At 46.6% G+C, this 144179-nt stretch overlaps 1 protein-coding gene across 1 annotated transcript; it reads right to left on the bottom strand.

The window, feature by feature from the left end:
* Window positions 1-33015: 33015 nt before the first annotated feature.
* CCDC43 (coiled-coil domain containing 43) lies at window positions 33016-134520 on the bottom strand. Its single transcript, XM_078645156.1, has 5 exons — window positions 134288-134520; window positions 108762-108852; window positions 56404-56539; window positions 34598-34653; window positions 33016-33885 (listed from the first exon to the last, which is right to left on the bottom strand). Exons 1-5 carry the CDS (start codon window positions 134444-134446, stop codon window positions 33698-33700), a joined length of 630 nt encoding a protein of 209 aa, XP_078501282.1. The 5' UTR covers window positions 134447-134520; the 3' UTR covers window positions 33016-33697.
* Between the last annotated feature and the right edge of the window lie 9659 nt (window positions 134521-144179).

The raw sequence follows: 144179 nt of genomic DNA, 5'->3' as shown, positions 1-144179 counted from the left end.
AAGTCGTGTACGACTCCGAATGCGTAACGTGAATCTGTGTATATGTTTACTTTCAGGTTCTTGGCACGTATGCAGGCTTGGGTCAGAGCAACTAGCTCTGCTGCTTGAGCAGACAGGGTGTCAATACGATGTGTTTCAATAACTTCAGTGTCAGTAGTCACTGCATACGCGGCTACTAGTTCTCCTGTACTAGTTCTCATACATGAACCATCCACATAAAGTGTCAGGTCAGGATTAGGTAATGCAATGTCTGTCAGGTCTTGTCTTGGCTTTGTCATAGTGTTAACAACTTCCACACAGTCATGTGTGGCAGGATTTGAAGTAACTGACGGTAACAGTGTAGCAGGATTTAGAATGTTGCAGCGTCTGATTTCTATGTGTGGCTGGAATAGTGTCAGTTCATAACCTGTTAAACGTGCAATTGTCAAGTGCTGAGTCTGTGTTCGGTTTAAAAGAACTTCCACGGAGTGTGGAACTTGTACTGTCAGGGAGTGTCCTAATACTATGGAATCACTTTGTCTGATAGCTAGAGCTGTGGCTGCAACTGACTTGAGGCACGCAGGCAGAGCCTGGGCTACTGGATCTAATGTGCTCGAAAAATAAGCACAGGGCTTGTACTGTCCTGCTTGATCTTGTGTGAAAACAGATAATGCAGTACCATCACGTTCTGTGACAAAAAGTGTAAAAGGCTTACTGTAGTTCGGTGTAGCTAGAACAGGTGCTTGGCATAAGGCTTTCTTTAACTCATTAAAAACAAGTGTATGTTCCTGGGTCCAAGGGAGGACAGTCGATACGGCTGTCTCCTGTGTCGTTAACTGTATCAGTGGCTTGGCTAGAAATGCATACTGAGGAATCCATTGTCTGCAGTAAGAAGTGAGGCCAATAAAAGCTCGTACCTCCTTCTGTGTCTTGGGCTGTGGAAGACTCGCTATCAACTGGATACGGTCTGGTGTCAACTGCCTACCCCACTTGGACAGTAAGTGGCCTAAGTAGATCACTTGCTGGACACAGAATTGTAATTTGGAAGGGGACACCTTGTGCCCCTGCTCGGCCAGAAAATACAGGACTGTAAGTGACGCTCGCTCGCAGTCACGTTCAGAACGGGCTGTGATCAGTAGATCATCGACATACTGGAGCAGGGCAGTGTCAGTTGGCATGTGAATATTGTCTAGTTGTCTTTTAAGTGCTTGACTGTAAATACTAGGACTTTCTGTGAAACCTTGAGGAGCTCGTGTGAATTTATAGCTCCTTCCATTTAAACAAAAACCAAAAAGGTACTGGCTGTCTGGATGAATGGGAACACTGAAAAATGCATTCTTGAGGTCGATAACAGTAAAAAATGTAGCTTCAGAATCTATAGCTGTCAATAGGGATGAAATATCTGGGACTACTGGATACTGGGGTATAATACATTTATTAAGCTCTAGAAGGTCAATCACTAATCGATATACTGGAGGTGCATTTGGGTCAGTACGTTTCATGACTGGAATGATAGGAGAATTACATACATTGGAGTCAGTTTCTACAACCACTCCTTGAGCAATGAGCTCGTCAATAATTTTGGATAAGGCTGCTACAGCCTCAGGTGGCAATCTGTACTGTCTGATTCGTGGCAAGACTATACCTTGCTTGAGGGTCACACGATGGGGTGTGATTTGCATAAAACCTACATCAGTTGGACCTTGCGCCCATAAATGCTGTGGTACATTTAGGAGTCTTGGATCAAAATCGCGTAATACATAGTGACCTTTAAAGTCACGCAAAAACAAACGTATTCCTTCTGGGGAGCAGCAAATTACTGCACCTAATTCTTTCAATGTTTTAATGCCTAACACATTTTCTGGACATGACTTTGTAAGTAACAAATCAGTAGTTCGGGACAATGGACCTACTTCTAGGGAAACTGGTTTTGAAATCTCATTAACAATCGGTTTTCCTGAAAATCCAAGGGAAACATTTTTAGAGCCTGAGAGCGGAGCCCCTGGAACCTCGTCATGACTGATAGTAGTCCTACTTGCCCCTGTATCAATCAGAAACTTTCTGTCTTTCCCCAATACTTGACTGTGTACATAGGGACCCTCTTGATCTACAGGTATCTCGATGAGAGGCAAGCCTACCTCCCTCTCTAGGCTGTTTCATGAATACTGTTGATACTCTGGATACTCTGTCTGGGCATACTGGTACATCTGCTGTGTAACATGCTGTGTTGCAGCGATAGGCTGCGGTGCTGGAACTGTCTGTTGTGCATTCTGGGGTGACTGAGAAGTCTGTGAAACTTGTTCTTGTCTAGGCGGACGTGGTCTTTCTTTAGTTTTACCAGTAGCTATGTTGTGTTTCAGAACTGCACACTCGTTTATAAAATGACCTGGCTGTTTACAATAATTGCATGTCCCTTTAACGGGAGCTGCAGGATGACTGGCTTGATTCGGACCCCTCTTCTGACTGTCTTGTGGAACAGATTGTGCAACTAGTACTTTCATTTTCGTGTCTTTCATACATCTCCTTTCGTGTTCTTGCTCTTCCCTGATTCTATTCTGGTGATACTGGAGCATTTGTGACGGAGTATTAGCTTGCCAACTACTTTCGACTTTCAAAACTCGATTTTTAACTTGTGGACTTGAATTCTCGACTAGTTTAGTAACGAAAAGATGAGGGTATGACTCGCTACTTGTCTTCAAACCACTGTTGATAATAAAACATTTCTCAAATCTAGAATAAAAATCACTAGTGTCTTCATCCTGTTTCTGTTTACATGCTGAGATTGCATCCCAATCTTCCTTTTTCGTGGCTAGTAACCTTGGCAAAACTTGAATCAATAACTCGGACAATTCTTTACATTTGTCCCCAAGACCGGTACCTGGTACTCGTATTTTATCTTCAGCTTCTAAAGCTGTCCAATCAATCTTTTTCTCTCCCACCTCCCATTCTTTTTCCTTGAGTTTTTCATATACCCCTGCGGGCAACAGGACCTTTAACATTTTAATGATATCTGGATACGTGTATTCTCCCATACGGAGCATGTCTTTTAATTCTCGATGGAACCCTGCTGGGTCTTTGTCGTGACAGGGAATTAATTTCTTCATCTCTAAGAGTTCCATTTTTGTGATAGGGGTGTAAACAAATACTCGTTGCATTTCACCACCCGCTGTCCTAACTGGGTGTACTTCTCGTAACGGATGCTGTCTATCTATGTAAAATGATTTACTTTCTGGAGGTGAGACATGAACAAAATGCGGATTCAGAAACGTTCTATATTTGTGGCGCTGTTCTAGAATGATACTAATTAAATCGGTACCTAAACCTCTCCATCTATATTGGAGTAACTCGTTCAGAACATCATGTAACGGACCTGGATCAGAATGCTGACCCTCATACAGTGTGATGAGGTGCTGGATCATATACATACCCACCAGTCGCTGCTCGGCTGGGGGCAGTTTCAGAAACATTTGTGCCATTATTTCGTCTGGAAAAGTGGTAGAATCAGTAGCCCATCGGACTGCTGATCGGGCTAGTTCTTGTTCATGCATGGTACTAAGTTCACTATAACCGATTCGTGATTTCAGAATGTGATCGGTAGCTTGAAATACTTGCTCAAGAGAACCTTGTTCTGGTGCTGGAGGATGAAAAACTTTCTTGTGTTCTAGACGTGAATGTCGGTCTGGAAGTCTAGTTCTACCTACATACGCTATTCTGGTGGGATTCTCGTCGTCTACCTCTTCGGTAGGAGAGTCGTCTTCTTTCTCGGACACTTGTGCTGCTTTGCGTTTCTCGTGTAACCTTATTATTTCCTTACGAATTTTCTTGTACATACTCTCTATACTACTGAGTGTCTTGTGTCTTCCCTCGGCTATATGATCACTCCACTTTGTCAGAACTCTCATTTCGATCGGATCTTTAGTCGGACAATCTTGTTCCCTTATTAAACAATTAACTAGAAACTTTAATAGAATGAGCTGAGTCTCAGCTTTCCTTAGAGACATGGCCTCGCCAATACTTTCTGGATCGTCTCCTGTACGGATGAAACGGTATATTCTGTCTAGATCTTCTTTCATATTCGGTAGGGTGTCCAAATACTCGGTCACCCGTCTTACACGCAATGAATATATAACCATATTATCATCGCCTGGGACTGGATCATAACGACATTCGGTGAGAGCTCGTCTGATATCTGCAACGGACTGATATTTGGGCGTACGCTGTAACGCACGTTCATGTAACTCGACTAACGTTACACGTTTGTGTGGCGGCGGGGTACCCGGAGGACCTCCCCCCGCGGCCCCTAAACTAGAATCGTCGACTGATACTCTTCGTGCTGGCAGAGTGACCGATGTAGCGGGTACTTGTACTGTAGGCTGGACCGGGGGTACCGTAACAGGTGCTGTAACAGGTGCCCCGGTGGCTGGAGGAACAGGAATTACATTATTTACAGGAGCTGGCGGAACAGGATTTGCATATTCTGGGACTGTGTCGTCCAAATAGGACGAGAGAAAAATATCAGCTGCGGTCGGTTTGTGACGTAGCTTAATCGGAACTAATGGCGGCGGAAAATTACATGGTGCTTCCGGGGTTGCTTTCGGCAAGCCCTCGGCAAGAAGAGGATACATACCCTTAATAAGAGCATTTCTCTGTCTGTCTGACTGTTCGGCTTTTACTCGTTCACCTATTTCGATCAATTCCCTTTCTTGGGCTCTTTCTAAGGATTCTCTACTTAATTCTGTCTTTCTGATTTATTTTTCAGTTCTTTTATGAGATTCTTTACGCCATAACTCGATGGCATCTTTCTGGGACTGTCTGGCTTTCTTTTTCCATAATACTTCTTCTACTCGCATGATGCACTCGGCATCCCACGTACCTGATACGGGCCATCTATATTTTTCCTCTAATTCTTTGGTGTATTCCACCCATAAATCTAGATATAATATGGCACTTATGCCATGCTTATGATACATAAAGTGACCTGGACTGTCCCTCGGCGGGACAGGAACTGCTTCCTCGAGCAGACCTTTTCTGGTTTTTAACTGACGTAACTTCGTGAACAGAGGCATAACTAAGGCTGGACACAATACAATACACGATAAACACAATAATAACTTAAGAAAACAAATCACTCATACCACGACATTAAAAACACATAAAATAACATTTAAATACTGAAAACAGAACACATGAATTTCTCGAGAACAGAACTTATTAGAACATAAACTTACTAGAATGACTAGATGCACTGCTAAAACAGTACGAGACTTACCGGTCCCATAAAGAGACACGTCAGGACCCGCATCCACCTAGGTGAACACTTCGTGTTGGATCTGTGTACCCAAACCCACGGACCAGAGACAAATTAATTGACCCTGTCTAGATACTACCCCAGCAACGGTACTCACCGGGCAGCAAGAACGGAAGGCCTCGGACTGGACTGGACTGCTACGACGACGGACGGACGAACTTCGGACTTCAGTTACATTACAGGTGGGCCTCCGGATACCTCGGACCTTGGACTCTCGGCTTGGGCTCTGGTCGGGACTCGCCGCGTTCCTCCACCGCCTCGTCTGGATGCTGGACCGCAACCTCCGTCTCCTCCGTGGGCCTGAGGGATACTTGAAGCAGAAATATCTGCACGTGGCCGGTATGGTTCCGTCACGGCTGCAGAGGATCAGGGGGCCTGCGTGGCTTCTCCGGCGCGTGGGGAAAGGGCAAGTCCCTATTCGGGCGCCATTATGTGGTAAATAAATAATTAATTACCGGATCTATTTTTGACTATAATCAATAAACAGGTAGCTCAATAAATAAGAGTCAAGATTCGAGGTAGCTGGAGTTGACAGGCTTTAATCAAGCATAAAGGACAGGAACAGGACAGCCTGTACGGGAATAGGATGGCAGCTGCCGGGGGCAGGAATAGGCTAACTTTTAATAACAGTGCACAATATTTATAGTTAAACAGAATACATTACATTCAATATAGTAGGCGTAGCAGTAGGCGGGGTTTGTAGCAGTCGCGAAAGATAAGGGCAACATGATGTAACAAGAAGGCGTGTACAGGGCGTATACATAGACATGTGATGTAAACGTAACAGAATATGTCATAAAAGGGGCGGAAACATGGAGGGGGCTACCTGAGCAGCTGTGACCTCTAACCTAGTGGTGCGCGCAAACTGACAATGACGTGTTACCAGGGAAAACTGGGGGGCTATGACTTCTGCGCTAGAAGAGGAGACTAAAGTCTGGAGTGTCAGAGCGACATGTACCCAGGCATATCTAGTATCTGGTGTTTAGAGTACATGTTGATAGAATCCAAAAGTTATCAGGGCAAAGGCTAACAGACATTAAGACTGGTGCATGCATTATTCTATATGTAGTGCGTGTGTGAGGAATTTTCTATGAATATTAATACAGTATTTCTCTTACATGGAGACATAAAGGCTAGACCATGACGGAAACTATTGATGCGATTCAGTAGCTTAGGAATGCAGAGAAGGAGGGTTGGACTGATAACTAGAAACATAACATATTCTTGGGAGACTGGGAGGCAGAGCCAGGCCGAGCCGGGCACTGCGAGGCATGAAAGTAAGCTAAGGGTCAGGGATACAGGTGGGGGCTGTATCGCTCCTCGGAGAGGGTTCAGGAAACAGGAGCTGAATCTGAGTCCGGGCCCTTTTTGAGGCCTAGAAACGGGGACAATTCAATGAATTAACGTGCACACTGTAAAACGTGGCAACGTAGCTTTACATAGGCCTAATATTCGTTGTTTTCACGAAGACTGGAAACTGGCATACTAGAGATGGACACAACTATAATTGCGTCTTTAATCGATCAGAGGGGAATACATGCATATCGATCATGCACATATAACAAAACATGGGGAACACGTAGGCACATACAACATGGCAAAATTTACTTTTCCACATTCTAACCCAGGGTGGTGTGGAGTGGAAAAACGATGGATTTGGGCCCAGATCTTTGGACTGGGGTGAATGTGTGACATTGATCCACATTCTGTCCATCACTGTTGTGTTTGCAATTACCGCTCTAAGTGTACTGGGGATGCTCAGACGTGAGTCCCAGGCACTCCACACCACTGGAATCAAGCTAGCCGGGCTGATGAGAGGTGTTACCTCGAAACCGGGCCGGTCCTCGGATGCTTGTTTCCGTTCTGGGAAGGACATGGCTTTTGTAGTTCGGACTGGACTGTTCCCATGGGGCACAGGGTCAGCGCTGATTTGCATATCGCCATTGTCTAACCCAGGGTGGTGTGGAGTGGAAAAACGATGGATTTGGGCCCAGATCTTTGGACTGGGGTGAATGTGTGACATTGATCCACATTCTGTCCATCACTGTTGTGTTTGCAATTACCAATAGGTCAAGCAGCACTAAAAGTGCTGCCTGACCCTTGTCCAGTGCCATTCTGACGTTATCAGTTACCTCTATCAGTGCGGACTCTGTACTGTGCTTGGTCCGGTAACCTGACAGGGAGACATCCAGGCAGTGGGAGGTTTCTACAAACTCAGATAAGTACTTGTTAATGTGTTTTTCTAATAACTTACTCTGAAGGAGGAGCAGAGAGATGGGGCGATAATTAGACATTTCGTCTATGGGAGCTTTAAGGTTTTTCCGGATGGGAACAACCTGTGCTGCTTTCCATTCAGGAGGGAGTTAGCCATCCCTCAATGAACTATTGAGGATGGTGCAGATAGGAGTAGCGAGTTGTTTGGCAAGCCGGAAGGTGATCTTTGCCGGGATTACATCTAAGGGGGACCCTGATTTAACTTTAGTTAACAGAGATTCTACCTCTTCAGGGATAAGTAATGGAAAGTTATGTAGTTGCGCAGAATTGGCTGAGGTTGCTGAGCGTTCTGTAGAGGGATTATTGTAGAAACTACTGACTGCGATACTTTTATGGTAGATTGCGTCAATTTTCTTGATAAAATAGGACGCTATGTTGTCACATAGAAATTGAGAGGGAGCCTCTACAGTGTTGCATGCCTTCGGGTTAGTAAAGGACTTCAGGATTTGATATAGAGTCCTTGAGTTGTTACCGGGCTGCTCTAGTTAATTGACGATATACAGTTTACGTGCGGACTTTAGATTTTTATGATAAGAGGACAGTGCGGTTTTGAATATCTCTTTATCCTGTGCGTTATGTGAATGCCGCCTTTTTTGTTCTAATTTCTTACATTGGCTCTTTTCAGTCCGAAGGAGGGGGCAATACCAACTGGTTTGAGAGTGTTTGGGAGGGTGGGTCTGTTGTTTCACAGGCGCTATGCAATCAACAGTGGATTTTAAGATGGAATTAAAGTGAGCTTGCTGTTCTTCTGCACTACCCGTGTCCGTGTCACTGTTCCAGGAGCGGAAAAGAGTCAGGAACTGGTCAGGTTAAGTTTATGCCATTGTCTATAACAACACGTGGCGTGGGTTTTAGGGGTGGAATGATTTCTAGGACTCATGATTTGAAAATCTATCAAAGAGTGGTCTGACCAAGTTAGAGGACGGGTTTCCCCACAGATAATGTTAGAGGAATTAGTTAAGATTAGATCTAAAGTGTGTCCCGCTGAGTGTGTGGGGGCGTAGTTAATCTTCAAGAGGTCAAGTGTTGCCAAATCTGCCAGACAAGCTGTGGCGTTGAGATTGGAGGCATTTTCACTGTGGATATTAAAATCACCCAGGAGTAAAACATTTTGGGGCAGATTTACTAGCCCCTTGTGCCCCATTTACGCCGCCGTTGCGCCACTTTTGTGACGCAGCGGCGGCGCAAAGGTGCGCCATGGTGCGGGGTACTTACAACGTGATGCATCTGGGAGATGCGTCACATTGTAAAGGCCTGCGCCAGAAGGAGGCCTCCCTGCGCGGGGGGGGGGCGTTCCGGCGCAGGAACGCGTCCTAAAAGTGGCTGAGTGAAATCTACAAGATTTCACTCAGTCACTTTTGGGCCCATGCTGCATCAAAACCCTGCGCCTGCTTGAAGCAGGCGTAACGATTGACGCAGCATTGTAACAATAGGGCCCCCCAGCTGACGAACGAACCACCTCTCTAATTAAAAGTATAAAAGGAACAGACGGTACTATTTATACTCGAGCTGATAAGATATTGCAGCAGTTCACTGATTATTACACTAAGCTGTATACCCCTGAGAATATGCCCTCCAGTGATTTGGTGGAGAATTATATAAAAAATTACTGGCAATCGGAGAACGATTTGATAGATATGGAAGAGCTAGAAAAAGATTATACTGAGGAAGAATTAAAACTAGCTATCTTTTCCCTCCCATCTGGAAAAGCTGCCGGAGATGATACCCTCCCTATTGAAATTTATAAATTATTATGGGAGGAACTCGTGCCTGTACTTTGTTTGGTTATCAATCAGATTGTTACAGATGATGGGGCCCCATCATCCTGGAACACCGCCAAAATTATATTCTTTTTGGAAAAAAATAAAACTCCTACAGAATGCGGATCATACCGCCCAATCTCTTTGATTAATGCTGATGCCAAGGTGTTTGCCAAATTAATAGCCTTGAGACTGTCCCCTATAATGCCGAGATTGGTTAGCAAACACCAGCATGGTTTTGTAGTTGGTAGAGATACGACGCAACATGTAAATACTGCCATCACAGTGCTTGACATGGCCGCAGCTGACTCCACCCCACTCGGTATTATACTACTGGACGCTGAAAAAGCATTTGACCGAGTGGGGTGGGATTACCTGTGGTCAGTTTTGATAGTAATGGGGTTTAAGATTAAATTCATTACAAAGATAAAAGCACTTTACTATTTACCTAATGCAATAATTGGATATGACTGTCTACTTTCCACTAAATTTCCCATAAGAAGAGGAACTCGGCAGGGTTGCCCTTTATCACCCCTTTTATTTGCACTCTCTATGGAACCTTTTATTAATGCCATACAGTTTCAAATTATGATAAAACCATTTATATCTGGGGCAAACTCTCTTAAAATAACAGCATACGCCGATGATCTGGCAATTTACACTAACGATGTGACAGAATCCATGTTAGGCATAGTTAAAGAGGCTGAAATCTTTGGAAAAGTTTCGGGCTACAAGTTAAACTTAGATAAAACCCAAATTATTGCCAACTATAAACCGCCAATACCTGTGATGGGAGTATGCTATGCTGCTACTTACCTCGGCATCAAGCTAACATCTAATATAAGGGAAATTATTATGCTGAACTATGATACTTTATTAAAAGAAACTGAGACCCTCCTTAAAAAGTGGCATAAGGTACCATTAAATCTCATCGGGAGAATCAACCTTATTAAAATGAACATTTTGCCAACATTTTATACTTATTCAGATGCATACCCCTGAAAATAAACACAGTTTTCTTTAAAAAACTAGATGGCATATTGGGCAGCTTCATTTGGGGTTATAAAAAGAACCGAAGAGCACTTTCTTCTCTGAAACTCCCATTTATAAAGGGAGGGCTTAATTTCCCAGATTTTCGACTATATTATTTTGCATCATTTATGGGGCGGCTACAGAGCTTGTTTAATTCCAGCAACCCATATTTTTTTCATCAATTGATGCTGGGGCCAGATTGCTTGCAGTTCTTGGCTAGAAGTAATGACCCAAACTACTTCAAAAGAGTGAGGTTCAAGACCGCAAAGGACATGATTAACATTTGGAGGATACTTATGAATTATAATAAGTTGTCATTTTATCATCCTCTTTTACGCCTATGGAACAACCCAGGATTGCCTAGCATTTTTTCCGACTCTGGGTGTAAAATATGGGCGAGTCAAGGTATACTGAAACTTGGGGATCTGTATGGCTCCTCAGGTTTTTTGGAGTTTGAAACGTTAAGGCTATTATATAAGCTACCAGAATACACTTATTTTAAATATGTACAAATTCGTGACTTCCTTGTAAGAAAATTAAAATTGAAAGAGATTTTGGACTCTGATTTTTGGCACTGCTTATACAAGGGAGAGGAAAATCAAAAAATAACTATTAGTGAGGGATATAAGTGTCTCATGGAAAATAAACAAGATGAATGTCCAAAAATAGCAGAGAATGAATATGCTACTTACCAGTATGCATCTGTTCTTGGCATGTAGGGCTGCTAACATTCATATCTTAGCATTAGATCGCCGCCTAGTGTTGGGCTCGGATGATTGCACATTGTTGTCCTGGAAGAGTCTTCGAAGTATCCTGAGATAGGTGGCTCCTCCCCTGGACTACAGTGCGCATGGGCATCGGCTCCATCCCCAGATTGTTTTTCGCCATTGTGGCAGGAGATGGAGTGAAAGTGTAAAGGATGTCCATGCTAATGAATAAATACAATAGTATATCTGCAGCTGCGACAGGCACCGGGGAGGAGGGCGGGCGATATGAATGTTAGCAGCCCTACATGCCAAGAACAGATGCATACTGGTAAGTAGCATATTCAGTTCGAGGCATGTGGGCTGCTAAATTCATATCTTAGCATAGAATACATAGCAGTCCCTCCATCAGCGGCGGTTGCCCGCGCCAGCTGCAGAAACCTGAAAAAGTGTCTTGAGAACAGCCTGTCCTACAGCTGCTTGCTGCTTGGAATGCACATCAACACAGTAGTGTTTTGTGAAGGTATGTGGTGTGACCCACGTGGCTGCTCTGCAAATATCCTCTAAAGGAATGTTCCCTAGGAAAGCCATGGATGCCCCCAGTTTGCGTGTGGAGTGCGCTCTGGGGGGTATTGTTAAAGTGCGCTTGGCTTTCTGATAACATATCTGGATGCACTTAACAATCCACCTGGCTATCCCTGCTTTAGAAATTGGGTTGCCTTTGTGTTGTGGTGCGAAGGCAACAAAGAGTTGTTTTGTCTTTCTAAAGGGTTGTGTTCTGTCTATGTAGTACATCAACGCCCTCCGTACATCTAAGGTATGGAGCATTCTTTCCGCCACCGTTTGCGGGTTTTGAAAGAATGCTGGCAAGTCAATAGTTTGATTAAGATGAAACTGTGACACCACCTTAGGAAGGAATTTAGGGTTAGTGCGTAGCACCACCCTATTTGGGTGAATTTGAATGAACGGCTCTTGTATGGTGAGCGCTTGCAGCTCACTGACACGCCTCAGAGACGTAATAGCTATCAGAAAGGCCACTTTCCACGTAAGGAATTGGAGCTCACACGAGTGCAGTGGCTCAAATGGTGGCCCCATCAGTCTGGTGAGAACGACGTTGAGGTTCCACACCGGAGCTGGTGGAGTTCTTGGGGGAATGACTCTCTTCAGACCTTCAAGGAAGGCTTTAATGGCGGGCACCCTGAAGACAGAGAGGTGCTGCCTGTTCTGAAGATAAGCCGCTATGGCTGAGAGATGTATCCTAATGGAAGTGTACGCCAGATTGCACTTGTAGAGATGTAACAGATAACAGATGATGTTGGGAATAGATGCATCTAGCGGGTTGATGTCATTGGACGTACAGTAGATGACAAAACGCTTCCACTTAGCAGCATAGCATGCTCTAGTAGTAGGTTTCCTCGCCTCCTTGATGATACTCATGCATTCTGGAGGTAGGTTAAGGTATCCAAACTCTAGGACTTCAGGAGCCAGATCGCCAGGTTGAGCTGTCGTGGATCTGGATGCTGAATGTCTCCATGGTTCTGCGTCAAAAGACTGGGTGTGAGGCGCAGTCTTTGATGCGGCACCACCGAGAGTTCGAGGAACGTGGTGTACCAAGCTTGGCGCGCCCACGTTGGAGCAACCAGGACGAGAGTCATGGAGTGCTGCCTTAGCTTTCTTGCGACCAGCGGTATTAGAGGGGCTGGCGGAAAAGCGTATGCAAATTTGCCTGACCAGTTCATCCATATCGCATTCCCCTGCGACTGTGGGTGAGGGAACCTGGCGGCAAAGAGTCGGCATTTTGCGTTCTCCTTTGTTGCGAACAGGTCTATCTCCGGATGACCCCACTTTTGGAAGAACGGGTGGAGAACAGAAGGGTGTATCTCCCACTCGTGCATCTGATGGCTGTATCTGCTGAGCAGATCCGCCATCTGATTGTCCTTGCCCGGGAGGTGTTCTGCCATGAGGAAGATGTTCCTCTGAATGGCCCACTTCCACATGCTCTGAGCCAGATGAGACAGCTGTGGCGAGTGGGTGCCTCCCTGCTTTTGAATGTAGTACATCGCGGTCATGTTGTCCGTCCGGACTAGCACGACCTTGTTGCTCAGATGTACAATGAAGGACTTGAGCGCCATGAAGATTGCCATCAGTTCCAGATAGTTGATGTGCATCTTCTGTTGCTGCGTCGTCCATAGTCCCTGCACTGTGTAAGTGAGCACATGAGCTCCCCATCCCTGGAGAGATGCGTCCGTTGTCAGGATAATCTGCGGCACAGGCTCTTGGAACAGTCGGCCCTTGCAAAGGTTGTGTGGAGTCCACCAATGCAGAGAGTCGTATGCCCGACTGGTAACCAACACTAGGTCTGTCAATTGCCCACGAGCCTGTGTCCACTGATTCGCTAAGCACTCCTGGAGCGGGCGCATATGCAACCGTGCGTGAGGGACTATGAAGATGCAGGAGGCCATCATGCCTATCAACTGCATGAACACTCTCGCTGGCAGGGAGTGTTGTGGTCTGAATCGTTGGATCAGCGACTGAATGCTGTCGATTCTGACTTGGTTTGGCTGAGCCATGGCTGTCAGGGTGTTGATCGTAGCACCCAGGAACTGCCGGACATGTGCCGGCTGGAGATGCGATTTTGGGTAGTTCAGGGAGAAACCCAGATCGTGAAGCAGGCGAATTGTAGTCGACATGTCTGCGGCGCACTGTTGCTCCGACTTGGCTTGTACGAGCCAGTCGTCTAGGTAGGGGTAGACATGGATATTCTGCCTCCTGAGGTGCGCCGCCACTGTCGCTAGACACTTGGTGAACACCCTCGGGGCTGTTGTGACTCCGAAGGGTAGGACTTTGAACTGGTAGTGCCTGCCTTGAATAGTGAACCTGAGATATTTCCTGTGTGACGGGTGTAGTGGAATATGGAAATAAGCATCCTTGAGATCTAAGGTTGCTAAGAAGTCTCCCTGGTTTAGCAAGGGAAGAATCTGCTGCAGTGTAAGCATGTGGAAATGTTCCGATAGTATGTACAGGTTGAGGGGACGTAGATCGAGAATGGGCCTGAGAGAACCGTCCTTCTTTGGAATAAGGAAGTACAGGGAATATACCCCTGTGCCTTCCTCCCCCACCGGCACGAGCTCGATTGCGCCTTTTTGCAGCATCGCCACTACTTCCTGCTGCAATAAGTGCAAGTGCTCTGCGGACATAGGCCTTTGCCTTGGTGGGATGTTGGGTGGAGTGGACTTCAACTCTAGGCAATAACCATACTGAACTAATTGTCGCACCCACCTGTCTGTGGTGATGTTTCTCCAGACGGGCAGGAACTGCTGCAGTCTCCCCCCGACAGGTGTTAGGTGGTCGGGGGGCAGTGACAGAGAGTCACTGTTTGCTCGGAGTAGAGGTGCGGGAGCTGTTGTTTCCTCTGCCGCGACCTCTGTTGCTGTTGTTCCTATAACCTCCCTTGGTCTGCTTAGTGAACGAGGCTTGCGCCCCACCTTTGGAGAACTGGGATTGTTGACCCATCTGTCCTCTGGTGACTCCACGTGCACCTGAGCGACGAAAATTGCCGCCACGAAACTGTTGGGACTGCAGAGCCCCCATAGATTTAGCAGTTTCCGTGTCCTTCTTTATCTTCTCTAAGGTGGTGTCAACATCCGGACCAAACAGACTATCAGGATTGACCGGCTGATTCAGAATTGTCGTCTGAATATCCTGCTTGAACCCTGAGATGCGGAGCCAGGCTTGTCTTCTCAGCATAACGCTAGTGTTGATAGCCCTAGCAGCTGTGTCCGCAGCGTCAAGTGCACACTTGATGGCTGCGTTTGATATTAGCTTCCCTTCCTCAATAAGCATCTTGGTGCCTTCTTGGAACTGTGGGGGCAGGTGTTGTATAATTTGTTCTAGGGTGTCGTAGTGCGCCCTATCATAACGCGCCAGGAGCGCCTGTGTATTTGCGATGCGCCAAAAGTTTGCCGCCTGTGCAGCCACTCTTTTGCCTCCTGCCTCAAGCACTTTGGACTCCTTGTCCGGGGGAGGAGCTTCACCCGTTGTCTGGGAGTTGGCACGTTTCCTGGCATTGGCAACCACAAGAGAGTCCAGTGGCAACTGTCCCCGGATGTAGACGGGGTCCGCAGGAGCAGGCCTGTACTTCTTTTCAATGCGAGGGTTGACCACTCTAGCCCTCGTAGGCTCCTTAAAAATGTCTCCAGCATGTTTGAGAACACCTTTCAGCATAGGAAGTGTTTTTACTGTCCTCTCAGATATGGCAAAGGTGTCAAAAAGGAAGTCTTCCTCAACCGGGTCGGCATGCATGTCCACATCATGATTGGCCGCCGCCCGTTCAATTAGTGCATGAAATCCTGCTGAGTCCTCAGTCGGGGATGCACGTGCATTAAAGGTCTGCGGGTCTTGGCCCGCCCCCTGGGTGTTTTGGTCACCAGAGTCGTCGTATGAATCTGGTTGTACATCAGGGTCATCGATGGGGAAATTGTACTGTTCATCCTCATCATCTTCCTCACCCACAGAGTGTTCTGGGGAGGGAGTAGGGCTCCGTCTTGGAGGAGGCTGAATCGGCTCCGTGAGGCCTACGGCGTCAAGGGGCACCCTCTTCTTCTTCAACGGGATGACGTAGGGGTCCACCGGCTCCGAAGTGATCTTCCGTTTATAGAGGGTCAGCTTGCCGGTGGCAGCATCGATGAAATGCTCTGAATCGTCCACCGATTCGAGTACACGACGTGGAAGAGGGTCTGGCAGTGAGGAAACCTGCTTCGGAGCCGATTTCGTCGAAAACGCTTTCGGCGCCTCCTTAGGTGGCAAGAGAAAAAGGAGTTTCCCCGAAGGCTTAGCCGGAGCGTCCTTTTGCGGCTGCGGTGATGGCATCGGAGCCGATGGAGCAAGGGCCTTCTCCCTGATTCTCTGCAGTGACTCCGCAATAGGGGACGGTACACTGCCAGTTGGTTTTGTCGCCGACAAGGATGCTTTGAGCGGTCCCTCGGATCCGACGCCCTCGCGGGCCTTGTGCGGTTTGGGCGCGGAAACCTTCTTCGGGTCCTCCGAATCTTGAGGCCGGGGCGCCGACTTCTTGGGCGTAGCCTCTTTGGAGCCGACCTTGGCGGGCTTGGACGGCGCCGGAGCCGTTGATCCGAGCCGACTATCTTTCTTGGGGGCCCCTTCATCGGGCGTCGGCTTCGATTTCGGAGCGTCGGAATCGACCGACTTCCTCGGCTTCTGCGGACCGGAGGTCGACGGAGCCGACGGGGTGACGGGCACCGACTTCTTCACAGGCACGGCAGCCATCTTAGGAACACTCGAGTCCTTTGGTTTCAGTTTCGATTTCGGGTCGGCCATTTTAGGTGTTGACGACCCCGACGGTTTCAGTTTCGGTTTCGAAACATCGTGCCCAGCAAGTGAGTCCGAAGCCGGGCCTGAAGGCGGGGCTGTGGCTTGCGGCAACGGGTCCAGGGTAAGGCCGACAGGCGATCCCGTGTCCCGGTCGTCCTCGAAACTTTCGGGGCAGAGCTCGTCCGCAGAGCTGTCCGCCGCGGCCCCATAAATTTCATCGTCGTCTCCTACCTCTTCGACGTACTCGAGGACCGGACCCGCGACTCCGTCGTCGTCACCCGGATCCGCCTCGACCTCCGACTGTGAGGGGGAGATTTGTAGAAGGTGACCCTGGACCTCTTCTTCCGGGTCGCCGAAGATGTTCTCCGGATCCGGGGCCGCTTGCCTAGCTTCCAAGCGCACCGCGCGCCGAAGCTTGAGAGTTTTCTTGGAGCGGAACTGTGCACAGGCCTTGCACTTGCCGTCGTCGTGGTCCGGTGAAAGGCACTTGTTACACACAGGGTGTAGATCGATGTGTGGGTACTTAGACCCACAGAGCGGGCAGTACTTGAACGGGCTCCGCTCCATGTCCGTAAAGGCTTGCTGTCGTGTCGCGATGAGAAGGCCTCAAAGTTTAGAAAGCGAAGAAAACTCCGCTTATTCCGGCTTCAAGAGACGGAAGACTCGAGACCGAGCGCAGACAATACCGACGCAAGAAAATCGAGGCCTTTTGGCCGGTAAAAGATAGTTTTACTTGGTTCCGACAGTAAGACGTCGAAACCACATCCGAACCCAATGGCGGAAAAAAACAATCTGGGGATGGAGCCGATGCCCATGCGCACTGTAGTCCAGGGGAGGAGCCACCTATCTCAGGATACTTCGAAGACTCTTCCAGGACAACAATGTGCAATCATCCGAGCCCAACACTAGGCGGCGATCTAATGCTAAGATATGAATTTAGCAGCCCACATGCCTCGAACATGGGCCTTACACTATCCCGTAGGTATTACCTCAAATGAAATATCATACTCTTTAAAGAAAATTGACACGCTAGTCCATTCTTCATGCTTAAAACTGCAAGCATATAAAACAATATGCCAACTTTATTATACACCTCTACAAATAAGCAAATGGTCCCCGAATAACGCCTTTAATGATCGAACTAAATGCCCAAAATGCCATCTACAGGCCGCTGATTTAGAACACATGTTGGTTCTTTGTCCTGCGCTAGCTCCGTTTTGGGACGGTATAGGAAAGATACTGAGATTGAAACTGCTAATTGATGCACCTTTAACATCTAAAATGATTCTGATAGGTATACAGACCAATCCTACACCTTTTCAAGATTTAATCTTTATTGTGTTGGCATGCGCAAGGCTAGTACTGGCTCGAGCCTGGATAGCTGATCAAGCACCCACTGCGAATGAATGGTGGTGCTTGGTTAAAGAGATACATCATATGGAATTATCTCTAGCCAGGAAAAGAGGAGTGAAAGCAATGATTAAAGTAAAGAGAATTTGGGGAGGCATGTTTTACACATCCGAAATTAACTAACCTGATTTGTATTTATGTCTATATCTAATTTAGATAAGACTGTATTTATTTGTGTTAGCTTTTTTTATTATTATTTTTTTTTTTATTACTGTATTTAAGTGCCCGCCGGAGTAGTGCTCATTATTTGCAAGTTTTGGTTAACTACTTTTTGTAATATTTGTGTAAATACTGGTAGTTATGTACAACAAAATTCTGATTACTCTGTTTAAATCTGCCTGTGATACCCATAAATAAAAAGGCTTAAAAAAAAACAAAAAAACAATAGGGCCCCCCAGAGCATTGCATGACGCATCCGTGCCATTTTTGCCCCATGGTGCGCCGCATTGTAAATGCGGCGCATCCATGGTGGTGGAGGCATGGCGCACAATAACTGGCGCATCCCTGCTGATATGCAGGGATGCGCCAGTTATTGTAAATCTGCCCGTTAGAGTTGAAATGGCATGTGGGAAGATGAATTCCATCAGTTGGTTAGTAAACTCTAATAGAGGGCCCGGGAGTCTGTATACGAGGGCACCTTTCCAACTATATTGAGGGTGCAAGTCAAGTCTAAAAACTAGACATTCTAGGGTGTCCTTACACATCTGATCTAGAATAGAGATTGTGATAGATTCCTTATAAATAATGGCTATACCTCTCCCCCGCCCGTCCCGGCCTGTTGAGTTTTTGGATTCGATAGCCATCCGGGAGTGCCACCACAATTGCGGGGTTGGAGGAGGGTTTGATCCAAGTTTCGGTCAAAAACCCAATGTAGTACAAGCCAGCATTAGTGCAATGGTCCACCTTCTCATCATCTTCACTCTAGGTAACATGCTCCAGGCTTTAACCCCTTTGACGCTGTGCGAATTCTCCCGCTGTGCGGGAGAATTAATGAGTGCGCGTGTTTCGGACGGCCGGGGGCCGTCCTCCACACACGCCCATCGTGACGTCGGTCGGCCGGGGGCCGTCCTGAGCACCAAAGAGGTTAAATCAGTTCAGAAATAGGGCCAAAGAGGGCCTTAATTCTCATGAAATTACGCTTCCAAGGCAAGGGGACAGGCGGAGAGTCATCCTCAATCTGGGGTTGGGCATTGGTGATTGAATAGCGCTTCATGGGGTGCACCCCAGCCAAAGCTGGTTCCAAATCAACATTTGGGGCAGAATCCAATAGCATCCCGTCTGGAGCTAGGGTTGAGACCAATATGGGAACAACCAGCAGAGTCTGTGGCAAGACAGTCAAGGTACAGTCTGGCACAAGAGTCAGGGTGGGCTGAGATTGAACTGGGTCAGTCGGTGTAATGGGAAGACCCAGTGACTGAAGGCCCCACCATGGACCCCAACGCATCCCTGAGACATCTTCCCTGCACACTAAAAAAAGTTTCTGGAGGCAAACTTTGGTATAGAAACTGTAGTAGCAGATGCCTGGATCTGTGTCAAAAAGGCGCCAAAATAGTAATGGATGTAGGCAGACAGGATGGTATCTAGGCCTTTACATTCTAATCATTTCAAACTGCACACCAAACTAATGTCAGTGTGCAAGGTGGCTTCTATATGTGCCTACGCGTCATGTCTGTAAGCTAGACAGAGTTGCACTGAGACGAATGGCACAGCTTGAGCTATTGCGAGTTTTCAGTTCTTGTCTGGTGTCCAAGGTGAGGATTCTACTGTTAGAAGTGTTTATCAGAAACACTAATTACAAGCACCATAGAATGCAAAACATAGATTATTCAGTTCCGGACTGACATGGCAGATATATGCTAAGCATATGGGTTCATCAATATCAGATGTGCTGGCGATCCACTCATTGGGAACACTGATTTTGGGTGGCTACTGGGCTTACTCTTCCTTGAGTCAGCACTCCATGCAAACCACAGTCTCGGCATGACTTTGGTCTTCCAGAGGAATTTCCAGTCACAGCAGACCATAATGTCCTGGTGGCTCCCTTAGAGTGTACTCTCTCAGCCTCAGGGCAATACTAAGGTTCTGGCAAGTACTCTTATGAAATTGCTGAGTGTCCATTAGGGCCATTATTACACATAGGGCACACTTATTTTGTTTGCACCTGTGAAATAGATGTGCCATGTGCAAATAGGGAAAGTGCACCCTATTATTATATATATATATATATATATATATATATATATATGTTTTTTTTTATATAGCGCTAGCTAGAACAGGGTATCCGAGCACTTTACAGGTTATGTGAATATGTTTACAAGAGGAATATGAGGGCATTCATTTGAGTCAAAGTTATAGAATACAGCATTAAGTGGTCACCAAGTCACTAAAGTATATTGCAAGGACACATTGAGGAATGCCACTGGAGACTGAGAGTCATGTGACGGAATGTGCTGCCCTCATCGAAGCCACAAACTCATGCTGCCCTGGGGGCAGTGCATTCAAGTTGAATACAGAGAAGCTGCTTCAAACCCGCTCAGTGTTTCACTGTGCAGGCAGCAACCCGCCTGCACTTTGAGAAGTGATTAGAGATACCTTTGCAGGCAGGTGCAGTGAGGGACTGCACCACCTACAAGGGGATGTCTGGGGGGGGGGTGGGGGGGGGGGGGAGGGGGGAGGTCCATGGTGCACACTCTTCCCCACTAGAGGGCTGCCACCCCGGGGCGCACTGACAGTGTGACACCTTTTTGTGGAGCACTTTCAAAGCGCCTCCTGGCACCTTCTTTGCCTTGGCATCCGTGTCAATAATGTGCCACAGAGGCAAAGAGATTTCCTTATTTGCAAATGAGGGAATGTCCTCTTGAGATCGCGCTGATGCACATGTACTGCCAGCGCTTTCAGTATTACAGAAGGGATCGCACAAGTGCCTGATGCCCCTTATGTAACACTGAAGTGCCCCGGTGGCACCTAGGCCTTTTCTACAATACGGGCCCAGATGTCTAGTGTTACCAAATACAGGCCCAAGAGTGCCAGAAATTACCCAAAGGCATTGGCGCCATCAGGGAGTTAGTGGTCAGTCAGTCCTCGTGCTTTGTTCCCAAAGCAACAACAGAAGTGTTCACTTAATAACGAAAGACCTATGATGCCACACGGGGCACTAATATTGCCTTATATTAAATATTTTGTCTAGGTAATAATGCCTCACCTGGAGTATAGTTATTATCTTTAGCGTTCACCTTTTGCATATTGTTGCCAAAAGGGCAGGCCAAATCGAGTGCTGTTTTCAGTTCTTGAGGATTACTCTGGCATAGTGTGTCAACTTAAGCGCCTGAAGATCTATTTACAGAATGTGTCTAGTTCAAGATACTGTTAAAAGCCATGTCTGTCATACCATGCCCCAATTTGGAGGTTACCTTTTTGTTTTGTATCTGGTATGGGAGGCAATATTAAGAATTTTGTATTCAACTACTGGGATCACTAGCCAAATTGTACCCACTTTTGGATAGATTATCTAGATGACTTTAATCTAGATAATCTACAGTGGTAAATGGGATGTGGACCGTGAATCTATCGATGGCAGATGGTAAGTAGATGCCGGTTGTGTAGATGGAGGATGGCAGGTGAATAGATGAATGGTTATGAGGTGGCAGGATTGATGAATGGAAGATGTTGAATTTTGGATGGTGACTATGAAATAGGAAAGGGTAGCAGCAATAGAAGCAGAAGCATCAGCACAGATTGTGGAGAACAATAAAAAAAGGCTTGGACGTGGATACATTCAACAAACACGTTGGAATCATAATGTTGCAAAGTAAAGCACAACATCTATACTTCATCTCCAGGAAAGACTCATATGTTGTGCTTGTGCAGGAGTTTGCACTGAAGTGTTGGTACCTTTATATACCAACAGGCATTATAGAACCTATGTGTATAAATGAGGTACAGTTTAAGGGAATTACCAAACAGCCCACACTAGAATAAGGAAAAGGGTGTTAGATGGGTAAATTTCTATGAAAAGCATTACAGAGGAGCAGTGACTTAGCTTTTTGTGGTATCATATGTTAATATGTGTGGGCTCTTCGGGTCTATGAACATAAGCTAAATACCACAAACATCTTGAATCTGTGCTGTACAATAAACTCTTCTTATCGTCATCATCAATGCAGGTGAGAGATGTGTGAATTTGTTTTTAGTTGCAGATAGACAGTGACACCGATGCCATACCTAAAGTCAAAAAATCAAGTTCCTTGGGAGACCCTGAGCACACGTGATGCAGTCTTCAGGCTTTGATGAAATCTAGATTCCGACCACCATTTAAAGATAAAAAAACTGCTAATTGTGAGATAATTGGCAAAGCAAATAGTTCTCACCCATGAGAGCTATTGGCTTTGGCCATGTTTTGTAGCCATGCTGTGCAGCAGCAGAGATGCTTTGCATTGTGGTTAAAACTAATTTAAGAAAGCACTATGACGCAGCCAGGGGTAATGCACTTTATTTTTCTCAAGTGCATTAGTACCGGATACATCATAATCTTTTTTAGTTCTCACCCGAAGGTGGCGAGCATGCGCTGTCGCTTTAGCAATGATCTCTTGCTTCTAAAAAAAATATATAAAAAAGGTGCTTTTAGCTTGTTTTTTACTTAGTAAAACGGCCTCATCGTCACTCGTTTTCTTGGTTGTTATTGGTGAGCGTGGTTCGGCTTCAGTGCGTCTCCGTCTCATTGTTTCTTCTCTGGAGCAGAGGTGGAAGTGGGTGGGATCAGGGGGGGGCATGGCTTGTTCATACTTTTGGATTTATGAAAAACCGTTCCCCTACTTTTTGTAAAAAGACAACCCTCCTGGGACGGTTGATTCCGATAGTTCAAATGCTTCAGCTGAAGTGTCACTCAAGTAGTCTCCTGTGCTGTGAAACCGAAGTCAAGCAGACAGCTAAAGAAGGCTTCTCGGCAGGGTGCCTTCTTGCCTGAAAGAAACGTGATGTGCGCAGTGAGTTAATATGCACTTGTAACATATGATATGCAAATATAAAGGATGCTTGGGAGCCAGTATTGGCTTTAATTGATTGCATCACTCGAAGCTTTGTGATAACAAATATTCATTCTTTTTGAGTGGTAGGGTAAAGAGTTAACAACTGAGCTGTGAAGTGAGTGCTTTTAATTGTATTTATATAGAGCTAACTACCCCAGACGAGATGTTAAAGGGACAGTTATGTAAACAAAATTGCATTACGAGTATTATTAAAATTTTAATTTTGGAAGCACCATTTGAACTTATACCTTTTGTGCATTTTATAGAAGTCTATCTTATACTCTGTGTAATAGAAGTTTCAAATAATACCTTACATATTCTCAGTGCTTTCTTTCACAGGCTGTGATGTGATAGCACTAAAAATTCACAAATCACTATTCCCCACTTCACCAACAAGATTTAATTCTGTGGCTCTCTGGTTAGACAGAGACCTCTGCAGTGCATTAACCAATAGAGGTTTCATAATGTACAATAGTGCATTTCCCACTGAGTAATAACTTTCTACCTTTAGTTCTCATTTAATCGGGGCCTTATTTTATATGTAGCTACCTGTCGGTGAAAGACTGGAAAAAAATTACTGATTGTTTTTTTAGCCACACTTTTTACACTAGCTCACTGAATCCAGCCCCATTGCATGCAGTATCACAGTTCCCATAGTTTTTTTTATAATGAACTTTGACTGCTGCTCTGGAGCCTGGCCCAAATACGGATTGATTCCTTGATTAATGTTCTTTCGCACTGCTGCTCGGATTGTGTTCAATTTGCCACCCCCTTCACCTCACTCTTTCCAGTCCTCGTTTCTTGCCAGTATACACACTTGCATACCCACCCTCCTTGCTTGCCCGTCCCACCCACTGACAAAAAGTGGTATGATGTAGCGCTAGAGCAGTCTCCATTTACTGGTTAATGCAAACGTTCATTCATTTGGACAAAACATCTTTGTTATTATGTAGCCACTTCTTTCTTTTTTGCAGGAGTAAGGGCATGTAGTGTCTTGTATATATTTTTAAAGCGGAATCCTTTTGGTCCAGAAGGAGTCCTTAAGAATGACAGAAGTGTTGGGGGGTGTCTAGGTGTGGTTACATAAAATTGGTGACGTATTGAGAGTCAGTTAACAGTTGCACTTTGAAGGATAAAGACGTGCACTATTGAGCTATCATGAACTGTCTCTGGTGCTTCATCTTATGCCTTCAAAGGCATAGGTATACACGTGTGCTGCTTCCACGCCATTACTGAGACATGGATTGTTTGTAGCAAACATGTGACGCAAGAAGACAAACGGTACAAGCGCCAATACATGTTCTTCAAGGAACTTTGTCAAGCGCATGTTTACTCACTTTCAACACTGCTGACATGGGTCTGATTTCCATCAACTACAACATCCATGCACATGCAGACTAGTAAGTCAGTTCCCATTCTTATTTTATTGACTAGGAAAGCTTAAAGTCATAAAGGAGCAGCTTCACATTACTGAGGACGTTTGTTCCAGTGCTCAATGTCGTTGAATTTCTTCCACTTGCAGGCAGTTGTTGAAAAAGAACTAGAAATGCTGTTAAAGGATAATATCATTGAATGCTCTACTGGTCCGATGCCATGGGTCTCACTCATAGAAGTAGTGCCAAAGAAGGATAGTGGTGGTGCTGTGCGCATCTGTGTTGATATGCGCCAGGCAATCAAGGAAATTGAGCGAGAACGACATTGAGGTCCACGCATTGCGGATATGATGCCACAGCTGAATGGTGCCAAAGCCTTTTCCTGCCTTGATCTGAACAAATAGTATCATCATCTCGAACTGGAAGATAATTGCAGGTGCATTACAACCTTTTTGACCCATGTTGGTCTGCTCAGATATAAACAATTAAGCTTTGAGGTATTGTCAGCTGCTGAACACTTTCAGGATGCTATTCGCTGCATAATGCAGCCTGTCACACATGCCTTTAATTAAAGTGATGATATACTGGTGTTTGAGGTCACTCAAACAGAACATGACAAAGTCCTGACACAAGTCTACCATTTACCTGCATATGTAAGTCTCACATAGAATGCCTAAAAGTGTACGTTTCTCAAAACAAAGCTCAAATTCTTCGGAAATGTTTTCTCTGAAGAGGAAATGACACCAGACCTGGCTAAAGTATAAGTTTTATTATTCACTAGTCTGCCACAGAATGTGACCATGCTGTGGTCCTTCCTTGGCATTGCAATTTACTGTTCCAGGTACATTTATGATTTTGCGACGGTCAGTGCACTATTGAAAGATTTGACAAAATGGAACGTTATGTGATGACTGCTTCAAGAAAATCAAATATTCAATTGAGAACTCGCAAAACTGCCTAATTTGATCCAAAATGGCATACTGAGATTGGGGTTGATGCAAGCCCAGTGCGGTTGGGTGCAATTGTGGCTCAGCACAATGATCGTGAAAATGCACGTCAACACATTGTGGTTTATGTGGGGAGGAGTCTCACAAACTGAAAGTGCTTATTCCCAACCTGAAAAAGAAAGCCTAGCTGTGGTGTGGGCTTATGAACACTTCCATGTGTTTCTATACAGATAACATTTCACCCTTGGTACTAGCCACCAGGCGCTGCTTACCATTTTTGAGAATTCAAAAGCCAAGATGCCACTCCAAATTGAAAGGTGGGGGTTGAGACTGCAAGAGTAGGATTACACTATTGTGCACCAGCCTGGGAAAGATCTAAATCCCGCTGACTACTTTTCACGAGTGCCTTTGCAGTGTCATGATAGTGTCTAAAGCAGATGAGGCCTATGTGAACTTCATGGTCAAATCCAGCACGCCTGCCGCTCTATTAGTAGAACAAGTTATGACACGACAAACTCAGATCGAGAGGACTATTCTCAAAGACATTATTTCATAACAATCCTGGAGGAAATCCCAAACGTTCAAAAATGTCAGAGAAAACCTTTCTGTTACTCACGAAGACATTATACTATAAGATACGGGGATTCTCTTTCATGAGAACTTGAGACAACAAGTTATTGAACTGGCTCCCAAGGGTCATCGCAGCATTGTCGCAACTAAGAGAGCTCTCCAAAACGAGAAGTTACCTTGCCTTGATGAAAGAGTCAAAAGAGAATTAAAGGCCTGTCACTTTTGTAATTGTCTGTCTCCCAAAACAACGCAGTACCCATTAACCATGTCCAATCCTCCGAAACATGCTTGGCAGTGGATTGATGTTGATTTCTTCGGCCTCTCAGTAATGGCCATCATCTCATGGGAATGATTGACGAATACTCAGGATTTCCGTATGTGATAGACATGTCGTCAACTACACGATAAATTCATTGGGGTAGTGAACAATGTTTTTGCAACATGTGGTGTTACGTTCATTCTTAAGTCTGACAATGGCCCACCTTTTAGCAGTCGAGAATGTAGGGATTTTCTCACATGCATGAATTTCAAGCATCAGAAAAGCACAACTCTCTGTCCCTAGGCGAACAAGGTTGTTGAACATTTCATGGGTACCATTAAGAGAGTGGTTCAACGTGCTGCACTGGAAGAAAGGGACCTCACATCAGTTCTGTGTTCTGCCCTTTGAACAGTACTGCCTTCTCCACAACAGGTGAAAGCCCTGCCACGTTGATGTTCAGGAGAGCCATGGGAACGAAACTGCCACAATGGATTCAGATGAGGTCCACTGATGCTGACGAAATATGGGAAACAGATTCTTTGAACAAATCCAAGATGAAAACATATGCTGAATAACACCAAGGCACTTGGGACATGGTCTTCAAAGAGGGAGATTGAGTCTTGGTCAAGCAAAACCGGAAGCGCATATGTGACGCTCCGTTCAAAGCCGACCCACTGCGGGTCGGGACGAGCAAAGGACATATGGAGACCGCTCAACATCCCAGAAAGTCTATTACCTGAGACTCATTGCACTTCAAGCTCCTGCCTAGATGTTCTTCCGCTCCAGATATCCAAACTGAGGTCTGTCCACTGGTGAGTCTACCTCATACATCTGCCTCTGCATCACATGCACCCGGTGCAGGCATCTCTTCTTCGCCTCCGCAACCTCACTCCACGAGATCTAGAAGGCTAATTTGAGCACCTCAACGGCTCATTGAGGAGCTATGTTTGTATGTATGTGAAATTTGTATTTAACAAAGGGGGAGATGTAGTGTCTTGTATGTATTTGTACAGCGGGACTCTTCTGGCCCCCGAAGTACTCTGTAGGAATGACGTTAGCGTTGGGGTCTCTCAAAGTGTGGTTAAATAAAGTTGGTGACGTACTGTGAGCCAGTTGACAGGTGCCCTCTGAAGAATAAAGACGAGCACTACAGAGCTTTGTGTGTGGCATAGTCATTTGCAGTCTACCAGGCAGGGCAGGACTCTACAGGACAGCCATCACTGTTGCTCCCAATAGGATGAGACAGTAAGAAAAATTAAGTTTGGACAGCAAACATCCCCCCTTGGCCTATTTACTGGGTCCATATTAATGTGCTGGTCGCATCTAATTTACCACTGTGTGTGTCTGTCCACTACGTGCTCTGAGCTAGATTGTAGTTACTTTGTATACTATGTAAAGGGGCGTTTGTGGGGAAAATGATGAGCTGGAGAACACAGACTCGCACACAAACTGGCTCCCACAGGCATACTCAGAAACAGATGCAAGCACACACGGGCAACCTGAAAGGCTCAAAAATGCACACAATCATGGACACACGGAATCAGAATCACAGACACAAACAAAAACCGTGGCTCACATTGACTCACACATGGAAACATTAATATGCATAAGCACTCAGGGCCACAAGAACACACTCAGATAGACATGCACACATAAACATAGGCTAACAAGGGCATGCTCAAATGCACAAACATTCATAGATACAAAAACATTCACAAGCGTAAACGTTTACACTAACACATGCTTGCTCACTCAGCCATAGAAACATACACATGTGAACATAGCTCAAATATTCACACAAACATGTATAAGCACAAGGTGACAGACCCAACCTTCGTCAAAATTGGCTCACACACATAGGACGCTGATAAACAGACCTTAGGTTACTTCCTTGCTGTTTCTCTTGTTAGGCAGGTCCACATAGTTGTTGTGTCCTCCCGTGGTCAGCGCCGGGACGCCCCTTTGCTGGGGCAGCTGCGCGCTTTACAAAAAGGTTAACATAACATAACATAACAAGCAGAGGCACACAAACACACATGCAATGTGCACCTCGCCCATCCCGGGGGTCTCCTGGTTAAATGAAATAGGATGGTGCCACATGCCACACAACAGAGCTTACTTGGCAGGAGATGGGAAAAGATACCAGTTTCCTGATCCCCTTAACTACTCTCATAATAGAAGAAGCTTAGCCTGCTCGCCCATGTTATAAGAGCACTTAATAATGTGATTCACATGGTTAATAACTGCTCCAGAACCATGAGAGATAAGGGTATATGACTAGAATTACACTGCCTAATCACGGGTGGGCACCAGGATTAGACTTTTTATTTTTTCTATTTGTTCAATATGCCCTACCAGTTCATGTTCAGTAAAACATTTGGTAGATTGATGTTGGTTAATGTGGTGGGTGTTCTACATCACTTTTTAGCTTCTTTAAAATGTTGCAGCTTTATAAATGTAATGTATCCACTGAGGTTGTTTTATACATTATGTGATTGTAATAGTTTGAAAGAGTATTGTTTATTGAAATCTAGTTTCACAGACTATGTGTGTGCCCTTTTGCGCACTGCTTTTTGCTGTGGCTTTGCAGCTGGGTAAGAAACAATTGTGCCTGTGAACCTTGTGCCTAATGAGATTTAAATGACCACCAAAAACCAGTTGCATTCTCTGGCCTCCCGCCTTTCCATAACACTTGCTTCCTCTCTGAAAGCCCCTCTCCAAGAGCCCCGGCTTTTGCATTTATTTTTTGTGGTCCATTTTAGGTCTGGCGTTAGCCAAGACCTTTTGAATTTACTAAAACTATGTGTAACATATAGGAGCTTCTAACACGCTCCCTTTATCCATTACTCTGTTTTTGTGTCATTCACATTTTTGTTCTGTCTACTACAGCAAACACGCGCGATAGTGGTTCAGCCCACTTCAGCCATTAGCTAACTTTACTTTGAGTGACAGTATTCTTTTCTTTCGCTGCAGTGCCAGAGGCTACTATGGCAATGTGTGCTTTTTGATGCAAAAAATCTTTTGCTTTCAGGTATTTTTTTTTTTTTTTTTTTTTTAAAGGGCAAGTGCCCTCCACTTCTCCCGACAGTAAAGATTGATAAAAAAACAAGCACTGGCGTTGCCAATAGGTCTCGCAGTAGTAAAGTTGGAGCTATTACAATTGCAAATAACAATGCCTTTTATTTTTGTTTTCATTTTAAAAACATAAAGGGCTTTGTCATTTACAAAACCAATAGCTCCAACTTTCCTACTGCGAGGCCTATTGTGCACTGCACAGTGTGGGTGAAAGTGGCACTGCGTGGGTGTGAGTGGCTTTGAGTGAGTGGCGTTGCGTGGGTGAGTGGCGTTGCGTGGGTGAGTGGCGTTGCGTGGGTGAGTGTGGCCTTGCATGGGTGAGTGTGGCCTTGCATGGGTGAGAGTGGGCTTGCGTGGGTGTGAGTGGCGTTGTGTGTCTGCGAGTGGTGCTGCGTGTGTGAGTGGTGCTGCGTGTGTTTGTGGTGCTGCGTGTGTTTGTGGTGCTGCGTGTGTTTGTGGTGCTGCGTGTGTGAGTGGTGCTGCGTGTGTGAGTGGTGCTGCGTGTGTGAGTGGTGCTGCGTGTGTGAGTGGCGCTGCGTGTGTGAGTGGCGTTGCATGTGTGAGTGGCGTTGCATGTGTGAGTGGCGTTGCATGTGTGCGTGTGTGAGTGGCGTTGCATGTGTGCGTGTGTGAGTGGCGTTGCATGTGTGCGTGTGTGAGTGGCGTTGCATGTGTGCGTGTGTGAGTGGCGTTGCGTGTGTGAGTGGCGTTGCGTGTGTCAGTGGCGTTGCATGTGTCAGTGGCGTTGCATTTGTGAGTGGCGTTGCATGTGTGCGCATCGCATGTATATATTATAAGTGCTGGTTAACCACGGGCCGTGCAACGTCTTTTTTGCAAACTTTCAAGCCTGGATAAGCACACATGGGATTGCGAGACAGAAATCAACTCAAATCAGATCAAATGGGGAATTATTCAAAACTAGTTTTACGAACCTGTAACGGCAGTCTCACTAAAACCCACATGGGATATGTAATCGCACCACCTAGTGGAGCAAGTCGAAAAGTGCAACTTGTTTTTTTCCCAACAGCAAACGTGTCTTCGAACAGCCAGCTCAGCAAAAAACCTACCCTCGTCCCCAACAGACTAGAACTGCATATTATTATAACTACAACGAATGGATTCCGTCGCGGACACAGCCACACAGCAGATGGATAAGTGATATGCTAGAGGGATTACAAAATAATTGTATGTTCATGCCAGCATGATATTCTCGCAGCTGACAAAATGCGATATTCTGGGTGTCAACGTTCAAAACCCACAGCAAGACAGAGAGCCTTTTATCCTTAAGCGGTCGGTAAATTGACTATCGTACAGCGGATAAATAGTAACATCGGTTATGTTGTTTAGAAACCTTACAAATCCTGATGGAAAAGGCAGAAGTGCTGAATGTAGTACTGTATAAAAATGTAGTGCGTGATGCCATACTTTTTGGGGTTACGTGCCTTACAAGCAATGGTATTTGTTCTAAGTAGTTGAGTGAACCCGGATTAAAAAAATATATATATTAGCGGCCGATATTTTGGAAACAGGCTAAGGGAACAACAGCCATACAGTGTGCTGGGGCCACGATCTAAAAAGTCTTGGGTAAATATAAGAAAATACAGAAACAAGCAGAAACACGAGAGACGGCCTGCGGCCGTCAAAGTGAAGTGGACACGGCGGGCAAGACAGAGAGCCTTTTATCCTTAAGCGGTCGGTAAATTGACTATCGTACAGCGGATAAAAAGTAACATCGGTTATGTTGTTTAGAAACCTTACAAATCCTGATGGAAAAGGCAGAAGTGCTGAATGTAGTACTGTATAAAAATGTAGTGCGTGATGCCATACTTTTTGGGGTTACGTGCCTTACAAGCAATGGTATTTGTTCTAAGTAGTTGAGTGAACCCGGATTAAAAAAATATATATATTAGCGGCCGATATTTTGGAAACAGGCTAAGGGAACAACAGCCATACAGTGTGCTGGGGCCACGATCTAACAAGCAATTACGCCATTGTATTGAAGGCAGTGCTTTAAATGGGAAACAAGACGGAGGGCATTGCTGTGGGGAGGGGGTGGAGGAGAAATGCACACGGCGGGCAGGGGAGGGGGCGGAGCGGGGAGAGCGGCATGTGGGTGTGAAGAAGCCGGGCCTTTGAAGTGAAGCTAAGCTTCACTTCAAAAGGTGTCGGAGGAATGCGGCAGAGGGAACAGACGGCGATTGCGGCTGTGCACGCGCTTTTAAGCTCAATGCACATGCGCATTGAGCTTAAAAGTCACGGGCACTGCAAGGAATCGCCACGATTCCTTGCTTCTTAGTTAAAGGTTGTTTAAGCCGCAATAGGCTCGCAAGCTCGATGCGCATGCGCATCGACAGGCGAGACCTAACAAAAACATGATAGAACATAAAAAGCACTGACAAAGTCAAACGTCTGGTAGCCATTGCCCGACCTATTGGTTTGCTAGTGCTTGTTTGTGACTTGCTTAACAGTGCATCTTGCTGCTTATCCTTTGTCACCAATTCTTTGAAATACAAATGGACTTTGGCTATGCCGAGACAAGTATTTTTCAGTCATATGCTATTGGCTATTTGAGGTATTCCACGGTCTACAAAGTGCTTGTATTGCACCCCGTTGTCTGTGTTGCCTTTCCCCAAGCCAAAAATCAACAAAAAAGTGCTATAATGTGGCCAGCGCCGGCCGTATCATTGAGCTTTATTTTTTTTCTACTGTTTGTTACCACCCTCCCCCCTACTGTCTGTCCTGCCACCCCCTCCCACCAGACCACCAAAAAAAGCCTCCTGAAGCGGCCAGCGCTGGCCGCATCATAGTGCTCTTTTCCCAAGTTTACGTTTAGCCATGCTGCACAGCCACGCCGCTGTACAACATGGCTAGAAGACATTGGCAAAGAGCCAATAGCTCTTGTATAGGCGAGACCTATTAGCTTTGTCAATGCTTGTTTATTACTACTTTTAGCCATGCTGCTATACAACATGGCTACAAATCATTGCAAAAAGTGAGCAGTGCCCATGCTGTACAGCATGAACAAAAAGCAATGGCAGAGTCAATCCTTTCAAAGGCGAGACCAAGTCAATGCTTGTTAGGTCTCAGCACAACACCCCTGTGATTCTGAGCAAACAAGTTAATCTACCCGTGTGAAAAAGAAAACAAAAACGGCATCTGGTCAAAAATCCTATCACATTAAGAAAGCAAGTGCACCTTAGTAAAAATATGTTTGAAAGCAGATACAATCTGTTGTCACAATAAAAGCAGATAATAGCTGTTCCTACAACAAACATCCATTTCAAAGTAGGAAAAGAGCTTCTTTGAAGTGTGTGTGGCACAGTAAAATAGCCACAAATGGCAAGAGACTTAGTAAGGACGACAGTGAAAAAGATAAAAGAAAAGTAGTACCTCAATCGCACCGCGATCAGCGGAAGGACAGCAGTCAAGCTGAAGCAATCTGTACTTGGTCCATGCTCCAGCTGAATGAATTGAAGCCAGTAAGCGCTGGCTAATTAGAAGGCAGCAAATAAGAGTGACAATGAAGCCAATTAATGCTAAGCAATGGGCAGGCTGGAAGCCCCTTGTATACAATCTCTCTTGCAAACGAGCGCACATGCAGTGTAGGCGAGCCCTAATAACAATGAGAGACAGAACTACACTGATAAAAGGCAAGTTGTTATTCACAGTAATTTTCTACATTTGGATTGTGACAAAATACGCCCAGAAGGAAGTGTTTTTGTTAAATGTTCTAAAGTGACAAATTCACTTTTCCCCACGACATATTGGCAATGACACTTGCTTAGGTACCTCTCAGACACACCAACATCATTACATTTAAAGCAACATTTAAAAAGTTGCATACGGAGTACAATTTAAGTGAAATCAATGTAGCATGGATAAACAGACTAACATCCACTTTGAACTGGAATAATCTGAAACAATACAATAGGATAATGGTGCAGTTACAAATAAAAGACAAACTTTGCATTCCGGTAGGAATCAATTTTATTCAATCAAGACAGTGTGATGTTCTCGAATGAAACGAGACCCACACAATAATGGTTTAAATGCTGCAGTTAAGACACTTTGGAAGACGAGTAGCCCGGCAAAACAATGAGTTTTAAAAATGTTTCAAGCCACAGAAAAGAACAGTCTTCGTGCACACAAGCTCACACACGCACACCTATGAAAGAATATATATATTTGTTTTTAATAAAAATACAAAATTCACATAGATGTGAAGGCAAGGTTTGTGACAAGCTCGTCTGACTGCTGAGGACAGAAAAAGTCAGCCAGCATCAATTAAAATAGCCTTCTCAGCGTCTTCTTGAGAGGAAAAATTCCAGGGGACTGATGGACCAGATCCTAGTTTCAAAAGGATTCTCCACTGTACTCTTTCAGAGCTTGATTAATAAGTAAACTCCGATTTGGTACTAAAATGATGTACCACACTGCAGTCCTTTGGTACAGATCTATTGGCAACATGATACAGTATATTCAGTCAATGAAAACATCAATTGGCACACCTTGCATAAAAAAAGGTTTGGATCTTTGTTGTTTCAGTTCATATGTTTCTAACCCAACTAATGTTTGCATTTATTTATACAGCACCTTACACATCACAGCATTAACCCCTTGGAAAGTTCTGGCAAGTCTTTCTGCAGGTATGTTACCGCTTGCGTTCTCCTTTCTGCGTTCTTTTTTTTTCCTTTTCCTTGCGCTCTTGCTTAACCAGTTTATCCTTCTCTCTCTGTTGCTTGTCCTGCTCCTTCTTCTTCTGGGATTCCTCTCGAAGGGATTCTTTTTCCAACCTCCTTGCACAGAGGACGTCTTCCACATTTGTATTTTTAAAGAGAGCTGAATTTCAGTTAAGAGGAAAATTCACTAAAAGTCGAATATTCTGCCTTCATGCACAGTAGGATCGGTTTAGTTACCCATCTGAAAGGCCCTTTACTAAGCTACAAAATAAATAGATGCACGTTTCATGGGAAGACGATATCGAGTCATTCTATTATCAAGGCCTGCAACTACTGATCAGTGGTGTGAAAGCAGTATCTTGTGATTTCTGACCTACTCACAGTTTACGAAGTTTCTGGTTTGAGTTAACTTTAACCATCATTTGTCTACTTTTAGATTTGATGACTGTGAAATTTCTTTCACAAAACTATTCACACACAGCAGGAAATCCCACATGCAGAATACTTAGTAAATTAGGAGTAGGGATCTTAGCCTGACTCAGCATGCAGAACCCCCAGGAACGCGGCTGAGTCCGATGAAGATTCATCACAGAGGTTCACGCATACTTGACTTGGGTCCTGCCATCAACGGTTTATGAGGTGGCCCAGGATTTTATACAGCCAATGACGTCACCAACGTCACTGGTAGAACAAACATTTAAACAAGTTTGAGTGGATTTTCAAAACGAAAGCCACTTGGAAAGGATACATCAGGCACGAAGAATGGCAAAAACAATGATTTCTATTTTACAGAAGAAGAAATATTAAACATGTATTTTCAGAAGTTAAAAAAATCGACAATAAGCGTTGGACACCAAGTAGGCAAAGGATACATTTTTCCAATGGGATGGCCACAGTGGCAGCTGCTCCTTTCTCTTCATCCGCTTCAGTGCTAAGAATTAAGGAAGTAATCCCAACATTCAGGTGGAACTAGTGCATGTATTTTCTTGCTCTCCCTCGTGTGCTGCACCCTCCCCCCACCCCCGCCCCCCAATCACCCCGTGCACGCTGTGTTGCTCCCTCCTTGGTCCCCAGCTCGTCCATTCCTTCTCTCACAATTATTTTTTTCTCCCCAATTCAGCCTTCTCCCTTGCTGCCCTCGACTTTTTCTCCAAGCGCTCCTCCCAGTCCCACTGTCATTCTTTTTTTCTACTTTTTGAAATCTTTTTAGACTTTTGAAAGGCCTGACAGATGCCATTTGCATCTGGGCCACTCCGTTTTAAAAATGCACTTTTGCTCACATTTAATTTTTTCATCTACCTCTCCAGGAGTAGTTGCATGAGCCCTGGAAGGTGCCATCTCCACGATATGCATTTCACACTCTGGGATCGGATTTCTATGCTAAGACAGCTGAGCAAGATAAGAGACTGGTGGAAACCTGCAAACCAGGTCATAAAAAGTAACACTGAGTAAAGTAGAAACACTGGGCATTTTCAAAGCAATGAAAGAACAACAGTAGCAGACAGTCATCTATGGAAACAACATTTCTGGTATAAAAAAGAGCGATTACTTTGCACTGAATGATCCTCAATTTACATGGTGGCAAGAGACTCAAGGTGTGATACTCAGACACAACTGTATATTTTTTATTTTAAGGGCAGCAAAATGGCATTGCTGCAAATGTGACTTGCTGAAAATGCTTAGGTCACCTGTTTTTTTAGGATTCATTTTTAGGTCTCGGCTAGGCAGCGCATGCGCTGTCTCGTCAAGAGATGCTGTAGTGTATACAGTATTGTGGGGGAAGCTCCGCCCACTTTCTGCCCATGCTTTTGATTGGCTCAAATCTGAAATGCTGCATTCTGATTGGTTGCCGGTGTATTAGTCCCGCCTCCTTACTGCCATGACGTAATTTTTATCCTTGGATGGCTATCAGCCCCTTTACTTAAGCAACTCTTGTTCCCCTGCCTCCCCCTGTTCCCTCCCACAGTCCGTGACTTCTCTGGCCACTTCCATCCTCCCACCCACTCCCGTTCCTGCCTTCTTCGGCACCTGCATTTTTGTTTACAATGCAATAGGACTCACGTAAATACGAGTCCTATTGCATTTGTAAATGCTTTTTTCTCATTTGATTGGCTGCCTGCATTTGCACTTGCTTTTGCCTGACCTGTCCAGACTCTTGCATGCATGCGATGCTTTACATCGTGCGCATGCGTACCAAAAGTCTGCCTCTTGTTTTGTAACTTTCGACGCTCTGTGCGCTATAACTCTGTAGCAGTGAGTTTTCGTCGAGCCTGAAAGAGATGAGCCTCTGAGGGGCCACGGGGAACTCCAAACCTGATCTAGAAATTCATATTGTTGAAATATTTTCATCACCTCATTTTCGGGTCCCTGGATGCGCGCTCGTTCGCAGTGTTGTAACTTTTGTGAGTGGCGCTGTCAGTCAGCAACAGGGAACAACAGCTACACAGAGACCCCCCCACCACAAAAAAAAGAAGGCACCTCCTGCTGCAAGGTTTAACAGTTTGGGGGCCTGGGCTGGAAAGGAGGCGTCTATTCTTTCGAGCACAGGTGATGCTGGGGTGATTTTAAAAGCCCCACTGTGGGTAATTCCAGTAACTGTGTTGCGCCCAGAGAGGGCCCCAGCGCTCCGGAAGCTCCGGTAATGAGGCGCTTATAAAAAGCATCGGGGGAGGAAGTGACGAGGGAACTGAAAGAAATATAGCATTTCGGCTTCTCTGTAGCCACACAGCAAGCTTAAGTTTTACATTAAAAACATATCGGCCCTACTGCGATAGTATGTCTTCGCGACAGTGGTGGAAGCCAGAAATCGTTTTTTAAAATCCCCCAGTATTTTAAATACAATTTGTTTGAATTTGATGAATTGGTTTCATTGGTAAAGACACCTCCAAATGAGATTGTGCTCTATAACCTTTTAACATTCTTTATTTTTTTTTTTCAAGATGTAATAATTGATGATGTGATTTATAAATTGCTGTTGTCTAACTTCTGTAAATATTGTTAGTCTCAGTTGAGATCAAAATCCTTAAATTATTATTGTCATTTTAACCTGCTTCTAGGCGCTTTGAGCGAACAAAAGGTTTGGCGTGAATTGGTGGCAATCAAAATTGGCCTACGTATTTTGCTTAAGTGCTAACTTCTCAAAGTTCCTTTCTGGGTCTGATTATTGTTGATCGCTTGTAAAACTGGCCCCTGGCGCCAGTTCTCATCCTGACAGCAGCTCTGTGTCTGCTCCCACACTGCCAGGCAGTGCGAGCTGCTCAAACTGCCCACCGCTGCCGGGGACTGTTCCTCAGACTTCTCACCAGTGCCAGATTCTCACACTGACTTAACTGAACCCGAACATTGTTACCAGTGCCTTGTTTCTTGGCTCCCATATTGACAGCGATGTCAACTTCAAAGCCCTCCTGGCGCTTAAAACCAACCCTGCTTGGCGTCTGCTATCCATGACCTGCTCAGTGAATCTTCCCTCCTAGAAGGTGATTTTAGAATACCTGTACAAGCACTGTTCTGTCTGACCTGACGGAGTCAGGCCCCTACTTCACAGCCACCCTGCCTTCTCCTTTGAAGCGTGTCCTTCATGATGCACCCTGCTGTAATGAAGAACCCTAGTAAACTATTCAGAAACCAAATACAAGCATTCAGAGCCCAGTGGGCGCCTCACTTCTTGACCACTCGCCTCTTGCATCCGTTCACCTTCCACAAACACACATTCGCAAACCGAATACGCTACACAAACCTGTGGCTCTCAATGCTAACCTCACACGGGAATTGCTGCAAACCTTCCCCTTCACAATAGTGAATAAATAAAAAATAAAATAAATCCTCCAATAAGACCACATTGCATAACAGACAGCATAATTAAAGTGTACTGCAAACAATACATTGTATGTGTATATAAATATAAACAAGCATTTGGCATAGCCAATAGGTCTCGCCTTTGGGACCTTATAAGTGTTTAGCCATGCAACAGTTGATGTTGTTGCACCAAGGATATTGTGCTGGATACCTAAACACTTATAAGTTCTCAAAGGCGAGACCTATTGGCTATGCCAATGCTGGTTTTATCATTTCCGTCTGTATTCATCCATATTAATTTTTTGGCCATCTTTTTGGTATTTATCCATATATATAGTGTTCTGATAATAAGCGTAAAAAAATTGGTATATTTCTGCATCTATTTAACTCTTAAACTTGCATTCATGCGTGGTTGCCTGTCACGTTTTAGCAAACTAAGAAACAGCATATAACAAAACAAAACAGAGGTACATATTAGTGTTGAACTACAAATATATGCTAACATATGCCTGTATTTAAGAAAATCTCATCCTGTTTTGTAACTTCCAATGTTGCATATTTGCTCAGCTTTTGCCTGGATTCATGAAGAACAGCATGGAGAGTCTCTCACAGGAAACAATTTTCAGTATTTTTCCCTTTTTAAAAATAAAGGCCGGAAAAACATTTTTTTGTCAGTATTTATTTGTAAAAATCAGTAAAAACGGAAAACTGGGAGTCTTAAAAATTATATACTGTGAGCATGCCAGTGGCCTCGTGTAGCTGCTCTACGCTGGCACTCTGCATCACATAGGAGAGCAAAAGAGCAGATCAGGGAGCCCAAGAAAGATGCATTTCAGAACTACACTTTTTTCATTTACATGTATTATCTCCAAAAGTAACTTAAATAGCGTGGTGTATTACAGTATACTGCGTGTTCCCCATTCCCAGTATGTCTGACTGGTGTCTGGAATGCAAAGAATGAATGATGTAATAAAATGTCGGTGTGTTATCTAGAGCGAAAGCTAGGAAACCGGAACAGATGGAGGGGGAATGGAGCCCACCAAGACCTGCTCTTGGTGTACCCTAATGGCCTAACATGAAATAAAGAACCTACTTCCCACTGGAATGGTTCTTGTATGAAGAACCATGAGAAAATAAGATTTTTATTTAGGGGTACCTGCACTTTTCCCCTCCAAAACAATGGTTAAATGAACACAGACTACAGTTGCTTGCAGCAGAGAAGAGCAGAACCAATTATTTCAGCTTTATTTTGAATTAGATTTTCTTTTTTATATTTGAACCTTGAAAAGTGTCAGTCGACTTCAAGACAACCTTTTACATCAGAAAGTTAATTAGTAAGATGTTATCAACTTTTCATTTAGAGCCTTATAACATGGTTCTGAAGACTTCGATACAATGATAGTTTTAAATTATATATTCTATTATTTAATTTAGCCCCGGTGCACTGATGCAGTGCACATGCAGAGCCTCAGCATAATGCAGTTGCTACTAGTCATAGAAAATAATGTACGAGTATAAGCATTTATTAGTATGCATAAATGTACATGGTGTCAAACTTACATTACACAGCGTAATGGTAAGATCGAATAATTTAAAACCCTGTTTACATTAACATTTACAATTTCTTTTTTATATCTGTTTAAAGCGCACTAAAGGCCTAGCAATACTGCATACAACAAAGTGCTAACTTCTCTGTTGGAAACAAACTGACAGCCTATTATAAATAATGCGGTAATGGCTAAATATCTGTGCTAATGCCTATGTAATATGCCTTATTTCCTGAAGGCTGGAAATACTGAGGTATGCAGATTCGTGCAGCATCTGCATTCAATTAACTCCAACTTTCGTGACTGAGACTCCCTCAAGGATTTACTGAGTCTGCGCTGATCTTTTGCCAAGCTTTAGAGAAAGATTTGAACACTTGGCCTTATAATGGTCTCTACTTTGGTGCATGATTTATTGTTGTCCTCTCGATTCGATTAGCTTTATTCGATTTTGAGATATAAAATCATAAAAGCACATTGCGATATATATACATCATTACATTGTCATTTCATTTCACAGCAAGTTACATTATAGCATAAAATCTTTGAAAGATCAGGTCCCAAAATCGAGCATTACAGAATGTATCAAGTCAAAGTCTGGATGATAACGCCCCTCACCCCGGAGCCGTTTCAGACCAACCAAAGGTTACTCTCTTTGAATGGGGGAGAATTGATGCTCTGGGATAAAAGTCAGATAGTCCCCAGGTGTGTATAGGTCCATCTCCTATTTGCGGTTGCCAGGTCTGGAGGTATGGGACAACATTGCTATTTCTAAACTTTATCAAAACCAGATCGCCAGGTGTCTCTTTACGAAGCGGGCCTAGCCAACCCACCCTTCTAACACTTTGTATTCTCCCATCAATATCAGTAGGCAAGGGTCTGTTCTTTGTTAGCCAGAACAGTGCCTTATTTCTTAGTTCCTGTTGACTTTCAGTTTTCCCAAGTGTGAGTACTGGCACTCCAGAAAGAACGCACACAAACGGGGCAGCCTCCGGTGGTAATTGTATGTGGTTTGATTTTCGTGGCACGTCCCCTGGATTGGAAAATAACTCTTTGGGTGGTATAATTTCTTTATTCTGCCTAGTTTTAAAGGAAGAGCTATGTGCTATTGTAGGTTTGGTGAGCGCTTTCAGGATGGGTGGGGTTGACTTACGTGGGGCTGCTGGTTGCTGTTGGTCAACATTACTTTGAGGAGTTGTTAAAGGCGCTACAGTGTTACATAAGGGCTGTATGTGATTGGAGCCTGCCATACTTTTTAAGAGTAGCGAGTTTGTCTTGGTCATTTCCTCTATTGCCACGATCCTATCCCCTAGATTGTTCACTTTTTCTATCAGGGGGTATATCAGAGAGTTGAACATGGTTTCTAACTGGGCCAAGAGGGTTGGTGGGGTAGAGGGTGCAGGAACTAACAGTTTCACGGGATCCTTACATATTTCCGGGGAAAGGGTGATAAGCAATGGAGGGCTCAGATTCAATTTTTGCTGTTTTGCTTGACTGCCTATATGTTTATCCACAAGTCGTTTTGTTTTACCAGGAAGGTCCGTGAGGGACATTTTGGGATTCATGTTACCTATAGCAGGGGTACAGAGCGGAATACCCAGGAGACATCCATTAGGTGGGGATAATATGCTGGACGGGGGACTTGTGATGACTGTAGAGCAAATAGAAGCACTACATTGCTCAGTTGTCGACTCAACAGCAACATACTTGGTTTCGCATAAGCTATTAAGTTCCTCCAGCAGTGATAGGTTTGGTAGTACAGCGACTGACTGTGAGGGGGAGAAATCGCTGATGGAACAGTCTGTAAACAGTCATTGTTGTTCTATTCCTACTGTTTGTTGGACACTAGGTGGTATTGTCTTGATTAAGTAGTGATCCAACGTCCCCTTAGCCAAGTCCCCAGTCAGGGTAGAGTTTTTTCCGCCCCCCTTGCATGTCATGATGTAAGTAGCACGTATACAGCAACAGGCACCTACAGGGACAGGAAATGTCTCACAACACGATGTAGCTAAATATGGTATACCAAGGTCTTTACCTCCTTTAGTAGCACGGCCAGGAGGGGTTGCCCGACCCGACCTCTTCTGGCCTATGATGGCCTTAGATGGTCCCGCCCTTGTCCCGGGCTTCTCCCGGCGTCATCCGCGCGCGTCCCGCGACGCGGAGTGAGCAACTCCAATTAAGTAGCGCCTCGGGCGCGATGTGGGCGGGAACCAGGAAGTCCTCGCAAAGCTCGCTGGGAGCTGTAGTCCCCGGCCGCGGTGATCTGGAGTGCGGCGGCGGGGTGACCTACAGCGTTAGCCCCCCAGGAGCGTCCTGCCAAAGAGTGAGTGTCCGCACCTTGGGCCACTGGGAAAATGTTGTCCTCATTTTAGATCACTGCAAAGCTGACTCAGTCTCCCTCCTCCCTCATTTGGCTAGGAAGGGGTATAATGCTTCAAAGGAGAAAATGCTAATTTGCCTCTCTGCCGGACAGGACTGCCCGTCCGAAGGAATGGAAGCCATTCACAAGTTGCCCCATCCAGTGACTGTCTCCCACATACAAACGTTCTTGGTTATTTATGTCTAGGCACTGTAGATACTATAGTGCAGAGGTCTTCAAACTGTGGGGCGCGCCCCCCTGGGGGGGCGTGAATGGGTTCCCAGGGGGGGCGGGAATGCCTCTGTAATATGCATGTAAATGAAGATGGCCTGGAAGTGCGGCATGTTTATTTGATGCATTGCCAGGCTGTCTTCGTTTACTTCGAGCCCTTGTGAGAACAGTGATCAGCATGCCATGGGGGCGGAGGTCAGGAAGTGTGCTGGAAGGGTCAAAAAGGTTGCTAAAATCGAAAGACATTTATGTATTTTTAACAACTGGCTGTTTTTATTATGATGCATAAACATCAATAATGTTCAAAGCACCTGATGCCACGTTCCTTGCCCCAGCAATTTTCAAAGTATCAATAAAAATGCCAGGATAACTCCAGTGATTAATGTTCTTTCTGGAGAGACCGGAGCTTTGTCTGGAAGTGGAAGTTTCTTTTGACTTATCATAGCGCAGAGGGTTAATATGCCTGCTGCATAGAACATGTCTGATTCAGATCACAAAGTACATACACTATAAATAGGTCAATGGGTTATTTTTTTTCTCAGAGAGATGTTTTTGTTTCTTGCAGTTTAAAAGTTAAAATACTAATATATAGCTGAGTGCTATTAACTGTCACCAAAGAGCTGCATGCAAACTGCAAGGAATATATTACAGCTACATATTTTTTTGACCAGTTTTTCCTTATCCTAGTATTGCAAAAAGGGTTCATTTGGGTAGAAATCAAGTCTTCTTATTAAAGAAAACCACTCACAATGGTGTTACATTTTAAATTCTGAATTTGTGCTTTTCCAGACCAAGGACTCTTAAACTATACTGCCTACCAGTATGCATGACATGTGACTCCTACAACTTGTAGGCCGCTGTCTAATATAACATTTCCCATACACGGATTAACACTTGTATGATTGTCTCCGTGCAACGTATGTGTGATGTAACATGTTCTGATACCTTAAACTGGTATGAGTGGCGCTATAAAACTAAATTAACCTAAAAGACAGTGGTAATGGAGACTTGGGGGGCATTGTCAAATGGTGGTAGTGAGGGAATCCGTGGCGAGGTGGTCATTGGGGGGTGAGGGGGGCGTCCCCAAACATTGTCGCACAGGGTGCCACCAGGACTAAGGCCGGCCCGGAGGCCTTTATTACAGAAATGTCCTTAGTCCCGAATCTTGTGGTAGCTGTTTTTTTCTGCTTGAATCATGATTATAAGAAATGTAGTAATTACAGAACAACAGTGTTGGTAAATTCAATAGTTATTTCCTATAAGGTTTAAATGCACACCACACAAGGAGGGACTTGCAGGGCACTGGGTGGATTGGTAGGTACTGCCCTCTTCACCCCGGGAGATTTGGGAGTGGTAATTGCTTCACAGCACTGAATTCACAACTGAGCAGTTACTCCAGGGAAGCACTGAGCCTACCAGCCAACTCTGGTACAGGGACAATAGGCTTCAGCAGCAAATTACCGAATCTTCCTAAATCATCCTCCTTCATATTTACCGATTCATAAATACCGAATCGGTAAGATTCGGTATTTATGAATCGGTAAATACGATTTTCCTACATCTGGCCCCTAGTGTGGTTAATGAGCTATAGAAAAAGTATTCCTGAAATCATCTCATAAGCCCGTCCCTTGCACACAGCCATGTCCCTCCCGCTCCACCAATCATTGCCTTAAAGTTTTGTAGGGGGGCCCGACCTCAAAACATTTTGCTTAGGGGGGGCTCGGAGCAGAAAAGTTTGAAGACCTCTGCTATAGTGGATACCATGGTACATGCCATGACAAAAAATAGTGCCTAACATTTACAGTGGTCTAGAGAAGTGTTTGGCAGATAAAACAAAACCTTCTCTCTGCACCTGCTTAGGGCCTCCCTGATTATATTAAACCATATACTCTGTACTGTCATGAACACAATGGATTTGCCCTTGGAGTACTGGTTCCAAATCATGGGGACTGGAAAAGGCCCACAGTATATTATTCGTCTGCTTTGGACTCAGTCACAGCTGGGCTCCCTCTAAGTCTCTGTAGCAGCTCGGCCCACCTTACTGAAGCATCTGAGAATATTGTATTGAGCTCCACCCTTATGGTTGCTGTTCCCCACAATGCCATTGCTCTTCTCGCCAGTGCAACACAACGCCTTTCTACCCCATGCTGTCCCGATATCAAATTCTGTTGTTTGCAACTCACCTTACCCTCGTCCGTAGCCCCAGCCTGAACCCGGCATCTCTAATGCCCACTAGTAAGAAGGCTAGACAAGCTGCCTTGTTGCAAACCGATGATGCGGCTATGTACATTGTACAATCCAATTTGTTTTTCAAACTCACTTTCACTAATCGGTCTCTTCTATAGGAGCAAACCTCCAAAATGGAGAAACAATAGTGCATCAAACAGAAGTGCACGGGGAACCTGGAAGAAGTGTGGAGACACTTTTGTGATCTCAAAGAAACGTCCTCTTCACAACCTTGCAGGGTTGCATAAGGAAGCTGCCATGTTGGTAGGGATGGCATGATTTGTGGAGTTGCACCCAATTGTTATGCACCCTTCTTTCTTTCAATCGCCTAGAAGTATTACCACTCGTTTTTCATCTGCCAGTTCGGTAACGCTGGGAAAGCGATCTAGACCACACCCTACTGCTCACCCACCTTCTCTTAGCACCATTGTTCACCTCAAAATGGAATCACCCAGATGCCCAAATACACCTTTTATTCTTATGTACTCCTAATTGTTTGCAAGTTTTCGTGGCGGTTGAAACTTATCCTTGTGCATGAGCAGATGCCAGGATTGAGACTTAGCACTAACGTCAAGACTTTATTGCTCATCTCGAAATCTCAAGTCGCCACTCGAGCAACCAAAAAACAAATTTCATTTCATCAGTAGTGCAGAAGCGTTGCGCACCTTTTAAGATCAACCAACACTTTCATGGTGCCAATCACCCTGAGTCAGCAGGAAAAGTAGAAAGCAACATTGATATGCTTACAAACAAGATAGCAAAGGTCTGTTCTGAAAGTCAACTGAAATGGTATGATGCTTTACCATTATCTCAGTGGCCATCAGGGACAAGTTAGAGACCAAGACTGAGCCCCTATGAGATTGTTATGTTACACCCTATAATGTAAGGGTATGCTGAGACGTGGGCCCCTTGCTCACTTTGCTATTTGATTCAAGCTAGCCTGGCTGATGAGGTGTTTTACCCCAAAATCGGTCCCAGGACGCTTGTTTCAGGTCCAGGGCAGACCTTGCTTGGTAGTTGGGGCTGGACTGGTCCCATGAGGGACAGTGTCAAGACTGATTTGCGAATCGAATTCGAATCAAAATCTTTATTCGAATTTTATCAAATCCATAAAAGCAGTACAAATATACAATCCCAAAGATAAAATAGCCATGATTCCAAATACATTTAAAACGACACACATTACAAAATTACAGATTATTTAGCAGCAATAATACAGAAATTTTCTAAGGGTACTCCATTGTTTTACGTACATAGGTAATAACTCTCAAAAAAGTGCTGGTACGGAATATCAGTTCATCATTGTTCAAAGTTAGCAGCATCAAATAAGACTGTTCCAAAGAAAGTGGTCTGTACTTCTTAAAATATGGAACTAGAAACCATTTGATGTATTTTAAATAAAATTTACAAAAGAAGAAAAAATGTAAATCATTTTGTAAACTCATACCATCACATGGGCACAATTTATCTTCAGATCTTATTGAAGAGTAACCTAATGGAAAACATAATAAGAATCTAACAGTGCCTGCTCTTAAACGGAACAGGAGTGATCTTTCCCAGTTTGTCATTAGCAATGTAAGATACAATGGAATTGGTTGTATATACAAATCTTTATTCACGTAAGCCTGGATAGTTGATTTAGTTAACTCCCCCGCCAATCTATCTTTACTATAAAGTGCATACAGTGCAAACTTTGCTTAATTTTTGTCTTTAGGCTCAATCTTACTGGGGTCAAGGAAAAGATGACCTTTACCCACACTGTTCAGTTTGTTAAGAACTCCAGAGAGCCAAGGGATTGTCATCCCTCTCTCGCAATTGATACAATCTCTTATGATTTCATGGGTTAGGGAGGCCAATTTATTTCTCCAAATCGCCAGCCAGAACATGGCCGGTCTCGATGCTATAAAATCCGATATATAATACAAATTCAATTAACAATGACAGATGTACTCCGAGGTAGAGATAGGGGCTCCAAGGATTTTCCTACAAAAACGGTTTTCCTCGGTCTGGATGCTAGATGTTTTGCCCAGACCCCATATCTCAGCCCCATATGTTGCTACTGGGACGCACTGTAGCTTAAAAAAAAATTAAATTGCTTTTGTCGCACCTACTTTCTTAGGCAGTGAGAGGCTAAGAATAGAATTAAAGGATTTTGAGAACTTGCTCGTGGCGTGGACCAAATGTCCACTCCACGAGCCGTTCGCAGCAAAAACCATTCCTAAATAGGGAAAAGTATTAGTGGAGTAGAGTCTATCTGATCCCACCGAAATAACACTAAGCTGTCTTTTCCCCGGGCCACAAGACATGATAAAAGATTTTTTTAAATTTACTTTGAGATCTAGTTTATCCATATATTGTGCAAAACTTTTAACCAAACTACGTAAAGTGTTTGGTGGAAGGCCCATAAGCACCGCATCATCTGCGCAAAGCATAGTCTGTAGCAGTCCCCCCCTTATTTTTGGGACATCCGTAGTTGCCAGTTTTAAAAGTTTATTTAGTCCATTAATATAAATGATGAACAGGGGTGCTAAAACGCACTCCTGCCCGACTCCTCTTTCTACCTTTATGTGCCCTGATATATCCCCCGCCATCCCGATCCTTACTTGTGCTTTTGTGTCGGTATGCAGGTAGGCCAGAAAGTGTACAAGGGGCTCTTCTAGGCCATAATCTAAAAGAATAGACCACAATTTGGACGTATTGACTAGGTCAAATGCGGACGATAAGTCCATAAACGCAAAGTAGATTGGAGACGACCTAGCGATGGTATATTTGCCAATTACTAAATTTAAATTCAGGCACTGCTCTGTCGTCCCAACCCCACTTCTAAAACCCATTTGACAATGGTCTAAAACCCCTGTGTCATCTACCCAGTCATTTATTCTATTATATAACACTCGCCCCAAAATTTTCAAAGTGTTATCTAGGAGTGAAATAGGTCTATAATTTGCTGGGTCTGTTCTCTCCCCTTTCTTGTATATAGGCACTATTACACTTGTAGACCATGTATCTGGCATTGGCACTAATGGTAAACTATTAAAAACATTTTTTAAAATAGGTGCCCAAAGTTCAGGTTTCCATTTAATGATGTCTATTGGGAGGCCATCCGGCCCAGGGGCTTTATTGCAAAGGCTTTGTTTGATAGCCGCGATCACCTCACCTAAACTGATCTCTAGGGGGCACAATTGGCCTGGTATATAGTTCCTACTAACATTTGGAGGTGTTGCATACACTTTGGAAAAATGATCTTCCCACTGGTTACTCGGAATGGTACAGTTTATTACTGACATTTGAGTTCCCATGTTATGCATATTTTTTACTGCAGACCAAAAAATCGTTCCTTTCTTCCCTGCTGCTGAGTCCGATAGCTCCTCCCAGCGCTCTAACAGAATAGTTACCTTACGTTCCCCTATTGTGGATTTATATTTCTTTCTCGCCTCCCTAACCTCCATTTGGCATCTGGGTTTTGCATTCAGTGCCTTACGTAAAGCCCTATTGGCAGCTGAACAATTGCTATCAAACCACTTGGGGTCCATACCTGTTCTTTGGTTAGGGACTGATTTGCATACAGCTGGGTATGAACTGGGGTGGCGAAGTGAGCTAAAGAAAGATGATGGATTCAATCCAGATCTGTGACTGGGACGAGTGTCTGAAAAGTTTAAACGCTCCGTCCATCTTGTGTTTGCTTTGTACATCCTATAATGTTACCTTGAAACCCACCCATATCAGCTGCTAATTTAGACTTGCAATTGAAGGATGATGATGCTGCTCCCAAATATTCCATAAAAATTATTTGCGGTTTCTTAAGGTTCAAGCTACCTCACCGGATTGTCCGGATGAAGTCTTGCCACTCCCCGCCAGCTCGGCAACTGGGGTGACATGCGGGTTCATCACAGTGTTGTGGACTGCTAACGCGGGTTCACTCTACCAAGTGCAAGCGTACCATAACTCCTCCAGACACCTGCCCTCCATTATTTCCCTCTGAACCTGCATCCGTACAGTGACAAGGGCGCACCACTGGAACTGCTCCTGTTGCTGCATTGCCTACTGTTAGTGGGCCAGATATCCAAGGAATGCCCTCCTCATCTACCTCTCCACGGTCTTGTATTGATGCATCCACCCCCATCTCAGGTAACCTGCCATTTCCCGGATACTTGAACTGCTATCATCACTCATATCCTCAGCATTTAACTCATCGTGGGAAATTTCATTGCTGTGGAATGGGGAGTTGTGGGAAAACCAAACCATGCTGCAACTGTCCTTTAACAGAGTCAACACTCCGTGTATGAGAACAACTCTTACTTGATGTTACTTGTCACACAAAGAATCTTTCTTCATGGGAGGTCTGCACACATTTGCCTGCTGATGTTCTGGGGTAGTGCCTTTGCTAAGAGTGCCACAGAAAAAACAAAATTTGCCTCATCTGTTCTGCCATGGGCACGACTGCTTGAATGTGCTGGTTGCTATAAACTGCTTCATCTTAAAATTCATCTTGCTGAATTTCAAAGGAGGCAGTTCTGTGACCATCAAGAAACTAACTGGAGTGTGTTTGTAGGCCAAAGTGAAAGTGACAATGTTTTAAAGCCCATGCATTAAGAAGTAACCCCTTATTAACAAAGTCTTCTCAATGGCATGTTGTTTCACAAATGCAGACATCAAAAGAACAAATCAAATTTCATCTGCAGCAAGCACGTCCATTCCTAGCTACGTCAAGTAAGGGGTTAGGCATGCTATGTGGTCTTTATAGCTAACATTCTAATATTCACCCTCTTCAACAGCAACAGGTGCGCCAGGAGGTCTTGAAAACAAACCGATTATTCTCCATGTTCTTCCCCAACTATGGGATAGGATAGGCGTTCAGGAGACCAGGCATAATGCTCAGATTCTGAAACAAGCATTTACAATGCAATGGTTTCGCCTTTGGAAAAGTTAGAGCTATTGGCATTGTAAAAGACAAAATTTGTATTTATGTGTTGGTTTTGAAAACAGATAAATAAATGGCATTGTCATTTACATTACCTGCTCCACAGCCTTCCTCAGCGGGCTTTACATGCTCTTTTGCAGGGAGGGCCCCTACGAACTTAGAAGGTGCACAGGGCCTGCACCTGCCCAAACATCTAGTCCGCACTGCTGTTCTGCAGTTACAGCTCCTAGGTTTTCGGAAAGGGTATGGCTGTCCCCCCGCTGTTGGGAGGTTACAACCCTCGCATTTGTGTCTGCATCTAGTATTAGATTGTAAGGAACACACCATTTCACGCAGCAGAAGTCTGTAATCCACACTCTCGGGCACTTGATATTACGTGGGAAACGAACGCCCAAACAGATCTGTGAGGGGAGTAGTGCCTTTGTTCACTGTTCAGGTGAAGCCGGCCTGAGGAAGTGGGCATGTGCCTGGTGTTCAGTGATAGGTAGCAATCCCACCGTCCCGATCGGGTCTGAACCTGTTGAGTATATATTGACCTGAATCTGCTGCTCAGTGGTCGGCAATACCTCCTCTTGTACGGGACTGCATACTGACCCGAGACTGACCCGAGGCTAACACTCGGCCCTGGGCAGATGCGGATATTTGAAACTGGGTCTGTGCTGAGTGCTAATCAGCAGGGGCACACACTGGTCTGTGTCTAATCTTCAGGCGTAGGTAGCAATCCTACTCTATATGGGTCTGTGTTGAGTGGTAATCCGCTGGGTCATAGACGGACCTAGGACTGTGCTGAGTGCTAATTGGCAGGGGCACACACTGGCCTGTGTCTAATGCTCAGTGGTAGTTAGCAGTCCTAGTGTATATGGTCTGTGGTGGGGGTAATCAGCAGGGGCACGCACTGGTCTGTGTCTAATAGGCAGGCGTAGGTAGCAATCCTGCTGTACTACGGTCCGTGTTCAGAGGCTTTCTGCAGGATCATATAATGACCTGTGTCTAATGGTCAAGGATTGGTAGCTGACCCCCGCTGCATTTGGGTCTGTGTTGAATGGTAACCAGCAAAAGCATATACATACTTGTGCCAGACGAAAACACTATATGCGTTTTGCAGGATATGGTGGTCAGCATACCCTGCAAAACTTATACAGTGTCTCTTAAGGCTGCAGGCAATGTGTGAGGTAATATTAGGGGGATAGATTATGACAACCTGGGACTGTCCTAGGCATTCCAGGACGACCATACGCCCTATTTTGGCAGCCTTGGCAATTCATCGCTCCGGCTCCATGCAGCACTGCTAGCGGGCTCCCGAAAAATACTTTGGAGCCACGCACTCAATGTGTAATAAATTAGGCCCAGACCAATGGAGCAGAAGTGTTTTACTAGAGTGCTCTCCGTAGACTAGGCCGGAGAGCAGAGAAAGCGCTTCATGATGCCAGCGTCCCGTCCACTCGAAAGACGCTGGCAGGGGCTCACAGACTGAGAAGTGCGGAGTCAGCACTCTGGCGGTGCCGGTAACGAGCTCTTGTAAAAGGAGCTCTTTCCTGCGTTTGGTTGCATCCATCCCCCCCCCCAGCCCGCCAACAATGTTTGCAGAGGCCTCCAGGGGTCACTAGCAGGCCTCGGAGTGGGTTACTCTGGATAAGCTCTTTGGAGTGTGTGTCAGAAATCTTTAAAAAATAACAGACTGTAGCTCAACGCTTTCTTTCCAAAGTCGTGGACGTTCTCTGGCTGTTGCTGTTGGAGAATACATTTGGAGTGTTTGTCTTTCGAGGGTTATTGCTCACCCACCCCCTCCCACACGGAGGGACTCTATTTTCATATTATCTGAGCCATGAATCCACTTCCCACATGAGTTTGTCCTGCTGTTGTAGCGCTATATACAAGCGTTCAGTCATGTTTAAGTAGTTACAATTGTTCGAAGTAAAGGTAGTTGGGCGTGGGGAGCTGACGTGATGAGCACATGGGGTGATACCTACTCCTCAAGCTCCACAGATGGTCATTCTCCCAGCAGGCAGCGTCTGGTAACACCGCCCTAGCTTGTCACGGGGAGTAGGTCGGAGCTGGCAGGGGCCCCTCTTATCTGCCTCTTACCTGTGGTTCAAGTCTCGGCTGACCGAAAGCACTTTTCTCGCCCCTCCACTAAAGGGAGTTTGTGGGACTGCCTCCTTGCCTGTACTGTTGGTCTGTACACGAAAAGGTGCTCCACTTGAGGCACGTTCTAAGATATATGTTTAAAATAGGCAAGATGTGAGGGCTCTTCCATCAATATTAAAATTACAGTTCCACTCTGAAATGATGAATATCCTAGTATGTTGTTAATAGGGCGAATACAATTGATTACTTTTCTAACCTGCAAGGAGGAGTAAAGACTGCGAATGTGAGGGTGGGCATAGTTGGGGGGGGGGTCCTCTGAACACAAATGGGCAGTGCGGGGCACCAGAAGATGAAATTCGACGCTACCTGTGAGAACAGCCGCGTGTTCGACAGCCTTCAAAGTCCAGCCTGTTCTCAGTAACCCCCTGCCCGGGAAACACCAATTACATCGATGTTAATACATGGCGGTGCTATCGCACCGCGACTTTTACATCGCATCATCCTTTACATCGCAGGCTTTTACTATGGATGCTACAACGGCACAATGCCTTTAACATCGCACGCATGCGATGTTACCCGATGTTGGGAGGATGTATTTTTGACGTAAAGAAAAATAAGGATGTGCCAGCAATTAGGCAGTTGGGGGGCTGTGTTAGAACATTGGAGGATAATAAAGATGTGCCAGCAATTAATTGCACGCCTTTTGAATGATGCGATCTTTTTATTGCACACTGACGGAATAAATAAATATTTTGGGGGGAGAATGGATGGAATAAAGAAATATATTGCACGCCTTTTGAATGATGCGATGTTTTTATTGCAGACTCAATATGTGGTATGACGGATAGCTCTGAATAAAGATGTGCCAGCAATTAATTGCACGCCTTCCATCAATGAACTTGAACTTTTTATATACGATTTTGAAAAGAAAGTGCCTACCACTAGTGTGGTGAGTGGCTGGGTGGATGGATGGATGGATGAATAGATGGCGGGTGAATGAATGGATGGGTGTCTGGATGGATGGGTGGATGATGTGTGTGTGAAAGTGGGTGGATGGGTGGGTGGATGGATGGATGGTGGATGCATGGATGGGTGCTGGGTGGGGGGTGGATGGATGGATGGCGGGTGGAGGAATGGATGGGTGTCTGGATGGATGCATGGATGGGGGCTGGGTGGGGAGTGGATGGATGGTGGATGCATGTGGTGTGCTTGAGCTGTAGTCCCGTAGGCTCGGTGTGTGATAGGAGGGAGTGGCAGCTGCAGTCCCCTAGGCTCGGTGTGTGATAGGAGGGAGTGGGAGCTGCAGTCCCCTAGGCTCGGTGTGTGATAGGAGGGAGTGGGAGCAGTAGTCCCCTTGGCTCGGTGTGGGGTGCAAGGTTCTCCCGTCCGTCTCTTCTCCCGGCCGCTGTCTCTCTCTTCCCCCGGCCTCTGTCTTTCTCTTCTCCGGTCTCTCTGGGCCTGTCCGGCGGCCGGTCTCACTTTCCCGCCGCGGTTTGAAAGAGGCAGCGGCCCCGGTCTCCTCTTTCCTGCAGACCGATGAGGTCGGAGTCGGCTGTTTCCTCTCTTTCCGACATAACGAGGCTCCTGCGGGACCACGAGAGGGGTCGGCCGTCTGTCCTGTCAGGTTGCGGGAGTTAGAGGCCCCCGATGGGCAGGGGCAGGTGTGCTGCGGTCTGGGCCCGGAAGTCACTCTAGGAACTCGCTTCTCATGGAGACGATAATGAGTGTCTGGGACAGAGGCCCAGCAAGAAAGGCTTCAATGACAGAGAGCAAGAGCGCTGAGAAGCCAGGGGCCATCTACTGCATGCGCTACAGCGCCTCGCCACAGGGCACTAGGCGCTATATGAATGCAATTACAATACAGTGGAACCCAAAGGGTGCCAGTCCAGACTTGCGAACTGGTGTAGCATTTTTCAACCATCATTCCGTTAGAGTAGCCTGTAGTGCCGCTAATAAAACAATTAGTTTCCTCTTCCAGCGCCTAGATGACACGCCTCTTATAGAATCACAATATTATCAGTGCAAGATTACCAACGTTTACACAAGGACACGAGTGCTCTCAGATCGAAGGCTTAAAGTCGCAATGGGTCTTTTTCTTAACGAAGGTTTACCATAACAACACGTACTTGTATAGCACAAGCCACTTCTGCTGAATTATCTAGTCACTACACAACGTTTTGAACAAGTCATACCAACCAGACGTGGCAGTCATGTCACTGACCTGAAGCAGATGAAAGGCTGAGTCAGGCCCACCATGTTTTCAAGCAGGTGATTTTGGTGTGTCTGCACAGATCCGCACTAATGTCAGTAATACTTTGTTATTGTATAGGGCGACTGACGCTGGAATCTGGGGACCACGGTTCGATCCCAGGCTCCGGCGGCAGGTTAGCCCAGCACCATGTGACTCTGGGCAATAGCTCGCTTAATCTTTCCGACGGCCCCCAGCGCCTAGAGACCCTTACGGGTGATTGTGCGCTTTACAAATGTGGACTTTACTTTACTTTACCGCATTTCTGTCGTTTCAACGGCTGGAGAGAACAGTTTACTATTATCTACAGTATTAGTAATTAATGTGTTTGAGGCAAGCCTTTGACTCGTGGCGCCATTCTGGCAGCATGTGCGGCAGGGTTGTTAACGCACTGAGCTACCTTACCGCACTGAAACTGAGCTGTTCACTTTCCTCCTGGCCTGGAGCATTTATCCCGCGCTGGCTTCCGGCGCTGTGTGATCTACAGCTTGTTCTTCCATACTAGACATTACCCAGGTTTATTGACCTATATCCTTGTCACTTAAATGAACACAGCTGTGTTAAACTTCACGAATGCCCTGCGAGTTTACCTCTGGCAATGAACCATTATCCACTCCAAGACGGCCAACATGCTTTGCCCACTCTCACTAGCATGTACCAATAAGTCACATGTTAAGCGCACTCACATCTGGCTCCGATCAGCTTCCCGCCACCCCCGTACGGAGAACGGCTCGGCATTTAAAAGCGGCTTGGACTGGCCGCTCAGCCCCATCCCGGCTTCAGCACGAAGGGGTAGGTGAGCTGCGCGGCTTCCAACAGAAGAGGGTAAGTATTTCCAAGCTTCAGAGAGACACCCAGCACTCTGCGTTAGTAGCTGAGCCCACCCCCTGGGTCCCAAGTCAGTGGCCCTTTTCTCTTTGTACCCAGACCCGGGGCGGGTGATGGTGCGGGCCGGTTACACACACTGAACCAGTGACAGGACCCCTGTGAGTGTTTGGGACTGGTAGGTGGGGCCCGCACACTTCTACACCTCGGCACGGGGTTTAGGAGGAAGTCCAGGGGTAGGCTCCGTAACTGCCCCGGCACACTACCTTATCTCACTCCTTACCGATCATGGTCCTTGCGAGGTGGGTCTGCTTTTCTGTGAGTAGTTAATACAGGACGTGCTTCATGAGGTTTCAGCATGTCTCACATACGCTTTATTCTAATGTCAAATGGACATCCTAATATAGATGTCATAAGTTGTGCTGAAGCAGATGGGGCGCTATCTTTACCAATATTAGGTGAGTCTTGGAGTCTAAGTTCACCACCCCTCACTACGGCACGATTGGTAGCATACTCTGGATATTAAGTCACTACGATATTTCACCTCTGCTGCCATTTGTTTCCTATTGTGTGTTGCTACTTGTTAGGTCTCGGGCGGACAGAGACTGGAGAGGGGGAAACGAACAGCAATGGGTCGCCTAGAGTAACGAGACAAAAACAACAACAAACAAGCATTAAGCACGGACAGCGGTGGGGGGGGGAACGGGCAAACGGACAGCGGGAGGGGGGTGGGCGGTAAACGGGCACTCACCTGTACTTCTTCCGGCGGCGGTCGGCCGTGGAATGGGAAGAAAACAAACGGACGACAAAAAAAATAAACCCCGCCCACGGCCGCGATGACGACATCGCAGAGGCGGAGAGCGAAAAAATCGCGGGAACGCCCCCGAATCTGGTCCGGCCTTGACGGACAGATCCTGCTTCCAATGGCTAGCCTCCATTTATGGAGCTAGCCAATGGGAGCCGGGGGACGTTCCTATAGCCCATATAGTAAACATTAGATTTCGCCTGCGCCGAAAAGCTGCGCAGTGCACAGCCTTCGGCCAGGCGAAACCTAAAAAGCAGTCAATGCCACAGCCATTTCCTTATGTTTTAAACCAGTCAGTTAGATGCCCAGAAGTGTATGTTTGTACCGAACAGAATGGTCTTACTTTACATCCTCACAGCCAAAGGGAGGGGTTAGCCACTTGGGTGGAAAGTCATGTAAGAGGTTTGTAATTGTATTTATATAGTGCTGCCCTGACGAGGCATCAAATCGCTTTCTAGTAAGTAGCACGCTACTCTGGTGCCCCAAAAAGATTAGTATAGGGAAATGAGTTAATTTGAGCAGTGGAATTCAAGTCTAGTAATTGAACAGGATAACAAAGGGAGGGAATAGTCTAGAAAATGTTATTTCGGAGATCATAATAGTAATATAAGGTTTGGGATAGTTAAAAGGAGAGATGGAGGAGGAAAGAGTGTCTAAAAATGAATTATGCAGATCATAGTAGTAAAAGGAGGTTTGGGATAAGTCAAAGGAGGAATACATAAGGGAAGAATGTAGAAAGGGTTTTTGGGATATCATAGTGGCATTTGATCTTGTTTATCAAGGACATTTGGGAACTCTGGAATGAGGATTTTTTAAATACTGATAACCATAATTCTTGTCATAATAATTTTGTAGATTCTGATTAATTTGAGTCAGTGCATCATTCAACGTGTTTGTGAAAATAAAGACGTTGCCTTTAGTTACCCGCTTGATATTATTGAGGATGGTGAGAAAGGATGCAACAATGAGCAATCTCATTTTATATCTGCTTAAAGCCCACTAAAGATTTAACAGTCAGCTGTTTTACTTGAGAATATTGTACTTAAACTCTCACCTTGCATTCTAGCTACAAGAAGAGCCTTTGACCTGCGCATTAGGGCCTATCTGCAGTTTCTACCCATCACATGTTCTTTCTTCCATTCCTTTACATAAGAAAAAGCCTTTACTTGAAGCAAGGAATGCTAACATCCTTATTGCAATGCTACATCTGACCAGGTGATTTGGCATTCTACCCTTTGCTTATTTTGATTCTTGCTAGCTCTTTGTATTAGGCATGTGCATGACTTCTACAAGCTATCCCACCTGGTTGCTTTCTTTTACAGGAAACACAAATGAAGAGGTGGAGAGGAAATACCACAAACAACGAAGAATACAAGCAGTAACAGTTGTATGTTTGAAAAAACTGCCCTCACTCACACACAAATGTGTGTGACATGCTTCATCATCGGGTCTGCTGTAAGTTCTTATTCTAATTTTACGCTAGTATCCAGAGGAACATCTGTGCAATGGCAGTGTATTCTTTTGCTGGAGCGACCTAAAGTATGTTACCATACTAAATCACAGAACGCACAATAGATTATATATTAATAAAATATATTCCATTATATTCACTGCTGTATTGTAGGAAAAAGGATATTCCTCTTCATCAGTTATGTTGGCGTACTGTGCCAAGACAGCAGCCTTCCTCTGTTTCTCTTCCTCTGAAATTTCCTTCGGTTTCACTACAATCTGGGCCTGCTTCTCCATCATGCTTGCAATCGCTTTGATCTCATCTAGGCAAAAGAAGATTGGTTTGATTAAAGCAAATTCAAAAAGGTGACCATAGCAAAAGTTTCCAGGAATTTAATAATCCAGTTTTTACCCTAGCTAGTATGCACCAGCTTCAAGTCAAAGACCAGTCCAGCTCAAAACCACAAACACACACACACTTAATGAAAGGATCAACATCAAATAGGGTTTAAGCACTCAAACTTCTGCAAATTTTTCACAATATGAATGACTACTTGTTGGATGAATTAAGACCTGAACAAAAGTGGATGTTCGTTAGGTAACAGATAACATGTTGATAAAAAAAATGTTGAGAGTAGCACAGAAAAACACGAAAGTGATCAATTATTTATAGGAAAGAAAAAAGGGGCATGAAGTTGATTTAAGACTAATTAGGATCGAGAAGGAATGAGTAGAAGGTAGTAACTAATCTAAGGTGCAAGGACGCATTTATGACGAGGGAGTAAGGAGGTGAGTGTGGAGCTTGCCAGATTAAAGGTAGGGGATGAATCATAAAAGGATTAAAGGTAGGGGATGAATCGTAAAAGGAATATGTAGAAGTGAGAGGAGCACATAAAATGGTTTGGGAAAGATACCAGCACGTGGGAGGAATCTCCAAGAGGCAGGTACTGGTTGTGAGAGACTAGCATATGGGACAGAGAGGCTTAGATAAGATTAACCTCTTCACTGCGGCGGCTATTCCGCCGCAGCGCTAAGGGGGCGGGGCGGCGGGCGCATGCTGGTGACGGAACGCTCCGTCACCAGCCGCGGTTGCGCTGTGCTCATGACGGAGCGGTTCCGTCACGGCCCCGCCCGCTCAATGGAACGCTCAGCGCAGGCGCGGAATCCGCGCCGCGCAGGCGTGCCGAGCGGGCCGTGACGGAACCGCTCCGTCATCAGCACAGCGCGACCGCAGCTGATGACGGAGTGGTTCCGTCACCAGCAGGGTTGGGGTTAAGGGAGTATACTCAACGATGGAGCAGAGGATGGTAGTAAAACAGGAAGGATGATTAGGATGTCGATAAAACAAAAGATCAGTACAGCATAATACTAAACTAGGAGAGAAGTGCGCATGATAGATTAGCAAGTGGGAAGTAGTAATCATGTATGAGAGACAGGATAACGGTGCAATACAGGAAAGAATGAGGCATGGATAGAGGAGCATATCAGGCAAAGGAGGAGGAGGAGGGATAGGAGAGCACGTAGGACATAGAAACAGGGAGACGGCAGCGGAGAATGTTGAATGGTGAGAAAAATGCTAACTAAACTATGCAAATATGTGAACACAGGAGAGAAGGGTTTAGTAAGCAAATAAGATGGACTACATAAGGAAAGTGCAGAAGGAATGGAAATAATGAAATCTTTAAAGGCAGCTGTATCAAAGTGGATAAAGGAACAAGTAGGAATATCTGTGAATGGATAATGCAAAGCAGGAATCAAGATGAGGGTGAATATAGACAGGAGAAGGAAGGGGATGAAAGAATATGCATGGCCAAACAAAGATGGAAGGGAGATAAAGGAGGTTGCAAAGCAGGAACAGCGAAGGGGGTTAACAAGCATGCAAGACAAAGGCAGCAAGAGCGATGAAGGTGCATATATCAGAAGAAAATGAAGGGGTAAGCATTCAAAGGTTCCTAGGATCTCTACTTTTGCCTGGGCTCCTGGTGGGGACTCCTGACGTTTGCCCATTGTTGGGGACCTAAGAAGCAGTGAGGACACACAAGATGTAAGGAACAGAGATGGTGAGTTGCTGCATGCCAACAGGACAGAGAGGCTATTCTGGTGCAAGATTCTCAAGTATGATAAGGAGGAGTCCTCTTGTTATGTCTTTGAATGGTACGGTGGTGTGATGAGAAAGAAGCTGTGGCAACTTCTACTAGAAGGAGCAAAGCTAATGTAGACACGGAGATGGAGGAACGCTGCATCACTCCACTTTATGACACTGCATCATCAGAACAACGCGTCCTTAGTATGCATTCTTTCAGCACACAAGTCGTTACAATGGCTTGCCTTAGATGGGCACTGGACTTTGGAATAGGATCATTTACTATTCCAACTCCAGTCTGTGCAACAGTAGGGAGGGTGTTGGACTTTAAATCCAAAACCATTTCTCAAATGTGCCCCTTCTAATGCAAGTTGTTGTAACGATGTGCGTGCTGAACGAATGTGTGCTAACGACGCGTTGTTCTATTGCTGGCATTGTGAAAGCACATTGTGATTCTGGCTTCGTCCTAAAGGACGTTTCCCACACCACTCTTTTCTACACTACTGTACAACACTGTATGCCACAACACTCTACTACCCTTCATGCCCCTGCACTCTAAGCTCCTCCTGACCACTCTACATCCCTTCAGTGTACTCCACGACACTATGCCACTCTATGATGCTCCAATCTACGCCACTCTATACGACTCTCCTCAATCCCACAAACCTTTAGCCATACTGAACAGCAGCCACACTAATGTACAACCTGGCTAAAACACATTGCCAAAGTCAGTAGCTCTTGCATAGGCAAAACCTATTGGCTTGGCCAATGCTGGTCTGTTTTATTGCTGCCGTAAGGAAAGAGAAGAAACACTGAGGCGGGAGGGCAAGAGAGACAACGGAGGATGTGGAAGGGAAAAAAGAACTATGACACGGCCAGAGGTTTCCATATCACTGTGCTTTTCTTGTGTTGGTGGGTGGGGGGCCAACATGGACAATTTAGGGAAAGTATCGTGGGGTAGGGAGACTAGAGAGGGTGCGTGGGGTGAGGCAACATGGACAAATAATGGAGGGAGGGCAGGTGCTGACAGGCAGATTGACAAGAGGTGAAACACAGACAGGGAGAAGTACATGAACAAAACGGACTGTGTACCGTGCTAAAACCCAAGGATAAAAGCAGAGCCTAACAAGCATTTGCAATGCAATAGGTCTCGCATTCACACGAGTTTGAGCTATTGGCATTGTAAATGACCATGCCTTTTATTTATGCGTTTACTTTATAAACACAAATAAAAGGCATTATCATTTGCAATGCCAATAGCTTAAACTCTCGCAAATGCGAGACCTATTGCATTGCAAATGCTTATTTTATCATGCCGTAAAGGGTCGGTACTGGCTTTCTAGCATTTTGCAGAGTGTAAATATGCAGGTTGCTGTGTGCAAAGCACACGGTGTGCGGCGTGTGTCGCATTATGTTTGTACTGGCTGCTCACATTATGCAGGCTGCTTATAGTTTCTGGCTTGGATTGTGTAGATGCAGCCTGTGCGCACACTATGACGGGTGTGCTGTGTCTTATTGTATGGCTGCACAAGCTGTACAGCGTGCTGACTGCGGGGGATGCTGACTGCTCTAGATTATGTGGAATTGGGCTGTAAAGGGTGTTGCCAATGCTCTGGTTGTATGGTGCTGCACACATTGTAAAGCGTGTGAGTAACTGTCTCATTGTGGGGCTGCACACGTTGTTGTTGTGGGTGATGCAGACTGTGCCTTTGATTGTGCGTTGCTGGACTCTGCACACTATGTGTAGGGTGCTGCTTGTGCTCTGGTCATGACTCATGTGGTGCTGGCGGTGCACATTGTGATGTGATTTTACTGCCTCAGTTTGTGGGAGTGCTTAGGTTGCGTGGTGTGGTGGCAGTGCAGATTTTGCGTGGCACTGACACTGTCACAAGTAAGCCCGCATTGGATGCCTTGCAGGACACCTGTCAGTCACAGATTTTCTGCCACGTGTTGTAGTAGCAAAAATTATAGAGCAGAGGCCCTGAAAAAAGCTGGGGGATGATTTCCCATTTGGCTGAAACATGTTGGCCCGTTGCCAGTTATTTGTTTAAAACTGCTTTTTTGCACTGTTCTTGGTTTTAATTAGGGGTAGAGCCAGTACCTAAATAAAATAGTTCCTTATCTGGACTCTCCACCCTATTTTATTTCACCACTTCTTCTTCTGTTTTTGCACTGCACTATTCCCACTGATTATATTTCTGATGGTCAGAACGTGATTGTGAGCTTGACCCATTTTTTAGTCTGGTACAGTGGGTATGGATAAAAGACTCAATGATCAAGAGACATACCATCCCACCGTTTGGAGGACCAAATGAGAAAATTGATGGGAATCCATGGATTTATTTTGAGTCTCACCGACAATCACTTACGTCCTTGTTTTTATCTACTGTTCGTTCCTTACTTTTTGAGGCTATATAGGACTTGGTGCCTTTACTACATTAACTAAGGAGTCTGGCCTTGTGAAGCTGACTAAGTATCTTCTTATAAGACCCCCTGGTTGTCTAGGTTTTATATGAGTACATTAGGGGATGTAACCAGGGCAGGTCTTTAAATATCCCTGTGACCCTCTCTCTCCTTGTGGTGTTTGTTGGCGTGTTGAGCAGCTGTCGGCTGCGGGTCTGATGTAAATGATTACACTTAGTGGGTAGTCTATCTTAATTACACAGTGTGAATTAGTTTGAGAGCACTATTTCTTTGTACACTCAGGCAGTGGGTTTCGGGAGACGGTGCACCCTCGCATCTACAAGCTGTGATAACATGGCTGAAATTAGTGGACTGGCTTATGACGATACAGTTCTTCAATCTATACTCGAAAGCATGCCGAGTATCTTGGAAGCACTTCCAATTCCATCAGTAGGTGCACTTGATGAATGGACTAAGGTTCTAACATTGAAGAAATCACACTCACGCACTTTGGTACACGGCATTGCAATGGCAGAATACCTTAGGGCAAGCTGCGCTCCGCCAGGCTTGATAGTGACCAATGCTCCTCGATTGTTTTTGAACGATAGGACCTTCTTGAAGGACTGGTCACTGATAGCCTGGTGCTGTACGTGCGACTGGCTTATCCTCATAATTAGCACAGCTAAAAGGGTAGCCGATTCGATCTTAATCGAAATTCAAGTACTAGAATCACAAATTAAAACCACGGTGACATCTACTCTTTTCAAACGTCAACAAGAGGAATCTAATAAAAACAACAAAGAATTTAAAGATTCCATATTGCGAATCAAGTTGGATAAATTCAAGAAAGACTTAGACAAATTTAAACATGAACGTGTTTATCCCTATACAAGTGATACTTATTCTGCTCCAGAATTCAGAAAGAGTGGCCAAAGATATGGCTCTAACTATTCAGGGTCCAGTTCTGATACCAATAGCGATTCTGATTCATCCGGCCCACCGGTGCAGTTTGCTAGAGGTAGACAGAATAGATTGAACAATTATAGAGGATACCAGGCACCACAATATCAGCCATGGTGGCCTCCAGGGCCATGGGGTCACCCTCCCCAGCCTCAACAGCATAATCAACTTCCAATGGCACAATTCCCAGGTTATCAGACAAATTACAATAGCCAGCCCTTTTTAGGGTTTGGCCCTCGGAGGTCACGAGGTAAAAGAAGAAACCAACAGATGCAGGTACACTGGGACGACACGATGGGGCCACATGCAGGAACGCGCAGTCACACCAGGAGGAATCCTCCTCCGACGGGGACTGAAACGAATCCAGCCTCATAGTAAATCTGAGCAGCAAAGTACTGAACGAGATGGAAGAAAGCGTACTCAATAGAGGCCTGGGCTTCGTTACAACATTCAATGGGGATCCATTCTTGTTTCAATGTGAGCTAGCTCAGTTCTTCCGAAAATTGAGACTCCGATACTTCTTTAAGGATAAACACGTTGAAGTTGAGAGTCTTACTGACAAATCGACTTTCCAACCACCCTCCCATTCGATATCGTCCCAGGTTTTGACGTTTGAGAATGCGGTCAGGGATGATATTGAGAAGTTATGGGATGTGAAGCCTAACACCTTCAAAAACCTATCTCGACAAGAACATTTAGCCTTACAGTCTCTATCACAGGACTCTACGATCACGATCAAACCAGCCGATAAAGGCGGTGCGATCGTGATCCTTGATACTAGAGAATATAGGTCTGAATGCCTCCGTCAACTTAATGATAGGAGATCTTATGAGCCCCTATCAGAAGATCCTACTGAGAAACTGACCGACTAAATTAAGATCCTGGTAGAGGAGGCACTCAGTGAAGGTTGGATCACCAATCATAAAGCACAATTCTTGCAGACTAAGCACCCTACGATGCCATATTTTTACGTTCTGCCGAAAGTGCACCAACCCCAGAGACCACCTCCTGGGAGACCGATTACATCAGGTCAGGGTTCCATTCTGGAACCCCTTTCCACTTTCGTGGATTACTTTTTGAGACATATTGTGCACACCATGCCCACCTATCTGCAAGATACTAAAGATGTGCTCCGAGTGATTCCTGATATTGAACACGATCTTGAAAGAGACTATTTGGTCTCTTTCGATGTAGAGTCCCTATACACTTCTATCCCCCAGGATGAGACTTTAGAGACCATCATGTCCATCCTGGGGGCATCTGAATTGGACACTATTACACCTGTTCAGTTCATAAAGTCACTAGCGAGACTGGCAATGAAAGACATTTTTTTTAGGTATGAGGAGACAATTGATCTCCAGACATCAGGGACCAGCATGGGAAGCGTTTTCGCTCCTAGCTTGGCGAACCTGTCCACACGTTTGAACAACAACACATCTTGGTACCCACCAATCCATTCTATGAATCCATCAGGTGGAGGAAACGTTATATCGATGACGTGTTTGTAGTGTGGAGAGGTGATAAAGCATCGATTTTGCAATTCCATCAGTGGTTGAATACTAGGAACCAGTACTTGCGGTTCACAGTAGAGATCAACAAGGAGAGACTCTCTATTTATGCCACACCTACAGGGCTACACAGCGAACTGTACCCCAAACCGATGGCCAGAAATTCTCTTCTACAATATAGAAGCCATCATCCGAAGGCATTACGGGATAATTTACAGTATGGACAATTTCTCAGAGTTCAGAGAAATTGTTCCACTTCACAAACTTTTCAGAAACATGCGAGGGCCTGTCACAACAACTTCAGGCTAGACACTATCCCAGGAACCTGAAAAAACGCTCGCTGAAACGGGCTAAGAACAATCACCGCGAGGCTCTTCTTGAGCCTCCAATAGAGAAACCATCTATGGACCGTTTGACCTCTGTCAGTACCTTCAATACACGAAACAATAACATCCAAAAAATTGTATGTCGCCATTGGCACATTCTAAACTGCAGCAATGACAAAATTGAACCCCCATTGTTTGCGTTCAAGCAGTCGACCAGTATACGCGATCTCTTAGTCCACACACGACCAAAGGAGAAACCCAAACGTATGATTGGTACATTATGGGACTTACCAGCTGTGGCAGGACACCATCCGTGTGGGTGCTGTTCTATTTGTCCACAGACAAAACACCACATCGATAGACATAGGCACTGGTCGCCCTTGGGAGCATGTGCAATTTACTAATTGCAATAGTGCCCAATTGATCTATTTACTGACCTGCCCCAGTTCCACCAGGTATGTCGGCATGACAACTCGGAAAGTCCAAACACGAATGCTCGAACATAAGAGTTCTTTCAGATGCAGGAAGTCGCTCACCAGACAGACTAAACATTTTGTGGATAAGAAGCATGGAGAAGAGGACTTCCAGTGGACTGTACTGGAGAAACCGTTTATACCATCGCACATTAGTGATGTCTCCAAGTACTTGTTCACTAAAGAGCAGAAATGGATTTATAAGCTGGTGACTGACACTCAGAGCTTAAACGACGAGATATGCTGAGTCAGCCTTTAATACAAATTTCCGCAGGTATCCCTGTAGTTATGTATACATATATATACAATTGTTGCAGCTTTTTCCGTTATCCACTGTCCATAGCTGGTCAGTTTTTGGGACGGATGGACTAGCAAGGGCAGCGGTTATCTTGCTAAATTATACTACCTAGCTGGCTATGCTGCTGCTATACTACCGAGGACAGCGTTTTACTATACTATTAAGCAGCCAATAGCATACTATAGAAGAGAGTCTATAGTTTAATCATTGCAATTACTAACCATTCGGGTGGGAGATATGGCTGAAATTTGAGTTTAGACTAGAGCAGCTAACCCCTGGCTAACCACTTTTGAACGAGGCAGTTTTAAGGCTGAGCAGACGTATAATAATATATTTATGAATTTGACAAGTAGGCCACGAGGTAACTTAAGGTTCATCCGTTAGGAGTCTCTAGAAACACACCGGAGTTACCTACCATCCAGAGAAAGTGGTTTTTAATGTGAAACAACAAAGGTTTTTTTTGCCAATAAAGTTATCCTGTCGAGATACTAAGAACTACAGCAGGCACACTGATGATGTCATCCCGTAGTTCCAACGTTACCGCGAGACCGTAATTAGTCCGCGAGTACATTTTAGAACTACAGCAATAATGCAGATGATGTCATTCTGAAGTCCTGAAGTTATCGCGAGACTGCAACGAGTCTGCGTTAACATCCCACTAAGCTGAAGAGGAGAGCTCCGAGCAGGCAATTGTGCTGGTTTAGAAATTCATTGGGTTGGTAAACATCAGGCATTAGTTTTATTTAATAACCTTTTCCAAACATTTGATATGCCGTAGACTCGCCAGAGGAGCGAGCCCTTTGATGTAATAACGGACGGATGGTGGATAATTAATACAGAAGTGGTGGACTCAAACAACACGGACATGTGAGTTCTTTGTACGATTTTTTGACAATGACGTGCTGTTGCAGGCGGCACAGCATAAGGGCTGGGGAGTGATTGGTCAGCCCTTTTCCGACATGACAGATAAAAAACACCCACCATGCACCGGTCATTGCCCTCCCCTTGACTCAGGTTCCGCCCGAGGCAACGACGGACAGGTGGGTGTATAGGCCCCAGCAGGCTGAGAGTTTGAGGAGGGTAGTTTTTTAATGCAGAACTTTTGTATATAGTTAATTTCTTGAACATAGAGTTCATTGCTTTATTGTGCCATTTAAGTTTGACTAGTTCTAGCTGCTGGTTGTTACAGATTGAATATTGTGTTTCGCTAATACGCAGGTTTTTATTTGACTCTGCCATCAAGCACAGTCAACTTAGAAATTACACTATGCGTTGTTTATTTTAAGCGATGTATGGTTGCGAAATGTACCATTGAGTTCACTCCTGCAAGTCTCCAACTTTGACCAGGAGCTTTTCACTCATGCCATTATACTGACGTCAGTACACAGTTTTAATCTGGTTGTGTGTTTGCGAGGTGGAGCTGTTTTCTGGTTTCCACACTGAGTGATGCATACCTTTAGTGTGAGCCTGTGAAAGGGGGGATGGTATATGGGCAGGAAGGGTTTACAGGAGCCCATGTGTTCCTCTCTTCAACCTTTGCATCTCATGCCTTACTTCCACAGAGCGGGGCCTCCTATTCCCTGAGCTTTGTCCAGGTGAGGTGAGGTCCGGTCCCCGGTCAAGCTGGGTGAGCTACAAGAAATTGTAATTATGAGTTTGAATTTATGTATGGAACAAAGTAAGAGAATAACTTGGTATTTATGTGTTTGTTTTGTAGATGGTGAGACACACCACTTGACATGGAGGAACAGTAACCCTTATACGTTTATTTGTATCCTTTTTTGAAGTTAGTATCATCACTTTTTGCAGTAGCAAAAATTATAGAGCAGAGGCCCTGAAGAAAGCCGTGGGATGATTTCCCGTTTGGCTGAAACATGTTGGCCCGTTAGCAGTTATTTGTTTAAAACTGATTTTTTGCACTGTTCTTGGTTTTAATTAGGGGTAGAGCCAGTACCTAAATAAAATAGTTCCTTATCTGGACTCTTCACCCTATTTTATTTCACCACTTCTTCTGTTTTTGCACTGCACTATTCCCACTGATTATATTTCTCATGGTCAGAATGTGATTGTGGGCTTGACCCATTTTTTAGTCTGGTACAGTGGGTATGGATAAATGTCTCAATGATCAAGAGACATACCATCCCAACGTTTGGAGGACCAAATGAGAAAATTGATCATCACGATATATTGATGGGAATCCACTGACTTATTTTGAGTCTCACCGACAATCACTTACGTCCTTGTTTTTGTCTACTGTTTGTTCCTTACTTTTTGAGGCTATATAGGACTCGGTGCCTTTACTCACTTAACTAAGAAGTCTGGCCTTGTGAAGCTGACTAAGTAGCTTCTTATAAGACCCCCTGGTTTTCTAGGTTTTACATGTGTTATAGGCGCCCAGCAGTGGCCCAACTACCTTCAAAAATAAGAAGTTGGTTTTAATTTTTTTGTGCGCCTCTGCTGGGGTGACAAGCCTGTCTTTAGTTTTTGATACAAAATAATAAATAATGCCATCTATCAGGCCTGTCGCTCTCAAAAATAGATTGCTATTTGCATGTGCTCCGGACCCCCGAATGACACAAAAGAGATAGTTGGAAACCGTCTCTTTTCTTTTTTTCAGTTTTTTCTCATTTCTTTGCCGGGATGCTTGATAATGGTGCTATCAGGGTAGGATTCCAGTTCCAGTTTACATGTTCGCATCCGAGAGGTGCCTCAACCTCGCTTATGGAAGCGCAGTGACTCGGGGCAGCCCCCACGCCTTCAAGCGCCTCTGGGATGAAGTGCCAGTGGTGGGACAGAGCAACCGTCATTCACCACACAAGCGCCACATTCCCTGCTGAGATCACTACAGCTGACAGCAGAACCTTCGGAGACAGGACGGAGCTCACAAGAGCCGGCTCCCGCCCACATGTAGGAGACAGCGTCCGGGTTGGGTGGATGCCAGATTCCAGACACGTCACATTCTTTGTAGCTCGGGCTTCCAATCAGAGTCAGGATTCACAAATACATTCCCTGTCACAAACAAGGCAGATGTCTGTGCCAGAAGGGCTCAGGAATGCCAGAAACAATATACAGTTTCGCCCCACTCCACTGACAGGCATATAGCTGCAGAAAGCCTTATAAAAGTAATCCATAACTTCATCATCATGTTCCATGCAAACACATGCAAATGAACGACAAAACTGTCTTGAAAAAGAAGATATGTACCTTGCAGCGTGCGACAACACAATAACACAAGACGTGAGCGTGCACTGCCGAAACCGAAACATGTCGTTGGGCGGGACTTCCGTCTTCTGAAGCCCGTGCCCACGGAGTGGCTGACCCAGAGGAGCAGTGGTGACGCGGGGCCCCGCGGTGGCTGCAGAAGTCAGGAGTGGCGGCTGAGGCCGCCGATGCGGTGAGTGGAGGCACAATGCACTCATGTGTGTGTGTGTGTGTGCATGTGCATGTGTGTGTATGTGTGTGTATGTGTGCGCGTGTGCGTGTGTGTGTGTGTGTGTTCAAGGAAGGGGGGCTGGCTGTGTGTGTGTGTGTGTGTGTGTGTGTGTGTGTGTGCGCGCCGTTAGTGCATGCTAGCCAAGCGAAAGCAGGGGCTGTGTGTGTATATGGAAGCGAGTCTGCGCAAGCGCGACTCTTTATAAGCACGTCCACAGACATCAATCGGCGCGTGCCCCAGTCTGTACCACTTGGCAGGCAAGACGACCACAATAGATCTCGTTGGCGACAGCGCTTTCGCGCTGCATCACCAGCGAGACCTATAAAGGAGCAGTGGAAAAACACACTTAATACGAGGTGAGAGAAACACATGAATGGGATGGAAGCCTACAGCCGCTGACCAAGAAGAAACAAGCACATGAGTGACAATGAAGCCAACAAATGCCAAGCAATTGGCGGGCTTTAACCCCTTCGCTGCTAGACCTTTTCCCCCACTGTGCTAAGCCTTTTTTTGGCTATTTGGGGTAGGTCGCGCTTAGGCCCCTGTAACCTTTTGACCACATAAAGACACACCACAATTTCACAGTGAAAAATGACCTACCCACACAAGTGAGGTATAATTTTTATCTCAAGTCTTTGGGAAATGGAGGGTGGGTGGAATTTTGTGGATCCACGCAGATTGCAGAACTTTCCATCACAGAAGTGTTTGTTTTTTTGACAAAGTTTGAGGTTTGCAAGGGATTCTGGTTAAGAGAACCTGGCGAGAGCCAGACAAATCACCCCATCCTGTATTTCTCTGGGTGTCTAGTTTTCAAAAATACGTAGGTTTGCTAGGTTTCCCTACGTGCCGGCAGAGCTAGCGTTCAAAATCTACAGCTAGACCCTTTGGGAAAAAAGGGTCAGTTTTCACTGTAAAAATGTAGTGTTCATGTTGCGTTTTGGGTCGTTTCCTGTCGCGGGCACTAGGCCTACCCACACAAGTGAGGTATCATTTTTATCAGGAGACATAGGGGAACACATAATTGTAGAGCAACTGTTATTACCTACTGACTTTCGATGCATTCCTAACTTCTAAATGTAAGACAATGTGTAGAAAAGAAATCACTTTGAAAAATGTCCTATAATTCACATGCTAGTATGGGTATGCACAATTTCGGAGATGTGCAAATAGCTACTGTTACTAAACACAAATTTTGTTTCCAATTCAGAAATACATAGGTGTTTTTTATACCGATTTTTCACTTTATATTTTTGCAAATGAACTGTTATATACCCGGTACACAATAAAATAATAGCAGTGAAAGGGTTAAGGGTCTCCTATACTGTTTATATGTGCATGAAGCTCCCACCTCCAGGAATGGGCCCTTATATGAAGGCCATTAAAAATCTTATTTATATTTTCCTTTTTTAGGTCGAGCAGACCTGCATTCAATACGAAGCATTGATTGCTGTCTGCTTCTAGACCTATTGTCAGCCGTATTTGGGAATGTGGACACGAGAGGGGCACGAGCGCAGATTTGACCTCGTGGGTGCGCACGGCGCCGTGCCCCTCTCGTGCCTCATATTCCCGTGCGCACACAGCCAGCCCCCACACCCCTGCACACACACCACACAGGCACACGTACACACGCTGCCGCCCCCCCACCACACACACATACACGCAGGCAGGCACACACACACACAGGTACAACACACGCAGGCACATATAAGCGCACCCCCCCCGCCCCCCGGGGCTTACATACACACACTCCCAACCCCGCTCACGGGCACACGCAGGGCTTCCATCACTGGGGGGGGGCGGGCACCGTCAATGTGCCCCGACGCCCCCCCTCACCGGCTCCTCTCGTCCTGTCCCTCCATGTCCAGACTCCGCAGCCCGCTCCGTTGTTTCTCCGCCACTTCAGGACAGTTCGTGCGTGTCACGCCTCTCCTTTCTCCCTGCTGGAAATCCTATTTGCGTGTCAGGCCTCGTTTTCACCACGCATTTTTTTTGTTTTGTTGCTGGCTTGTTTAAAACTGCGCTTGGTACAATACTGACTGCGTCGGGTTTGAGGCTCGGAAATTAGATTGTGAAATCCTTTTATTCACCTTTTCCCTTCCTACTCAGGTTTTCATTTCCAATCTCGGGGCCCTGCTTTCGGTTTGCTTTCTGCTCCTAGATATGCAGAGACAGGGTTTGCCTCGAGGGCTGATGTCACCGCCGTCTCCGGTAGTGGGGAGACGTTGTGTGCCCAGTACTGCAATTGCGAAGACAATAGCTTATTTTTCTGCAACAAACAGCGATAGAGTTATGTGTTGGGATTTCATTTTTAAGTTAACCTTTCTTGTGTCAATAAAACTATTGTTCCTTCGATTCACGAGGAAGGTAGACTATCTCCTTCGTAGTTTATATACTTTGGCACAGAAATCTTACCCAACAGCATTCTATTTCTATAACATACGGATTAGCAAAGCTTTTGGGGCCACAGGACAGTTTTGTTTCGTAAGTAACTGTGACCCTCGTCCTAGGCTGATAAATTCTTATTGCGCTACAATTTAGTTGGCTACATTTGCTGAAGTGTTTTCTTTATTCATTATAAAAACTTGTGTCAAAGCGCTAGATACTGCACTGTTTTGTCATTCAACATCACTGCAAATAATAGTTGCGAGTAATTTTATCGTACCAAATTTACGGACTTCAGAAGAATGAGAGCCAGTATTGGCCCTGTTGCGATTCAAAATTGTGACATATAGGCTATACGGATTTCAAAACCTTGCTCTGGCATTGTGGCACTGTTTGTTTTCAGATAACTCGTCCTGACCGCCACTGACTCCTGTATTTACTGTATACAGTAATAGTCGTACTGCCCTTTTAATGTGCACGATTTTCATGAGATTTATGCATTTCACGAGATTTAGATTAAAGGTTTTATTATTTAGAACTTTTCAACATAAAGTGAACTGGAGGTTCTCAAGAAAGATGGTATTTTAAAGAAAAGGGAAAAGGCACGGCCTTGACTTTGATGTCAGAAGTATATCAAATGCCTTACTTTGACAGTCATTAGTTCGCCTTTTCCCCGGCTCACAGCAACATTCCTCCTGTCTTTGATTCCGACGCTTAATAAATTCACTGCAGCGTCGAACAGGCCTGCGCCATGTGGCTGTGGTGCTGAGCGACGGCAGAGTGGCCCTGTGTGCCACACAAGAGGCTGGAGCACTTCTGACTGGAAAACGGAGTGAGTGGCTGATGGCTAACAATATATGTATTTTTTATATGAAACAAAAACTTAAAACATCTTCTGTCTGGGAGTTCCATACACTTTGGCGATTTTAGAACGTTGCTTTTTTAGAGGGGCTTGCCATATCTTTATATTCACTAAAAGTGTTGTTTTTTTTACTTCTGGCGTTAGCCAATATCTTCTGATGTTACTAAATTTATATACGTAATATACTTACAGGAGTTTTCGGCCAGCTCTCTCCATTCAACGGTCTGTTGTTGTGTCCTTCACATATTTTTTTGGCTTGGTTTTGGAAACGCAGTTTAATCCATTTGAGCCATATGTATGTTGTCACTGGTTAGGGAATGAACTGCTTTTTGGTGGGACATGTGCGATGTTTGTGCTATTCACATTAAACGTGTTCTATACTTGCTTTAGGCGATCGGCCTTAACATGTTGGTTTCTCTTGCTCTGTATCCTTCATCCATTGATGTGCGATATTGTCAAACTCCTCTTGTGTTGATTGACTGGAGTATTTAATTATCCATTTTGTGCCTTGTTTTTCTTATGCCCCCTGCCCCCTCTATTCCCTCCCTATTGCCGTTGTCTCTTCCCCTCCGTGCTTTTCGCTACCCAACATGCAAAAGCCCCTCATTCCTCCTTCCCTGGCGTTTTTCCCTTGTACCTTGCTCTTTCTCCAGCCAGTCATAGCCCTTATTCCTTCCCTCCATCACTCCTTATTTCCCCTTGTTTCCTCCTTATTCTACCTCCCTTCTCTCCCACAAGCTTCTCATTAGTGCCTCTGAGCCATGGTGTATACTTTTCGACTTACAAATACAAGGCTGTGTATACTGAAGGCTCACTTGCTTCAACGCACACCTCTTTGTTTCTATGTCTTATAAAACACCCCCTCACACACCCTCTCACCCCCTCACACACCCTCAACCTCACACGCCCTCAACCTCACCCCCTCACAACCCCACACCCTCACACCCCTCTCACTCTCCCCTCATCCACACCCTCACACACACACCCTCACACACACACCCTCACACACACACCCTCACACACACACCCTCACACACACACCCTCACACACACACCCTCACACACACACCCTCACACACACACACCCTCACACACACACCCTCACACACACACCCTCACACACACACCCTCACACACACACCCTCACACACACCCTCACACACACCCTCACCACAGCATCACTGAACGCCACTGCATCACTCGTTCGTCATCACAACATCACTCAGCGCCACCAAAGCATCAATCTGTGCAACTATTCAACAAAAACTGGTTCAAATATGTTCTCTCAACGTTTGAAGCTTTATTACAAATGTAACAAACATGTTAATATTTCACTTCTGTTCTTGGATTTTCGTTACAATAAAATACACTGAACATAATCTTCACAAAAGTTATTTACAAAAGTTTAAGCTATTGCCATTATAAATTGCAATAACTTTTATTTAAGTATTAATTATTTAAAAAAGTAAGACATTGTTATTTGTAATACTAATACATCTAAGTCACGTAAATTCAACACATATTGCATTACAAATGCTATAGGTGTCACATTTGCAAAAGTTATAACTATTGGTATTGTAAATGACGAAACTATTAATTTCGCTATTTAAAAAAAAAAAAAAAAAAAAACGTGTCAATTACAATACCAATAGCTCAAACATTTCTAATGCGAGACCTATTGCATTGCAAATGCTTGTCTATAGTGAGACCAGTAGTGAAAAAATCTAAGCTTCAGATACTGCTTCAGTGAAGTTGAATCATATACTATGGAGCAAATCTTCAGCACAACCCACTGCAAAACATCCTTGACTAGTCCTGCTTTTTTAGGCTATTTTGCACCTGTGTGGCTAGTGATATCTCTGCCCACTTGAAGGGAACTTTGTGTTTTCTGTGTATGGGTTTACCACGAACACTATGTACAAGCTTGAGTCTGTAACTCAGTGATCACTGACGTCAAGTTATGTTTCCCTATAGATAAAAAGTAGATTTCAGCAGGACTAAGCTGCTACCTAGTGGCAACTGGATATGTATTTGCTTCTACTCTTACCTCGCAGTCTGTCACGTATGGTGGTACTATTCGTATAGCACTTAAAAACAGTTCCAGAACGACCACGAACCTGCTACGTTTGTTATTCCCTGAATACATTCCTATATCATCATCATTGATAACTTTATTTCGGTCACCACAGACCATAAAAGTGCAGATAAAATACATACATACAAGCACAGGGTAAGTAAAAACAATAAATAACATATACAGTAAAATTTAAGCCTAAGAATAGATTAAACCTTAATAGTTATCAAGATAAGCAAAGTAAAATATAGAAATAGACATGATTATTATAAAAAACTTTTCCGTCTACGCCACATGCCAAATAGGAACCGTGAGACAGCAAAAACAATAGGGGGGTGGGTGTCATACCTTAGGACTCTACAAGCTTGGGCACATTGGCTCAAGCCTAGGTTCCTACAGAGTGGAATCAACCAACATTTCCTTGTTAACTGATAGGCAGGGCAAAAAAAAAAAACATGAAATGCGTCCTCTCGCTTGTAATTGCATGCCTGGCACGCAATGTTCTCTGTGTTAGCCCATTTACAGGTAAATGCCCTGAGTGGAAGACTGCAGATCCTAAACTGCATGTACAGTTTCCTCGCAAGTGGAGGATGAATTGCATCCAAAAAATCCTCCTTTTTGGATACGATTTTTACTTGGAGGAACTCTACCGTCAATCTTCCCACGGTAGTACACCTCTGTAAAAATAATGAGTTGTGGTGCCTAAGATGGTATAACAGGTCTGCCTTGGTTATCCCTGGGCAGCTTTCTTCGGGATTATCCCACAACTCTGGTAGGCCAATCCAATTGCTAAGTGCCCTGATATGTAGAAGCCACGGAATGTTCTTTGTTTTTGAAGAAGCCCACACCTCTGTAAATTCTTCTTCATACGAAGCCAGTTCAGGCACTGACCAAAGTCTCTTCCAGTACAGCATTGGCCGTGCTGCTACTGCCGCCTCCATAGGGTCTAACCCCAGGTCCATACGTAAGGGAATGAGCGGTGTACTGGCTGGCAAACCCAATAAATTCCTCATGAAGGTATGTTCAACCTTCATGAGGCTGGTTATTCGTTGGTGTCCCCATAATTCTGCCCCGTACATAGAAGCCATTCTGGGCTGAAGTCTATAAATTTCAACGACCGGGGCCGCTGGCTTAAAATCAGAAATTCTCTGCACTTTACCAATTCCACCCACCACTTTGAAGAGCCCAAGAGCCGCCTTTGCTGTCTGAAAACCCCAGTCGTGATTTTCCGTTAAAGTAATACCTAGGTACTCAAAGGTCTTGACTCTTTCCAGAGGAGTACCATTCAAAAGTGGGTTTGGACGGGTCTGTTTAGGGGGATTAAAAATCATAAACTTAGTCTTGTCTAGCCTGGAGTACTCAAAATCTCGTTTTCCTCTATCCACCCCTGAGTTCTGTCTAAAATAATCCTGCCCATCAGTTTTTGCGTAGTGTCTATCAAACTGATGGGCCTATAGTTAGACGGGGTTAGGGGGCAGCCTTTTTTGTGGATGGGGACTATCTCTGCTCCAAGCCAGGTTTCTGGCGGGTCCATCCCCTTCAATATTGCATTAAATAAAACGACCAAATATGGTGCCCAAATTTTCGGTTGAGACCAAAATTGATCCCCAGGCAACTTATCTAGGCCAGGCACCTTGTTAGGTGGGAGTTTGGCTATTGCAGTTTCAACCTCAGTGAGCGTGATGTCCACGGGCCCATCCAATCGATACTCATGGAGGGCTCCTGGTGAAGAGAGCACGGGGGCCACTACGACCCTACCCAACGCAATGTCCAAAGGCCTCTCCAGTCGATACTCATGGAGGGGTCCTTGGATAAGGAGCAAGGGAGTCCCTTCATCCTCACCCAGCACAGTATCCAACGGCCCCTCCAATCGATACTCATGGAGGGGTCTGAGGGGAAGGGACAAGGAGGCCTCTTCGGCAGGGTTAGCATAGAGTGCTCCAAAATGGGCTTCCCAGACCACTGGTGCAATATTCGATACGGATGCTAATCTGCCCGCACGTGCCCCAGAGCTAACAATGGCCCAGAATGAATTGGAATCCTTGCGTGAAAGTGCTGATCTTAGTTCTTCCCATCTATTCACCTCCCAGTCTTTCTTTTCCCTGTTGATAACCTGCTTATACTTAAGCCGACATTGTTTAATGCCGGTTTTATCCTTTTCTTTTATTGCGGTTAGCAGATCTTTTTTTGCTTTCCGACAGGATGCATCATACCAGGGATGGGTTAGAACTGGGCTTACCTTCTTACTACCATAAGGGTAAAACACATCAGACAGTTTAGCAACCAACTGCTTGTGAATTTCCAAAGTCCTGATCTGAGAGTCTCGGTGAGGATCCTTTTCTCCCATCTCCCCCATTTCTATCAGCTGCGGTAATGCCAGCTGGTATATTCCTGCAAGTTTAGTTGGAGAGCCCTGCAGGTAAGACCATTTTACTCTCCTCCTGTTAGTTAACAGGAGGGGCTGTTGAGCAGCATTAGGCTCAGGGGCGGGGTTGGGCAGCCCAAAACTCCCAGGTTTCAATGTCAGGACCAGGGCATTATGGTCACTGTCTTTCCTCGGATGTACCCTGAAATCCAGGATCTTATCCCAATGTCTGAGTTCGACCATTATGTAGTCAATGATGGAGTTTTGCCCTACTCTATTGAAGGTTGATGAGCCTGGTCTATCTGGTTCTATCCTCCCATTACATGCCCGCAGGGACGCTGTAAGAGAGAACGATTTAATTTGGAGAGCCAACGGGGTCCATGCTCTAGCAGGTGATATCTGCGGGTCTGGGATGCGCCAATACTGATCCTGATCAGCTAATCCTCCCATGTCTAAGCTGCTGAAAGGTTCGAATTGGCAATTGAAGTCTCCGCCAACAAATAGGGCTACTGTTGGTTCAAGGGTCAGGATAAACTGCCTTAGCATATCGATAGTTCCAGATTCTTGCCCACTCTTCATAGGCCTGGAATAGATGTTAAGTAAGGCAATCCGAGTGGAATCTGGGAGCGTTAGAAGGACACATTGGACATCGGGTGAGTCAGTTGGAATATGGGCTGCTTTAGCACCCAGGTGCGCACCCACCCATGTGGTTAGGCCTACCGAGGGTCTGCCCCTTCCCCGTGTTGTGGCCAAAATATCGAAAGTGGCAAAACCGGCCATCACAGACTCTTCCAACGCCCACCTCTCCTGCATCAAGCAGATATCGTGTTTTTCTATAAAAAGACCCCACTCGGGCATAGATAATTTATTTCTAATCCCTGCCAGGTTCCAGGACAAAATTTTAATACTACCATCCATTGCCCTGGTACTAGTTGGGCCGAGTTCTCTCGCTGGGCTGTATTCCCCAAGATGTAATCCTTCACCAGTTTCTGTCCCACTAAAACACATTGGCCTCACGATCTCTTGCATTCTTTCTTTGACCCCTACCATTAACATCTCAACTATAGTATCACCTGCCTCCACCTGTGTCTCGGGAGATTGGTGACCGTGGTCTACAGCCGCGTGGTCCCTCCCCTTGTCCTGCCCCACATTAGCCCTAGTTACCACCCTGCCCCCTACACCCTCTTGTTGGGTAATAATTGGGGTGTAGAGAGTATTAACATCAACATTGCTCCCACTCTCTCTACTTGGGAGCCTGAATCGCTAGTTGTTAAGGGTATAGACCGCTGGCTCTCAAGGCGTCAATCCACTTGGTCTAAGGAACTGAACCTGTTGCTTTGGGGAAACGACGAAAGTAAAGGGGTAGATGGATACGAACCCTTCCAATTCCTTGCCCCCTCTTGATCTCTGTAAGGTAACATGTTCTGAACCCCCCAAGACTGCCCACCTCTATTTCTATTAGGACCCATCTGAAAGAGACACGTTAGTGATAGATTCCTTACCTTAGAATATCCCCAGGCGTCAGACTGGATCCGTAAAATTTTGCGTAGGAATACCCCTGCTGGCCGGCAGGCGTCGTCCGCGGCTCAGCATCAGTCGTCGGCAGCTCCAGAATGACGTCGGAGTACTTAGACGCCGCACATGCGCGCTGACGTCAGTTCTTCTTTTTCCGCGCCATCTAGCGCAGATCCGGAGAAGCTCTACCCCTTAGTCTTTTTTGACTAAACTTTTTGATAATTTTTTCACTCGAGTCTTCGACTCTGGCGGTGCCGGTAGGGATGCCCGGGTTCAAACCCTGTTCCAAGTGCGACCGACTGATGTCGGTTACCGACCCCCATCGCCGGTGCCTGAAGTGTTTAGGCCTCGACCACGACGACCGTACCTGGGCCCTGACGTCGAAGGCTAGGCGGGAGCGGTCCCGCTAGCGGCTCGAGCTACGGCAGTCGGCCCCGCGCCGCTCCAGGTCCCGGTCCCACGGGAGGTCGAGGGACCGGTCGCGAGGTCAGAGTCCTCGCAGCTCCGGGAGTGGACATCGGTCGTCGGGATCCAAGTCCTCAGGTAAGAGGCATGAGAGGTCGGAGAGGCGTCATCGTTCCTCCGACCCACCCCGACGCTCGAGCGATGCGGCCGGCTCCGCTTGAGTCGCAGGCATCGCCACCTGCCCCACACCTTCGGGTCCATGGGCATGGCGCTACGCCGGAGGAGATCGAGCGGTACCTCATGGCCATGAGGTCCCTCCCTCCTCAGCCGGGTCCCGTGGCGCCTTTGGGCCCAGCGGCCCCGGCTGGAGGCCCTAGCGGGTCGAGTGCTTCAGCCTCGACGCCGTCGGGTGCTTCGGCCCCGGCGCCGCCGGCGACTTCGGTCCCGGCGCCGCAGGACCTCACCGGATCCACTTCCGGGTCATCGCCGGTCGACCTCACCGGCGCCGGCCCCACGGGTGTCAACCCCGGCGCCCATTGTGGACGCCGTCCCCAATGTTCCCTTTGGTCCGACGGCCTTTGGAGATTTTTATTTCCATGAGGAGGCCCCGTCTGATGAACCTGTTCTACAGGAGATGGGTGACGAGGGAGATTGGGAGGGGTCTGCTGACCCTCTGGCAGAGGAATGCCAGTCTCAAGAGGACTGGACATATGAGCTTGGGGAGGCCAGTGGTATTGACACTTCGCCAGACACTGGATTTGTCTCCCCTCCCACCGTGGCTACGGAGGAGGGGGCTGCTTACAGTGTAGTGTTGACGAGGGCGTCCAAGGCCTTACACCTTGAGCTCCCCGTCGCAGCCGTGAGGACTAACCTCCTCACTGAGGTCCTTAGACCGCAGGCAAGCTCCAGTGAGCCACTGCTGCCGTTTAATGAGGCCTTGTGTGACGTTCTTGTGGGCACTTGGTCCAAGCCCGCCTCAGGTCCGCCTGTGGATAGGAACGTGGCCAGACGCTACCGCCCGGCTCCGGGTGACCCTTGCTTCTTGTCCACCCATCCCACCCCGAGAGCTTGGTCATCCAGGCCTCTACTTCCCAGACCGCATTCCCGACGGCCCCGCCCGATCGGGAATCCAAGAGGTACGAACAGTTCAGGAAGAAGGTGTTCTCGTCCCTCAGTTTGGGACTGCGGTCTGTCAATACCGCATGCCTCTTGGGCCGCTACACCCACACCCTGTGGGATACGCTCGCGGACATGCTGCCACAATGCCCGGAGGAGGTCCGGCCTAAATTCGCCCAAGCCCTTGCGGAGGGTCGAGATGCAGCGCGATATTCCATCCGGTGTGGGCTGGATACCACAGACTCACTGGGCAGGGCGATGGCAACGACGGTGGCGGTTTGACGCCACGCCTGGTTGAGGACCACCAACTTTTCGGCCGATGTCCAGTCCACTCTTCTGGACATGCCGTTCGATGGCCGTCGGCTCTTTAGCGACAAGGCAGACCAGGGCTCCAGGGCTACGGCCAAGTCCTTGGGCCTCTCGGCCCCACGCCAGCAATCGGGTGCCTTTCGCTCCTTTCGTGGCCACGGAAGGGGCGCCCCCACACGAGCTGCCAGCCACGCACCGCAGAATGTTCAGCAGCGCAGTGGTGGCCGTGGAAACCGCTGTAACGGCGGTCGGGGACAGCGGCGAGCCCAGTCCACACCTCTCCCTGCAGCACCTGCCTCAAAACCTTCCTAGTCCGTGTTTTCAGGCCCATGTGACGCCAGTGGGTGGCAGGGTTCGCCATCACCTCTTCCACTGGCGCAATGTCACGTCGGACGGGTGGGTGCTGCAAATCGTCCGAAGGGGCTACTCCCTCCCCTTCGAGGCGACCCCTCCAGCCATGCCACCGCAATGCCACCGAGTATCGGGGGATCATTTGCGACTTCTGCAGGAGGAAGTTACGGCCCTCTTGGCCAAGGGGGCCATCGAGCGCGTTCCTGGGCCAGAAGTAGGGTGTGGTTGCTACTCCCACTACTTTCTGGTACCCAAGAAGGGCAAAGGGGGCCTACGCCCGATCTTGGACCTACGGAACGTCAACGGCTTCCTCCGGAAGGAGAAGTTCAAAATGCTGACATTAGCTCAGGTCCTAGCTGCCCTGGACCCAGAAGACTGGATGGTAGCGTTGAACTTGCAGGACGCTTATTTCCACATCCCCGTCAGTCCGGCCGGCCCACCAACGCTACCTGCGGTTCACGGTTGGCCACGAGCACTTTCAATTTACCGTGCTCCCCTTCGGCCTTACCAGCGCCCCACGGGTGTTCACAAAGGTGATGGCGGTGGTCGCAGCTCATCTGCGCAGGTTAGGGGTTTCAGTCTTCCCTACCTCAACGATGGGTTGTTGAAGGCGGGCTCGCCGCAGACAGTCGTCAGCCACCTCCAGAAGACGGCAGACCTCCTGCATCAGCGGGGGTTCTCCATCAATGTGCCAAAGTCACACCTGTGCCCCTCTCAGAAGCTCCTCTTCATCGGAGCGGTTCTCGACTCGGCGCAGTTTCGGGTTTATCCTCCCGAACAGCGGGTCCGGGATATTCAGGCTATGATTCCACTCTTTCAGCCTTTATCCTGGGTATCGGTCAGGTTGACGCTGCGGCTTCTGGGGCCGATGGCCTCCTGCACCCTTCTGGTGCATCACGCTCGGTGGCGGATGCGGGCTCTGCAGTGGGACCTGAAATTTCAGTGGGCCCAGCATCAAGGCAACCTTTCCGACCATGTCCTGATCTCGGAGGGCACTGAGAGACAGCTGCAGTGGTGGCTCACGGACCGCGATTGGGTCAGTGGCAGATCCCTCTCCCTTCCCCAGCCGGAGCACGTAGTTGTGACGGATGCGTCCCTCCAGGACTGGGGAGGCCATATGGGAGAGGCGGAGATCAGAGGCCTCTGGTCTCCGGCGGAGTCCCAGCTCCATATCAACCTTTTGGAGCTGCGGGCGATTTGTCTAGCACTGAAGGCATTCCTCCCCTCTATCCGGGGGAGTGTAGTGCAGGTGTTCACGGACAACACCACCGCCATGTGGTACTGTAACAAACAGGGCGGGGTGGGGTCGTGGACCCTTTGCCAGGAGGCTCTGCACCTCTGGCAGTGGCTGGAACAGCAGGGCGTGACCCTGGTGGTTCAACACCTGGCAGGTTCTCTGAACGCCAGGGCGGACAAACTCAGCCGTCGGTGCATGATGGATCACGAATGGTGTCTGAACTCGGACGTGGCGCAAGGCCTCTTTCAGCAATGGGGAGAGCCTTGGTTAGATCTATTTGCCACAGAAGAGAACGCGCAATGTCATCAGTTCGGCGCGTTGGAATTTCCAAGGTGGCACTCGCTCGGCGACGCTTTTCGTCGCGTGTGGAGTTGCAGTCTGTTATACGCCTTTCCGCCTATACCACTTCTGCCCAGAGTGCTGAAGAAGATCAAGCGCGACCGGGCACAAGTCATCCTTGTGGCTCCGGACTGGGCACCAAGGTACTGGTATCCAGAGCTACTCAGTATGTCAGTCGATCCCCCGGTTCGTCTGCCTCTTCAGGAGGACCTTCTGTCGCAGAAGCAGGGGACGGTCCTCCACCCGAACCTGTCCAGTCTCCACCTCCATGCTTGGAGATTGAGCGGCAACAGTTGAGGCCATTTGACTTGCCTCCTGAAGTCTGTAATGTCATTCTGGCAGCCAGGCGTCCCTCCACTAAGTCGGTATACGCCTGCAGGTGGAACAGATTTGTGGCAAGGTGCACAGCAAAGGCTGTGGATCCTCTTGCTGCCCCTCTTTCGGAGGTTCTTCTCTTCCTTCTTTCTGTTGCCCAGCAGGGCTCTGCTCTGGGCACTCTCAAGGGCTACCTTTCTGCCCTTTCAGCCTTTCTAAGGCTGCCTGATCAACCTTCTTTGTTCAAGTCCCCTATTGTAAATCGATTTCTGAAGGGCATCACACACACACTTTCCCTCCTGTTCTGTTTGTGATGCCTCAGTGGGACTTAAACTTTGTTCTTTCGTTTCTGATGTGCGCTCCCTTTGAGCCACTTCACAATTGTCCTCTTCGTCTTCTTACCTTGAAGACTGCCTTCCTGGTTGCCATCACCTCTGCCAGGAGAGTGAGTGAGCTCCAGGCTCTTTCTTGTACTCCTCCTTTCCTTTCTGTCCATCCGGACAAGGTTGTGTTACGTACTAAGCCATCTTTCCTGCCCACGGTTGTCACGGCCTTCCATATCGGGCAGTCTATCGCCTTGCCCACCTTCTTTCCGCCACCGCATCCCTCTAAAGAGGAAGAGCGGCTCCACCGTCTGGACCCAAAACGTGCGCTTTCATTCTACTTGGATCGCACACGCCAGTTCCGGGTGGATGACCAACTCTTTGTTGGTTACGTGGGCGCTAAGAAGGGGAAAGCGGTGCACAAGCGGACCATCTCGCGATGGATCATCTTGTGTATCCAGGCAATGTTACTCCTTGGCTAAAAAGGAGCCCCCTGTTGGATTGCGGGCTCATTCCACCCGGGCCACGGCTACTACAACTGCCCTGGGCCGGGGTGTGCCCTTGCAGGACATTTGCCAGGCAGCTACGTGGGCCTCGCTGCACACGTTTGCAAGACACTACTGTCTGGACAGTCAAGTCCAAAGGGATGGCTTCTTTGGCCGTTCCGACCTCCAGGACTTTCTGGTGTGATTATTGGTTCGCAGACCCACCACCGGGGTTGGTATTGCTGGGGTATCTATTCTAAGGTAAGGAATCTATCACTAACGTGTCTCTTTCAGATGCACAAGTTACTACTTGTGTAACGATATATCTGTAAGAGACATAAGTTAGTGATAGATTGCTTACCGACCCGCCCATCCTCCCCGTTCTGCGAACCGATATCTAGGGTTAAGGTCATCCCCTTTCAGGGCCCTAGTTTCATGGCACCAGTGTTGGTTCTATCATGGCTCTGCGTATCTGGCGCAGAAAAGCTGTGTATCAGAACTGACGTCAGCGCGCATGGGAGGCGTCTAAGTACTCCGACGACGTCATTCCGGCGCTAACGACACCGACGACAGACGCGGAGCCGCGGACGACGCCTGCCGGCGAGCAGGGGTATTGCTACGCAAAATTTTCCGGATCCAGTCTGATGCCTGGGGATATTCTAAGGTAAGGAATCTATCACTAACTAATGTCTCTTACAGATATATCGTTACACAAGTAGTAACTTGTGCAACAGGGGGGCAGGGTAGAAGTAAGATAGATGTAGGGGTTGAATTTGTGTTTCAGACCGAACTGGGGACCCATGTAGTCCACAGCACAGATGTTCCTAAAGTTAATTATTACAGTCTCCCGCAATGGTTTTTTGTCTTGTCCCTAGCCAGTCAACTCGTCTTGCAAAGAGTATTTCACCAGAGACCTGTGAAGGGAGAGGCCTGTTAAGATTGAGCCAATGCATACATTTGTTTTTGAGTTCGGTGTATTCCTCGTTTTTCCCCTGGCTTAAGACTGGGACCCCTGCAAGCACCACCACATATGGTAATGACTCCGGGGGAAGGTTAATGCAGGGTAAGGCTTTTACGAGCCCATCCTCAGGAGTATTTCTGCTAGCTTGAGATTGTTGATCCACACACCCTGTCAACCCCCCAGACACCCCCCTTCTGGGTGGAGCGTTGCTGTTATCTGCATTGCTTGCCCTTAATGGTAGTGGAATAGCATTAGAGGGGGGATTATAGTTTACCACCAAAGGAGATGCAGCAGGTATGTTATTGCTGATGGGCAGGTTATTAGAGTTGCCTTCTCCGTTTCCATCATGCTGCACCCCGTCACAAATGCCATCGCCCCCTATAGCATGTGAATCTACCCATGCCTGGGCGGAATCAAACCGTGACTCTAAATGCAGAAGCCTTTTTTTCAATCAGAGTGAGTCTGTCATAGATGAGAAGACAAGTTTTTGTAAAAATAAGTTCCAATTTCGCCCAAAATGCAGTTCCTAACTCTGCAGGGTCCACATCACTAAAGTTCGTTACAGCAGTAGCCAGTTGGGTAGTCTGCGGGCTTGTGACTGGGGTGTTTGAGAGTCTTGTACTTGGTTCGTCGCCCTCATTATTCTTTTTTTGAATCTTCACGTTCTTGTTTTTTAAAGGGGCGCCGCACGTTTCCTTTTGGCACCCGGATCTGCTACCACCTTTGTGGCCTCGGAGTTAAGGTTCTGTTTAGATCTCGTTTTTGGCCTTGAGTCTAGCGGACCTCAATCTTCGTGGTTAAGGTGAGATATGCTTGTGCTAGCTGATACAGCGTTCGTGCTATCTGATAAAATGCGCAAATCTTCGATGTATTGTATTAAATTTCCCACCTCACTGCTAGCTCTTATTGAACCAGCAGCAGTCCCAGATTGATGATTTGGGGACACTGCATACAACAGTGGGCCAAAAGATGACCGTTTATCAAAAGCGGATTCCATTGACAGCCTTTTTTCAGTTAGTTCTATTTCGCGGGACAGCACAGATGACGCCCTAGTGATAAAATGATCCAAGGTGCCCATGAGAGAGCCACTAGTGTTAGACTTCCTCCCCTTCGTTTCCTTAATAGTAGCCATAGCAGGGTCTAAAGGAAGAGAGACTTTCTAAATAAATGCTAATAAGATTGCCACTCCGTCGAGCTGCCAAGCAGTATTTAGAAGCACTAACCTTGATTTGTAGGTGAAAGAGAGTGGCCCCGTCCCGTCCTCAACCGGCCTCTAACGGGCTCAAACGGGCCCGGCGTGCGCGTACCGCGAGCAGTAATATAGCGCGGTGACTGTGGGCGTGGCTGCGCTGGCGCCCTGGTGCGAGGTGTTTCAGGGCTTCTGGGCTCTGTAGTCCCCTTGGCTCCCTCGTGGCAAACAACAAATTGGCAGCAAGAAACGGCTGCGAGCGGCACCCGCAGGCCGTAATATAGCGCGGTGACTGTGGGCGTGGCTGCGCTGGCGCCCAGGTGCGAGGTGTTTCAGGGCTTCTGGGCTCTGTAGTCCCCTTGGCTCCCTCGTGGCAAACAAACTGGCAGTAAGAAACGGCTGCGAGCAGCACCCCCATTCCTATATCAGAGTGCTGCAAAGGAATTCTACCCAGAAGACTTCAGGCATCTCTGGAGAGCTTAGTCTTCAAAGGCATTTATTTACTAAAAAAAAAAAAAAAGTCAGAGCACAGTTGCCAAGCGCCATGCTTGTTTTTACAGGCATGTGAGGCCCATAAGCTGTACAAAAAGGTTAGACGCATTATTTAGCAACCTCTTCTGTCCAACCTTTTTCCTACTGATGGTTAAGATAGTCATTTTGGATACACATAATTAAATAGAAACTGTTAGAAACACTCTGGTCAAGAACTTACGTTTGAAAAATGAAAACTTCAAAAACATAAGAAGAAACGTGGTTTTAATTTGATGTTCTCTCAATATCATCCCTAGTCTGCTGTGTTGCTGTTCTTTAATCTTCTGTGTGCAGAAGAGTGCAGCCTTCACACAATGCTTTTTGATGCCACCGTTTCTCTGCCGCAGAAGGCAACTTAAATCATCAGGAGGGGTTTGGGGTTCTAGAAGATGTTATTTTCTTCGGGCTGGTTATTCTATGTTTGCCACGGGGGATAGCCCCTTTTCGTAAGCATCGGATCCCTCCTTCTACTAGCCTTACTTTGACTCTGTGAGCTAGCCTTCAACTAGAAACGTCCTTCTGGGCCGTCTCTTGTTCTAACTCTAGTTTGGGTTCCGGCTGCAGCGACACTTCAGGATGGATGTGGTTAGGACTTGGTATTCAAGGAAGAGGCTGGTGTATACATGGATGGAGCCGATTCATTTTAGCTTTCAGTCAAATGCAAACGTTTATTTTCTTCTTTTTTCAATAAAAGGTTTCTTTCAAGTTTTCTTTTAGAAAGCTTCACTTAAGAAGAGAAAAGCCAACAGCATTACAAGTTGCTTGCACAGCTTGTGATGCGAAATCCGTGACTCCACCATCTTCTGCCTGCAATAGTAATAAAAAGATTTGAATTCTATGGCAGGACCGGAAGCGAGGATTATGCTCTGCTTTCTTTATTTTTCCAACACCAGCAGATTCAACATTACAACAAAAAAACTCTCTTTCCCAGGAACCCCAGGCAGGGGCGGCTCTAGGCTCATGGCGGCCTGGGCAGGGAGCGTAGGCAGGGGGCCCCGGAAGAGGGGGTCCGGGCGGGGCGGAGCGCGGAGGCCAGTGACGAGGGGGGGGGGTTAGGGTGTTTGGAAGTGGAACAGAGCCGGAGGCCGCCAAATCCCTGCTAGGGTCCGCCACGCAAATATGTATCCATCCTCAGAGGATTATTATATAAAGGATATATATTGGCGTGGTGGCCCCTGGGGTTTGGTGGCCCTGTGCAGGTGCACAGCTTGCACATGCCTAAGGCTGCCCCTGCCCCAGGGAAAGGGCAGTCCAAAAAGGTCAACCAATCAGTATCCACAACTATCCTCAGGGTCCGGGGAATGCTGGGATATCTCCTCTTTCTTTTCCTGCTCACCAGCAGATAAGTACCTTCCATTAATCCTCTACTATGGTTATGGCATTATTTCCTTATACCTTGTGCTAAATTGTATTCCTTGTCATAGCGCGACCACCGGGTTTCATTCCCATGTGTCTGTTGGCTGCCACTATTTGGTTTTATTAATTTGGTTGTAGTTATTTATGCGGTTTGGCGCGAGCGGCACTTCACGCTTCTGACACTTGTTTTTTCGTGTACCCGACTAAAGCGCGATTGCTGTATTGTTTTTCAGCTGGTTAATGCAGGAGCGTTCGCATTGCTCCCTGCGTGGTTTTTCTCTGTGTGGGCTTGCGGTGCGGAAGCGGCCACTAAAGGGCACCCATGCAGCACGTCTATTTTCATCTTGTTCCCTCGGCGGGAACACTTTCTTCAGGAAGTTCCTGTCACTGTGTCCCCATCGAGCGTGAAGCCCACAAGCCTGGAGCAGTGACACCCTATCTCGGGTCTGTTTTCTGTGCAGCCTGACGCCCGCACGAGGGTTGGATGTATCCCACTGAGCCAGCATTTGATATAGGCTGTCATTATGTTCAGGAGCCCGTCCAGGCATTTCTTAGTGACTGCATTTGGTAAAGAGTTCCTTTAGCAGTGAGACCCCTCTTATTCAGTGGGTCTAGGCCCCAGGGTGGATTACCCAGGATTCCTTGCTTGCAAGGCCTAATTCTCCAACGTTTCTCCTCGGCCAAAAGTCTAAGAGCCTTAGGTTCGCCAAATACCTTAGACTTTCTAGTCTTTCCGGTATAGCCACCATTATCATAGAAGTGAAATTTTTTGAGGAGGAAACCTTTCAGGTTCTCCCTGTGGACGATGACTTTTGTGACGCAGTGGATGCTTCCAACCACCACGCTGTCGCTGCAGCCACGGGACCTTTTGAAAAGTGCATTATGAAAGTTGCTTGCGCCTATGCCTCGGGGGGAGCACCAACCCCCCCCACGTAAGCGTAAAGCGGAAGAGACTGTGGATGGGTGGAGCTTTTGAGCGCCCTAAATCAGCCTTCTTGGCGCGTTCCCCAGTGCCCCAAGTTGATCCCTTAGATGAGGGAAGTCCTGTATCCCCTGAAGGCGACGATGAGGATGGCGATGAGTTGCCTGAGGAATCCCTTGAGGAACCGGGCCCTTCCAGGCCCTGGCGCCCAACGCAGAGTGTACCAGAGGGTCCTGTAGACCTGCTTGTCCCAGAGGATATGGTCCATCCCCGTTCATTGATGTGGACACCGAGTGAGAAGGTGACGCAATTTGTCGCTGGCAGAATGAGGAAGCCCCTAGAGAAGGAAGTTAGGGCCTGCTTGCGGGCAGAATGCCCTCTGCCTGCTCTACCGGGCAAGGTGGCTGTTACCCCAGAGATAGATGCTAGGATGGCCATTTTCCTCCAGAAATATATTCGGGATCCCAAAAAAGGGATCGATAGGTCCTGGAAAGCTTGCCAGGACAAGCTCCTGGACACCTGTGGTCCTCTTACAAAAACCTTGGATCTTGCAGAGGAGGCAAAAGCCTCTGTTACCACACTTTCGCTGGAGTCCGTCACTGGCTGGGCCCAGCGAGCTATTGTCTACTGGGGAATGCGAACTGCGCCCTAGCTGCAGAGAGGCGTCGCTCCTTATTGTTTAAGGTGGACCCGAAACTAGGGGACTTGGCCTCCTCGAGGCGGGAGCAGTGGCAGATGGGGAACTTTTCGGTGAGCCCTTTGTGAAGGAGCTCACGAAGTTTGTGTCCACCTTCACCACGCTTGACACGGCGCAGGCCTCCATTAAAAGCCAACGGTTTTCGTCAGGGTCGGTCGTGGCCGGGGGGCTCGACCGGCCGCTTCTACACTCAAGCCCCCAACAGAGGCTTCAAGAAGCGGGTGACCAGCCCAAGCACGAATTCTTCCAGTCAGGCAGAAACTGAAGAGGCCGAGGCGCCAGTGCAGGAGGCAGAGGCCAGTTCCAAAATCAATCAGGTGAGTCTCTCCCCTTACCCCCATTTGCGAGTGGGAGGCAGGTTGGCTTTGTTCGCTCACAATAGTGAGGCCATCACTGCAGTTTCTTGGGTGCTTCAGACCATAAAAGGGTTTCACATAGAGTTCTACGGGACCCCGAGACAGGAATGCCAGCCACGGCCCCTGGTTTTCACGTCCGCTCAGACAGCTCTAGTGGACGAAGAGGTTCACGACCTCCTCCACAAAGGAGCGATAGTGTGCTCCTCCCTCCACCCAAGCGATCTCTTAAGCAATATCGTTTTAGTGGACAAGGCAGACGGGGGTCAACGCCCGGTTATCAATCTAAAGGAGTTCAACAGTTGGTTGGTTTACCACATTTCAAAATGGAGGGAATCCACCTGCTGCGCGACCTCCTGCGCCCAAACGACTGGATGGTGCACCATGATTTGAAGGTTGCTTACCTTACCGTCCCGATTTTTCCCCTGCATCGCAGGTTCCTTCAATTCCTGTGGAAAGGTCAGGTTTACGAGTTCACATTGCTACCTTTCGGTCTTTCTTCACCTCCTTGGTGCATCGCCATGGTGCTCAAGCCTGTGGGGGAATACCTCAGAGCTCGGGGCGTCCGTCTCCTGATCTTTCTCGACGACATCCTTCTCTTGGCTCAGTCTTCCACCTTGCTCGCAGAACAGCTCCGGACGACGGTGCATCTCTTACAGAGCTTGGGTTTTGTCACCAACTGGAAAAAATCCCTCTTGATTCCGGCCCAGCGGACGAAGATTCTGGGATTCGTGATAGACTCGGTCAAGACGACATTGAGTCTGCCCTCCAGGAAAGTGTCCAAGATTCAGCGAGAGCTCAGACGTCCGCTGGCCCGGCCCACCACCTCTCTTCGGCAGCTGGCCAGTGTGGTGGGCCTTCTTTCCTCCTCCATACAGGCCATCATTACAGGGCCCTTCAAAGGCTGATAGCCACTCACCTCAGGGGGGTTTGCAGTACTTGGAGATCATTCCCCTCACAGACAAGGTAAGGTTGGAAATGCAGTGGTGGCTGGACCACATGAAGGCCTGAAACAGGAGGGCCATTTTCGGCTAGGCTCCGGACATTGTCATAGAGTCGGACGCCAGCAAGTCCGGCTGGGGGGCGCGTTGCGGGGACTCCTTTACCGGAGGAAAATGGTCTGCTGACGAAAAACGCCTTCATATCAATTGCTTGGAGCTTCTTGCCGGTTCCTTCGCCATCAAATGCTGGAGGAGGGACAGGATCAGCTGTCATGTCCCTCTCAAAATGGACAATGTGTCCGCTACATAAACCACCAGTATGGCACGAAGTCCAAGGTTCAAGCGGACATGGCCAAGGAATTTTGTTTCTTTTTCCTGGACAACAGCGTCTCAGTGACGGCGGAGTATCTTCCGGGAGCGGCCAATGTGGTAGCGAACTGGTGCTCCCGAGAGTGGTCGGATGTGAGTCTCTGGCAATTGGATACCAGAGTCTTCCGGAGGCTCCAGGCCCTTTCTCGGTGGACCTCTTTGCTTCGCGCCTGGACCATCAGCTTCCCCGATTCTTCAGTTGGAAACTGGATCCTCTGGCGGCGGCGACGGACGCCTTTCTTCAGGACTGGTCCTTGGGGTACACCTTCCTACCGTTTGCGATGATCATGCGCCTCTCAGCGCAGGTTTGTCGCCAGCAGGCAAAGGTAGTGCTGATCACGCCTTATTAGAGGTCGCAAGTATGGTTTCAAGTTCTTCTGGAACTTTCTTGGTCTCGATCATTTGATTCTTTGGAATCCCAAGGAGGGCCTCACCCGTTAATCCTGCAGAATCGGATGCCCCTCATGGCTTGGAGGATATCGGCAGCGTTGGAGACTCCGAGGCTTATCGGGAGATGCTCAGACTATCTTGGCAGCGGCATGGGCAGACGGCACCAACAAACGATACCGTTCGGCTTGGTCCAGATGGGTGGGTTGGTGCCTGCGTCAGGATCCTGTGGGGTGCGAAGTGGTGCGCACCATAAATTCATATAGGTCAGCGATTTCGGCGGGCCATGACCCGGCGCAGGGTGCTGCAATGCGAGAACATCCTTTTGTATGTAAGTTGTCGAGGGGCATTAGTTTATCCTTACCTTCCCTTCCTAAGTATTCACAATTGTGGGATGTCAACAAAGTTTTGCATCTCTTTAAGTCCTGGCCTTCGAATAGGTACTTGTCTCGCAAACACCTCTCTGCAAAGTTGGCCATGTTTCTTTGGTTGGTCTCCTGCAGGATGGTTTCTGATGTGAGAGCTCTCGATCTTTCCGGTCGTGTCCCCCCCCCCCCCCCCCCCCGCACCCCTCCAAGGGGTCACCTTTCATGTTTCTCGCCGTACTAAGTCAGACTCTAGGGTAATCTCGTACTCTGCTTTTGATAGATACCCTAAGTTGTGTGTGGTGCGTGATCTTAAGACTTATGAGAGCATGACGGATGAATACTGTCCTCACGGTGTTAACCAGTTGCTGATTTCTCTCAGGTAACCCTTCAAGGCTGTGTCTTCCCCCACCATTGCAAGACGGATCAGATGGGTCATGCGGGAAGCGGGCATGGACATCTCGCACTTCGGTGCTCATTTAGTGAGCGGAGCAATGGCCTCCAAAGCCTTTACCCTCGGAGCTCGTCTCGAGGATATTATCAATGCTGCTGACTGGTCAGACTCAATGTTTAAAAGATTCTATTTTAAATCGGTCATTGACATGGCTTCCTTGGTGGTAGACAAGCTTTGAACGAGCATAATCCTCACCTCCGGTCCTGCCATAGAATGAACAATTTCCTAGTAGATATGAAAGATAGTTTCAATTCTATTAAGAACTCCGAGGCGAGGATTATTCCCTCCCTGAGTTCCTGAGGATTCAGTCGCTCTCCCACCCTATCCGATGCATCAACTACACCGTAAGGTAGAAGTATTGGTCTAAGTATCTTTGTTTGACTTTGTTTAACTTCACCTTCAAGAAGCCCATCACGCACCACCGCACCAAACAGATGCCTCGTAGCTGCTGGAGCAAAGTCACCAAAGGCCAGCTAACCACCACCCTCGCCCAGAGCCCACCCGCCGACCGCCACGTCAGCTAGTGGATCAACAACTCGCCCCTTACAAGAAACCCTCCAACAGTCTCATCAGCAAGAAAGCCAGCTGGTTCACTGAAGACCTCCAGGCCTCCAAGCAAACCTGCCGAAAACTGGAGAAGAACTATCTCCATGAACGAACACCGGACAGCTACACAGCAACCAAGAACGCCACCTGCAGACACCATCACCTTATCAGATCCGCCAAAAGGGCCCCTTTAAGGCCGCCTAGACAACGCACACAATAGCAAAGAGCTCTTCAACATCGTGAAGGAACTCTCCAACCCCAGCTCCAACACCAAAGACATCTCACCGTCGCAAGACCTGTGCGACTCGCTGGCCACCTTCTTCACCGCAAGATCGCAGACATCCATGACCGCTTCAACGCCACGACTGCCCCAACAACCACTGAGACCACCGCCCCCACAACCACCATCCGCACCAACCACCTGCTCTCCTGGACCAACATCAACGACGACGACACCATCAAGATCATGAACACCATCCACTCCGTATCTCCATCAGACCCATGCCCACACCACATCTTCAACAAAGCCAGAACAGCCATTGCACCCCATCTCCGGAAAGTCATCAACATCTCCTTCAAGACAAACCTTCCCGGAGAGCTGGAAGCCTGCCGAGATCAACACCTTACTCAAGAAACCCAAGGCGGACCCCAAGGACCTCAAGAACTTCCGGCCCATCTCCCTGCTCCCGTTAACGGCGAAGGTCATCGAGAAGACCGTCAACAAACTGATCCGCTACCTTGTGGAGAACATCATCCTGGACCCTTCCCAGTCCGGGTTCCGCAGCAACCACAGCACCGAAACTGCCCTCATCGCCGCCACCGATGACATTAGGACCCTGCTAGACAACGGCGAAACATCGGCCCTCATCCATCTGGACCTGTCTGCCACCTTCGACACTGTCTGCCACCGCACACTACAAACACGCCTCCACGACACCGGGATCCAAGAGAAGGCCCTGGACTGGACCACCTCCTTCCTCTCCGGCAGAACACAGAGTGTCCGCCTTCCCCCCTTCCGCTCCGAATCCACCGAGATCATCTACGGCGTACCCCAAGGCTCATCCCTCAGCCCAACGCTGTTTAACATCTACATGGCACCACTCGCCCACGTCGCAGACCTCAACATCATCTCCTATGCCGATGACACCCAGCTGATCCTCTCCCTCACCAAAGACCCCCCACACCACCAAAACCAACCTCCACAAAGGAATGAAGGCCGTCACCGAATGGATGAGGAACAGCCGACTGAAGCTGAACTTGGACAAGACGGAGGTCCTCATCCTCGGATCCACCTCTTTGGCCTGGGACGACTCCTGGTGGCCGACCGCACTGGGAACAGCTCCAACACCCACCGACCATGCACGCAACCTAAGGGTCATCCTCGACTCCACCCTCTCCATGACTAAGCAGGTCAATGCCGTCTCTTCCTCCTGCTTCAACACCCTCCGCATGCTCCGCAGGATCTACAAGTGGATCCCCACTGAAACGCGAAGAACTGTCACCCAGGCCCTCGTCAGCAGCAGGTTGGACCGCGGAACGCCCTCTACGCAGGAGCCTCAGCCAAACTCCTGAAACGGCTGCAACGCATCCAGAACGCCTCTGCACGCCTGATCCTCGACATCCCTCGCAGCAGCCACACCACACCCCACCTGGGAGACCTGCACTGGCTCCCAGTCAACAAGAGGATAACCTTCAAGCTCCTCACCCACGCACACAAGGGCCTCCACAACACAGACCAGCGTACCTCAACAGATGACTCAGCTTCTACACCCCCACCCGCCAGCTCCGCTCGCCACAGTCCCCCGCATTCAAAGAGCGACCTCCGGCGGCAGATCGTTCTCCCACCTCGCCGCCAAGACCTGGAACACCCTCCCCACCCACCTGCCGCAGACCCAACACCTGCTGACCTTCAGAAGACTCCTCAAGACCTGGCTTTTCAAGCAGTAGCAGCATTCCCCTCCCCCCAGCGCCTTGAGACCCTCACGGGTAAGTAGTGCGCTTTACAAATTATATGATTGATTGATTGATTTGAGGGTGTTACTATTTAGTATAACTGCATTTGTATTGACAACTGACTATCCTGTGCCTTTTCTGATAATGTTGCTTATCGGTGAAATACCTTTGTGAGCCTTGTGATAGTTAAGTTCTGATTCATTCGATACTCTCTTACTTCTTATAGGACCAGATACATCTAAAATGGACTAATGGAATTCGTTGATGGCTGGCGGTTCGCAGTCAAGAAAGAGGAGATATCCCAGCATTCCCCGGACCCTGAGGACAGGCGTGGGTGCTGATTGGTTGACCTTTTTGGACTGCCCTTTCCCTGGGGTTCCTGGGAAAGAGAGTTTTTTTGTTGTAATGTTGAATATGCTGGTGTTGGAAAATAAAGAACCAGTATTGCCAACTACTTGGAAAAATTGGTGGGCCTAAGCGTGCCCACTTTACTTACTCTGTTAGTTAGTAAGTACTCGGACTACTTTTTATATCCAGAATGAATCAATTATTTTAATTCTCAGTTTATAAGCAAAACATCATTATACAATATTCACATGTTTTGACACCAAAATATTTACACTCCACATTACATTACCACAACAATTCATACATTTGGTACCACTTTCAACCATGCATACATATCCTCACACACACACATGAAAAAAACGATTTTTTCAATTAACATCTAATATATTTACAAAAATCAATTCTAAGCCAATACAACACAGGAAAATCAGATCAAATGCTAAGCAATTAATTGTGTTTTCAAGAAAGAATCCTAGTGTTGCGCAAAAAGGTCTACGCGTTTCGAAAACCCTTTGCTTCTAGGGAATTCTCGTCAGGACCACGTAGCTGTGAATTAAAGAACAAGAAAGGGTCAGTCTCAAGAGACGACCACCCTTGTCACACCACTCAAAATGAAGAAGGGATAAACTAATCCTACCTCAAGGTGCTTGTTTTTTCTGTGCCCTCGAGGATTCTGAAAGAGATAGGGAAATCAGGCTAACACAGAAGCCAATCTCAGTGCTACACAGAGCCAAAACAAAAACGTCAAGACCACATAAATCATGAAAAGCTGAATCAGGTACTCACATCCGCCTCTTGTACTATTGGTGTTGATGGGAGTGTGGATTCTGTGTAATAATATAAGCATGCGTCAGGCAGTTATTCAATTTACACCCGATTTTGAAAAACTACATGCAGGCTGAGCGTGGCGGCTAACTTACTTATGTTTCTTTTTGTTGGCGTTTTAACTGGAATCCGCCATGCACGTTTCGCCGAATATCAATGATTCCGCATGTACGGCGCGTCTCTGCAAAATAATCCAAAGAGGGTTTTTTTGTTAAAATACGTGGAGTCTGGCGCCCTTTGAAGGGGGAGAGAAGTGCGGACGTCTGACTTCCCGGCATTAGAGGGATCTTACCAGTTGTTAATCGTCCTCGGCTGCAGTCTATCCGTCCTGTCAGCTGGAAGTCACAGCCTCCGTTGTGAGTGAAAGGTCTGCGTTGCAGCGCTGGTCGCGTGTGAAGTTAAGGCGTGATCTAGCTTCTCTGCGCTTGGAATTCTGGGATTTGGAGTTTGAATAAAGTGGCCGCCTGTGTATAAGCTGTGTTTCAGGTGTGATTGCTGTTGAATAAATTATACAGTTCAGACTTAGTGTCCTGGGAGGAGTAATGGTGGTATATTGGGAATGGGTGCAATACCAGGTCCTGAGGTTCAGTTTATTGATATGCCCGAGTACGTGTCGCTTTTACTGCTCATAGTCGATAAGTTCTGAAAATTCATTGAGGCCTTCAACTGATGTATTAAATTTAATTATTAGCATTGCCTCGCTACGGGATAATTTATTTTCAAGGTCCCCACCTCTCGGATCTTTTTCGATTTTGGCAATAACCGTCCATCTTAGGTCATCCAGTGTATGTTTTTTTGTATGCCAGTGGTCAACCAGTGGGGCGTTAATTACCTTCTTTTTAATTCGCGATTTGTGCTGCGTGATGCGGCATCGCACTTCTTGGCTTGTTTTGCCAATATACAGTTTATTGCACGGGCATCTAATCCCATAGATGACGTATCGGGATTTACAATTGGAAAATCTTTCATGTTTCCAAAAGACATCTCCATGTTGGAAGAGAAAGCCTTCTTCTGTGCTTTCGCAACAGAGACAGGAACCACATTTGTGGTGGCCTTTCAAAGGTGGTAGGCCGACGTAAGTTCCCACTGTCACCTGTTCTTTCTTTTTTAATGCCGCTCTCACTAGATGGTTGCCCACACTTTGATCTTTTTTATATGCGAACAATGGTTTTTGCTTCAAGGAGTCATCCACCTTTTCGACAAGATGCCAATTTTGTAGTATAGTTTTTTTCACTTGATTGGAGTAAGGACAATAGGTTGAAACACACACTATCCGGTTAAATGGTGGTCTATATCTCTTTTTTCTAGAAGAGTTTCTCTGGGAACCCACCAGGCTCTCTTCATTGACCGTTTGAGCAACTTCTTGGGATAACCTCTCGCTACCAGATTTTCAGTGAGGTTATTTGCATGTATAAAATATTCCTCTTTCTGGTGGCAGTTCCTCCTTATTCGCAGGTATTGACCGAAGGGGAGATTTTCTTTTAAATTGCGCGGGTGATTACTTTCGAAGTGTAGAGCTTTATTCCGGTCAGTTTGTTTTTTAAAAAGAGTGGTAATTAAACCATCATCTGTTGGATACACTTCAACATCCAAAAAAGCCATTTTTATTCTGGAGTGGTTCATGCTGAATTTGATTTCTTGTGTTCTGGAATTTAGCCATTCGTGAAAATGTTCCAAGTCCTCCTCACTCCCTCTCCAGGTCATAAAAACATCGTCGATGTATCGACTCCAACTTGAGATTTTTTCGGCAAAAGGATTGTTGTGGTAAATAAATTTCTCTTCGTAGAGTGCCATGAAGAGCACCGCTAATTCTGGGGCAAAAGGACAGCCCATTGCTACTCCACTGGTTTGAAAGAAGAATTGTCCATTGAAGTTGAAATAATTATTCTTCAGCGCGAATGTAGCTAATTCCATTATAAATTCCGTGGGGACTCGCGTGGGTGTTTCTCTTTCTTCCAGAAACAATTGGATGGCGTCTAGTCCATCATCCTGGGGGATTTGAGTATAAAGTGCGGTTACATCTAAGGTAACTAATAAGTCCTGATTTTCCTCAAATGAAATAGTTGGTAATTTAGAGATAAAGTCTGTCGTATCTCTCAGGTATGATTTCACTGTGGAAAGAAATGGTTTGAGGAAGAAATCTACGAACTTTGAAATCGGTTCCAATAATGACTCACACCCGGAGACAATTGGTCTCCCGGGAGGTGCATTAACGTCCTTGTGAATCTTGGGAAGGACATAAAAGAGTGGTATTCTGGGGTTTGTACATTTCAGATATTCGTGCTCTTTTTTTCCGATAATTCCCTGTTCGAATCCTCTGTCCAGTATTGAGTGTAACTGTAGTTGTAAGTCTCTAGTGGGGTCATTGGGAATTTTTCGATAGCATCTCGTGTTGTTTAGTTGGCTCATCACTTCTATGGTATATTTTTCAGTGTCCCAGATGACAATAGACCCGCCTTTGTCAGCTTGTTTTATTGTTACAGATGCATCTCCTTTGAGATTTTCCAAGGCCGTTCTCTCAGATGATGAGATATTGAATTTTGTCCACTTCCTTTTTTGTTCCATTTTTGTGATCGATGACAGAATCGTCTTTTCAAAAATCATAATTTCCTTTGCCACTTTGTTTGCTGGGGGGCAGAAAAGTGATTTCTTTTTGAGACCTGTGGTTTCCAATGGTGGGTTGTAGATATTTTGCGAAAAGAAAGATCTTAATTTCAATTTTCTACAGAATTCCAGGGCCTCTGTTTTCAATCTAACAAAGTTGGTATGTCTTGAGGGGACAAACGAGAGGCCTTTTTCTAAGATACTTGTTTCCGCTGGAGTCAGTATTTTGTTTGACAAGTTGAAAATGGGCGATATTACCAATTTTTGTAGTTTTGTCGCCGTGTTGACATCTCCCACGGTTGGTTGTATCTGGGGCGGCCTCGTGGTTGTTGTTGGCCTCTCCCTAAAAAAGAAGAGCTTGTAGATGGGCCTGCTTGTTGTTGGAACGAGCCTCTTTTATTAGTATTTCTCCTCTGATTATTTCCTCCGTTGTCACTCCCACTCGAGGATGACGAAGTGTCCGAAAAAGTGATGAATTTACTATTTGATCTTCCTTGATTGTCCCCTAGATAAACGATTTTTTCAATTAACATCTAATATATTTACAACACTAGGATTCTTTCTTGAAAACACAATTAATTGCTTAGCATTTGATCTGATTTTCCTGTGTTGTATTGGCTTAGAATTGATTTTTGTAAATATATTAGATGTTAATTGAAAAAATCGTTTTTTTCATGTATGTGTGTGAGGATATGTATGCATGGTTGAAAGTGGTACCAAATGTATGAATTGTTGTGGTAATGTAATGTGGAGTGTAAATATTTTGGTGTCAAAACATGTGAATATTGTATAATGATGTTTTGCTTATAAACTGAGAATTAAAATAATTGATTCATTCTGGATATAAAAAGTAGTCCGAGTACTTACTAACTAACAGAGTAAGTAAAGTGGGCACGCTTAGGCCCACCAATTTTTCCAAGTAGTTGGCAATACTGGTGCTTGTTTTTTGGTTTATCATTAGTAAGGCTTGTCCTTATTGCCCTAGAGCCTAGACCTAGTTTTGGTTATAGGAAAATAAAGAAAGCAGAGCATAATCCTCGCCTCCGAGTCCTTAATAGAATTGAAACTTTCCTTTGTGTCTACTAGGAAATTTTTCATTTTGAGGAAGGCAGGCGTGGACACTGGCTCATATCTTTATCCTTCAAAGTTAGCAGCTGTAGGACAACAGTGGCAGATGATGCTGACTGCGCTGGAAAGAGACTGAATGCCTTCTGGTGGCAGTTCTCAGACTCTTGCCGAAGGCCACTGATGGACTAAAATATAAATGCCTGCCTTACGAGAGAAATCAGGGAAGAGTTTTTGCCCACTGCCGCTAAGGTTAACAAGTATTGGCAAAGCCTATTAGAGAGCTAATGGCTTTGTCAATGTTTTTGTTCACCACGTTACATAGCAGCATGCGCTCTAAAGTAAAGCAAGAAAAACGCTATAACTTAGTCAATGCTGGCCGTGTTGTAGCGCGCTTTTTTTTTTTACTTCAAGCCATGTTGGTTGTAAACATGTAAAAAATATACATGTAAAAAAAATAAACATGTTAAAAAAACAAAAACGCATTATAGTCATCTGGCCTTCAGGACCAACAGGCTACTGCTCGTCACATGCGTACACTGATTATTTAATCACACCAGAGCCGGGGCACAAACTGGGAAATACACACACAAAGACACTCAAGAACTCCACACTCACACTTGAAGAACATACACGTTTTAAACAAATCTAAAGACTAACAATATTGGCAGGAGGGTGGGATAAAGAGTTTTTATCTATGTGCAACAGGCAAAGACACACAAGCGACTTGTCAACAGGGAAAACAGCTAAGCAGAGGGCGCAACTATAGGCAGGTCGGACTCGAGATCGAGAGAGACAACGCTGCATATGTATGGATGCTTAGAAAGCACGTGGATAGAACGATGCATAAGTGGGTGAATGCATGCATGGCTGGATATACGAGTTGATGGCTCCATGAGCTATGGGTGGATACATAGGTGTATGAATTCATTGTCTTTGGCTGCATGGATACATTTGAGAGTGTGGGTGGATGATGGGTGAATTCGAAAGTTTTTTTGAATGCACGGCTGGGTGGATGAATGGATGGATTTGTAAAGTCTAGGCTGATTGCTGGATGAAAGAAGGACAGACTAAATATAGGTAGCTATAAAGATACAGATGCAGGCAAATAGCTCAGCGAGTTAAGCACCTTGATGACGTCTGTGTGTTTACCTTCCCCTCATCTTTCCTAGATATTTAAAATGCAAAATATTGCAGAGGGTAATAGTAATCTTTGAAAATTACAGTGCTTCAAAAAGGCACTTTTGGAGATTGAAGGTGATATAAAAAAGTACGATTGCAGAGAAATAGATGGGTGGTTTCCTAGAGAGGGGCAGGGCGAGTGATGGAGCTCTAGGACGCAGAGGTGTCCCCTAACCTGATTAGGCTGCAGCAGAGTTGATGTGGCCTCTGTGGTGTCTTGGGCCCTAGGCCCACATGCTGACTGAATGACCACACAGATGCACTGTATGTGGTTCTGCAACTGGCCCAGGGCACGTGCGCCTGGCCCCTTTTATTTGCAAGGTCACCTGACCGGTGACGCCTGTGATGGGCGGGTGTACAGTGTGGGGTACAAACAGGCAGAACAATAGAGCGTGTCCAGCAGGACACTACATCCCTCCCAAACTTTAATGAAAGAAAAACAAACAAAAGTCCAACCTATAAGGAAAACAAATAAACAATACACAGCACCAAATTATTCTCTTCAGGCCATCTGCCAGGCAGCGCTGGAGCTTTGGACCGCATGGTCAGGATACTTTAGTCCACCATGGCGATGTAGTTCAGACCGGCCTGGTCTCACGGTGTGGAAGTCTATTTACATTGTTCTAATAGCAGTGATCTGGAGCGTGGTGACGTCCACTTTGGAGATCTTGCAGGCGGTCAGGTTTCGGTGGACGACAAACCTACAGCTACTGAGGATGACCTTGGTGAACGAGGCCCTTCCTTGGAGGTGACCTACTTGACGATCTTTCCACTTCCCAATAGCCGAGCAGCTTCAGTCTTGCCTAGATTCCTCTCTCACTGGAGTTTCCTGAAGGGCCTTCCTGTCTGGCTGCCATGGAACCGTGTGGACTGTGCAGGCTTCGTGAAGGCCACACGAAGGCGTTGCTGAGGAACTGCCAACAGGACCAGAGCCAAGTCACTCATGTAGCCGCAGAGGGTGGTGTCTCAGACTGGGTGTTCTCACAGTCAGGGCTCAGGTTCTGTGCCTTCCTCAGATGGTCTTTGGGTGACCAGTCTTCATCTGTGACCTCCGTGCTTCCTGGTGCCTATCGTGGAGCTGCTGCAGGCATCTCTCCGATCTGGATTCCCCTCTCACAGGAATTCCGTTGAGGCCCTTGCCCCTGGATTGCCACATGACCGTGTGGGCTGTGCAGGCCTTTTGTAGGCCGCACCAAGGGGTCGCTGCAGAACTCCCAACAGGGCCATGGCCGAGCCTCGTGTAACCCCAAGGGTGGATGGTCCAAGGGTTAGAACGCTTTTCTTCAGCAGGCTTCCAGTTCACAGGAACACACAGAAGGTTCCTGGGTGGCAAGCGTCCCACAACACCAGGAATGCCTCGTTGAGCTCCAGCTATCTCGAGTGGTTTCATCCACTCTGGTGGTGCGATGCTCCTTTGATGTTCTTGGTGATGATGCACTTTGGATGACGAACAGGCTAACTTTCCTTCAGTTGAGCAAACAGGCAGCGGTCTCTTGCTTTCGGTGCCCTCATGGATTGAGGAGGACTGGAGGGACTTTGTGGCCACTTTCAGTTGTCTTCCAGCAGGTGCACTTTCTAGGATTGGTGCTATCGATGCCAAGCAGCCGGTGACAGGTTAGAGGATGGTCGAACTGCAAAGCGTGGGGCCTGGACGCAGATCGTGCTTGCTAGCGGCTTACGGTTGGTCCTCCCGCAAAGCTGTCTCCAGTGACATCTCTGCACCCCGGTTGCTGGCTTGTGCTGATTAACACCTTCTCCAGTGCTGGCACAAGTCCTCTGTCCTGTTGCTCTTTTTCTTTCCTTCTTTCGTGCCTGTGGTGGTTGTTTGCCCTGTGGCGTCATGCCACTCTCCTTCCTTTCTTTGTGGCTTGGCGTCATTCCACGCTCTTCACCTTCTTCCGACCAGGCTCATCACTGTGATGTGGCAGCATGCCACATGTCTCATGTTTGCGCCACATGGACATTTCGCTGGTCGTGTCCTGTTCTTGGGAAGGTCTTTCCTTTTCTGCGGACCTGTCGCAGGTCTGTCCGGTCAGTAGGACTTGCTTCTTCCTTTTGAGGACCTTTCACGGGCATCATCCCCTCCTCAGGGATTTCCGCTGTGGTCCTCTGCCAGGATGGCAGGTTACCTCTTCTCTCGAGGGTGTAGTGCTTGCGCCTAGATCTTGCGCCGTTGTGGCACCTGTTCATGCCTCCATGCAGGCATGCTCGGTGGGGACGGTCACTTCATGTGACGTGCTCCATGCTTGCAGTACAAATGTGGCATCCGGCCCAGTGTTGCCTGTCGTCCGAGCACAGGTTGCTGTGGCAGCTTGCCACGTGGAGTGTGCAACTCTCCTCTTGCCTGTCTTGGGTTGCAGGCGACTACGTCTTGAGGCAGTGTTAGGGAGGACACTGCTTGATTTGGCCCACGACAGGGCGTGGCTGGAGCACTGGAAATGGGGAGGCTCTCCATGGTGCCTTCAGCGTTGGTTCTTCTCTGGAGAGGTCTCTCTCTCCCGGGCACCTGCCCTAGATGTCAGGTCCGCGGGTGTGGCCTTCTGTGCACCTCTGGCTTTGTGTGCTCAGTCCTCTTCATGGGCGCCCACTTCTGGCACTTGGTGTGCCCATTTTGTGGCTTGTGGTGGCATCAAAAAGCCACTGGGGGTTGCGCGCTCTGCACCCGTCTTTCTTGTGCTTTAGGTGAGGATTGCTACCTTGAGACTTTGCTGTCTGGTTGCTCTTCTTTCCTTGCTGGTGTTGGCTGTCTTTAGCGTCGCTGCTTGTGTTTAGCTCTGCATTTCTTGAGGCTTCTTGCGGGAGTTGTCAGTCTCTCCCCCTCTTGCAGCCAGCGACAGGCCGCATACGTGGGGCATGGTCCTCACTTGGCCTGTCTCTCTCATCATACCTTGCAGAGGTGGCAGGCAGTGCTCTGGTCTTCCTCTTGCAGAGTTCTGGGATGTAGAACTGCTAAGGCCAATCCCACGTATGTACCTTGGTATGCTGGGCACTGCAGGTGCTAGCGTTGCAGGTTGGCTTATACTTGCCATGAGTGACTGTTTGGATTGGGCCATTGCCTTGCTGATAGAGTCAGTGTAGTGCTTTATTTTCGTGCTGTTATCGTGCTTATCTTGCTGGCGGCCTGTGGAACGTGGCTGATTGTCTCTTGCGGAGGGAGGCCAAAGGTGCACTATCTAGTCAGTTTCTTCTCACTTGCAGTTGCATTGGGCATGTTCCAGCAGGCAGTGGTGGCAAAATTGCAATGTGGGGGGTGGTGTTGGGGGGGAGGAGGGGAGGGGGGAGTGTAGCACTCTGCTCATGTGTGTGCCGATTATCTTTGAGCCCTGGGGGTTTGCTGTCTGCCCCGTGCATAGGGTGTTAGGGGCAGTGGGGCCTTTCTCACTGTCTCTCTTCCAGTGCGCTGTCTTTGCCCTATGGGAAAACTACGCCAGCACTGCCAGTACAAGGGCACGACAGGTGAGGACGTGCAGCACTGACTGTTTTTGTCTTTATGACTATCAGGGGATGGGGAGCCACTCCCGTTGGTTCGGATTTATTTGTTTATTGCGTAGGTTCAGGTTGGGGTACGTGCCTGCAATATCTTCTGTTTTCTTTTGCAGGACTTTAAACCTTTGTGCTCCCTCTTTCACGAGGACGCGGTGCAATGAACAGCCACAAGGTGGCCGTGTCGCGCTTTTATTTACCGGTCCCAGCTCATTGCTGAGATTACGGCAGGGAAGTTCATATTTGAACAGAGAGGGCAGACTGCGTTCACTGCTGCAAGCATTTTGAGGAGGTAGGCAGAGGCACTGCGGGCTATTTTTGATTCACGGTGGGCAGTGGGGGAGGCTTTACTGTTGCCCAATTGATGGCCTGTGTCACTTTCTTGGCCATTTAGTGACACTGTGCATGAGGTCGTGGCAGTCACTTGCCATGGTGTGGTGTATTGGGCCGCAGCCAGGTGGCCTAATCACCGCCACTCTTCTCAGGCCGCCGCCCAGGTCAAGGGGTACCGCGACCTCCAAAAAAGGCAGAATGCCCAACGCCGCTCATGCAGACACGTAACCGCCATGCTTCATGCTCAATCTTTTTGGGCAGTGGCGGTCTGCCGACGGGCATCGATCTGTAGCTCAGTGTGAGATGCGGGCTATGTATTGTAGGTGTAGTCTCTCCTACAACAACATTAAAGTCTGTCTAATGCTTGTGTGGGGCGGTGTCACTTCTCTGAAGGCTGCTGCGGGAGGATCTTCAGTTGTCTTGTCATCAGGCTGGCCCTGCGTGGGCAGCTGGGTTACCCTGCAGGCCTGCACTAAGTCACTGCTCGGGGTGTGGGGGCGATCTGTGCTCGCAGCGGCAAACTCTCTGCGAAGTCCTCTCTGCCTCACTCACCGCTTGTGAGTGGCATTCCTTGTACGTGGCAGTGGCGGCCTGGGCCCGACTGCAGCAAGGGGTTCCTGCCGGCTCTCACTAGTGCGAAGGTGGGTGGGAGGGTGGCAGGGCTGATCCGTGAGCCTCTCACCTGTTGACCTCATGGCCGCTTCAGTGTCAGCACCATCCCTTGGCCCATGCAGTGGGTGCTGTTCGCCACTTTCGCAGGGGTTGGCGGCGCCGAGCCACCTCCAGTGCGTACTAGTGTGACGCTTCTCTTCCTTTTTCTCAGCCCACAATAGCAGGCAGCAGATGCTGGGGATGGCCTGTACAGGAGCTATTCTTCTCCCCTCATGAGAAAAGCACCAAGCGGTCGACCGCTCATGCAGGGATCGACCCGCTCGTCGCCACTGTGGTGGCTTGGGCCCTAGGCACACATGCTAACTAAATGACCACACAGATGCACAGTATATGGCACGTGCACTCGGCCCCTTTTATTTTACTGATCGGTGACGCCCGTGATGGGTGGGTGTAAAGTGTGGGGTACAAACAAGCAGAACACTAGAGAGATTCCAGCAGGACACTACAGCGGTGACATTCCTGCACCCTTACACGCAGTTTCTGTTTTCTTTTCTGCTCACGGTCCTTTTATATTTAAGTTCCCTTCCTCATTCCTCGCCTAAAGAAATCACAACACATTTTCTTTGGCAAGTCTGCAACTGCTTAGATCGCAGTAACTAGGAAGGTGGAGACACATTTACGAGATCAAACTGAACGAAACTCCATAAGAGGGCCATGGCAGGGCTGAGCTGCAACTGGATGGCATGCAACTACATACACTGAGCTCCAGTGTAGCCTCGACAGATATGTGGAGCGTGTTTTTTCCCAGCATTTTGTTCAGTGCCTGAATGTGACAGGAAATTGTATGCTTTTAGGGTCACAAACACTAAGAGGGGCTGAGAAGAGGTGTGTAACGGAACAGAGAACCAGACACCAAAACCATGGGGCGTGGCTGACAGAAGAGGATGCATAAATGGGACTTTTCATACTATACATATTCCAAACAGATTCCAAATAATGAAAATGTGTCAAAAATAAATACAGTGACTGCCATTTGCACACAGTTCACGGCCACCGCTTACACAAATGCATGACTGTTCTTCAAATAAAATCCATGTAGTTTATTGGATTATTGAACAGTATGGCTAAAATGTTCACGAGTTGGGGCGTGGCTTGGCTCCTGCCAAGATGGCCAAACTATAAGAAAGCTCCCATGAGCCTGGCGCCAAAGACCCGCAATCCGTTCACTAATCTGTCCTCATCAGAGCTGTACCCCCTGCACGCGGGTACAGGTGGCTGCGTTGCACCCCCATACAGGTGGAAAATTGGAGCTCGAAGTGGGATGGCGTGTGGCCGTCCCAGACAGCTTGCATAGTGTTGTATGGTGGATGGTACATAGGACCAGAGGTAGCCAAGTATTTCAATGTAGAGGTTTATTAGTCAAGTTCCAAGATAGTAGTTACAGGTTCCTAGCTAATTCAAGAGCTGGTTCAAAGCTGGAACAGAGCCCCACCAGGAGCTGCATCTTCGCTGCTCAGCCCACTCTCTCTAACTGTCATCCTTCTCCTCCATCAGGCACACCAACATTCCACGCAGTCATCACTCATACCAAGGTTCCATACATACACACATACACACTGGCTGAGCAGCATAAATGGAAGTACAACACATAGCCCGCAGAGAAGTGGTGCAGAAGCCTGGAGATGGCAGGCAGAAATGTGAACTAGTCAGTGGGGCATCCTCAAGAAGTTGGTGAGAGGGGACTCGGGGTGCTTGACAATCCCTGGAGCAGCGGGGTCGCGCGAGAGTGTAGGCAGGGCCTCCACCGCACCAGTGGGGCCCTGGGGCGAAGTAGGCGCCCCAGTACCCGCCATGAGGGCTGGACCACCCGCCCTTGGAGCGGGCACCCGCAGATCCGAAACCGCGGCTGAAACTGTGACGACGGAGCGGCCAGCTGTGGCCGAAGACCCCTATCAGAGCCCCTGGTGGAGAGGGCGGCATACTACAGCCTCGAGAAAACGAGTGAGGCAAATGGCGGGCGACCATTCTTAGGCAGCAGCCGCGCCTCTGCAATTTGCGTTGGACCTTGACGATGCATGGGTGGCCTGGGGCCGCCGGGGGGGGGGGGGGGGGGGGGGGGGAGGCACTGGGTGGCTTGCCCACAGGCCTGCCTTGATGTCCGGCTGCAGGAGGACACAAGGACAAATCTGTCCCTAGTAGAGTCCACACTGGGGCAGTCGGGGTCTGCGGCCAATGGCAATCTGAAACGTCGGGTGAGGGCGCTTTCGCGTCTGCCCCACCCCCGGTTGTTGGTCCATCCCCCCGCCCATCTCACCCTGTGGAGCCGCGGTTGAAGCAGACACGCATGACCTCCCCAGTGGCAGGAGGCCACGTGACCGGGGCCACCTGCGTCCCCAAGAAGCATATATTGAATGACATTGAGGAGACCCCCCGTCACACTTTGGATTCCCAGAGGCCCAAGGTGGTCACGGCCCGAGGGGCAGGCCAGTTGAGACCCCGGGCACAACTAACAAAAGCAGATTCGTGGTGGCGCCCTTGTGCCCAGCGGTGGCCAGAACACACCCTAACTTGTGGTAGAAGCAGCATCTGGAAGTCCTGGGGCAGGCTTGAGAACATGGCAGAACCGCTGGCCTCTGCACAGGCGAGGGGTTACAGTAGATCCCGTTCAACACACAAACTCGAGACCATAGAGCAGAGGTCTTCAAACTTTTTGATGTAGAGACCCCGTTCTCAAACCTTTTTAGTCGTAAGGACCCTCTTCTGACAAATAATTCTAGAACCTGGTACTCCTCATCATCGACAATTATCGACTACCATAAATGCCCCTGTTAGATCTGGCATCTTTTGGTGTGTTTCCCATGTCTTTTTGCTTTCTGACCGCCTAGTTTTGACTCTGTTTTTGCTGGTTTAGTCTCTCAGCGCACTTTCTCACTGCTGTTCAGTACAAGTGCTCCTATTGTAATTTGCATTATGGATTGGTGTTTCCATGATTGGCATGTTTGACTTACAAGTAGGTCCCTAATAAAGTGCACTGAGAGTGCCATGGCCGGTAAATCGAATGCTGCTGGTGGGCCTGCAGTACTGAAGGTGCCACTCAGCCAACATGTGAAGAAAGTTCAGTTCAGTCCTTTCACTGCCCAAGGCTGAAGTGGCAACTGCAGGCCTACCAACCCAGCAAAGTAGTAACACAGCAAAGGGACAGTACTCCTCCTTCCAGCTCCTCTTCTTGGCAGGTTCCTGGATCCAAGCGAGTTCTAAAGTTTTAGGGTCTGGGCCCCAATATTTATACTCAGTTTCTCTTTGTTCTCTTGGGCAGAGTGTGTCAGTGCTCAGTCCAAACCAGTTTGGTCCTCTCTGGCCCAGCTTCCCAGCAGGAGGTGGAGACAGCATTGTCCAAGGCAGACATTGACAATGCTGCCCATTCAGCTGCAAGGAAATCTCCTCCCACTACTCTAAATGCGGCCCAGGTATATTCAGCCAAGCCGTGACTCATCCATGAAAGGCAGGACACAACTCAACATCCCCCCCCCCCCCCCCCCAAGTGTCTGTCTGAAGAGAATGCACATCCCTAGCCCCTGTCACTCCAAGCTAGATAGTCAATGCACAATCTAGCCGAGGCACATAGGATGGCTAAGCAAGAAATACCTACTTTCTAAAAGTGGTATTTTCAAACCCAGAATATAAAAATCATCATTACTATAAGATGCCTGTCTACATTCGGAGTTCAGGCAAACTAAACTCCATTTCTCTATCTTGTCCCAATTGGGAAGATATACTTGTAAAAGGTTACCCAGTACTTCCCATTCTATCCTATGGGACAGATAGCCTTTCAATAAGGAAACACGAAATTATACTGTACTTCACTATCACAACATTTCCCACACACACCAGTACATGTCTTTCAAGTTTTCAAGTACACTGCACCCTGCCCATAGGGGTAACTCGGGCCTGCCTACCTTAGTTGTGACTCATATGTAATCAAAGGGAAGGTTAGTGCACAAGTCAACATGACAGTAAAAAATGCACGCAGACACTGCAGTGGCAGGTCTGAGATCCCTTTGAGAGGCTGCTCGTGTGGGTGGCACAATCAGTGCTGCAGGCCCACTAGCAGCATTTGCGTTACAGGCCCTGGCACTCTGAGCATGCTACTAGGGACTTACCGGTAAATCAACTATGCCAATCATGGAAACACCAATCCATAATACAATTTACAATCTGAGCACTTGAACTTTAACACTAAACAGCAGTGAGAAAGTGCGCAGAGACACTAACCCAGCAAATACAAAGTCAAAATCAGGAGGTCAGAAAGCAAAAAGACAAGGGAAACGCACCAAAAGATGCCAAGTCTAACACTATGGCAGGCAGTAGCCACTGGGATAGCAAAGCAAAATTTGTCCAGACTTTGGGGAGCGAACAGACCCGCAACAGTCCAGGAATGGGAAAATGACCTCAACTGGTGCCAGATGGCAGAACGCTGGATCTATCAAGGTCGGGAAGCCCCTGCAAATTTGGTAAGATTTGGGGACAATGGATACAATACAAAGGGACCTAAGGGAGGAGCTGGATGGTTATAAAGAGATGGGGCAAGGCAGCCCGTTGCTGAATGCATCAGTTGGTATAGCTAGCGTGATACATGGGCCGGATGTGATCAGTTTTGAGACAAAATGTGCATAGCCTCCCTGCGAGGGGCCCATGGTGTTTGTTAATCCTCCAAACAGTACTGTTGTGAATCTGAACAACTAATTAATAAAAAGAGTTATTAAAAAAATTATTCATGAGTTATCCCATTGTTAAATGTCATGATAGGCAGTGCATTTTGTTGTTGCTTGTTACAGACCGGAAGCTGTACTTGGTCCAAGCTCCATGGAAGGGACTACACACAGAGCCCCAAGGGGAAGCTGGAGGCAAGGAGGAGGCGCCATGCAAAATGAAGCAAGGAAACTGGAGTGCCATAGGAGCCAACCAATGGTAAATAATGGGCGGGTTCTATGCCCCTTTTAAGATTTTTTCTTTTTCATTACTAGAGATTTTGCAAGTACGGAGCAGGCGAAAACTAAACGCAGGAATAGTGCCACCAGAGTCAAAAGGTCTGAGCAAGCTAAAGAAAGGTCACAAAGAAATGGTGTCCCTTTCTCATACCAAGCATTCAGGATGTCGGCACTAAGTGTACACACCAGTAATCAAAATGGGAATGATTTAAAGTGGTTGTTAGCCTGAAAACCTTACATGATGGTAGCCATCAAGGACCACGGTTGCACAACCCCGGTATAGAAAAACTAAGGAAGGTTTGTTCAACTGTTCCTATTGTTTTTACCACAGTGTACTACATCAGGTGTTTCATTTATTTACTAGTAGAATATAAACACAAAATAACATTGCCGCTATAACCATCAAAACATATTTAGAAGCAACAAGAGCCCATCCCTTTTTAAACTTCCAAATGAAATTGCCTAGAGAAGTCAGCAAAGCACTCAGTCAATTTACCCCAGTGGTGCTCACAGCTATACCTTCTTTCTTCTCCTGAGATTGTGATGATTTTTCAGCTTCACACCATTTTGTGAAAATTTCTTGACAAACATCGTCTAAGGAAACTTCCTCCTAGGGGGAAAAGATAAGTTAGAGCACAGCTAGAATGTTAGCATTTAATGTTCAGTTATTCACCTCGTGCATAAAACGAGGTCATCCAAGTATGGATACAAATTGTGGAGCATCTTGTTAAGTCAAAATCTTTCACTTATTGGAGACTTAATTATTTGGGTAGAGGACATTTATTCAGAAACGTTTATTGTTCCTCACTTTTCTATTTAAGAAAAGTATTGTGTTTATTAACCAAGTTCAACGTAGACTTGCAAAGAAATGGTCCATGAGATTATCACTTAGCTTGGTTTATTTAAGGCAACATAATCTTGTTTGCCAGCCTACACAGCATTTTAATGGTAAGGCTTATAAATTAAAGTGTCCCTTCAGTTACTAGTGAGTTTAGGCACTCAGTAAGTGGTAACTGATGCACTCTGTCATTCATCCTTGCATTTGTGATTCCATTTATTCACTCATTCTTGCATTATCCCACTTACCCATCTACAATAAAACATACTCGCAAACTTAACAAGCATATAAAAAATAAATGAAAATAGAATAGTAGATAAAAAGGAAAAATTATGCCACCTAAAAACAGGGGGCATATGCTAGCAATAAAAAAGATACAATTATACCTATTGTTGTAAACACTGTTTCTACCTTCTGAGGACCTCTTACATTTGAAATGAGTGTTAGTCAAGTAATTGAGAAATGCATATTCCTAACATGTTTAGTTCTTCTGTTTCAGGTAAATATGTTAATGAAGCTTATGCAAATATGTGTGTGTTATTTAATCATTTCTGCTGAAACATATTGTTATATAAAAAGAATGAGTGGTAGGAAATTTGTGCAGGCATGGTTATCCCACACAGAAATATGAGGAAAATACATTTTTGGGGGGATTCTGGGTAAGAAAACATTGGGGGAACCACGCAAGACACCGTATTGGACTCCCCCAGGTGTCGAGTTTTCAAAAATGGCTTAGTTTTGGTAGATTTCCCTAGAAGGCCGCTGAGCCCGGGGACAAAAACAATGATACCCCCTTTCAAAACCAGGTTGTTTTGCGATAGATAATTTTGATGTCTCCACAATACATTTTGGGGCCCTCCCTGTCGCGGGCACTTGGCCCACCCATACAAGTGAGGTACCATTTTTATTGGGAGACTTAGGGGAAAGCTGGGTGGTTGGAAATTGGTGTTGGCCCAGTGATCCTACAACTTTCCCACACAGAAATATGAAGAATTTTTTTTAAGAATCAAAATGTAAGGTTTGCTGGGGATTCTGGGTAGGAAACCATTGGGGGATCCACGCAAACCACACTTCCCTTGACTTCCCCAGGTGTCTAGTTTTCAGAACTGTATAGGTTTACCTAGATGGCTGCCAAGCCCTGGGCCAAAAGCGCAGGTAACTCCCTCGCAAAACAATGTCTTTTTGTGAGAGATAATTTTGAAGTCTCCACAGTACGTTTTGGGCCATTTCCTGTTGTAGACACTAGGGGGCAGATTTATGAAAGCCTTGCGCCGCCGGTGCGTCACTTTTTCCCATGTTAAAAATGACGCACCGGCGGCGCAAGGCCTTCATAAATCTGCCCCTTGGTCTATCCACACAAGTGAAGTTGATTTTTATTGGGAGACTTGGTGGAATACTGGTCTTTTTTAATGTTGCTGCTCCACGCAGATTCCAGTACTTTACATCAGAGAAATGTGAGGAAAATGTGTTTTTTTGTTGTTTTTTACAAAGTTGGAGGTTTGCAAGGAATTCTGGGTAACAGGACTTGTGAGAGCTAGACAAGTGGCCGAATCCTGGATTCTGCTAGGTGTATAGTTTTAAAAAATGTACAGGTATGCAATGTGCAGGTATCCCATGTGTGCTGGCTGAGCTAAGGTTCAAAACCCACAGCTAGGCACATTGCGAAAAAAAGGGTCAGTTTTAATGGAAAAATGTGGTGTATCGTATAAGCGGCAGACAACAAAAAGGAGGGAGGGGAGGGAGAAGGTTCAAAGGGAAATACAAAAGGGGGAGCAGTGGCCAAAGTGGGTGTAATTACCCTGTCGAAAAAATCAGAAAAGCCTTACCCTCTGATATGGAGGATAGTGATGACCATACCTCTATGGACAGTGATGGAAGTGACCTTAAAATTGTCAATTTGTCAGAAAGAATATTGGACAAGGACGAGTTAAATGTGATTAGTATGGGTCTTAACTTTTGTCCCACACAAGGTGGTGATTTAACTATGTACACATTGATCTATACAGATTTGTGAGATCCTTAAAATTAAAAGACTTCTTTGCAGAACGAACTGCACAGCCTACTGTATATCTGTTGGGGGATTGAGTTCCGCGATCCACACCATTGCGGAAGTTCAGAATACTCAGTGCCTGCTTTCTATTGAGGATGGGGAAATTAGAGACATACCCTTACTTTTGGATGACCTTGATATCACCCAAAAAGTAAATACAGTTAGTGGGTTAAGACCGATATCCGAATGTATTCCCACTACTGCATACCATCGCAATATTGATATTTTTGTTATGGGAAAGTAACAGAGGTATTGTATCAGTTGGGAAACCCCGTTAAATTTGGTCCCCATGTAAAATATAATCTTTCCTCAGGGGAGAGACAGGTACTGAATAGACTGCACATGGATGATAACATTGTGATCAGGGAAGCTGATAAGGGCAGCAATGTGGTCATCGTGAATCGGATTGATTGTATGAGTGAAATTGATCGCCAGTTGAATATTAAACTATGCTATGAGCTAATCAGAACAAATCCCATTAAGGAGTTAACACTCATTTTTTGAAACAGAGTGCGCGGAGAGACACCGGTCTCCTTACGGGTGATGAATTCTGCTATTTGTGGGTAGGACAACCTGAATTTCCTTGTTTATATATTTTGCCCAAAGTTCACAAGGGTGGGCCTTTTCCACCCTGCCAACCCATTATTTCTGATGTGGGTTCGCCAACAGAGAGGTGGTCCTAATTTGCCAATGTTAGGCTCCAGAAACATGTCCTACATAAAGGATAGTAAGGACATATTGGTTGAATTTAAGGATTTTAGTTGGTCAGAGGAATTGTGGCTTGTCACTTTTGATGTAGAAAGTCTGTACACCTGCATATAAAACGAATTTGGCTTTATGGAAGCCAGGTCCTACCTAGATACGCAGGGGGCAGACCCCTTTGAGTACAATGAGATGATAATGCAGATGATGGAGATAATTCTGACAATTTCTTTTTCCTTCACAACGATCGGTGGTGCCAACAGATACAGGGGACAGCCATGGGTTCCTGGTTTGCTCCCTCTTATGCCTGCCTCTTTACGGGATGGTATGAGAGGGAGCACGCCTGGAGCAGGAGTGCCTTCCCGTGGACTGAATATATAGGGGTCCATTAGGATGGCGGGCGGATTGCCCCCGCCAGGCAGGCGGTAGCCACCGCCGGCCTGGCGGGGGCAATCCGCCCGCCATCCTGACTCAAAACACCCCCCGCCATATTATGATGGCATGGTTGGTCGCGGCGGACGGAAAGACCGTCCGCCGCTTTTCCGCCCCGGTCGCCTTGCGGCCGGGGCGGAAAAGGGTTTATATGGTGGCGGTGTCTATTAGACACCGCCAGCCATATTAGGATAGGCATTTGTGAATGCATTTCCGTGGCGGCATGCATGCGGAGTCCCCCTGCTGGGGCCCGTTGCGGGCCCCCAGGGACTCCATGGGGGTGGGGGGTGCACATGGGGGTACCTATGGTACCCCCCTGCATTTCAATGCACAACATAGCAGGCACCTCGCGGTGCCTGTCATGTTGTGCATTGAAATGCACAACGTGTATTTTTAGCATTGCGGCGGGCCGTGCTTTCAGCACCGCCCGCCGCAATGCTACAAATGCGGGAAGCGCCCGCCACTGTGGCGGGCGCATCATAATATGTGGCACGGGACCCCCGCCCTTATGGCGGGTGGTCCCATACACCGGTAGGATGACGGGCGGACAAAGTCCGCCCGTCATCCCAATGGACCCCATAGTCTTTTGGGGGCGCTACACAGACAATATCATAGGTTTTTGGTCAGGGCCAGAGGAAGCGCTTCAACAATATTTCTCCTTCCTTAAAGATAACCCATATAATGGCAGTGTATCATAGGGAACGGATGAATTTCTTAGACCTCCAGTTTTACGTGAAGGATGGGGTCGTACAAAGCGCTATATACCGTAAGGAGACAGCACGCAATGGGGGCCTACATGCCTCCAGGGTGCATGCACGATCAGTAATAAACAACATCCCCTATGGGGAAATGATCCGTATAAGAAGGAACCGTAGCGAGGAACACACATGTTGGATAAATATTGTAGACACCAAAAAGCGGTTCCTTAAAAGGGGTGACACTCGGGTGTTGAATAAAGCTCACTCTAGAATTCAGCAGGTAGAAAGGGAGGCTACATTGCTTGTCAAACAACACAAAAGGAAAGGTGAGGTACAAAAGGGGAGATTAAGATTTGTTACCAATTATACCATCCACAGCAAAAGGGTTTTCAAAATCCTAAAGAAAAATTGGCATTTACTCTTGGACGTCCCAGGTTTGCAAGATTCCCTGACCAACAATCCAGCTGTAATATACATTATAGGGTTGACCCTTAGGAACACGATCTGTCCCAGCCACATCACAACGACTCATAAGAGAGGAAAATGGTTACCACCCAAACCTGAAGGCTTTTTTACATGCAATATTTGTAACATCTGCCCATATGGTAAAAACAAGATTAGGGATTTCATATACAATACATCAATATAACATCAGGCATTTTATCAATTGTAACACCACTTATATGGTATATATACTGGGCTTCAAATGCTAGAAGGAAATATGTGGGAAGCACAGTGCGTTGTCTTAAATACTGGATACAGGAACATTGTAGGGCCATATTAATTGGTGATTCCAGATACCCTATGAGTGAACACTATAAGAGCAAACATCCTGGGGATCCTGATTTTTGGTTTCATGAGATTGACCATGCCACTGTTAGAAAGCTAGGGAGGTGGCCCTGCGACAGTTAGAGGCTAAATGGATCTGCTGCTTAAGAGCAACTATCCATGGCCACAATACTGATAATGAGCTCCATTATTTTTTAGAGTGATAGTTGCAAATATGGCAAGATATGGGCTTGAGTCCCCATTGGCCTACTGTACTCCTGTCCCTTTGATGTATGATTAGGACTGTCATATACGAATATAAGGAGTTGGTCTGGAGGCGGTATTAATGACTGTCCATGACATGAAATGTTCTATAGTAATCATATGTATCATACTTGGGTTAGATGGATTCTGTCTAAATTGCTGATTTTAATTAGTATTTAGTATTTGTGTGTATATTTCTGGCACTGTTGATTTGCTTGTGGAGATGGTGTCCCATGCCCAGTCTCTGTGTTATTAACTTGTCCTGCCCTATATGGGTCAAGTGATGATGGTATTTTATGATATATTGGATGGCGCCTGTATTATATGTCCTTTGGGGCCTTTGTCTTTGATCATATTACCCATATGCCAATCATATTATAGCTATTGGATAAGAGGAAACAATGTGCTATAAGTCTTGCCCATACAACCTTTTCTACTAACTTGCAAGCACTTCATCCCTTGTGTTAAAATGTATATGTAACAATTTCTTGGTTAGCTCTAATAGGTCCATTATGGCGAAAACATTTTGGTTCTTCATGCTCCCCTCACGGTAACTGTGTACCACAAAACACCTCATTATTTTGGAAGATTGTCATTGATTGTTAGGCTCCTACTAGAACATATCTTGTTAATGATGGAGCAGTAATTTTGGTATGATTGACATACATGCTTAATTAGGGCAAGGTTTATGTAATCTGTCGACCTACACAATAGGTTTACAACTCCTTTTAGAAGTCCTGCCACTAAGTAGGATATATTGCGTGAAATCCACCCGGTATGGCAAGGGGCGTTACTGTTGGCACAATCTCAACAATCGTTCCAATATGGTGGTTTCGGCGTGCTCTGCAGTAACGTGACCTTCATCATCGATACGTTTCGAGCATACCACGCAGCGCGATTGACGTATGCACAGATTACTTCTTAAAGTGTGTGAAAGATGGTGCGGGTCTTTCAAAAGCAGAACGCACCCCATATGCCACAATATCAGAAATCCGGTGAGCGCGTATTTTTTAATAGTCACACTAAGGGAGGACACTGGGGGATTTGGTCCGTTAGTTGTGGTATATTCCTCCTTTTTTGACTGCATCTCTAGAGATCACAGGATCTGGAGTGAGATATCGGACAGGCATTGACTGTTAACATTATGCGGAACGTCAATGTAGAGGTCATACATATTGGGATATGAATTGTGCAAGACATGCAACGTTGTCAAATGTGTTAAAACCATGAACAATTATTATCTATATGCGGGTGAAAGGGTTATTGACCCAGGTTTTAAGAATCATTCAAAAGCATTATGATACTGATAAGGCATCAGTCGTCCTTAGAAAAGGGCTCATTTATTATGTCGGGCTCATTGGTTAAATATGCTGAAACCACGAATAATTATTATTTATATGCAGGTGAATTGGTTATTGGGCTTTGAGAAATATTCATAGGCATTACGATATTGATAAGACATCACTCATCCTTATTGAAGGTCTCGTTTACAATGTGGGGCTCAGTAGTTGTGTTCATATCTCAGTGAAGTCGTGTTGACATATTGGTACATGCGTTTGCTATATTGCCATTGGAGATTGGGCTGGGGCATGTGTTTGGAAGATTAGTGTGGGCCCGTATTTATCATAAAGGCTATACTTGGGACTATGAGTGCTGAGAATCTTTTGGTACTTCGGTGCCTTACAAGTCTGTGTTAATTGGTCTATGCCCTATTTTGAGATTAGTAGCCTGGGAGATCACTTGCACATGAGGATTGGACCTTACATTTATAAATTTGGCTGAAATGTGCTTTTAATGTTTTCATTTACACATGTATCAGTACTGGGACGTGATAGTGTCCCTTGATACCGTTCATGACCTGGGATTTATTTATAATCTGAGGAGGAGAATGTTTCCTATACTATGATGAGACTATACTACAAATGGCATATATGACGCCCGCTCAACATTACTTTTGAGGTGAGAGCAATCATATATGGGTACACGAATTGGGAGACATCGGGACATTATCTGCTGCGTGGGATAGGATTCAGTGTTCTGCTTGGATATATAATCACTTTATTCGAACTATATATGTATACATATGGTGGAGAAGTGTGGCTCAGGGGTTAGAGGCAGCAGACCCGGAAGCTGAGATCGGTCCTGGACCAGGGTTCAATTCCCCGCCTCGGCGGGTCTTGGGCTAAAAAAAATTCCACGGACTCGATAATTCTCGCCCCGGTGCCTCCTCGACTCACGGGTTCACACTCTGCGACTCTGGGCAATAGCTTGCTTAATCTCCACAACGGCCCCTCGCGGCGGGATGCCTGACTTTCACCTTGTGGATACCCTGCTATCTCACAGGGGAATACCAGGAAGGGTTCCCTAAGCAAGCGCCGGGAAACCCACTGCGGGTAGCTGTGCGCTATATAAGCTCAACTACATTTACATTTACATGTATGAAGATTTAAATGGCCAATTAAATGAAGTGGAAGTTAGTCTATTTACATGTTAGTAGATGGTGTTTTTTTCTGTGTTCTCTCCTGTTGGTTTTACTTTTGTATACATATTAAATTTTTCCTTTTTGTAATTTTCATGTGTGGATCAGTTATATGCTGTAGATAAATGGTTTTCCTTGTTTATGTTTGTGCCTACCTATGTGATCATGACAACTTCCATGGGATGCAGGAAAGTTGGAATGTTTATGCTTGTTAATATAATGATGTTTGTAAGATGTTTGACTAGTTTATCAAAATTATGTCATGTGAATTCATTATATATGTAGTATTTGTGTGAATATTTTCAGCCCTAATGAAGTTCCTTAGTAACATAGAACGAAACGCGTTGGCTGGATTTTAACTTGTATTTTACATATCACTAATAAAGAGGATGGAACAATCAAATTGAATATGGATTTCTTTCCTAGTGCACCTTCCCATTGTTGAAAAACTTCTGTATCTGGTTCTCAGTGGCACCTAACAGCGGCAAGTGCCGGAAGAATTGTGCACGGGACATTCACTTGGAGTTATTTGGATTGAGGTGCAGCATTTACAGTCTGCCTCGGAAATTTTTGTCTGTGTCTGTGTCCATATTATATTTAGGGCTGTTTCCGGTCAGGGGCACTAGGCTTACCCACACAAGTGAGGTACCATTTTTATCAGAACACTTGGGGAATACTGGGTGGGTAGAAGTTTGTGGCTCCCCGCAGATTCCAGAACTTTCAATCACAGAAATGTGAGGAAATTAGGTTTTCTTTTTTGTTTTGTTTTTACAAATTTTGAGGTTCGCAAGGTAATCTTGTTAACATAACCTGGTGAAAGCCACACAAGTCACCCCATCCTGGATTCCGAAGGGTGTCTAGTTTAAAAAATGTTACAGGTTAGCTAGGTTTCTCTAGGTGCCGGCTGAGCTAGGGCTCAAAATCCACAGCTAAGCACATTGTAAAAAAAAGGTAAATTGTCAGTGAAAAAATGTGATGTGTCCATGTTGCGTGTTGACTCATTTCCTGTCAAGGGCTTTAGACCTACCAACACAAGTGAGTTTGGATTGGGAGATTTAGGGGAACAGATAATAGTAGAACAAGTGTTATTACCAGTTGTCCTTCTATGCATTTTTGCCTTCCAAATGTAAGAGTGTGTAAAAAAGACGACATTTTGAAAAATGCCCCCTAATTCACATGCTAGAATGGCTACCCACAAATTCAGAGTTGTGCAAAACCACAGCTTCTTAACGCCCATTTTGGAAATAGATAGGTTTCCTTGAGACCAATTTTTCACTCTTTATCCTTTACCAACGGTACACAATGAAAAGCCATTGCAAGTTGCAGCTCAGTTATTGGCTCTGGGTACCTCGGGTTCTTGGTGAATCTACAAGCCTGATATATCCCCGCAACCAGAAGGGTCCCTTGGACGTAACAGTATATTGCTTTAAAAAAAATCTAGCATAGTTAGAAGAAGTTACAGGTCAAAATGTAGGCACAAATGGCTGTTATTTTCTACTCAATTTCAGCATTTATTTTATTTCAACTGTTACTTTCTTTAGGAAAACCTTGAAGGATCTACACAAATAACCATTAGACGAATTCAGAATGTTGTCTTCTTTTCAGAAATGTATAGCTTTTCAAGATCCATTATTGATTTCACACCCATTTTTACCACTAACTGGAAGGAAGTTTAAGGCACACAAAAAATAGGAAAATTAGGCTATGTCCCAGTAAAATGCCAAAACCGTGTAGAAAAGTTTGATTTTCTGACAAAAGTCTGCCTCTTTCTGAAAGCTGGGAAGATGGTGATTTTAGCACCACAGACCCTTCATTGATACCAGTTGCAGGGAAAAATAACAAACTCTGTCTTCTGCAGCACTTTTTTCCCATAAAACACAAAATGTTGCTGTATTTTGCCTAATTTCTCAGTTCCCTCCAATGGAATCCACAAGGCCTGGGTAACTTTAGAATCCTACGGATGTTGGAAGAAAATGATGCAAATTTGGCATGGATACCCTAAGTGGACAATAAGGTATAGGTCCCCAAGCACGAACTACCTAAATTAGCCAAAAAAAGACTTGGCATCAAGGCCTGGCAGCAAAGGGGTTAAATATATTATGGTCTATTCTTTGAATGCCGTTGGTTTCAATATAAATGGCAGTGGATTAGTAAGCTTTTTTTTTTACCTTGACGGGGTAGGCATTTTTTCTTGTCTTGTTAGTGGTAGGGAATGCGCCATGGTTGACCTTAGATGTGGAGGCCTGGATAACCAGACTCTCTAGTGTGGGGTGTTCGGTTATGTTGAATTGTATAGCACATTGGGAGGACAGATTCTGAGGCATCAAAAGGTCCACACATGCAGCCGCCCTTCTCATCACCACAGCAAAGGAACTCACTTCTTTCGTAGCCACAGTAGGAGGAGAGACCAGGCCAGTGTCTGGGAAGGTGTCCAGACCACTGGCATCCGCAAGTTCTTCATACCAATTATTTTTGGCCTCATCAATTGGGTTGATGTAACTGGAAGGATCCTCAGATGTTCCCCGACCATCATCTTCTCCAACTCTGTCAAAAATAGCAGGTCCTGGCTCCGAGTTGGAAGGTCGAATTCCAGCCAGCACCGGAGTCTATGTTGGGCTTTGCAAATCTGTCTCCATGTTGAAATCTGGCATTATTATGGGGTTACCTCAGTAAATGACATCGCTGGAACAGGTTAGTGGAGATATATGTGAAATAAGATGGGATGTTTAGAGGAGTAGTGTGAGGTATATGCTTATTTTGAGAAGGAGTATGCTGTGCATGGGCAGTGTGTCTCAAAAACAGGCATGTGCCAAAAGCCATCTTCTCATATGGACCCAGACTTGCACAAGAAGTCCTACCGCAAAGTGAGAATGGGGTTTTCTGCCAAAACATGAGCACTTGCTCTTGTTGAGCTCACGCACAGATGTTTAACAAATACTGAGTGGTAGAAGCGCTGTGTAGAGCAGCCTAGGCTAGTTTAATACGCGTGTTTGGGATTCAGCACCATGTTTGAAGGGTAGGCATGGTTAGAGTCAGGCGCTGATGAATGATAAACCAGTTATAAAACAGGCACAATGGTGAGCTATGTACACTAGGGCTTTACTTATTTCTTTGCTGGCACAGATTTCCATCCAAGCTGAACATATCTAAAAGAAAGTCCAATATGCTGGCAGCGTGGAATAAAGCTGGCTACTGAATACAACAGGACTCCCTGGACGCAGATAACCCAAAGGTATGACCACCTCCATCTGTTCTGCCCATATTTGAACACCAAACTTCTTACCCATCTGTCCTTTAAGACAGGTGTATAAGTATAACCTAAATCCAGGTTATCTGGTTAGCATGGCACATTTGACCCTAACTGCGTCAAGGGGATGAGTCAGGCATTGATACCTTGTAATTCACCTCTCCTTCCATTACACCAGTTTTCCCCAAGAGGATTTTATCATGTTTATTGGGGTATGAAAAAATGAAAGTAACGACTGAAATAGCACAGGGGTGCCTAAGCTGCCACCAATCCTTCTGACAGCAGGTTTACCCCATAAATAGCTATAGTGAATGTGGGTACACTTTAAGCATACATCCTTTCAGCACAACTAGGCTCTTGCATCATCTAGTGCTTGTCAAAAGACGGTGCAATACGAGTGGCACAATAGATTTTTGATTGGAAGAAAATCAAAGAGCAGGCCAGAAAAAAAAATGTAGGCTTGAACAGCTACTCAAAAACTATATCTCCCACCTTCATTCACTCTTTCACTCTTTCATTCTGGGAAAATAAAAGTATTGATCAGAGCAGCACCTTGCAGTTTGGGTCACCTCGTTACCAAAATTAAACACTCCAAGCAGTATCAATGGTTCACGGACAATGGTGCACTACATAAAGTGTGCAGCATAAAGAAGCAAATTAATTTTAAAAGAGAGCTGAGGATACTTCTCGGAGTGGGAGTTTAGTGCTGGAGTGCTTCTCTAGATGGTCAGTATCAGTGTTTCCAAACTAGTCAATAGAAATGACATACTCTGAGGCAACACGGATGTATTTATACATCCTACCAACAGTACCTCATGCCTGAACCCTAAGGACATCCAAAGAGCGTAATTGTCCTGAAAACAGGTTAGTGTAGATATATGTGAAAGAAGATAGGCTACATAGACGAATAGTGTGAGGTGTATGCTTATTTTGAGGAGGAGTATGCTTTGCATGGGTGATGCGTCTCAAAAACAAGCTTGTGCCAAAAGCGATCCTCTCATATGGATCCAGACCTTCACAAGAATGCCTAGAGCAAAACGAGCAGGGGGTTTCTGCTTAAACATGAGCTCAAGCACATGCGGAGGTACACGGGCAGTGGTTTCACAGACTTTGAGCGATGGAAGCCCAGTCTACAGCTGTATAGGATAGTTGAGTACCAGTGTCTGGGTTTCAGCACCCTAGGGCAGGTTCAGGGTGCTCTGCACACCCAGAAGCCCAGAGGGACGATGAATAGTCCCCCTTTCACAACTAGCACTACAAATGCATACCCAAAATAAACAATCAATAAGCTTCATATGAAGCGAGCATTTTTGCATGTGTTTATCCATTGACGAGTCAGCCTCCTCATTCTCCCCTCTCCTTTCGATCTATTCTGCTCCCTGCATGATCCATGGCTGTGAAAGGGCCTGAAAGCTGCATAAAGTTCTACACAAGAAACCAATGTAACTACTATTCAAACTATCATTTGCATGTTGAAGCAAATACAGTCTAAAAAGACGAACACCAGGATGAGGCGTTTTATAAAATTCAACAAAACACAGAGCCAGTATGTAATGCAGACATAACTTCTTGTACACAGAGTTGTGGGTGAAGACAGCAACGTGAATATGAACTATTCCCGGTAACCCCTGCTCCCTTGGCCCTGATCCAGAGTCATTAAGACTCGCGTGGATGGACAACCTTTGGGGAAAATCCGAGACCAAGTGCAGGCACACTGGTTACCATATAAAGGGGGCGCCACAGAAGGGTGGCAAAGTCGGCTTACGCTCTGTAATAAAAATCATGGAAATGTGGGAATGTGCCATACACGTATAAGGAAGGGATTGTATGTACAACATTATCACCGTGTATCTATTAAGTGTCCTTGAACCATTAACAATTCCTGGCTTATGGGAAGGACTTGGTCTGTGCGATAAGATTTGTAGGATCGGGGGAGAAGTATACATTAAAGGCATCTGCACCGCAACCCTTCAAATCGCTCACCTATACAATTATAAAATAAACAGGCATTCCATGAAAATAACCTACTGGATGTGAAAGAAAAACATGTCTTTTTACCAACTAGGAACTTAAATAGGGATTTTGAGCAGTAACAATACAAAAAAGTACACCAGCGTTAAGCAGTGGAGATAGAAGGCTTTCCAACCTTAAACCAAAACTGATGTGTAGCTGTTGTCTGGTGGGAAGGGCACTCTTACTAATCAGGGATGCCTCTCTGGGGTATGTGCTAAAACAAGATTAGATGGTGTCAGTCACTTGCTTCAGCGGCAGGTGGCTATTCATGGTCACTGGAAAGCAGATGGCTATTTGTAGTCTCTTGTGTGGATGCTTGTTGCCAGGGCTCAGAGGACGAGAAAACATGGCAGTTCGCAAGGAATTACTTTTCAGTAGTGACATTTGGGTGCAAAGTGGCAGTCGTTTGATTTTACCACAAAAAACGGATGGAAAACCGCATTCTGTAATGTCTATTGAGTGGCGCTTCTAGAATTGCTCGCATATTGTGTGTAGTGAGCAAACCCAGACAAACCTTGTGCCTGAGCACACATTTTAAGCTCTGATTATGAGCACATAATTAGTGGATCGAGTTATTTTTCAGTGCTGTAAAACACCAACAGCCGGGTGGACGTGACAAAATCAGACTCCGCAAGGGCTGAATTTCTTTTTTTTTTGCTTTCTTTCTTTAAATCAGGAGCAATGCATTGTACATTTTACAAGTTTCAGAAGGAGAGTGTGTTCTGGTGCTGACCACTTTGTTGTGGTAATTACAAGGTTTGTTTCTCTCTGTTAAATACCAGCAGATTTGGCATGCCAAAATATATTATGGTATGGTAAATTTTATGAACCCAGTAACTGACCACTGTACTAACTAACACAGGTTTGTGCAGAGGTCAAGCCTATGCAGACCATAGGTAATGAACTAAGTAAGCGAACACCACATATTTTGACTTAACTCAGAAATGTGGTGAAACTTGCATAATTTGTTGCCAACTGAAATACATTTTGCATATCTCAGTAGTTACATGTATGCAAACACTGCAGAAAAAAAAGTGTTTGCACAAGGATCATGATTTGGCCGCCACGTTGGAATTGGAGTTTTAGGCCCTGATCACAAGTGCGGCGGACAAGCGTAAGGTATTTCAATGGAACCGGCAAATAACTTTTATTCCGAGTTCAAAGTCAAAACTGGGGCATAGCATGCAGAAGTTAGCATCTATCACAGCAAATTCCGCATCCACTACTAATTTTCAACCATTTTATCCCTGATAAACTTCAGCTGGGTTGACTGGATTAGAATTGTATTATATTATGTGTATTTGTAAATGATGTTATCACCTGTGAGGGTATCCTGGCACTGAGCAACTGTATGTACCTAGCCCTGCCTAGGCCTGGTTGGTTAATTGAACAACCAAGTCTTCAGCTTCTAACGGAATTCAACAAGAGAGGAGGTGGCTCTGGTGTCGAGTAGGAGGTCATTCCATGCTTGCGGAGTGATATAAGAGAAAGCTTGTCATCCTGCTCGGGTTCTGTGTATGGGTGGGATGTGTACGAGTAGGTGTCCTGCAGTGCTGAGGTGTCTGGGTGGTTGGTGGAAGGAGATGAGTGTTCGGGTAGGTGCGGCCTACTTTGTGTAGTGCCTTTACAGCACACTTGTGATCCGGGCCATGGACTCCACATGTTATCATAATACACAACTATCATTCACACACAAGCCACTTCTGAATTATTCACACTCCACCAGTTCTATTTCTAGTCAGTGCACTGGAATTGCCCCCCTCCTCCTAATCCTTGCATCTCACTTAATTGCCCAACTTTTGTTGTACCCGTTTGTGAAACCGCCAACACATGTTCACCCCTATACCATACTTTCTATTTTTGCTTAAGTTTCTCTCATTTTCCTTGATTTGTACTGTGGGAGATCACTGCAACCAAATAGAAATGCTTATCCACACAAATGTTTCTTTCTATACTCCAATCCTCCATGCTACCCGCATTAATTCCCTATCCCCACCTGTTCATCACTACCTCATGATCTTCCATGTCACAATTCACTTGTTCTCCTGTCACTCTTCTCTATCACCCCCTTCAACTTTCATAAGCCGCTTTGGGACTTTATCCTAACACTGCAACACTTCAGATATGCCACCATCGCAATCAGTATAGCCAAGTGTCTGCAAAGGACTGCAAAACTTACATTTCTCTTTAATGAAAGATTCTACAACACATAATAGCACTCCTCTCGATATGGTAAGAACTGGACTGGGGGGAAAAAATCCCTCTACCATTCTTTATTTACAGCAAATATGCATAACTCCCCATTAGCCCTATCTACCTTGTCTGCACAATTAGAAAAGGTGGCCTTACGGCTACAGCGTTTGACCTCAAAGCTGGGGAACGGGTTTTAGTCTCTGCAGGGACGCTCAACATCCTGTGATTCTGGACAAATCACTTAATCTCCCAATGCTAGACAAAAAGTAATATGACCGTCTGTAACGCAACTGGTGCTCATATAAAGTGCTCTAATACCTTCGGGTCAAGTTTTTGCTATATAGAACTCCCCAAAAATAAAATGTATATGCTGTCTCCACAGTGATCTCCCACTCACTGGCTTACTAATCATACCTACACATGATGCTGTGCTTGGGCTTGTTCATAAACACCCCTTGGTCCCTTGCCAGGACCTCCTATAAGGTTACACTACAAGTGACTGAGTGAGTGCATCCAGGGACTAGTTCCCAGATAAGTGTCCTGCTGTAAGGATGAGAGTGTAAGATTGGCACTATAAGTGGGAATGCAATTCACAAACTAGATTGGAAGAGATCACCGAGAGTTATACCCCAGCAAAAGCTACAATCGAGCACACATGCAATGACAGAGCTTGACTGCCAAGGTATCAAGTGTTTAAATGTCTGATTTGTGATGTTCAGTTTACCAGGTGGGCAAATGAGGAGCATTTGGAAAGCAACTGAAACAGAAATTTCAGAAACCTTGATTGAGTCAACGAGGGTGCTATAACGCGCTGCCACCGCTATAGAGTGGGGTATGATTATGAGAAGACACTAACCGGGGAAAGGCCTATAACGGGATGTAACAGGACCAGAGGAGAAGCTCAAGAACTTCATAAGGGGAACTAGGCCCCAGGCAAACTGGAGGGTGATCATTGGCATGGCCTGATTCGCCTTGAACCATATCAAAAGAGAAGCTAGCCAATTTTAAATAGCATGCGGTATGGGTAGAAAATAGTAAGCAGACCAAGCATGCCATTCGCATTCACTTTTCACATGCCTTGGCCCTCTCCAACCCTCTCTTCTACACTTTTGGTGTCTTGTGTACTTCACATTGGTCATTCTACAATGTTTTGTGGTCCATTTATACATTTCAATTAGCCTTCTCCACTACATCCTGATTTATTCCCTTTCACCACGGTTTTAGAATGTGTCAGTCACTCATCATGCTTCACCTTCTCTAGCCATTTCTGCACAAACATGTATCACTTCAACAGTGCAGTATGCTGTACAGGTGTTGTTCTATATTAACTCATCTTGTACCACTTGTTGCTTGCCCACATCTACAAAACGTCACTGTAAACAGCTAGAAAGGAAATGGAGGCTCAGGCATGACACCACTGACACGTCAACCTACAACACTGCACTAAGACTATCACCAGCAAATTAAAGACACCAAGAAACAAGCATTGGCATAGCCAATAGGTCTCGCTTTTTGGACCCTAGAAGTATTTAGTTATGCAGCTCAATATCCTTGGTGCAACAACATCAACTGTTGCATGGCTAAACACTGGTAAGGTCCCAAAGGCGAGACCTATTGGCTATGCCAATGCTTGTTCTTCTCTTGTGATGTCTCTTGTTTTCTTCGTCGTGCTCTCCTCCCTCCTTTTCTCCAATCATGTATTTGTTCTTCTGGTATCTCTCTGCCTCCTCCTCGCGCGCCCTCCCTGCCTCAGAACAGCAGGCTGCAGTCACACTGGGCAGACCTCACTTTCTCACCCACGCACGTTCACAACATTCAATTATGGCTTTTCCCCCACAGCCTCACACCTCTTCTAGCATACCTAACCCGGGCGTCACCGTCTCCTTCCCTCCCAGGGACTGCAAGAGGCTGGGCGGCGCCACCAGCTTCCAGGCGGGAAACCTCAGCGGGGGATCTCAAGGGTGCGAATGTGGAGGACCGGGAGGGGTGGGGTGAGAAGGGCTACAGAGGAAGCTGAAATAATCTGTCCCTTAAACACCCGACCCCACCATCCCAGACACCATCCGCACCTCCAAACTACCACCAACCCACTCCGCCACCACCCTACCCAAGTCACCATCGCCAGACTCACAGTACCAACACACTCCGTCACCACCCCTGCTACGACACCCACTGCTGACCCACTCCACCATCACCACCCCACCTCACCCCTGCTACCACACCATGGTACTACCAGCCACTCCACCATCACCACACCCACAGTATCCGCACCCCACTCCACCATCACCACCTGAACCCAGCCATCAGAACCAGCCCATCTCAGTCGCTAACCCCACATCAATCTCCATCACCTCCTCCACCTCGCGATCAGAGACACCATCACAACACCAACTGCCAACCCAGTCACCATCAACCCAACCCAGCCACCATAACCACCCCAATCCTAGCAATTCATCCCATCAGTCACCTTCATCACTTCCCCCATACCAGAACAGCAACGGTTCCCCAGCAAATCCACCAACCGTCACCATCATCAACCCAGCCCAGCCACCATCAACTTGCAATTCAGCCACCATCACCCCCCCAAATAAGTGCAAGCATCACTCCAAACCAGCCCCTAGCCCCCATCCCCAACCAGCACCCTCATCTCCGTCCCTACACCAGCACCACCTCACTGCTGACCAAAAAGCCACTCTGAATCCTACAGCGCCCTGACCTCCATTCCCACCACCTTCCCCCACAACTCTCCACCACACAATTCACCCCAGACCCACCTTCTCCGCGCCCACTTCCATCACCACCTCCATTACCACACTCATCCTCCCACCAACAGTCATCTCCTTCACCACTATCACCATTTCCCCCTCAAAGTCACACCCACTATCCACGCCAGCGCCGCCGACAACGATGCCCCCCCTCCCGCGTGCTCCCCAAGCACACACGCACAATCAAGATCACCCCTCTAACATCCCTCGCCCACCACTAAAGTGACCGCCGCCATCACTTTGCGTCACTAACATCTTTACTGCTCTCACCACCCAACCAACAAAACTGCAGAGTCACGGAAAGCACCTGTAGGTGCGTGCCACTGCCTCTGGGAGTTAAGCGCTACATTGACTTGTTATCGACGTCAGAAGCAGAAAGGCTGGGTCCGTGCTCACAGACTTGTGGCCTGTATACAGAGATCACGTCATCAACGCCCACTCTAAACTACCCTTGGCATAGCACCCTAGCTCTCAGGACGAATTCCTTTATTTCTAGTGTGTGAAAACGGACATGATGCTCTTTGCAGATACGACGTGCTTGGCGCTATATCCGAAGCGGAGATAGTTCGGGTGGTTAATGCACCTGCTGCAGCTATCCATAAGCCAGCAGGTCGAAAGGATTATCTCCGGATATCGTGAAGATTGGTAATACTGAGTTAGATTAAAATAGCAACTGATGTTTAAAAAGCGCCAAGAACTCTCACAGCTTGTGGGGTGAGCTATGTGAACATTTTAAAGCAACGATTAAATAAATAGCTAATCAATCCCTCCGCTCTCAATTGTGCGGCCTGAAAGGCAATAGAGCAGAAGGGGGCACTTGAGCCTGCCCCGCCTCCCTGTCTTATCCCATTATGAATATGCTTTGAGGATCAAACCTTATGTCTTTAATGAGATTAGCGCGGTGTGCCTGCATAACTGCAGGGCTCGGGGCTGCAAAGAAAAGTAGCCGATGTGTTCTGCAAACTTCGGGGCGCTAATCTGTTGAAAGGCGGGTCTGAGTCCGCAATAGCCCCGGGACACATCGGGCTTTTCGGCCGAATCTAATCACTGGAAACAAAACCAGATTAATGGGTGATTCGCAGGTCCACTGAAATCAAAGCAACAGCAATAAATTACGTTTTTCTAGCCAGGAACTGAAATTCCTATGCACGGGCTCAAAAGACTGTACTATATAGCATTAATTACTCATTGTGGAAAAGTTTACATTCATGCCTATGGGTTTGTCAAGTTCTTAAAACTACAACTGATGGCTCGATAAGATCAAGATTCGAGGCATACATACATGCCTGCAGCTCGAAGAGATTCCTGCTTTTCCTATGTTTATTCACCGATATATTTTTACCCGGCAAACTTGCTGACAATATGTCATTGCAAGTTAAAATCAATACAACCTGCGCTGAAAAACGATGAGCCAAGAAATGCGAGTCACCTTTAACGCTTTGCAACTCTGCCATTGATGGCTGTGGGTGTCGCAACAACATGACGGTGTTGCACTAGCTGAGAAGTCAAAACTCACATGCAGAAAACTTCACTTACGTAGTAGGTCTAGTCACGCGACACACATTTTGCACGACCCTATAAAATATGGTCTGAATAGTAAAATATCTACCTTTAAACAGGCAGGTAGCTCCCGGATGGGTCTGTGCCGCTGGCTTCGCGGTTGCTTTGCTGTAATTAGTGCCGGATGCCATAATTACTTTGCAGGCGCGGAAACCAAAGCAACATCTCTTCCCTTATCAATTCACAAGAATCAAAATCTCGGGTGTTTAGCTTTGTTACTTCTAGCACTGCAGGCGCGGAGACGGTTTAACACCGCATGAGCCTCGCCTTGATGAAGGGACATACACCCAAGGCTGTACTCACTTCTCACTGTCGGAAACCGGGCTACGGAATCTCATTTTCCGTGCGTACCAACAAAGCCGAACACCTGTGCGCGGGGGAGGGACACGGCACACGCATCGCTGTTCACGTTCTACCCCTGTCAGAGGCACGGATTCCTGCCCTTTCACCACCCAGGAAGTGAAATCCGAGCGGTGCCTGGAGCACAGACGTGGTGGAAACAGGATACTGAATCCCGCCCCTCCATGACTCCCTGACATGCCTCAATATTGCCAAGGCAATATTTCTGAAAATATTTTCGTGCTACCGTAAGGCAGGTCATGGAGTCCTCGAGTGGCGGGATCCAGAGCAGACAAATCTGCTAAACAGGAGCTTTTTCCAATGGCAGGCCTCCGTTTCGAGAGCCCTGCCAATGGAAACAAGCATTTGCAATGCATCGGTTTCACCTTTGGGACGTTATATGTATTTAGGAATGCAGCATATTAGCCTGAGTGCTGAAACATCTACCGTTTTTCAATATGGAGGGAAGTAAGCATCAAACTACGTGACACGCCAGGTATGGGAACACATGGAGAGACATATTGCCTTTTAGCGGGAAATGGTATAGTTCAAAGCTGTGTTTTTAATATAGAATCAATGCTTTCTGTGGTCATATTACTTAAAATATAAGATTTGAAGACAATTTCTATGGACCAATGTCTGTGCACCTGGTAAAGGAACTAAGGAACAATCGAACGTGTGGGAACTACAGGATAGAATAAGCAACACACAACGTCTGCCTGGGCTGAGAGTGCAAACTAGGCGCTGTCAGGGTTGGGAAAACTCAGAAAACCCTAAAGTTGGAGCTCAGTATATTAAGTCGTATTGATAATCACTAGCACCCTAAACTGTAATGTTCACTTAGTTTCTTTCGAATGACTTCCTATCGTCTCAATGTCCCTGAGAAGAAATTTGTATCACATTATCGATCTCTAGTTATGCCACACTATATATATACCGTGAATCACATGTCTTAATGCAGTATATATCTGGAGTGGTACAGGAGAGTGGGCTGAACGATTTAATGGCTGCCTTTCACAAAACAGTTTCTCTGTTTACACTGTCTCTATACCTGTATGTCCCATTCGTCAGTCAATCTGTCTACCCTGCCTTCTTGTTTGACTTACACCATCTATCTGTCCATCCTTCTCCTTAGCCCATTTGTTTGCTTATCTACTGAGCCATTTACCCGTCTATCGACCCAGCTCTAAAGTTATTAAGTACAGCCTCGCCTCTATTACAATGCCTGTGCCCCTGTAACCTGAGATGAGGCGCTGACTTCGCACTGATTCTTTGTCTTTGACTGTGCGATGGTCTGTATGGACTTTGGCTGTAGCCTGCACCGCACGTTCGCAGTGATGTGTTTGGGGCAGAACTGAAAGCAGTGCAGGGACGTTTATAGCACCCTGGCAGATGCAAGTAGCAACTGTGATTTTTGTTTAAAAAATGTGCCACCAAATTGCAAGAGGTGCAGTTCATATTTTGTGCCCAAGAAAGATTATTGTTCCCACCACTTTGAGGTCTACATTGTGTGCGCGCAAGTATGTGTGTGAGCAGGGTGAGAGGTGTTAGTGTGACTGTGGAGGTCCTGCTGGATGTGTGCATGTTTGCTTGCTGCTGTGCACGCGGGTATGCGCTTCTGTTTGACTACCACTGCGCACATGTGCCTGTGGTTTCCTCTTAGTGTCTGACCGTGTTTATGTGTGTGTCTGTGAAGTGTCTTACTGACAGTGCATTTATGTGTGCCTGTGAGTGCTGGTGTGTGTCTGTAAGTATGCTTGATTTGCGTTCCTGTATGCATGCGCATATCTCCATAACTGTCTAATGGTGTGTTAGTGTGTCTGTGGTTATATGCCTGCGTGCTTGAATGTGTGTGCCATTCTTTGTGAGTTTGACTGGCTGAGGCTGCTTGTTTGTGTCTGTGTGGCATCATGGCTGTGTGTGTTTGTTTACGGTCTGCTAGTCAGCGACTCTTGATGTGTGTCTGCCTGAGTCTGTGAGTGTATGCACACTAGACTGAGTGTCTCATTGTCGGTGTGCCAGTCTGTGTGTTGTCGGTGTGCATACCTCTAAGACGTAATTATGTGGCTGCCTGTTTGTGTGTCTGACTGGAGTGTTTCGACAGAGGTGAAGGCTGGGCTGTCATTCGGGCGTCATATCTCCCCACTCAATAAATGATTATGTCTGCTGTCAAGCAGTCTGTGAAGGGGACACAGACTACACACATGCTACCCCCTTGTCTCGCAGAGAGCTCGGGAGAGACTGTTCTGCTCTCTGGCCACCCGGTCTGTTTCCGGGGCCCAGTTATAGCCGAGACAACACTGGGGGTCAGAGGGGTGAGGGGGAGAAAGGATTAGGAGCTCTGGTCCAGGCAGGCACCGGAGGAGGGGTCTATGCCATAAAAGCTGTTCTAGGCTCTGCAGCGCGTCTTCCCGGCACGAGGAAGCGCAGCGGCGGAGGAGAAGTCTAGTCGCTATGTTGTTGTTACACAGCAAACGCTGCAGTAGCAACAGTAGAAAATACAGACCTGAGCGAACGAGGCCGGGAGGAAAACACAGGCACGCACTGCCCGAGCAGGAGTCAGGAGGAGGGACTAACTACCACCCACCGAGGGCAGACTCCCTCTAAACCACACCGCCCACGGGCCCCGCATCAAGAAGGGACCTTTGCTAAGAGGCCCTATGCCGCAGTGTGTGTGGGGAAGTGCAGACACGGAGCGGGCCACTTCCAAAGAGAACTTCCTTGCATCCCGTCCCCGGAGAGGCGCCCTTCCCCCCACCGACCCCTCTCGATGCGCGCAGGAGCCTCTCCTACCTTCATGTCGCTGATGATGGTCGGGAAGAGCCCCCCGAGGGCGCTGCACTCCTTCTCCATGCCGGCATCCATATATTTCGGTGCACAACACAGTGACTCAGAGCCGGTGCAGGACACGGACTGCGGGAGGGGGCGGGAGAGGACACGGACGGCGGGAGGGGGCGGGAGAGGACACGGACGGCGGGAGGGGGCGGGAGAGGACACGGACGGCGGGAAACGTGCACAGGACAGCGAGGGGGGGGGGGCGGAAAGGCACACGGAGGGGGCGGGAATGGACAGACTTTCAGTGAAAGGGGAGGGAACGGGAAAAAACGTAACTCCGCCCTGGGAAAAAATCTCGGGAACGCCCCCGAATCTGGTCCGGCCTTGACGGACAGATCCGGCACTCAATGGCTAGCCTCCATTTATGGAGCTAGCCAATGAGAGCCGGGGGACGTTCCCGAAGTCCTTATTGTCAACAAAGGATTTCACCTGCGCCGAAAAGCTGCGCAGAGCGCAGCCTTCGGCAGGTGAAACCCAAAAAGGGGCGTGGCTTCACACCATACTGAAATCCCCTGCTCACAATATCTCTTTGCCTGCAGCAGCTGCGCTGCAACGCAGGCTTCGACCTAAAAAGCACTATTAGACCAAATTGAAGGAAGCTTCAACACCAGCAAGGAGATCTTGATTGTTATGGGTTTCTCTTCACCTTAAGCCACTGTCAACAGCATTGCAGCCTCCCAACAACTCTGCAACAACCTATCCAACTTCTTCCACAGCAAAATCGCAAACATCTATAGCAACTTCGCACACCAACCCAACCCCATACAACTCATCACTAACCTATCCACCAACAACCAAGATGGCCACCTGACCAAATGGACAACTCTCACCAGAAATGACACAGCAGCAATCATGCAGACCATCCACTCAAGACCCCTAATGGATCCATGACCCCACCACATATACAACCTGGGAACATCACCAAATCAACACCACCCTGACCCACATAACCAAAACCTCCATAACGTCCGCCACTTTCCAGGATGAATGGAAACTTGCAGAAACCAACGCCCTCTTCAAGAAGACCACAGCTGACCCGAATCAAGTGTCCAACTCCCGACCCATCACCCTGCTCCCCTTTCCAACCAAAGTGATTGAGATGGCCATAAACAAGCAACTCACAACCCATCTCGACCTTCAAGATCTTCTTGACAACACACAATCAGGATTCAGAAAGAACCACAGAACCGAAACAGCACTCATTGCAGCCACTGAAGACATTCGAAACATCCTGAACCGAGGAGAAACAATAGTCTTCATCCTGCTCAACCTCTCCATGGCCTTTAACGCTGTCTTTCACAACACCCTCATCAGAAGACTCCACGAGATTGGCATACAAGAATCCGCTCCCAAAAGAATCTGTTCCTTCGTCACAGGAAGATCCTAAACTGGGTCAAGCTGGCACCCTTTACATCAAGACCAAGAAACTTATGCGGTGTCACACAAGGATCATTCCTCAGCCCCATTTTTTTCAACATATACATGACACCACTCATCAGCATTATATGATCCCATGACATCACCGTCATCTCCTAAGCTGATGACGCCCAGCTCACCTCTCCTTGACGAACATCACAAGAACCAGCTTAACCAAACAAATGACCATGGTAGCAGACTGGATGCAAACCAACTGCCTGAAGCTCAACTCTGACAAGACAGAAGTACTGGTCTTCGGCAACAAGACCTCCCCTTGGAATTCTATCTGGTGATTCTATCTGGTGGCTGTTGGAATCAGGATCAACACCCATAATCATCTTTTTTCTCTGCTGACCGAATGCAGCAGCTAAACTAGCGATCATCATGCGTAGATCTTCAAATGGTTGCCTCAGAACACCAAACAAACCATCAGACAAGCACTCATCACCAGAAGGCTGGACTATGGCAACACTCTCTACACCAGAATCTTCAAACAACTCCTAAACAGACCAACTAGCCCATCCAGAACACCGCTGCAATACTCATACTCTACCTCCCACGCCGCACCCAAATCACACTGCATGTCAGGAATCTTAATAGCAAAAGGACCCGCACAAGGGAGATTATATATACATTGTATTTTTTGCTCAGTTATGCAATAATGTTAACACATATACAACTTTAGCGCTTTCCAAGAAGAAGTGAAGTCCAGATCTTGACAGATATGTAGTAGAGCTTTTTATTCAAAGATAAGCATGGTGTTCAAGATATTGCTAGCAGCCAACGCGTTTCGTCACCACTGTGACTTCTTCAGGGCTCTAAGGTTGGTTGAGCTGTGAAACATACACCTTGCGGGTCCTTTTGCTATTATCATTGGATGTGATGTCTTTCATCACACTTTAGGGGGTGTTTACGGGTCACGCCCTCGACCTATACGCACAGGCCACAGAATACCAGATATTAGACCAAAAATAGTGGAATAGTGTGCAGGCAGTCAATAGCTCTGACCCAATTGTGCTGTGTTATTTATGTCAGGAATCTTCACTGGCACCCCATTCACAAGCACAGCCAATTCAAACTTCTCAATTACACATACAAAGCCCTGTACAACACAGGACCAGAATACCTTAACAACTGCATACAATTTTTCCAACCCACTAAACACATACGCTCTACCTCCCCTCTCATTCGCACATATGCCCGCATCCGCAAAAGCAAAACTGAAGGTCACTCATTCTCAGCCAACTCATTTATTTAGTTCCTCAAGTAGCTGAAGACCTGGCTCTTTATATAAGCATCTTGGGGCCACACACCTAGCCCAAGCGCTTCCATACCCTGTAGGGTGTTTTGTGCGCTATACCAATCACCATAAACACATCAACGTTGGATCCACCGCCCCCTTTCAATGCCCCTCATAGTTCCCTTGCCCTCGCTCCTCTTCCTCACCAAGAAGGCACCCAGAACGCTCTGCAATGCATCCAGCCTGTCCTCGTCGCTCTCCTCTTCCCTCAGCAGGCCCTGAATATAGGCCGTGTACACAGCGCTATCTATCTCCAGCGCGTCTAGCCGCCGTCCCAGCCACTCCTGGAAGCCAGACGACTCCATTCCACACTGGAACAGTGCTCTGACTGCCGGCCGGCCTCGCCGCCTGCCAGACTATCGGGAAACGAGAGTGAGCATGCCCGCCGAGCATGGACATCGAAGACGGACTAATTCATGCATATACGGGCTCCATTTTGGAATTGCTAGAAATGTGAATAAAAAAATACGGCAAGGATTTGTATATTTTTAATTAGTACCTAAATATCTCACACAAAAATGTACAAGTCACTATATATAGGTATTGGGTACTTTAATATTTGGTAGTAAAAACTTTGCTGGTAATTTGAAAACAACTTTGATTTTGTATTTAAATCCACATAAGTGGTAGGTTTCTTCTGCAAAAATATCGACAATCTACAATTTCAAGGAAAAAGATCGATGATAAATGTTCTTCAAATCCCAATGCTGACTCCAACCCAGAAAGAGGACCTGAACTATATGGCCGTCACGACAGGAGGTCCTAAACGGCTGATCACCCGGTAGTGGAAGGAGCATGCCTATTCATTTGAGCAAGCTGAACGTTTGCACAAGAGGAGGCCATGTTAGGATGGAGTTAATACTTAACATTGCAATAAGAGCCGCTGACATAAAATGCACGATGTCTATTCTATTAAGTTCTGCTATGCTTTGCCAAACTGGGCTGTGGTATGGACTGAATTCGATTTTCTTTTGGTGCTTTATATCCAACGGAGCTGAGGTAGCGTCTTGTGTTGTGATTTAATTCTGATTCATTTGACACGTAATACTTGTAGTTATGTAATGTTAGTAAATTGGCGGCTGTGCTAAAGTTAGAAAAGCAAGCTGATTCTCGCCTTCATGTCTTTAGTAGAATAAAAAAAATTCAGACGCAAAAGCTAAATAATGTAATATTGCATATAATTATGTTGAGAACATCTACTATCAAAAGCAGATAGTAATAACCACATTACGGACTAAGGAGAAAACAACAGGCAATTAATTAACCAGGTATATTTCTGGAAGTTTACTTAGGAAATTGTGTCTTACTAAGGTCACAACTACAACAATCCAATATTCTTAAACTAGATAGAGGCGGAGATTGGGGAAAAAACGGGAAACTTTATTATTCCCATTTATGAACATTAAAGCAAAGGCGAATTAAGGCAAGCCGACTGCTCAAATAAAGCCATCTTTGGCTTAAAAAAATTAAGTCTCCTAGCTGAATCGGATTTGTTGGCATGTATGCATTTTGGAATTGGAAAGAGGGTGATTTTGGGGAAAAAAACTGAGGGACTGTATCCTAGTTTTGTTGCCCCGAGTTGCGCCCTCAGCAGCAGTTTGTCCCATTCAAAATTACTACTTGACAACCGTTCCTAAAAATAGTTGGGACATTTATAACTTCGCTCCAAATAGTCCAGGACTAGAGTTAGAATAGTACATAAGTCTCCTGGAATATTTTGGGTAAAGTTGCTCTTTCCCCAGATATTCTAGAGTAGAGCCAGTGACGCCTGGGCTAACTTGTGAAGCGGGGGCCTCTGTTTCGCGTCTTTGGCTGACGCGACATTGTATACACCAAACTCCTTCTTGCGAGAGAGCAGAGGCCATACAGAGGGGAACATCTTTGGAAGCACTTTATTGGTGTTTGGCGGCGAATGCTTTCGGCATATCATTAGCCTCCCTCAGCGCCTAAGTGTCCAGGAGGTATGCAGCAAGCTCTTGGTAAGTCCTGCCTCCTTTTTCTTGCTGGTACAAGCGCGCTCCGCCCCCTGATTGTCCGCTCACCTGTGTTGGTTCACGTTAGTTGTGGTGAACTACAGGACCCAGAATCCTTTTGTTTGTGGCTCCCGGTAGAAGGTGTGGGGGGTGAAATTAACGCCAAGTGGTTGTGTGGGGGTGCAGGGAGTAACGCGTGCATATCTAAAACCATATTTTCCTGCTTGTAAATCCCAACAAAAGCGCCTCCTCGGGTCCCCTGACTGCCTCAGCCCCAAAGACCAGGATTCTTTACAGCGGGGGCAGCAATGGCAGTGCACACCGCCCAGTATGAGGTTAATAACCTCACTACCGCCTTCCATCTTCCTGATATCCGCGTGGGCCCAGACCAACCAGTATCTTGGTTCGCAAACAAAACTGCCACAGTAGAACCAGTGACGTCTGGGCCAACTTGTGTAGCGGAGGCCTCTGTTTCGAGTCTCTGGCTGACGCTACGTTGTATACCAAAACACACAAGATGATGGACAGAATGTTGCACAATGAGAAAACATTCACCCCCAGTCACAGATCTGGGTTTAATCCATCGTTATTTTGCTCACCAAGCCACCCCAGTTCAGACATGGCCATATGCAAATCAGTCTTCACCCTGTGCCTCATGGGAACAGTCCAGACCGAACTGCCAAGCCATGTCTTCCCTGGACCGGAATCAAGCATCCTAGGACTGGTTCCTGGCTATCAGCCGTCTTCAGCTAGGATAGCTTGACTCAAGTGGCATAGTGAGCACGGGGCCCACGTCTGGGCATACCCTTCCCACAAAGGGTGAACAGTGAAAAACACAAGATGATGGACGGAATGTTGCACAATGGCAAAACATTCACCCCCAGTCACATATCTGGGTTTAATCCATCGTTATTTTGCTCACCAAGCCACCCCAGTTCAGACATGGCCATATGCAAATCAGTCTTGACCCTGTGCCTCAGGGGAACAGTCCAGACCGAACTGCCAAGCCATGTCTTCCGTGGACCGGAATCAAGCATCCTAGAACTGGTTTCTGGCTATCAGCCGTCTTCAGCCAGGATAGCTTGACTCCAGTGGCATAGTGAGCATGGGGGCCTCTGTTTCGCTTCTCTGGCTGACGCGACATTGTATACACCAAACTCCTTCTTGCGAGAGAGCAGAGACCACACAAAGGGGAACATCTTTGGAAGCACTTTATTGGTGTTTGGCGGCGAATGCATTTTGGCATATCATTAGCCTTCCTCAACGCCTAAGTGTCCAGGAGGTATGCAGCAAGCTCTTCGTAAGTCCTGCCTCCTTTTTCTTGCTGGTACAAGCCCGCTCGGCCCCCTGATTGTCTGCTCATCTGTGTTGGTTCATGTTAGTTGTGGTGAACTACAGGACCCAGAATCCTTTTGTTTGTAGATCCCTGTAGAAGGTGCCGCGGGGTGAAATTAACGCCAAGTGGTTGTGCGGGGGTGCAGGGAGTAATGCATGTATTTTTAAAGCCATATTTTCCTGCTTGTAAATCCCAACAAAAGCGCCTCCTCGGGTCCCCTGACCTCTTCAGCCCCAAAGACCAGGATTCTTTACAGCGGGGGCAGCAGTGGCAGTGCACACCGCCCAGCATGAGGTTAATAACCTCACTACCACCTTCCATCTTCCTGATATCCGCGGCGGGCCCAGACCAACCAGTACCTTGGTACGCAAACAAAACTGCCACAGTAGAGCCAGTGACGTTCGGGCCAACTTGTGAAGCAGGGGCCTCTTTAAAATTGGAATTATATTCTGAGTGCGTCCTGCAAAGCTTTTGGGCATTTGGAATGACATATATATATATATATATACATATATATATATATATATATATATATATATATATATATATATATATATATATATATATATATATATATATATATATATATATATATATATATATATATATATATATATTGCATACTCGTTACCCTCAAAACGACGCGCCCGTAGTCCAGAGCCATCACTTCAAAGGAAAAACGGAAGACCCAGATGCAGTGAGTTATTTTATTTCTTAGCACGCCACGGCAGCATAACGTTTCAGCCTACACAGAGGCCTTGGTCACATGGCGCACAGACAGAGTTACGTGAAATTTAAAGTGCAAATGCATTCAAAAAACAACAATTTGATTGGTTAACCAATTTCAAACTAGGGGAGTGTCCTTAAAGCCATACACAGCGTAATGCGTTTCCTGCTGGACTACACATTTTATCTTTTTTCATCAGCCATTGCATTGCTAAATGTTTTAAATATATATATATATATCCGACACACTAAACAATTATTTACATATAAAAATATACTATCATAATAGAAAAATATAACTATATGTCTATCCACAGTATTTCATATATTTACAACTATTTACATAATGTGCAAATAATGATTACTGTTTTAAAAAATAAGTTAATGTGTACAATTCATTATCTCAATTGCTCGGATATATGTGCAAAAATACGCTGTTTGCTGTTTTAGCAATTTGTGCTAAACCTGACACATTTAGAACCCATTGGTAAAATCCAAAAAAATGCCATTTCAACATCAAAGGTTAGTGCAAAGCAGAACCCCTATTACGTTGTAAATTTAGAATGCATTACTAAACAAGTGATTAAAAACAAATGTTTTAGCTCAGTTAGATTTTTTGCTTTATATTCTTAACCAGCTATACCTCCAAGTATGGAACACAATTTCTTAACGGATGTGGATCAAACAACTAATATCCGCGGCGGGCCCAGACCAACCAGTACCTTGGTACGCAAACAAAACTGCCACAGTAGAGCCAGTGACGTTCGGGCCAACTTGTGAAGCAGGGGCCTCTTTAAAATTGGAATTATATTCTGAGTGCGTCCTGCAAAGCTTTTGGGCATTTGGAATGACATATATATATATATATACATATATATATATATATATATATATATATATATATATATATATATATATATATATATATATATATATATTGCTGCCCATTTTGTAAAATAAAAATTCCACTTCACCTGATCCTGTGGTCCGTCTCCTGCTTCGCCGATCTGCGCGATTGGAAGTAGCTTTTGGAGTTGTCTTGCAGAATGCTCCCCAATCCACGGGAAAGAAGGCAGCACTCACGGAAGTATTCAGCAAAGCAGTTAATTTATTAACGAAAACAGACGCGTTTCGGAAAAACTTCCTTCTTCGGTGTTACATTATAACGCACTGCGCGGCGCCATCTTAATAGCAGGCACATTGTTAAGGACACAAATGAAGGACTTCTGACGTCTCTGAATTTCGAGAGCGCCATCTTACGAGAGTAATGCAAAGCCACAATTGCCAGCACTCTCTTATTATGCCCAACATGGTACATAAAACTTAACAAATAACGGAATCAAAATTTAACCCGTCATATATGACTCAATCTCGCCGTGGATCGGCAATGGCAACCAATATAGGTTGCCTAGACATCCTCCAAAAATGTTAATACAATTGCCAATTTAATTTCAATGTGCCCGTATAAATTAAATCTTCTTATTTAGCAAAACTAAATCCAGAACGCACAAACTAAGGGGCTCATTAGGATGGCGGACGGAAGAGCCACCGCGGCCCTGGAGTAGGCGGAAAAAGCCTTTTCCGTGTCCGCCTGCCGCGGATACTCCGTCCGCCATATCAGGATAGGAAAACGTGTCAAATTTCCGTCCGCGACGGAAAAGCACGCACCGCCGCCGAACTACACACGACCACGTGGCGGACGGAACACATCCGGAGGCCCCGCCGTACGTACTGACGTCTAAGACCGTCCCCCAAATCAAGATGGCGGAAAATACACATAAAACCGCAGCGGAAAAACAACCTGTCTGAACACGGCGGAATCCCCACAGCGAACATAGGTGACATAGCAGAGATACCCACCGCAAGCTGACCACCACCATGGACCCAGCGCTACACGCTTTCCCGATGGTCTTCGCGATCCACCACGTCCTAGTCATGGCCCACTATGGACGACGACGCAGGTAAGGCACAAACCATTGGCTGCCTGGAGGGGAATACCAGCAAGGGACGTGACGTAGGGAGGGGGAGTGTCATGTTACCGAAACCACTGATGAGAAGCAAATACGAATACACATTTGTAGTATGCAAGCAGGAATGACAACGACAGACCACGAGACTTGATAGACTACCTTTATTGTACAAAATAGGGGTATAATCACAGTGTATGCGTGAGCATGGGCAAAGTGGGCACCAGAGCAGCTACATCATTGGCAGTTAACGAGAGGGCAGAATGCAGTATCAGAGCATCAACAGGGCATTGTGGAGTACAGAGCAGGTACATCATTGGCAGTTAACGAGAGGGCAGAATGCAGTATCAGAGCATCAACAGGGCATTGTGCAGTACAGAGCAGGTACATCATTGGCAGTAAACGAGAGGGCAGAATGCAGTATCAGAGCATCAACAGGGCATTGTGGAGTACAGAGCAGGTACATCATTGGCAGTTAACGAGAGGGCAGAATGCAGTATCAGAGCATCAACAGGGCATTGTGCAGTACAGAGCAGGTACATCATTGGCAGTAAACGAGAGGGCAGAATGCAGTATCAGAGCATCAACAGGGCATTGTGGAGTACAGAGCAGGTACATCATTGGCAGTTAACGAGAGGGCAGAATGCAGTATCAGAGCATCAACAGGGCATTGTGGAGTACAGAGCAGGTACATCATTGGCAGTTAACGAGAGGGCAGAATGCAGTATCAGAGCATCAACAGGGCATTGTGGAGTACAGAGCAGGTACATCATTGGCAGTTAACGAGAGGGCAGAATGCTGTATCAGAGCATCAACAGGGCATTGTGCAGTACAGAGCAGGTACATCATTGGCAGTAAACGAGAGGGCAGAATGCAGTATCAGAGCATCAACAGGGCATTGTGCAGTACAGAGCAGGTACATCATTGGCAGTAAACGAGAGGGCAGAATGCAGTATCAGAGCATCAACAGGGCATTGTGGAGTACAGAGCAGGTCCATCAGAGGCAGCACGTGAGAGGGGCTAAGTGCATCAACAGTCCATTGCACAGAACATGTCCATCAGAGGCAGCACGTGAGAGGGGCTAAGTGCATCAACAGTCCATTGCACAGAACATGTCCATCAGAGGCAGCACGTGAGAGGGGCTAAGTGCATCAACAGTCCATTGCACAGAACATGTCCATCAGAGGCAGCACGTGAGAGGGGCAAAGTGCATCAACAGTCCATTGCACAGAACATGTCCATCAGAGGCAGCACGTGAGAGGGGCTAAGTGCATCAACAGTCCATTGCACAGAACATGTCCATCAGAGGCAGCACGTGAGAGGGGCTAAGTGCACCAACAGTCCATGGCAAGGCACAGGTCCATCATAGGCAGCACATGAGAGGGCATACAGCAGCATGTGAACAGCAACAGGGCAGTGTGGACACCAGAGCAGGTACATCAGAGGCAGTACATCACAGGGCATACAGCAGCATGAGAACAGCAACAGGGCAGTGTGGACACCAGAGCAGGTACATCAGAGCCAGTACATCACAGGGCATACAGCAGTATGAGAACAGCAACAGGGCAGTGTGGACACCAGAGCAGGTACATCAGAGGGCATACAGCAGTATGAGAACAGCAACAGGGCAGTGTGGACACCAGAGCAGGTACATCACAGGGCATACAGCACTATGAGAACAGCAACAGGGCAGTGTGGACACCAGAGCAGGTACATCACAGGGCATACAGCAGTATGAGAACAGCAACAGGGCAGTGTGGACACCAGAGCAGGTACATCAGAGGCAGTACATCACAGGGCATACAGCAGTATGAGAACAGCAACAGGGCAGTGTGGACACCAGAGCAGGTACATCACAGGGCATACAGCAGTATGAGAACAGCAACAGGGCAGTGTGGACACCAGAGCAGGTACATCGGAGGGCATACAGCAGTATGAGAACAGCAACAGGGCAGTGTGGACACCAGAGCAGGTACATCAGAGGCAGTACATCACAGGGCACACAGCAGTATGAGAACAGCAACAGGGCAGTGTGGACACCAGAGCAGGTACATCAGAGGCAGTACATCACAGGGCATACAGCAGTATGAGAACAGCAACAGGGCAGTGTGGACACCAGAGCAGGTACATCAGAGGCAGTACATCACAGGGCATACAGCAGTATGAGAACAGCAACAGGGCAGTGTGGACACCAGAGCAGGTACATCAGAGGGCATACAGCAGTATGAGAACAGCAACAGGGCAGTGTGGACACCAGAGCAGGTACATCACAGGGCATACAGCAGTATGAGAACAGCAACAGGGCAGTGTGGACTCCAGAGCAGGTACATCACAGGGCATACAGCAGTATGAGAACAGCAACAGGGCAGTGTGGACACCAGAGCAGGTACATCAGAGGCAGTACATCACAGGGCATACAGCAGTATGAGAACAGCAACAGGGCAGTGTGGACACCAGAGCAGGTACATCACAGGGCATACAGCAGTATGAGAACAGCAACAGGGCAGTGTGGACACCAGAGCAGGTACATCAGAGGCAGTACATCACAGGGCATACAGCAGTATGAGAACAGCAACATGGCAGTTTGGACACCAGAGCAGGTACATCAGAGGGCATACAGCAGTATGAGAACAGCAACAGGGCAGTGTGGACACCAGAGCAGGTACATCACAGGGCATACAGCAGTATGAGAACAGCAACAGGGCAGTGTGGACTCCAGAGCAGGTACATCACAGGGCATACAGCAGTATGAGAACAGCAACAGGGCAGTGTGGACACCAGAGCAGGTACATCAGAGGCAGTACATCACAGGGCATACAGCAGTATGAGAACAGCAACAGGGCAGTGTGGACACCAGAGCAGGTACATCACAGGGCATACAGCAGTATGAGAACAGCAACAGGGCAGTGTGGACACCAGAGCAGGTACATCAGAGGCAGTACATCACAGGGCATACAGCAGTATGAGAACAGCAACAGGGCAGTGTGGACACCAGAGCAGGTACATCACAGGGCATACAGCAGTATGAGAACAGCAACAGGGCAGTGTGGACACCAGAGCAGGTACATCAGAGGCAGTACATCACAGGGCATACAGCAGTATGAGAACAGCAACAGGGCAGTGTGGACACCAGAGCAGGTACATCACAGGGCATACAGCAGTATGAGAACAGCAACAGGGCAGTGTGGACACCAGAGCAGGTACATCACAGGGCATACAGCAGTATGAGAACAGCAACAGGGCAGTGTGGACACCAGAGCAGGTACATCAGAGGCAGTACATCAGAGGGCATACAGCAGTATGAGAACAGCAACAGGGGAGTGTGGACACCAGAGCAGGTACATCACAGGGCATACAGCAGTATGAGAACAGCAACAGGGCAGTGTGGACACCAGAGCAGGTACATCACAGGGCATACAGCAGTATCTGAGGCACCACAAGTACGAATCACCAACAACCCGTAACAAGGTCCACAGCAGTGGAAGACTGTGTACAATGGACAATTCACACACCATGTCCAATTACATGTGAGTGAAGACAACAGCACCTTACATCACACTATCAGGTGGATTGCGTGAAGTTCCCGCATCGGACAGACTGCCAGCACCTGAAACAGGAGTGTGAGACACAGCCACAGCCCGAGTGACCGACACATGGGCCACAGACCCAGACAGACTGCCAGCACCTGAAACAGGAGTGTGAGACACAGCCACAGCCCGAGTGACCGACACATGGGCCACAGACCCAGACAGACTGCCAGCACCTGAAACAGGAGTGTGAGACACAGCCACAGCCCGAGTGACCGACACATGGGCCACAGACCCAGACAGACTGCCAGCACCTGAAACAGGAGTGTGAGACACAGCCACAGCCCGAGTGACCGACACATGGGCCACAGACCCAGACAGACTGCCAGCACCTGAAACAGGAGTGTGAGACACAGCCACAGCCCGAGTGACCGACACATGGGCCACAGACCCAGACAGACTGCCAGCACCTGAAACAGGAGTGTGAGACACAGCCACAGCCCGAGTGA

Source organism: Lissotriton helveticus, chromosome 5_1 (genome assembly GCF_964261635.1).
Source record: "Lissotriton helveticus chromosome 5_1, aLisHel1.1, whole genome shotgun sequence".
NCBI classification, from domain to species: domain Eukaryota; kingdom Metazoa; phylum Chordata; class Amphibia; order Caudata; family Salamandridae; genus Lissotriton; species Lissotriton helveticus.
Note: the sequence above shows the minus strand (reverse complement) of the source record. Positions and strands in the feature narration are given on the sequence as shown.

Excerpts from the sequence above, each read along its gene's own strand:
- CCDC43 (XM_078645156.1), bottom strand. The coding sequence starts at position 134,446 with ATGGAGTCGTCTGGCTTCCAGGAGTGGCTGGGACGGCGGCTAGACGCG. Across the intron at positions 34,654-56,403 it reads AACATAACTGATGAAGAGGA|TGAAGCGGATGAAGAGAAAG; the intron begins ATATCCTTTTTC and ends AATTCTTAGCAC. Across the intron at positions 33,886-34,597 it reads GGCCATCCCATTGGAAAAAT|CTCTCTTTAAAAATACAAAT; the intron begins GTATCCTTTGCC and ends ACTGAAATTCAG.